Here is a 121,896-nt window from a genome sequence, read left to right as displayed (position 1 = left end):
CTCCCCACTGTATGTGTTTGCCACGAATGTTCTGGAGAACGGAGATCACATACATAATGTATCAAAGGAAGATGTATGAGTTTCAACAATGCAGCTGATGTAATGTACTGAAAAACCAATTACTGGTGAGAAAGCACACACACCATAGCGGTATCTAGGTTACACTCTCTGAGGTTGTAGCCTACATAAAGAGAGAAAGCTTGGATCCTCTTCCTTAAAAAGTTAAGAGAAAAACACTTTTAATCTACATTGTTTTCTTTGATATGTAATAGACATTTGGAATTCAGTAAAAAGTGTTACAGTTACTTACATTGGCTGTTTATTTAACCATGGATATGATTTTATAATCAAGGCTATTCTTCCCATACTTCCATACTACAAGGGATTGGCTTTTTCAACAATTTCTCAAACTGTCAGTAGGCTGGATTGAAGGTTTCAAAGCGCCGTCTTTGGCGCCGCCCTCATCTCCAAGTCTCACCCTTTTTCGGTTCCCCGCTCGGCTAGCCATACCTCCAATTCCCAAATAAAAATTCCTTTAGGAAAAATGACGGGAAGACTATCGAAGAGAGAATAGCGACTTCTACTCAACAAATATCGCATCAAGTGGCATTTAGAGTAAACTGGAATTGTGCGATTATAAAGGTATGTGCATATATGTATTTTATTCTGCAGTGGACAGCTAGTTTCACTTGAAAGCCACAGCTTGCTTGCAACACTGGGGTGTCAAATGGCAGAATCCATGCAGGAAAACCCAGTCTGAACCCTTTCTGTCCTTGTGTGTGCATGGAGATTATTCAATATTCGTGAATAAATATAATACAGACGTTTGTCTGTATGTTGACTAACTTGACAATGTTGATACATTGTTGCTTGATTTTATTACAGAATTACCACACCATGAAGTTGATATAATGGAATTATTTAATCTTCACTCCACCTAGCTTGCTAGTAGTGTTGTAGCTGTCAGGAGTTAATTATTCTCTGTTTGAGTTGACCGACATTTCCCCTGTGAAATGGCATTGCTTATGAACTGCAATGGCGCACTTATAACTCGTTTATAACGAGGCGCGTGTGTTATAATCTCACAACAAAGTGCGAAGTTCACAAGTTTGATTGATACTGTACCTCTTATTGAAGAAACAATCATGTTACACTACAGTATTTGCTACGACAATTTTAGAGGACTGTTGAAGGAGACCGTTGAATGACACCGAATAACATAGGTTAGTGGAATGACATATTTTTTACATTCAGTGGCATCATTCTTGGGGATTCCATCTGCTGAAAGTATTGTGCCATCATTGTTGTCACAGCACTAGCTCTACTGTGTTAAAATCAGCATGGAAGTTAGTTAGTTCTACAGGACTGGAAATCTCTGCATGATCTTTTTCTAAATATACATTTTTGTATAGCCCTACTTTATTGGAAATGCCATTGTTACATGGCTTGCATGCAACCTTTCCCTTCTTTTGAACGTTTCTTGTTTGTAATGAATGGGTGTTTCCCAGAAGATGATGCCAGCTCTATAGTCTATTATTGTGTAAAATCTTATTTTAGGGTACTGCATTACATGGTTTTTGTTGTTATATTTTCCATAATATTGTAAAAGTAACATTGAATAATTGGGACTTGCTTATTATGGTTTATGCTCAAGTTAACCCTATTCCACTCTCTATCTCCTTGTATCTCTCTTCCTCTCTCTTTCATCCAGCTCAGCTGTCGTTCCCTCATCTCTTTTCCCCTTCCCAAACATACGGATTGGTTCTGATTGAATAAACATAGCCTTCAGGTTTAAAAAAACATAACATATTTTTTCCTCCAGGCTGAGTCTGGGCCATCTGCCTTTACACCCAGCTTTAAAAAAACACCCCTGGTCTTCCACTTCAAAACTGTGTTAATGTGTGGTCAGAAAAGTTTCACTAAGCCCAGGTCACTCTCACATTTTCCATACTTGTAATAGCAACTCCAAGGCCACAGCAAATATTCTTCCACGATAAATCCCACCATTCTAAATTATAATGGGAGGTTCCTCTTGGTTATTCACTGTCATGTTTGAATATTGGTTTCCGTTTTAAAAATAGTTACAGTAGAGAGCAGTTAAATCAAATCTTGTGGAAAAGTGAAAATGGATTTATAGGACAGCCGGCCCTATAACTCTCACCATGTTCCCCTTTCTCCTCCACTTAAAAAAAACATGCCTCTCCTCCTCGCCTTTATTCCGCTTCTTTTCTCAATGCTCCTGTCCTGACTAACCAGGCTTGGGGCTGAGTGAGACATGCTCACTGAAACCCTGGCCATGCTGGCTGTAGTCCACTCCTGTGATGTCCCTGTTTAGCCTGCTGTAGTCTGCCTACCTACTGGATGACTGTTGATGAAGATGACAAGAATGAGGAGGATGGGGATGAGTCCAACTGATCTTTTCTTTACAACCTTACACCCCAAATTCAGGCACATAACCCCCTGAATGAATGTCCAAACACTAACTGGGCTTGATTTGGTAAGCTTCTTAATGGCTACCTGATGCATGGGTCAGCTAAACAGACAGACCCAAATACTGAGATAATTCACATCTCTAATGGACTTCTTCTCACACACGCACACACACACACATACAGATGGACAACTCTACCGTGGGTGGTTGTCATGGCAACACCACATTTTTAGGATGGCAGAGACCCATCTGCTTGCGTGCCACATGCAGCAGACTGTGTGTCTGTGAACGGACATTCTGAATCTGTCTGTGTGTGTGTGTAATAACAATAATACTACGCAGGATTGATGTACCGCTTTTCTAAAAACCCAAAGACTCTACGCTACATGTAGAGTAGACTATGCCTTTGGCTTTGAAAATATCTCTCCTTTGTCTTACTTCCTGTGTGGAATATCAACATCCTCCAATACCTCTCCACCCCTCTCAACACTTACATAAACAATGTCAGAATATAACAATGGCGCATAGAGTACTGGTGGTTAAGTGTAGCACAGCTACTCTTTTAGTGAATGTCCAGGATAAATACTGGAGGCTATACTGTGTTTATTTTGGTGCAATCAAGAGCAATTGGTATGTAGCCTGCATGCCAAATTGACAGTGTACCTACAATCATCCTCGCTAAATGCATTCCATTCCTCCACACCAAGCTCTTTACCCTCTCATAGTGTTTGCTCTCCCCTCAAACCCCCTTCTCCATTCTCTTTGCTCTCTCTCTCTCTCTCTCTCTCTCTCTCTCTCTCTCTCTCTCTCTCTCTCTCTCTCTCTCTCTCTCTCTCTCTCTCTTCCCCCCTCTACCCCCTCTCTCTCTAATCCAGTTATTTGACTGACATGTCTTTGGGCTTTGAAAGTCAAGTTGCTGTCAACAAGAGATCCATAAATATAGTTATTTATTCCCGACTGGAAGACATGTCCAGAAGAAAAACAAGTGAAGAATCAGAGCTGACATCAGTAGACCTCTGTGGCACTGGGTACAATAAGTAATGACTGTTAATACATGTTTAAGGAGCCATTTCCTCTATCAGCTCTGCGCTGGTAAGTTCATGGTCAGGGACAGAGACCCTATGACAGATTGATGTCTAGAAGCTCCTATTGCAGTGCTGTCTCAGCCCCATGACCATGCTTCAATTATTGTCATATCATCAGTCATAGGATGGGTATACAGTCTGAGGATTAGCTTAATGACTGATCCAGAAGCACACAGGTGTGATCATTCTACAGTGGTCCCTGCAGCGTACGCTCAAACTGGTGTGATTAGAACGGTTATTTAGAACTTCCAGTTTCAATTGACGCAACAGTCAGCGTTTGAGCTGGCCACATTTTTTTCCCACATTTTTTTGGGGCATGAACATAGTCCTTATAACATTATATCCTGAATGTGACCAGTTTATTTTTGGATGCAATGTTCAGACATTCACAGAAGTAGTGACATCATAACACAATCATCCAAACCGTAAAATGTGGGCTACATTAGTCCTAGCGCTAACTGAGGAAAGATTGATCTAACACAAGCGGTCATATTTAGCTAACTCTCGGCTGACAGAAACCATAATATGAATTAGCTAATAACAATTACTATTTACAATTCATCACACCACGGATGAGCTCACAATTGATCGAAATAATTGAGTAAAAAACTCTCTATAAATCTAAAGTAGTCCGACGATGGGTAGCTTGTGCGCGCCGCCATATTTGTTTTTTCGCGCCAACCAAAGATAAGAAGAGGAGACTAGATGAGTTTGGTCTGTTTTCAGTATGTAATGTTGAAGGGGATGTGTCGTCTAACATCATTCACCATCAGCCAGTTTTTGTTTGCTTGTTGGTGTCCTAATCGCTCAATTGAATTATCAGCCTTCTGCAGAGCTCACTTGTGACAAACCACTGTGATGGTTGATATGGCTGACATCCAGAGGTCTGCATACTGTTCAGTATGGCACAGTCACACAAACGTTGATCTTATCTTGAATGTAGAGGATCATGTATCCAAAACCAGCATTCATTACTATTTTACTTGATATCTTGAGACAGTTAGGGTTGGTTTGCGTAATTTGTTGTTGGCTGTCCAGTCTGTCCTAGCAGGCCAAACCTGGGAGAACAGAGAGAAGAAAATACTATTTATCAATGATGAGAGGATCTAGGAGGAATTTGCTGGCCTTTGCATAGTAATATATTTGTCCTATTTCACACATGTACAAGTGTGTATTATACGCATGTGTGAATTAGGAATGTGTTTTTTGCATATCCCAAATCCCCCTAAGACACCCTCGGATACTGCATATTTCACTGGAACAAAGTGGAAGAATGACCTTGCTTGCCATGAATATGGCCTCAGGGGCACATGGCTCCTTTGAACGTTTTGATGACATAACGCCAGCTGTTACAGAGAGGAGTGGATTGTTGCAATGGCTACCCTTGCTAATATTGCTCCTTTCTGAGTTTAAGCATGAAAAAGAATAGAGCATCACATCAGTTTAGAAATAGCTCTGATTCAGTGGCTATTGATGTGAATGCAATACTGCCTGCAAGTCTTTCCATGTGAATGTGACAGAATATCTAACTTTAGCTTTATATAAGACATTGTAATTATTGTTTGTTACATTTGAGCAAGGCATGGAATGCCTTTGGTCTTGTCTGTCAATGGGGCATCACTATCGGGCAATCTTGCTGTGGTTGCAGTCGTTAAAGCAACCTTCTGTTTAATTCTAGCTTCTTTAACACGAGTGTGTGTTGTGAGAGAGTGACTTTAACGTTGTTTTCAGAGATTGTTATGTTGTCGTCCAGAGACCACAAGAAGGAGATGTGGGTGGAGCAGACAGCGGAGTTGGGGAGTTGACTGACCACCACTGACAAACCTCCTCTTCCCTTCCCTCTCCTTCCAACCTGGAAACAAGTTTGGCTGCCCTCTCTCCAGGGAGTGACCGTAAGTCACCCTGTAGCCTTTTGGGTGGGACAAACAGACTGACATCATTGGACGGTCTGTGCCTCTCTAAGCAGTCTGCCAGATGCACTAGAAGCAGCTGCTAGTGGCTTTAGGTTGAGAGGGACTGTGGCATGCTATGTGCTTCATTATTAGAGAAAGAGGACCCTATTTACGTCCACAGAGCACAGACATCAGCCCTGGTTAGTTCCGTCAGTGGAACGAATGGTGAGGAGGACCAGGCCTCGGCTACATTAAAGAACCTAGGTCTGCTCTCCCTAATGTAATGCAGCCCAGATTCCATTGGGCGCTGTGTATTTATGAGTGTGTTTGGTGTGTATTAAAGACACAAGTGTGTCATGCAAACCAAATGAAGGTACATGTCTGTTATAGGCTAATAAAAGCACTGAAGTAAAACAAGTCATAGGCAATCTGTGTTTCTGGATAATTTATTGAAATGTAATTTCCTTTCTTTAACTTTTCATTGGTGGAGGCCAAGACTGCCATCAGCCTTGACCAGACAAAATTCGGCGCCGATGTAGCCAAAAATGATTGATATAATATGAGCTCATAAATGCTGGTATGCCTTCTTTTATTGTCGCCCTGTTTCCTCTGTGTGTGTTGATGAGAAGACCATGAGAGGGATTTATTTTGGGCTGGCGTCAGTTCTGCCTTTCATAGTGATGTGAGGGAGGACTATATTCCCATAGGTGCAATCACATGAAGGTCTCTGAAGCATCCTCAGATTGCTGTGCAGTGGATTGGTTGATCTCAAAGCCAGTTACACAGAAATACCCACAGGTAGTCTGACCACACTGATTGAATGGGCTTTGTTGTGATTTGGGGGACTGCCAACACATCCCACCACCAACTGGGACAACATGTGAGTTATCATTTAAAGTGTCAGACAATAGCGTTGGTCAGCCTCTGTTAAGCTTCCTGGAGGTATTCTGTTTCCCTGTTTTGGCAGTTGGCGTCACAGTAAAACCTTTCCTTCTGGGAGAGCCTATCATAATGTCTGATCCTGTAGTTTCTCTCCGTCCGCCCATGTGCAGACAGATGTAGAGAGCTTTAATGCTCAATTACTTCTGCCTTACAGCCGCCACCACTTACCGTTGATGCCCGGCTAATGGGGGTGGGCCCCCTGTCAGGAAAATACCCTCAATTTGATGAAAAGTAAGAACAAGTAACACTTCAAAAATCTCTGCACAGTTGCTCTGCACAGCGCCAGCCATCTCTACCTATCCATCTGTCTGACAGAAAGCTGTGATAACATGCCTAAATAAATTACAGTCAGATCAATAGAGGGAAGGTGCCTTAATCCATACTCTGCAGCACAGCCTGTATCCTTTTACTGCAATTTAACACCTACTACTAACTGGACTGAGGATCTGTCCCCACCCCAGTGTTAGTGATTGACTTATTTTACCCCACCCCACTGTGTTATAGCACTAGTGTGGACTCGATCCTGTGGTGAGGGATTGGGCTTATTGCACTTAGCGGTAAAACGTAGCCAGGTGCCTGCTTGATGTTACAGCCACAGTATTTACCACCCCATTGAATTTTTTCCTTACTCCTTGACAATTGCCTCTAGTTAAACGAGCTAACTGAGAGTATCTCTCTCTCTTTCTCTCTCTCGCTCTCTCTTGCTCTCCTTAACAGCTGTCTGCCTAAACAATTTATTGACTTAACCTTTAAGTTGTGAGTAAATAATGGCTCTTTAGAGGCAGTTTATACAGTCATCCACTTGGCTGATGTGTTCTTGAGTGAAGAAACACTGAGACCCATTCTGGGAGGTAAAGTCATCCCATGACTAATAATATTGTCTGCTTCATACAGTGAGTTGGGGCTTTTATCCAATCATTCATAACAGCATGTGAGGTGGTACATTTCCAATTTAATTTAACCGTGCAAGCTGAAATTGGGTTATAACAAATAATTCCTGATTGTGCTGGCATTTTTATCGATACTGTTTTAATGGAAAATAAATGCTGTTTTGGGGACAGGAATGATTAATGGAAGGGGAGCTGAGAGGCACGGGGACAGATGGGAGGGTGTGGTGGACTGGTGGTGTTTTCCTCTGATTGAAACAGCAGGACTCCTCACTGAGCTGACAGGCCCTGCAGAGAGGAGCAGCTCTACTGAGGAGGAGAGGAGAAGCAGGATTCACTCTCACTCAGAATCTGGTCTAACCACTGTAGCCCCAGCAGAGAGGGAGGAGGAGGATGGTGAAGATAGTGGGAAGAATAGAGGAGAGGTACGAGTGGAAAAGGAGAGGGAATGAGGGGATGGCAGAAGAGAGGAGAAACTGACTAAACTGAGGGATAGTGGATATATTGGGGTGTTTCCTAGCCCTCCTGACAACATTTATTTGAACCTACTGTGACGGGTGTCTTCTCCCTACACCCCCAGCTTCGTTCAAACGTACACTTCCTAATCCTGCTGGGTCATTGCAGTGCATGTAGGAGATGCCTGTAAGGGGGGTTAAGTCGTCTCATCCCCCGACCCACAGGACAGGTCTGAGCCTTGTGTCACTCTGCTCCAACAAGGAAACAACCAAACTATGGACCAGATGGCCTTTACACCCAACTTTATGTGTGTTTCTGTTGGAGTTTGTATGGGTGATAAGCCCCTCCGTCTCTACCCCCTAATCCCAGACAGTTTGACCCTCCTAATGGGGAGAGATAAATTGGGGTTGGTACTGTGCCATAACCATCCATGTCTGAGGACGTCAGGAAATGATGTGGAAACTGCCACTAGGTGCAACAGTGAGCGCCGTTACCTTCAAGTACGTTTCAGGTGTTGTGGACAGGAATGGCAGATGGGCATAAGCAAAGGACCCTCTGATTCCAAAGGTTCCAAGTTTGAATCCAGCAATATAATTTTATTTTTAACCTATCCCAAACCGTAACCCTTACCTTAACTATTCCAAGTTAATGCCTCTTAGCCCAAAGGGTGCAAGTTCGAATCCAGTGATAGAAAGTTGTTTTTGAGATTTTTGTTTTAAGCATATCCCAAACCTTAACCCTTACCTTAACCATTCAGAGTTAATGGCTAACCTTAAGGTAAGTGTTAAGGTTTGGGATAAGCTTAAAACAGAAATTCAGAGTTAATGCCTAAAGATTATGCAGAAATTTCCCATCAAAATGAATACATTTGTTTCACGCTTTGAAGTTCATACCCTGCAGTTAGATGTGTTCTACTCTTGGCTTAGGAGCTGTAACACATGGTTGAAAGATATATTCTCTCACCAAGCTGCAGAGAGCAGGCAGTGAAACAGGCAGTCAAACAGTATCTCTTCAGCTCTCCATCACTGCCTGGCCTGCCTGGGCTCTGGGCTGGCTGCTGAATAAATGATGGCTATTTGATACTGCACCACACTGTGATGCAGAGCTGCTCTGGACTCTGGACACTCAGCAATACACAGGTAGAGACAACTCTGAGGTAGCAAGGTCACTATGCTGAACACAGCATATCATTGCAACAACACAGGTGAAAGGTAGCCTAGCGGTTAGAGTGTTGGGCCAGTAACTGAAAGGTTGCTTCTTCAAATCCCGAGCCCCCAAGGTAAAACATATATCGATGTGCCCTGGAGCAAGACACTTAACCCTACTTCCTCCAGGTTTTGGCTGGCCGTGACCCCACTCTTAGGGGGAGTTGGGATATGCTAAAAATAATACACATGCATGAAATAGGACAAATATACAGTTGAAGTCAGATGTTTACATACACCTTAGCCAAATACATTTAAATTCAGTTTTTCACAATTCCTGACATTTAATCCTAGTAAAAATTCCCTGTCTAAGGTCAGTTAGGATCACCACTTTATTTTAAGAATGTGAAATGTCAGAATAATAGTAGAGCGAATGATTTCTTTCAGCTTTTATTTCTTTCATCACATTCCCAGTGGGTCAGAAGTTTACATACACTCAATTAGTATTTGGTAGCATTGTCTTTAAATTGTTTAACTTGGGTCAAACGTTTCGGGTAGCCTTCCACAAGCTTCAGACAATAAGTTGGTTGAATTTTGGCCCATTCCTCCTGACAGAGCTGGTGTAACTGAGTCAGGTTTGTAGGCCTCCTTGCTCGCACATGCTTTTTCAGTTCTGCCCACACATTTTCTATAGGATTGAGGTCAGGGCTTTGTGATGGCCACTCCAATACCTTGACTTTGTTGTCCTTAAGCCATTTTGCCACAACTTTGGAAGTATGCTTGGGGTCATTGTCCATTTGGAAGACCCATTTGCGACCAAGCTTTAACTTCCTGACTGATGTCTTGAGATGTTGCTTCAATATATCCACATAATTTTCCTTCCTCATGATGCCATCTATTTTGTGAAGTGCACCAGTCCCTACTGCAGCAAAGCACCCCACAGCATGATGCTGCCACCCCCGTGCTTCACGGTTGGGATGGTGTTCTTCGGCTTGCAAGCTGCCCCCTTTTTCCTCCAAACATAACGATGGTCATTATGGCCAAACAGTTCTATTTTTGTTTCACAGACCAGAGGACATTTCTCCAAAAAGTACGATCATTGTCCCAATGTGCGGTTGCAAACCGTAGTCTGGCGGTTTTGGAGCAGTGGCTTCTTCCTTGCTGAATGGCCTTTCAGGTTATGTCGATATAGGACTCATTTTACTGTATATAGATACTTTTGTACCCGTTTCCTCCAGCATCTTCACAAGGTCCTTTGCTGTTCTTCTGGGATTGATTTGCACTTTTCGCACCAAAGTACATTCATCTCTAGGAGACAGAACACGTCTCCTTCCTGAGCGGTATGACGGCTGCGTGGTCCCATGGTGTTTATACTTGCGTACTATTGTTTGTACAGATGAACGTGGTACCTTCAGGCGTTTGGAAATTGCTCCCAAGGATGAACCAGACTTGTGGAGGTCTACAATTTTCTTCCTGAGGTCTTGGCTGATTTCTTTTGATTTTCCCATGATGTCAAACAAAGAGGCACTGGGTTTGAAGGTAGGCCTTGAAATACATCCACAGGTACAACTCCAATTGACTCAAATGATGTCAATTATCCTATCAGAAGCTTCTAAAGCCATGACATCATTTTCTGGAATTTTCCAAGCTGTTTAAAGGCACAGTCAACTTAGTGTATGTAAACTTCTGACCCACTGGAATTGTGATACAGTGAATTATAAGTGAAATAATCTGTCTGTAAACAATTGTTGTAAAAATTACTTGTGTCATGCACAAAGTAGATGTCCTAACTGACTTGCCAAAACTATAGTTTGTTAACAAGACATTTGTGGAGTGGTTGAAAAACGAGTTTTAATGACTCCAACCTAAGTGTATGTAAACTTCCGACTTCAACTGTAAGCCTCTAAAATATGTCCAATTTGTTTCAATATGTGTGTCGTATTGTGTGCATTTGTTTATGCATACATGTATAGTTGTGTGGTAACCAATTCTCTAAATGAGTAGCCAATATGAATTGAATATAATGGATTGTATTCATATAGCACTTTTAAGGTGTCCAAAGTCCATTGCAATGCAATTACGTCTCACCTCATCCACTACTGCTAACCCATTTCCAAGTCTGGAAAAAATACCACACACATTCCTCTGACTGCAGTTGTACTGTTTTAATTAGACCTACTTCATATCCTGCTGCCTGTGAATTTAGCTGGAATTGCCTTTTGCTCTTTGATCACATCAATGAGACTTTTAATGTGGGCGACTGTCATAGGGGCTCATGTTAGTAGTTACAGGAACCTCTGTCTGTGAGTCATTATTTGGTATTTGTTTATTTGTGGATTCATGTGTTTGCATGTGTAATGAGTGTTGGTTTGTGTTTGTAAAAAAAAAAAAGAGTATATTAGACCAGGGCTCAGAGTGTACTAACCAATTTTGTGTCTGGATGTGAATGACATATTCTCAATTGCTATGTCTGTCATTTGTTCATCGATTGCCATGGCACCACCACAGCTAGCACTAAAAATAAAGAATGGCTAGCTAGTCTATCGCGCTCTAGCGACTCCTTGTGGCGGGCCGGGCGCCTGCAAGCTGACTTTGGTCGCCAGCTGGACAGTGTTTCCTCTGACACATTGGTGCGGCTGGCTTCCGGGTTAAGCGAGCAGTGTGTCGAGAAGCAGTGCGGCTTGGCAGGGTCGTGTTTCGGAGGACGCATGGCTCTCGACCTTCGCCTCTCCTGAGTCCGTAGCGCAGTTGCAGCGATGGGACAAGACTGTAACTACCAATTGGATATCACGAAAAAGGGGTAAAAGTACAACAACAACAACATTTCTTCCAAATGACCTCCCTCCACTAATATTTGTGTGTCGGTATTTCATATAGCTTTGTGATTCTGCTTTTATTCATTTTGAATGGCTGTCCAGTGTCAATTTTCTCTCCTTCAAGTCATCCTCTCTCTGAGCTTGTCCCTGAATGTGGTGTGAGTAAAGCATCTTTGTGGGGGCTGAGGTTCTGGTTATGTTTGAGGGAAAATGTTAAAAGCACATATCACACTTCCACCCCAACAGTTTAGCGATGGGGTTAGAATGTCAACATCGATTTCCAAATCTGCTGTCATCTTCTGCAATAACAGGGTGGAGAGAACTGTGAGGGTGTGGTTTATGTGTATTATGACGTGTATTTTTACAAGCATATGTGTGGGTCTAAGTTTCTATGCATGAGGACAGGATGTTAGTGAGTCATGGTTCAGGAATGCAGTGTATTATACATGGTAGATCCAGATCCCACTGCAGCCACTACACCTACACTCTTAGAAAAAAAGGTTCCAAAAGGGTTCTTCGGTTGTCCCCATAGGAGAAGCCTTTTTGGTTCCAGGTAGAACCTTGTTGGGTTCCATGTAGAACAGCCCTCTGTGGAAAGGGTTCTACCTGGAACCATATGGGTTCTACCTTGAACCAAAAAGGGTTCTTCAAAGGGTTATCCTATGGGGACAGCCGAATAACCCTTCTAGGTTCTAGATAGCACCTTTTTTTCTAAGAATGAAGGCCCACAGGGAACACAACTCTTCCTATTGTTGTGCATAGTCAGACAGAGGGAAACAAGAATGAACTGTGTGGGTTTGGATGAGTTGATGACGAGAGACACATTGAGTTAGAGGTGTAACCATAGAAACAAGCTTCAGAAACGTTCTGTTCGGGTAAAGAAGACAGACAGTTTTTTACTCTGTGTGACTAGGGTTTCCATTGGTGATGGACATTGCATATTAGACCAGGGCTCAGAGTGTACTAACCAATTTTGTGTCTGGATGTGAATTACAGATTCTCAATTGCTATGTCTGTCATCATTTGTTCATCGATTGCCATGGCACCACCACAGCTAGCACTAAAAATAAAGAATGGCTAGCTAGTCTTAAGATGTCTTTACCCTAGATTAAATCAGATCAAGCGTTGTTTTGGCAGTGTCGGAAGTGGAACTGCATTGGTGCTTTCAAATCAGTAGGCAGCTGCTCTTGCATCATTGTCACCCGCCCCACTCGTGTTACAGCAGCGGTTCCCAAACTAGGGGTTGCGACCCCATATGGGGTCGCCTGGTATGAAAATGGGGTCGCGGTGGAATTTCAAAAATCCTGAAAAGAAATATACAGTACCAGTCAAAAGTTTGGACACACCTACTCATTCAATGGTTTTTCTTTATTTTTTACTATTTTCTACATTGTAGAATAATAGTGAAGACATCAAAACTATGAAATAACACATATGGAATAATGTAGTAACCAAAAAAGTGTTAAACAAATCAAAATATATTTGAGATTTGAGATTCTTCAAAGTAGCCACCCTTTGCCTTGATGACAGCTTTGCACACTCTTGGCATTCTCTCAACCAGCTTCACCTGGAATGCTTTTCCAACAGTCTTGAAGGAGTTCCCACATATGCTGAGCACTCGTTGGCTGCTTTTCCTTCACTCTGCAGTCCAACTGTCACGATCGTCTAACATAGAGGACCAATGCGCAGCGTTGAAGGTGAACATATTTTATTACTATAAATGATCACACGATCACAAACACAAACGAAAACGTGACGTCTACGGTTTCACACAAACCGAAATGAACAAGAAACCACAAACACAACGTGAAAGACAGATAGTTAAATATGGCTCCCAATCAGAGACAACGAGCCAACAGCTGACACTCGTTACCTCTGATTGGGAGTCACTCAAACAAAGAAATACAATAACCTAGAACCCACCACAAAACATAGAAACTAACACCCTGGCTCAACATACGAGAGTCCCCGAGCCAGGGCGTGACAGTACCCCCTAAAGCGCGCGGACTCCGACCGCGCCAACGAAACACAACAGGGGAGGGACCGGGTGGGCACTCCGCCTAGGCGGCGGATCCGGCTCCAGTGGAACAGGCACGTGCCGTGCCGGACCGACGACGCACACCACTGGCTTGGTGTGGGGAGCAGGAGCGGGCCGGACAGGGCTGGCGACGCGCACCACTGACTTGACGCGGGGAGCAGGAATGGGCCGGACCGGGCTGGCGACGCGCACCACAGACCTGGTGCGGAGAGCAGGAACGGGCAGAGCCGGGCTGACGAGACGCACCACAGGCTTGATGCGGGGAGCAGGAATGGGCCGGACCGGGCTGGCGACGCGCACCACAGACTTGGTGCGGGGAGCAGGAACGGGCAGAGCCGGGCTGACGAGACGCACCACAGACTTGATGCGGGGAGCAGGAATGGGCCGGACTGGGCTGGCGACGCGCACCGCAGGTTTGGTGCGGGGAGCAGGAATAGACCGGACCGTACTGGGGACACACACCACTGGCTCCACACCGGGATCTGGAACGGGCCGGACCGGACTGGCAACACACGCCAGTACCTCTCGCCGTGCCTCCACACCTTCCATCCCCTCTTCTACTAGTGGCCCCCGTAACCCGGCGGCCTTCTCCGGCAACCCACTGGACCGCTCTATCGCGGCCTCCTGCTGGTCCGCCGTCGTGAGCCCCCCCCTAAAAAATTTCGGGCGTCTCTCCTACCCGTGGACCACGTCTCCATATCCCTCGCCAGCTTCTCGCCCTTCTGCCATAATGTCAAGCCCTTGTCTTCCTCCCTCGGCTTGACCCAGTCCAGGAGGCGAAGGAGATCTGTGAGGGATCTCCCTGGCGACGGCTCCTGGACACGCTGCTTGGTCCCATCTTGGTGGTTTCTTCTGTCACGATCGTCTAACATAGAGGACCAATGCGCAGCGTTGAAGGTGAACATATTTTATTACTATAAATGATCACACGATCACAAACACAAACGAAAACGTGACGTCTACGGTTTCACACAAACCGAAATGAACAAGAAACCACAAACACAACGTGAAAGACAGATAGTTAAATATGGCTCCCAATCAGAGACAACGAGCCAACAGCTGACACTCGTTACCTCTGATTGGGAGTCACTCAAACAAAGAAATACAATAACCTAGAACCCACCACAAAACATAGAAACTAACACCCTGGCTCAACATACGAGAGTCCCCCGAGCCAGGGCGTGACACCAACTCATCCCAAACCATCTCAATTGGGTTGAGGTTGGGTGATTATGGAGACCAGGTCATCTGATGCAGCACTCCATCACTCTCCTTCTTGGTCAAATAGCCCTTACCCTTACACAGCCTGGAGATGTGTTGGGTCATTGTCCTGTTGAAAAACAAATGATAGTCCCACTAAGCGCAATCCAGATGGGATGGCGTATCACTGCAGAATGCTGTGGTAGCCGTGCTGGTTAAGTGTGCCTTGAAATCACCGACCAGCAAAGCACCCCCACACCAGAACACCTCCTCCTCCATGCTTCACGGTGGGAACCACACATGCGGAGATAATCCGTTCAGCTACTCTGCGTCTCACAAAGACACGGCGGTTGGAACCAAAAATCTCAAATTTGAACTCATCAGAACAAAGGACAGATTTCCAGGTTTCTTTGCAGCAATTTTACCATGAAGGCCTGATTCACGCAGTTTGCTCTGAACAGTTGATGTTGAGATGTGTCTGTTACTTGAACTCTGTGAAGCATTTATTTGGGCTGCAATCTGAGGTGCAGTTAACTCTAATGAACTTAGCCTTTGCAGCAGAGGTAACTCTGGGTCTTCCTTTCCTGTGGCGGTCCTCATGAGAGCCAGTTTCATCATAGCGCTTGATGGTTTTTGCAACTGCACTTGAAGAAACTTTCAAAGTTCTTGAAATTTTCCGGTTTGACTGACCTTCATGTCTTAAAGTAATGATGGACTGTCGTTTGTCTTTGCTTATTTGAGCTGTTCTTGCCATAATATGGACTTGGTCTTTTACCGGAAAGGGCTATCTTCTGTATACCACCCATACCTTGTCACAACACAACTGATTGGCTCAAACGCATTAAGAAGGAAAGAAATTCCACAAATTTACTTTTAACAAGGCACACCTTTTAATTGAAATGCATTTCAGGTGACTACCTCGTGAAGTTGGTTAAGAGAATGCCAAGAGTGTGCAAAGCTGTCATCAAGGCAAAGGGTGGCTATATTTTGATTTGTTTAACACTTTTTTGGTTACTACATGATTCCATATGTGTTATTTCATAGTTTTGATGTCTTCACTATTATTCTACAATGTATAAAATAAAATAAAGAATAACCCTGGAATGAGTAGGTGTGTCCAAACTTTTGACTGGTACTGTATATACAAACAAATAATTATAATATTGTCTTTGTATCTCAAAATCATTGTAATGTGATTAACCTTAAAAATCTCTAAATGAAAATTATTCAAATCTAAAAGATAAAATTCAACCAGAGAGCGCCCTTAGATCATTGGAAAAGGCGGCACTGAGGAAACTCTGACTGAATGACTGAATTAGCTGTGAGGGCCGAGATCCTCATTGTATGATACACAGAGAGCAACTGGCGGCAAAAGAGCTGAGCACAGAACTCGAAGATATACTGCAGCAGGTAACTTTGATTGTAAACTACATCAAACCACATCCACTGCGCGCACACCTGTTCACAAACCTATGGGCGATATGGGATCAGAGCATGACAATGTTCTATTTTACACTAAGGCTTTGTGGGGGAGTGTTGGAAAGATTTTTTGAGTTTTCGTTCCTAACTCAAAGGGAATACCCTGCCGTCTCCCTCTGAGCATTAATGCCGCATTCAAAACAACTGGGAATTCGAAACTGGGAACTCGCAAATCTCAGTGCGTTCAAGACAACTGGGAACTCTGAAGAAAATGAGCTACGACTGGGAAAAATGGTTTTGAACAGTCATCTAACTCGAAATTCCAACTCGGGAACTCAGGCCTCTTTCTAGAGCTCTGACTTTCCGACCTGAAGATCACTGACGTCATGAATTGAGCTCGTATTTTTCAGAGTTCAAAGTGGTCTTGAAAGCAGCATAAAACTCACGGTACCCTTCGACCAGCTCATACACTATATATGCAAAAGTATGTGGACAACCGTTTGAATTAATGGATTCGGCTATTTCAGCCACACCCGTTGCTGACAGGTGTATAAAATCGAGCACACAGCCATGCAATCACCATAGACAAACATTGGCAGTAGAATGGCCTTACTGAAGAGCTCAGTGACTTTCAACGTGGCACAGTCATAGGATGCCACCTTTCCAACAAGTTAGTTTGTCACATTTCTGCCCTGCTAAAGCTGCCCCGGTCAACTGTAAGTGCTGTTATTGTGAAATGGAAATGTCTAGAAGCAACAACGGCTTAGCCGCGAAGTGGAGGACACACAAGCTCACAGAATGGGACTACCGAGTGCTGTCCTCGGTTGCAACACTCACTACCGAGTTCCAAACTGCCTCTGGAAGCAACGTTAGCACAATAACTGTTCATCGGGAGCTTAATGAAATGGGTTTCCATGGCCGAGCAGCCGCACACAAGCCTAAAATCACCATGCGCAATGCCAAGCGTCGGCGAGGAGGAATAATGGTCTGGGGCTGTTTTTCATGGTTCGGACTAGGTTCCAGTGAAGGGAAATCTTAACGCTACAGCAAACAATGACTTTCTAGACGATTCTGTGCTTCCAACTTTGTGGCAAAAGTTTGGGGAAGGCCCTTTCCTGTTTCAGCATGACAATGCCCCCTTGCACAAAGCGAGGTCCATACAGAACTTGACTGGCCTGCACAGAGCCCTGACCTCAACCCCATCGAACACCTTTGGGATGAATTGGAACGCCGACTGCGAGCCAGGCCTAATCACCCAACATCAGTGCCCGGCCTCACTAATGCTCTTGTGGCAGAATGGAAGCAAGTCCCCGCAACAATAATCCAACATCGAGTGGAAAGCCTTCCCAGAAGAGTGGAGGCGGTTATATCAGCCAAGGATTTTGGAATGAGATGTTCGACAAGCAGGTGTCCACATACTTTTGGTCATGTATCTGTGTGAAGCTGGATTCAGTGCTCTCGTCGGCAAAAAAACAAATATTGATCCAAGTTGGATGTAACAGCAGGGATGAGGTGCGCACTGTCGACCACGCCCCCTGACTTTGAGAAGCTCCGACGCGATATGCATTAAAGCACACCCATCTCATTAGTGGTGGTGAGAAAAGATACATTATGTCAGTCTAACTTGCAATTGACTGTCATAGCCCCACATTAAAAGTATGTGATGGTGAGTTGAGAAGACAATCAGAAATACTGTTGGAATGTTTTTCAGTTGACTGCCATAGCCCCAAATAAATAAGTTAACAATGGCTGTTAATTACATAATTTCTTTCACATGGTTGGGGCCGCGAGAATTTTCAGATATCAAAATGGGGTAGTGGGACAAAAAAGTTTGGGAACCCCTACATTAGAAGTTCAGAAAGAGAAAGTGTAGGCTATATAGAAATAATTAGGCTCAAATTGAAAAATCATTCAACAAAATAATGAGGATTTCTATCATCCTAATCGAGGTGTAGATTACATCTCACATTCCAGTGTTCAAACTTGTAAACAAGGCTGCATGGGATTTATGTTAATGCTACTCCGTGCAGCCAATGGCATTGTCTGCTTTTGGTTTAATGCCAGGAGCCGCTTGTGGATTTGACAGCTCTAACACAGTTCCACCTCAGACACCGCCAAAACAACCGCTATGTGGATGTTGGCTAAAACAGATCTCATTGAATCGAGCCCTTTGTCTTTGGTAGTTGGAGCCTCTGACCCTAACCCTGGTTGCTGTTCCTTGCTGCCTGGCAGGCAGAGTAGGCTGTCCTGTTATAACTCACGGCTGTCCTGTTATAACTCACGGCTGTCCTGTTATAACTCACGGCTGACCTCCAACCCCTGTCTGATCTTTATCACAGCTGTGAGGCTCCCTTCCTTCTGAGGATGATAACTGAGATTTAACAAGTTATGAATCAGCAAAACCCATCCCACCATTCCGCTTCCGCCGCACAAGCAGTTGGACATTCCTTTGATGTGTCATAGGGGGGAAGTCCTAATTTTAGTGATTTTTGTTTGATGAAAATGCATTGCGTGCAGGTCTCTAGTTACAAATCTGAAGCACTCTACTTCGTATTAGTTGAACATGTATTTTCTCAGACTGTTTGATGTTTGGAAAATCTCACGCTGGCTTGGTTTCAAAGCTTTAAATTGAATCCAAAGTTAGCTAATCTTTAAATTGAATCCATTGTTAGCTAAACTTTAAATTGAATAGTTAGCCTACGCTTGACCTCAGGTCTCTCTCCTCCCCCATGCTTGCTTCTGGTCCGTTTCAAATGATTTTTTACATGAATGTCTGTTGGTTTATAGTCCTATAGGCCAGGTGCTCTGGCTAAGCGAACTGCTAATGAAGGGCTCCCAAATCAACCAGAGTCCCAAAACCAGAGTGTACGGTCACAGCGAGACACACATTCCCTCCCCTCTGACTCATGCAGTCAAAGGAACTTTTTACAGGCCCAGCCCTCTATAGGGTCTCAGAGAAAGGTTTGTGGTCAAACCAACCTCACAGAGCTATGCTTGCTCTAGCACAGATTTTATTTATTTATACTCCAACTCTCTGAAACTCCTCTGATTAAATCCACTCTGACCACATTCCCACAAACCCCTGCTTTTAACATAAAACCCCTCTCAGTATTCCAGACCTGATATAAATGTTTTCCAGTTATGGTCTTTAAAAAAAACGTAGCCTTGACTGAAAACCATGTATTAATCTCTAATAGATAAGAACCCCTCACTTTGGGGAGGGATTGTAACGTGTGTTTATAGGGCGGAAAGTTTTATGGCCCAGTTTGCAGCGATAAAGAGGCTATTGGCTGGACTGGGAGTCGCCACACCGCTACAACACTCAGCAGCCATGACGGCTGACTGACAGCAAGAAGGGTGATGGGGGTTGTATGTACACAGTTAAAGAGAAGGGGGAAGAGAGGGGGTGTATTTTGACATACTTTCTAATGTATTCTAACGTGTGTTTGTCATTCTGCTAGCTTTGGTGTTGATTTTGGTGTGGGTTGTATTTGAGTGATTTAGGTGTGTTTGAGCCACAGCTCAGCCCAGCTCTCTGGGTCAGAGGACATGCTCCTGTCAAAGAATGGTGCTGTTTTATGGGCCTACGGTCGGGGGCGGAGAGGGAGAGAGAGACCAGGATGGGGATATAGTATAGTGGGAGAGGGCAAGAGAAAGAAATAGTTGGAGAGAGTAAAGACAGAGCAAAAACAGACAGAGCAAAAACAGTAGAGAAGAGAGTGTGGGGAAGAGAAGAATCAGAATGAGTATGAGGAAGAGCACCTGTGGGACAGAGAGACCTGTTAGTGGTTGTAGAAATGTTTTTGTTTTGAGCCATCTGTTGCATGAGGACATCAAATGTCAGGAATCTCAGCTATAGAGACAGGAAGGAAGAGGATCATAGAACAGACGATTTGAGGTAAGAGTGGCTGCTGTTGTTCTGGCTTTGCCACAACATTGATTCCTGTAAAATGACTTTGAGTACCATTCCTGCAGATCTAGCAGTGGGTTCCAAAAGGGTTATTCGGTTGTCCCTAGGGATGTGTCGATCATGACATTTTGTCAGCCGGTGATTGTCAAGCAAATAACTGCCGGTCTCACGGTAATTTACCGTTAATTAACATAAACACATTTAGCATCTCCTGGCTTCCACGCAACTGTTGCAGACCTTTGGAACATCTACATTTAAAAAAGTCTAATAAATCCATGTAATATAGCCTACACCATCGCAATAAATATATTATTTATTTTAGACAGGTCTAAAGAAAATGTAGTCTATTTCAGAAGAACAGAATAGCATACTCCGAGTTGTCCTTATGTTAGGCCCTGATCTGGCTATGCCATATGGCTGTGGGCTACACCTAGTTCATTTAGCAGACAACATTTGCTTAGAATTCCGTGGCATTGTTTTATATTATTTTATAGTCTGAAGAATACAATTGTACATAGTTGAATAAAATAGAAAGGATTTTTACTCGAAATGATTTGAGGGAGTGCGCACATGCGGCTATTCTGTGTTGAGGGGTTAACAAAGAAACAGGTACTCCTATATGCTTAATTTAGAGTTATTTATGTAACTTTAGTTGTGATACAAATGTTGGGCTATATGTTTTGATTTTTAATACATTCTAAGGCTGCATGATGTGACTCTAATGATGATTTGAAAGAAGTCGCATGAAAGGCGTGAGCTCTGCTTTGTTTTTGGCCGTTGTGCCCTTGGGCTGAATATAATAATTATAATTCCCTTCTCCCGGCTGCATGACGAAGCACTTCTCATTAACATGGCTCTCCGTCACGTGATCAGGTCTTTCTCACAGGCTACAAGTGAAGACAGACAAATCGGGGACACAACTGTGCACGTCCTTATACAATTCCGAGGCGCATATTGAAGATATTGGAAGAACTGTCCACATTTACTTTTCGTCAGCCAACAAGATGAGTAGGCCTAACAAACAGCAAAAGCACTAGCCTATGTCAATCTGCTATCCCCCATAGTACAAAAGTTGACCTATTCTATTCTGAGCGATGAGAACGTTTAGCTTAAAATGTTGATAAACTATTAGGCTATTTCTTCACATTATAAGCGCAGCAAAGCGCACACGGCAGTAGGCTATAAGCGCGAATGTTCTATTAGAAGGAAAACACCATTCTCAAAAGTGACCACAAATCGATTATGCATGTAATGCTGTTGTAAAGCAGATTAATGTGCTTCATTTTAAGAAGTTATTTGGCCACTTTAGTTGTGATACAAACCTTATCAAAACATATAGGCCTATGGGCTAGGCTACATGAGGTATGCGACTATGATTTGATAAGTCGCAAGATAAAGCATGCGCTGTTTCTTGCCTTCAGCTGGGCATCAGTCACAAGTGATAATATATCATTCACAATTGATAAGCTAATATTGCCACCCATCAGACTATTCTTGATTTAATATTATCTATACATATACTAAATAATGGTTAATTTTTATGCCAACCAGGTAGGCTATACTCCTGTTGTAAATCAAATAAAATTGTATTGCTCACATACACATATTTAGCAGATGTTATTGCGGGTGTAGTGAAATGCTTGTGTTTCTAGCTCCAACAGTGCAGTAGTATCTAACAATTCACAACAACACACACAATACACACACATTTAAAAGTAGAATAATGACACCTTTGGGATGAGAAATATATAAATATTAGGATGAGCAATGACGGAGTGGCATAGACTAAAATACAGTAGAATAGAATACAGTATATACATATGAGATGAGTAAAGCAAAAATATGTAAACATTATTAAAGTGGCTAGTGTTTCATTATTAAAGTGGCCAGTGATTCCAATTCTATGTATATGGGGTAGCAGCCTCTAAGGTGCAGGGTTGCATAACCGGGTGGAAGCCCGGTTACGCTAATGTTCAGAGAAGCAATTTTCTTAATATTAGGAAAGTTGAGAGATAAATATAGTAGGCCTAGCCTATAGAAAGCTGATGGGATCCTCCTCTTTTTAATAGAGGCCATCACTCTGTTTTCTCACGCAATTGCATAGCCTATAGAAATGTTGCGCAACATGAGCTCATGGGGACTCATTAAGTGTTTGATTTGATTTTTGATAACATTTGCATTGATGTCAGAGTGATTAGAGGGACAATAGAGTGCTGAGTACCAGGCAGTTAGCAAGTTTGGTAGGCTACTAATGACCATCAGCAGCATCAGAGCTTGGAGAAGCCTAATTACCGTGACTAAACCGTCACATGGAATTTGACTGCCGTCATGACTCGTGACCGCCGGTGTGGCAGTAATACGGTCACCGTAACAGCCCTAGTTGTCCCCATAGGAACCCTTTTTGGTTCCAGGTAGAACTCTTTCGGGTTCCTCTGTGGAAAGTGTTTTACATGGAACCCAAAACGGTTCTACGTGGAACCAAAAAGGGTTCTTCAAAGGATTCTCCTATGGGGAGAGCTGAAGAAAACGTTTAGGTTCTAGATAGCACCTTTTTTTCTAAGGGTGTACGTTTGCTTTGTGAAGCGAGTGAAGGGTGTGTGGGTTTACCTCATATTGGTGTTTTCCCTCCAGCATGCCTTACCTTGCAGTGTAGATGGAGGGCGGTTGACTGCTACGTGTAGAACTGGGTCTTCTGTCAAGCCTGTCTGTTCTTGCTCAGACATTATGAGAACAAACAGGGATGCAATATTTATTGTATAGATGGTTTAGCTGAGAACGTCACGAAAACGATGCACACGCTTTAATGGGGCAGAAGGCAGTGTGTTGTTGTTATTCTGGATGGCCTGATAGCTAGCAACGATGACAAGGAACTGCCATGTGGGCAATTGTAAGTGGCTCGTTTCAGTTAGTTTGATCTCGTTCTTGATATCATGTCTTCTTTTGAGGTGTTTTGACTGTGCCAATATGGCAAGCTAGCTAACCAACAACTGTAACAATGTATTTGAGAGACATCAAGTGCTCAATGTGCAACTTTATTTATGTTTTCAATAAACATTGGAGACAAAATATAGTTAACATGTTGTCAACAATCTAAGCCAACCCTGTCTGTTTTGCTCCATAGCTCCTGGGTCTCCTTCATGGGTCACATGGTTGTGGCTATTTCCCCTCTGCTGCTGCCCAAACTTCCCTCAGAACAAAAGAGCCACAGAGCCTTGGCCCCTTGGTGGAAAACTTTTACAGCGTGTTTATTGGGATGCCAAACAAGCTTCATTTAGTTTCTGCAAAATAGAGAAAGTGTTGGGTCATTCAACTACACACATGCCTTACACCCACATTTTGTACACACTAAAGGATTTTCATAAGAGCCCATAGTGTCAGAAAGGGTGGTGAAAAGAAGAGAACTTTGGCTCTGCACTCCAACCCAACACACATGTTACCACAAGCACTCACACGATGAGTCACACACTCATTCACACATTCTTCCATGGTACACCCTCATACTTACACAGCCGTGACATCTCCTATTCCTTCCCCTGCTCTCCTTTCACCTACCCTCCCATCTCCCATCTGCCTCTCTCCTCTCTCTGGGTAGTGGGGCCGGTACTAAATCAGATGAGAGTGTCTGTGCCTGCAGGATGGATGACAGCAGGGCAGGCTGACTCTGGGCTTGAAATAACCTGTATGTTTTTATATCCAAAGGGGAACCCCATCAATAGAGGCCTCTACTCTCCCATCTGCTGCCCTCTCAAAGGCCTGTTACACTCCCCCCATCTACAGCCCTGTCAAAGGCCTCCTATCCTCCCTCCCTCTCTTCTCCGCCTCTCCCTCAGCTACTGCCTCACGTGGTCTGCTCTGCTCCCTCCCTCATTGTCTGACTGGAATGTCTCTCACCAACCTATTCCTTATCAAGGCTGTCACTTTTCCATCACTCGGATCTCAGTAACTACATGGTCTATCCAGACACTGAAGGTGTCCATTTCCTTCACAAGTCTCGCATGCTAGGCTTCACGGTCTGTGAATATGAATACTGACAGTCCTACTTCTCTCCAGTTCTCTGTCTTTGTGTCTTTGCAAAATTCCATTACATAGCTCGAGGGAGTTAAGGCTATACAATTCACATCGTTATTATTGTCATATATTATCCTTCACATATGTCTCCCGTTACGCAGTACCAATGATTTATACTGTACAACATATTTAATATGCCAAGTTAACAATGATCCATATGTCGTCATACAATCCATAGAAGCCATTTAATCAAGCACATAGGGTTCAGAATGTGAATTTTGCAATGACCCATCATACACATTATTTTGACCTTCAGTCTAAGCTTTTCTCTAAGCTTTCGTCTTTTATTGCTTTACCATTTCCTCACTGTTTTCCACCTCTCTTTTTCCTTGCAGTCCAGTGTGTCCTTGTAATGGTGCCAGATGTGACTGCTATGTTGGATAGCTGCTGTACCTCTGTTAAAAAGGTGATGCCAGGTGTCCATAGGCGCTATGTCCTGTACAGTGACAGGAGGAGAAAGTGTAGTGAGGAAAATTCATGGTCACCTGACCACTAACTCGAGCTCAGAATAACTCTGCCCTTCAGGAAGACAGCTCTGCTCATAGGGAGGAGAGAAATACATGTGTACAGTGCCTTGCGAAAGTATTCACCCCCCATGGCATTTTTCCTATTTTGTTGCCTTACAACCTGGAATTAAAATGGATTTTTGGGGGGTTTGTATCATTTGATTTACACAGCATGCCTACCACTTTGAAGATGCTAAATATTTTTTTGTGTGAAACAAACAAGAAATAAGACAAGAAAACTGAAAACTTGAGCGTGCATAACTATTCACCCCCCCAAAGTCAATACTTTGTAGAGCCAGCTTTTGCAGCAATTACAGCTGCAAGTCTCTTGGTGTATGTCTCTATAAGCTTGGCACATCTAGCCACTGGGATTTTTGCCCATTCTTCAAGGCAAAACTGCTCCAGCTCCTTCAAGTTGAATGGGTTCCGCTGGTGCACAGCAATCTTTAAGTGATACCACATATTCTCAATTGGATTGAGGTCTGGGCATTGACTAGGCCATTCCAAGACATTTAAATGTTTCCCCTTAAACCACTAGAGTGTTGCTTTAGCAGTATGCTTAGGGTCATTGTCCTGCTGGAAGGTGAACCTCCGTCCCAGTCTCAAATCTCTGGAAGACTGAAACAGGTTTCCCTCAATAATTTCCCTGTATTAGCGCCATCCATCATTCCTTCAATTCTGACCAGTTTCCCAGTCCCTGCCAATGAAAAACATCCCCACAGCATGAGGGTTGGTGTTCTCGGGGTGATGAGAAGTGTTGGGTTTACGCCAGACATAGCGTTTTTCTTGATGGCCAAAAAGCTCAATTTTTGTCTCATCTGACCAGAGTACCTTCTTCCATATGTTTGGGGAGTCTAACACATGGCTTTTGGCGAACACCAAACGTGTTTGCTTATTTTTTTCTTTAAGCAATGGCTTTTTTTCTGGCCACCCTTCCGTAAAGCCGTGCTCTGTGGAGTGTACGGCTTAAAGTGGTCCTATGGACAGATACTCCAATCTCCTCTGTGGAGCTTTGCAGCTCCTTCAGCGTTATCTTTGGTCTCTTTGTTGCCTCTCTGATTAATGCCCTCCTTGTCTGGTCTATGAGTTTTGGTGGGCGGCCCACTCTTGGCAGGTTTGTTGTGGTGCCATATTCTTTCAATTTTTTTATAACAGATTTAATGGTGCTCCGTGGGATGTTAAAAGTTTCAGATATTTTTTTATAACCCAACCCTGATCTGTACTTCTCCACAACTTTGTCCCTGACCTGTTTGGAGAGCTCCTTGGTCTTCATGGTGCCGCTTGCTTGGTGGTGCCGCTTGCTTAGTGGTGTTGCAGTCTCTGGGGCCTTTCAGAACAGGTGTATATACAGTGGGGAGAACAAGTATTTGATACACTGCCGATTAAGCAGGCTTTCCTACTTACAAAGCATGTAGATGTCTGTAATTTTTATCATAGGTACACATCAACTGTGAGAGATGGAATCTAAAACAAAAATCCAGAAAATCACATTGTATGATTTTTAAGTAATTAATTTGCATTTTATTGCATGACATAAGTATTTGATTACCTACCAACCAGTAAGAATTCCGGCTCTCACAGACCTGTTAGTTTTTCTTTAAGAAGCCCTCCTGTTCTCCACTCATTACCTGTATTAACTGCACCTGTTTGAACTCGTTATCTGTATAAAATAAACCTGTCCACAAACTCAATCAAACAGACTCCAACCTCTCCACAATGGCCAAGACCAGAGAGCTGTGTAAGGACATCAGGGATAAAATTGTAGACCGGCACAAGGCTGGGATGGGCTACAGGACAATAGGCAAGCAGCTTGGTGAGAAGGCAACAACTGTTGGCGCAATTATTAGAAAATGGAAGAAGTTCAAGATGACGGTCAATCACCCTTGGTCTGGGGCTCCGTGCAAGATCTCACCTCGTGGGGCATCAATGATCATGAGGAAGGTGAGGGATCAGCCCGTCTGAAGTTTGCCAATGACCATCTGGATGATCCAGAGGAGGAATGGGAGAAGGTCATGTGGTCTGATGAGACAAAAATATAGCTTTTTGGTCTAAACTCCACTCGCCGTGTTTGGAGGAAGAAGAAGGATGAGTACAACCCCAAGAACACCATCCCAACCGTGAAGCATGGAGGTGGAAACATCATTCTTTGGGGATGCTTTTCTGCAAAGGGGACAGGACGACTGCACCGTATTGAGGGGAGGATGGATGGGGCAATGTATCGCGAGATCTTGGCCAACAACCTCCTTCCCTCAGTAAGAGCATTGAAGATGGGTCGGAGCTGGGTCTTCCAGCATGACAACGACCCGAAACACACAGCCAGGGCAACTAAGGAGTGGCTCCGTAAGAAGCATCTCAAGGTCCTGGAGTGGCCTAGCCAGTCTCCAGACCTGAACCCAATAGAAAATCTTTGGAGGGAGCTGAAAGTCCGTATTGCCCAGCGACAGCCCCGAAACCTGAAGGATCTGGAGAAGGTCTGTATGGAGGAGTGGGCCAAAATCCCTGCTGCAGTGTTTGCAAACCTGGTCAAGACCTACAGGAAATGTATGATCTCTGTAATTGCAAACAAAGGTTTCTGTACCAAATATTAAGTTCTGCTTTTCTGATGTATCAAATACTTATGTCATGCAATAAAATGCAAATTAATTACTTAAAAATCATTCAATGTGATTTTCTGGATTTTTGTTTTAGATTCCTTATCTCACAGTTGAAGTGTACCTATGATAAAAAATTACAGACCTCTACATGCTTTGTAAGTAGGAAAACCTGCAAAATCAGCAGTGTATCAAATACTTGTTCTCCCCACTGTATACTGAGATCATATGACAGATCATGTGACACTTAGATTGCACACAGGTGGACTTTATTTAACTAATTATGTGACTTCTGAAGGTAAATGGTTGCACCAGATCTTATTTAGGGGCTTCATAGCAAAGGGGGTGAATAAATATGCACACACCACTTTTTTTTTTTTTTGTAACAAGTTATTTTTTAATTTCACTTCACCAATTTGGACTATTTTATGTATGTCCATTACATGAACTCCAAATAAAAATCAATTTAAATTACAGGTTGTAATGCAACAAAATAGGAAAAACGGCAAAGGGGATGAATACTTTTGCAAGGCACTGTAAGTAAATGATTGAAATGGAAGGGAGAGATTACGGTTAACATATTGTATATTGAGTTAAAGACAACTCTGCTTCTCTTCATTAATTATTGCTCAGACTATGTAAGATGTGCTGGATGGATGACAACACTGCAAGATCAATGTAGCCTGAAGGCAGCTAGCTTCTCCCCCTCAGATCCTTGGTTATTGTTAGCGACAGAGACAACGTTATGTAATACCTGTAGGCGGTAGAGCAGAGCCCTATGGCCAGGCGCTGTGTCATTAGCATGATCAGCCCCAGTGTTAATTAGCTGGCTGCTGCTGTTTAGTCATTCATGTATTCAAGCTGCCTGCAGGGTGGCACTGCACATCACCTCCTATCGCTCCCTGGTATCAACCTGAAGTGAAACTTTCAAGACAGCAGTTTTCCTGCAGATTACTATTCTCTCTCTGGGTTTACCTTTGGCTGACACGTAAATTATAACAGCTCATGGTTAAACCTTTGGTGTGATTCTCTTGATTCTTCTCCACAAGGGTGACTGACGGGATATCCTCTGAGGCGCAACTGATTGGATTTTTAAATGAAGGGCGTATGACACGTCTTCTAACCAATTAAACATGAATCACATCAGATTAGATGGATCAGAGGGAGACTGCAGGCAATTCTTGATCGCCATTAAATACATTATTCTTAAACTCTCTCTACTGAGACTCATTATCGGCAAGGTCGGTACATTCTGAGTGAACAATACATACACTATGGTGGAGTTGGGGTCCAGTGAAGGAAACACTATGTTGGGGTTCAATTATTTACACAGGGAGGTTCTGCTGCACCTCCTAAACACCCACTTCCACACGGTTAGCACCACAAAAATAGAATTAGTAATTATACACTGCTCAAAAAAATAAAGGGAACACTTAAACAACACAATGTAACTCCAAGTCAATCACACTTCTGTGAAATCAAACTGTCCACGTAGGAAGCAACACTGATTGAATATACATTTCACATGCTGTTGTGCAAATGGAATAGACAACAGGTGGAAATTATAGGCAATTAGCAAGACACCCCCAATAAAGGGCTGGTTTTGCAGGTGGTAACCATAGACCACTTCTCAGTACCTATGCTTCCTGGCTGATGTTTTGGTCACTTTTGAATGCTGGCGGTGCTTTCACTCTAGTGGTAGCATGAGACGGAGTCTACAACCCACACAAGTGGCTCAGGTAGTGCAGCTCATCCAGGATGGCACATCAATGCGAGCTGTGGCAAGAAGGATTGCTGTGTCTGTCAGCGTAGTGTCCAGAGCATGGAGGCGCTACCAGGAGACAGGCCAGTACATCAGGAGACGTGGAGGAGGCCGTAGGAGGGTAACAACCCAGCGGCAGGACTGCTACCTCCGCCTTTGTGCAAGGAGGAGCAGGAGGAGCACTGCCAGAGCCCTGCGAAATGACCTCCAGCAGGCCACAAATGTGCATGTGTCTGCTCAAACGGTCAGAAACAGACTCCATGAGGGTGGTATGAGTGCCCGACGTCCACAGGTGGGGGTTGTGCTTACAGCCCAACACCGTGCAGGACGTTTGGCATTTGCCAGAGAACACCAAGATTGGCAAATTCGCCACTGGCGCCCTGTGCTCTTCACAGATGAAAGCAGGTTCACACTGAGCACGTGACAGACGTGACAGAGTCTGGAGACGCCGTGGAGAACGTTCTGCTGCCTGCAACATCCTCCAGCATGACCGGTTTGGCGTGGGTCAGTCATGGTGTGGGGTGGCATTTCTTTGGGGGGCCGCACAGCCCTCCATGTGCTCGCCAGAGGTAGCCTTACTGCCATTAGGTACCGAGATGAGATCCTCAGACACCTTGTGAAACCATATGCTGGTGAGGTTGGCCCTGGGTTCCTCCTAATGCAAGACAATGCTAGACCTCATGTGGCTGGAGTGTGTCAGCAGTTCCTGCAAGAGGAAGGCATTGATGCTATGGACTGGCCCGCCCGTTCCCCAGACCTGAATCCAATTGAGCACATCTGGGACATCATGTCTCACTCCATCCACCAACGCCACGTTGCACCACAGACTGTCCAGGAGTTGGCGGATGCTTTAGTCCAGGTCTGGGAGGAGATCCCTCAGGAGACCATCCGCCACCTCATCAGGAGCATGCCCAGGCATTGTAGGGAGGTCATACAGGCACATGGAGGCCACACACACTACTGAGCCTCATTTTGACTTGTTTTAAGGACATTACATCAAAGTTGGATAAGCCTGTAGTGTGGTTTTCCACTTTAATTTTGAGGGTGACTCCAAATCCAGACCTCCATGGGTTGATAAATTTGATTTCCATTGATAATTTTTGTGTGATTTTGTTGTCAGCACATTCAACTATGTAAAGAAAAAAGTATTTAATAAGATTATTTCATTCATTCAGATCTAGGATGTGTTATTTTAGTGTTCCCTTTATTTTTTTGAGTAGTGCATTTCTATGGTTAGCACCATGCACCTGGCCCTCTACTCACTGCCTACCTCCAGTCTGAGGGAAGGGGTTGGGGAGGGAATCCATTCAGCTCTCACATTGCTGTAATGAGTTAGAGCGGAAACCCAATAGTTGGTGGGCAGTTTCTCAAAAACACACAAACTCACAGGCAGGGACAGAAGATGGGATTGTGTGTGTGTGCGTGCGTGCGTGCGTGCGTAAATTCATGTGTGTGTGTGGTGTGTTAGAAATACGTTTCTGATACATATATGTCCCCTTGGGCCCCTGAAGGTCATGGTTCTTTATTTGATGGCTGATTAGTGTTGAAACATCCCCTCTCTGTGCCCTGATGCCAGCTAACAGGATTAAAACAGCCAGCTTCTTCAGTCATCCTCACACATCTGTCAGTTTCTATTCTATCACTTTCCCCCGCACACACACACACACACGCACGCACACACACACACACACACACACACACACACACACACACACACACACACACACACACACACACACACACACACACACACACAGTCTTGTATAAATAACCTTGCGGGGACACACAATTCAGTCCCATTCAAAATCCTATTTCCCTAACCCCTAACTAACCCTAACCTTAACCCTAACCCTAAAACTAACTATAGCTCTTAACCCTAACACTAATAAAATGTCCCCAGTTGGTACAATTTTTTGTTCGTTTACTATTCTTGTGGGGACACATTAGTGTTGACCTTTATGTCCTCAGTGAAAGCGAGCTTTCATTTTCTGGTATGTGCAGCAGTACCAGTCAGTCTCTGCAGTGCAGAAGGCCCCTCTCTCACCCTGGCTGTTACCATTGGACCCTGACTCTGAGATGACCCCAGCAGACTCCCATCTCTCTGCTGGTCAGCTGTCCACTGGCCCTCTCATTGTCCCCCCTCATCCTGCTATTAAGAGCACAGTCACAGCCAGGGCAGGTTGTTCTGGTCATTGATATGTAGAAGATGGAGACTGCTATGCCAGCTGTGTGATACTCAGATCCCATTCCTGTCCCCCCTCCATTATTCAGTGCCCCAACACAAGAAGCCCTAAAATCCATGGATTGTTGTTGTTTTACTGGAGTCTAGAATATGGAGATTTTTTTGCGTGCCAAAGCAGTTAGGCACTACAGGCTGTGAGAGTTTAATGAGGTATGACACTTTGTGTGCGGTATTTGGACAAGCTTCACTGAAAAAAGATTTATCAGACTGTTCATATGTTCGGCCTTCTTGTTTTTAAGTCTCTAGTACTTATGTTTTGCAAAATGCTTCCCTCTGTTGTTGCTGTTTGTTGAAGATTTAATATCATGAGACCAAGATGACCAAATCATGACCCATTTTCCTGATGGTGTTGGATTTAACATTAGTGAGCCCAAAGTCACGGTCAATGATTTTCTCCATTGAATAACATGAGCTAGATTAAAATGGACCAGAAGTTCTCACTTCATCACTCCTACATATATTTGGTGAGACTATTGTTTGGTACTTTTTAGGTCACTTGATGTAGTGAAGTGAACTGTTTCCTCCTATGCTGATTTACTGTAAGTGTTTGCCCCAGATGGTCTTGTCTTACCTACAGTAGCACCAATAACACAACATCTCAAAGCACTTAGAGAAAGTGATAGCACAACTGTCTGGGTTTACCATCTCAGATCTGCTCAAGTGGCTTTATGCACTTCTAAGCAAAGAGATGCAGAGACAAGCACTCAGGTTTGTTTGCATTGTGTCTTTTCAGATAAAAACGGATGAAGCAGTGACCAAAAAAAAAAAATGCTTTCCGCTTCACGAAGATGGAAGATGTAGCTCAGCTGGATGGAAGATGTAGCTCAGCTGGTAGAGCACGGTGCTTGTAACGCCAAGGTAGTGGGTTCGATCCCCGGGACCACCCATACACAAAAAATGTATGCACGTATGACTGTAAGTCGCTTTGGATAAAAGCGTCTGCTAAATGACATATTATTATTATTACTTCCTCAGTCTGCGGTTGTAGACCCTAGGCTGCACAGCCTGTTTGACTTCCTTCCTACCTTTGGCAGTTTCAGGTGTAAAACCGCAAGGTGCTGTAGTGTAGCCAACTAGGACACATGCTCTTTCAGATATTGCACAATACAGCCTGTAACAACTAAAGCAGTTGTGCTTTTTATATAAAGATACTGTTTGTGTGACTTGTTAAAAATAGGAAAGTGCATTGGGAATGTAGCAGCAGTAGTGAATCATATTGTTCCATTCTCTCTTTCATTTGAATCCAGTTGTAAACAGAGAATGTTTCTAGAACTTTCTGCCTGCATGCTCTAAATAGCACTGGCCGTTCTAACTATCTCGTTCTCAATTTCTGTCACTGTCACTCCTCTATTTCTGATGACACTGTTTTCTCACAGCAACACTAGGCTGTGTGTAGTGACAGCACTGTGTCCTTGTATTCCCTAACCATTTTACCCCGAATAGATACAAGTCTAGATGGAATAGAATTTGCATATAAATGTCACGGTTGTCTTACAGTGAAAATCGAATCAAACTTTATTTAAAGTGCATTTAAAATCGCAACTCACTTTATAGTAAAACATATCTATTAATATTAGTTTCTGTTACTTTGAGTGGTGGTGCGTCTCTGTGGTAGGTTCCAGTGAAGGCTACTCTACTCTCTCTGTCTGCGTTTCATTTCTCAATATCCTGCAGCTATCGGCTGGATTCCACACATCCCACATGAGCTTGGATCCTCCAGCTGGAACCAGTTTCCAAAGGAAGTTCCCCAGAGAAATCGTCTTATTTATAGAGGCATTTAATTTTGGGATCGCTGACCCATGATACCACTGTCTTGGAACAGAATGTATTGAAATGCAAAAACTCAGCTCCAGCTTTTACTTTGTTCTTTCTTTTCTAGTTTTCAGTCTCTGTCCATCTCTTCTCTCCGTCTGGAGTCTTTTTGAAACTCGCTCCCTTTTGCACTCATTCTTTCACTCATCCGTTGTAGAGCCACATTGATTTGCCCCACTTTTTTCTCTTGGAGTTCATTGACAAGAGTTTTGTTTGTGCTTATTGTATCTGTCTGCAGTAGTCACTCAGTATTAGGATCACTTCCCGGTCCAATACCTTGTTCACCTCTTTGATGTTTCCCTACAAGACTCAGATCAGTGAAGGTGAACAAATACCCCCTGGAGCCATAAGAGGGAGACAACAGATAGTCCATTCAAACCAATGAGCTAATTGATAGAACAGCAGCTGACCTTCTAGGTCATGGATTGGTCCGAAGAACAACTTGAAGTTTTGATTGGCATGTTGACAAATGCTAGTCTGTCAGTAGGCTTCGATATTGTTGAGATGGGTCTTTGATCAATATGTAGAGAGACGCAACAGCTTAGCCCTTTATCTCAGCACCCATACACACTCTGTGATTTTCCATAAACAGACACAAACTCTTCACCCCTGGCCTCTGAAATGAGGTGACAGGAAAAGCCTTCTGTGTCGACAGATAGAGTACTGTAGCTGTGGTTTTGTCAACTGCGCTCCATGGAAATGTATGCATGTTTCCTATGTGTAACCACATGTAAGTGAAATGTCTGTCTGTCTGTTTGAAAAAACTTATTTTAGCAGACTGTTCAACCTCCTTTTACACACATGGTAGACAGTTGCAAAATAGACACAGGAGTTCTAGATAATTTTCTTTGCAATCCTGATCCTGAGGAGCAACTTAGTGCTTGATTGATTCATTGAAGCCATACAGTACTGTCCCCTCCATGTAGGTCTAAACCACTGTGGATGTACAGCGAAAACACCCAGGTGTCTTGTCCAGCTGCAGCCTTCAAAACCTCTGTCTCCCAGCCAGACACAGGCTATAAGAAGGGAAACGTTTGGCCTATCTCCTCTATACCCAAATGCAATCTCTTCCAGTCAACGTCTTTGGGTTTCTGCGCTCTTCTTTTATCCCTCTGTTTCATTTCTTCTCTTACTTTCTCATTCTTCTCTCGTTCCTGCTCTCATTCTACCTTCCTGTCTGCGTCTGATGAGGTTCAGGTTACGTACTTAACAAGAACCATGTATCCCCCTGTTTTCCTTTCTCTCTCCCTCACTCTGCCCCTCTCTGCAGTTCAGATTACATCCACAGTTAGCTGATAGAAGAATTTTCCACCTTATCTTCTGAGTCAGTCTCTTCACCTGTTCTCCTCTTTTTCCACATACCTGTATATGTTAACTTTTTTCTCTCCATAAAAGCGTTCCCTTTCCATGCGAGGGGACAACAGAAATGGTTTGTGGTCCAGACGGAGCAAGTGTGTGTGTTTCTGTGTTGCTCATTGGCTGACATCCTGTCTGGAACATTCACAGGCGATCTCCCCCTGACAGTTGCTTGTTGTCACATATCCCTGACAGAGATGTCCTACAAAGGCGACAGGGCCCAAACCATCTCCCTCTCTGTCTCTGCCTCCCTTTTAGAGAGTACGAGACAAGACTCTCAGGGGATAGTGTTCAGTGCAGGTGAAAAGAAGGGGGAGGTTATCTCCTTACTCTACCGGGCTGCCTCAGCTGCCTCAAATCACCATCTCTGAGCTGTAGCATGAGCCCTGGTGGGGAGTGACAGAGCGAGCGATTGAGAGAGGTGGGTGCCTACTAGGGGGGCTAGGCAGGGAGTTCATATGGAGGGGACATTAAAATGGCATGGCATAGTGAGATGTTATAGATCATCCCCCCCCTGAAATCTTAATGAACATGAAATGGAGAATATGCATCACAAGGAGACTGCAGGCAGTGAAGGTGTTACATAGATACATAATACATATCTGACGGCACTGCTCCCGGTCTTTCATATCATCTCCTTTGTGTTTGAGATTCCTCAAGATAATCCACTAGTACGGAGACCAGGCAGAGAACAGTCAGAGACAGAGATGGTATTTTAGACAAGATCTTTGAGCGAAAGCATGGTGTACGAGCGTTCCTCATAAATGTGTTACTCACGGGAACTGGTGAGTTTGCTGCTCAGTGTTTGGGACTAATGTGTTGGTCTATTACTGCAGAATCATTGCTATGTTTATTCCACTAGTTGCATCTTTGTACGTTTGGTGTGCCACACACTAGTAGCCTACGGTGGGTGTATTTTTGTATTTAGTCTCTCTCATCAGCATATAGAACAGCTTTCCTTAAGCCAGAGAAAATAATTATGGCTCAGCCATGCAACTGATCCATTAAATGAGTCTCCCTCACACCCGCTGTGTTATAGGCCTGGTGTGATTAAGTTGCAGTAAACCTGTCAGATACAGGCTCTGATGGTGATCAGGCGAGGGATTCTGCACTAGACTCCAGGCTCATCTCATGTTTTACACTCCAGAGAGTTTGTTTGGGGGGGTTGATTTGAGAATTCATATCCTTTTACACCAAAGTTTCCCGCCCTATCAGACTCTTCAGTCGCCTCACTCTCATACATAGATAAACCATGCTGTCGCTGCCTCTAGGGATCGGAAATGAGTGATCAGAGTTTCAGTTTCTGCCCTTACAAGATGCCAGCTCAAACGATCTCAGCCCCCCCCCCCCCCCCTTTCTCTCTCTCTCACGCTCTCTCTTTCGCTCTCTCTCTTTTACACTATCCTCTCTCCCCTCTCTTCTCTTTCTGTCTGTCATGTCTACCCTCACTGTCAGCAAATGCAAATTAACTCTTTATGTGGTTGGCAGGGGTCATGACCCTGCAAAAATTTGCAGTTTTATAGCTATTCTCATGCTATTCTACACATTTTGCCATGAGGCTGAGAGACAATCTTGCAGTTTTACAGCTAGTTTCCTGTAATTCTATTTTTTTTTGCCATGGCTTATGACCTGTTCAAATGCTATCTGGGGGGCCCCCGCCTTGCGGGGACTGTGGGGGTGTGTGGTACACCAGTGATGACCTGTCTGTAGAGTATTTTCATTCTGTCTTTCTGCATTCTTTCCTTTATGGTAACCAATTCATCAGTGTCTTGGGACTGCAAGTTGCCATGGTGTTAAGCCGAAGTCTGAGTCTGGACACGCTTGATGTCAATGGGTTTACTGGGTTGCCATGGTGCAAGTTGAAGCTTCGTTTCTCATCATTGGCTGTTTGCAAATTACCGTTGCAATTTTCTTCAAGCTGTACTGGCTCTAGATAATCTCTAACGTGTGACCATTCATCTGTAACCTCCTGTAACTGGCACCAGAACAGTATGAAGAGGATGGCCCATTGTATCTCACCTACTCAGATTGGCCCCAGATCACACCTAGCAGGAGAACATATTTCTGAACTTCACAGGGACACTGTACTTTATGTTACTCATTTATCGACCAGAATGTTTTGCTGTGGCAGTTGTGGTTAATGATCATAGGATAGGAGTAGACTAGAACGTGTAAAAAATGAAGTCCCACTGTCAAAGGAAATTGTACTGGACTGTCCAACTAACCATTGTCTCTGTTTTGTGTTTGAATCTGCAGGTAGCCAACTGAGTAAAGACGACCATGCACTCCTGAGTGCACAGCATCGCTTGTGTTTCCTGCTTCTCCCTGGATCATCATCGGCTCTGTGATGAACCACACCCCTAGCCCCCACATGGCCGAGGCCGCTAAGTCCGGGGCGGGCCTGCTCTGTGGCCTGGGCCTGGGGCCGGACAGGGTCCGCTCTCCTGATAGCCTGACCCACACCCCCAGCCCCACGGGGGGCACCCCCAGCTCCAGCCCTCCCCTGCTGCTCTCTCCTGGCCTGGGCGAGTCTGGGGATTGGGAGAGCCGTGAGGAGCTGCGTCTGAGGGAGCTGGAGGAGGCCAGGGCGCGAGCTGCCCAGATGGAGAAGACCATGCGCTGGTGGTCGGACTGCACGGCCAACTGGAGGGAGAAGTGGAGCAAGGTGCGTTCCGAGAGGAACCGGGCACGGGACGAGGTGCGGCAGCTCCGCCAGAGGCTGGATGCCCTGACCAAGGAGCTAACAGGCGCACGGCGAGAGCGCCAGGAACTGGCCTCCGAGAACGAGACACTCAGACAGGAAGCACTGCGTCTCCGTGCTGACCAGGCCTCACCTTCCCACGCCCCCTCAGCACCACCCTCCTCCTCCACCCCATCCTCCTCCTCCTCACAGCCCCTTGTGGACAGCAATCAGGACAGGGTGGGCGAGGGGCCCGGGTCACCAGAACAGGAACCAGTGAGAGATGTAGACACAGAGAAACCTGACCGACAAAAGGTGGGAGAATGGTCACACACTCTAGAACCAAATAATATCAGTAAGAGACTCTATACAACAACCCAGAACAGTCAGAGAATAGTTTGCACAGATCTGAGCCAGGGGAAAGGTTGGTTGGAGGTCTTGGTAGAAGATCGAGCACCAGTCACTTATTTGGGCCAGCGTTTCATCTTGTTAATGAAGAGCTAGCAGCAGATATGGCTCAGAGCATAACCTCCAGCTGTGCCTTATTGAGGTCTTCCTACCTGAGCATTGTGCCTCAGTGGGAGCTCTGCTGGAGTGTAGCTTTTGTTCTTCAAATAGAATCCCTCCTGCACAACCCTATCTTCTACCCAGGGGGCACAGACTGGGTACTGCAGCATTGGAGCCCAGTCGTTGTTGAGAGTTGGACAAGATTAGGTTTCTGTTTTTAGGAAATGTGTATCTTGGCAAGGAGTGTTCAGCTGTATGCAGCTCAAGCAGCAGTGAATACAGATCAGTGTCATTAGCAATCTGACTTGACCTTCAGCCAACTCACACACGGGGGCTGCTGTTTCCATGGAAACACTCTGACAGACACTTTCACACTCATACAGAACAGGAGGTCCACTTCAGGCATGAAAGGTAATGGCAATAACCTTTCTCAGTTTCCCAGTCTGTAGCCAAAGGGAACACAGGAAATAAGTGAATAATGAGAAGACATACAACACAACCTGGAGGAGAATGTCCAGTGAGATTCTTCCTCAGTGGCTCACCATGGGCCAACACACACACAGAGCTCTTCCTAGGCAAGCAGCTGGCCATTGTTAATAAATCACTGTTGGATAAACAGCAGCATGTAGCTGAGCTGGGCATTGTGGGGCTGCTCACATACAATCCCATTTCCTGCCCCTCCATTGTTCTCTCCCTCAGTCTTACACAGACACGCTGAGTGCTTCCACATGTGGCGGGCTGGGTGAGAGGAGCAGCGCTACCCACCCACCTCCACCTCATACATTAACCTCTAGGTCCCCCTGCTGGCCACCGCTGGGAACAGCCTGTGTTTTTCCTCCCATCTGATGGTTGTGCTCTAGTGCTCAGCTCTCTCAGTAACAGGAAGTTGGCCGAGGGTCCGGAGCCCTGCGTGACTCCCAGAGACAACCCTTTGATACTTAATCCTAGCTGTGAGGAAGAGAAGGACGAGAATAACAATAATATACAATAATATGTGTTGTTTAAAAAAAAAAAGGCAGTTTTTGATTACTCCGTCAAACGGCCTGGGAATTTATTTTTTACAGACAGGAAATGGGGATAGGGGGTAATATGATAGCTGCTGTACCGGCGCTGTTGAGTTAGGGAAAAACCTGTCTCCCTGGTGGGGTTTAATTAAGAAAAGTAAACATTTGCTTCGCTCTCCAGCCTTCTCTCTTGGAGTGGAGCTGTGATGGCTGACGTCAGGGTTTCAGAGTGGGGTGACTCCACTACATGGTTCATCTAATCAAATCAAATGTTATTTGTCACATGCTTCGTAAACAACAGGTGTAGACTAACAGTGAATGAAATATATCCCTCTTCCTCATTCCTCTCTCCTAACTGGTCATTCTCCCTTTTACTTACAACCTCTGTCTCCCTCACTCCCTTCCACTTTCTATATCCTCTTTCTTTCTTTCTTTCTTTCTTTCTTTCTTTCTTTCTTTCTTTCTTTCTTTCTTTCTTTCTTTCTTTCTTTCTTTCTTTCTTTCTTTCTTTCTTTCTTTCTTTCGTTCCCTCCCTTCTCCTAGGAGCTGGAGCTGTTGGAGTCAGTGCTGAGGTCCAAGGCGGAGGGTCCAGACTCGTGGGACGCCCGTAGTGCCAGCAGCCTGCGTTCTGCCCTGAGTCGCCAGGACCGCAGCCGGCTGCTCTGGGATGACATCACTGCCATGGAGGAGGACCCCGGCAAGATCAACGCCCTCCAGCTCCGCCTCGACGAATCACAGAAGGTCCTGCTCAAGGAACGCGAGTAAGAGAGAGGGATCGAGGGAGAAGGAGGGCAATATTTAGAGAGGTTGAGGAATATTTAATTATGTGAAGGTGCTTTCCTCAGATATATTATGGCTTGTATGGAATTGGAGCCATACGAGACACCTTTCACAATGCATCCATCCATCATATTTCATTATCAAATTAGCATTAATGTTGAGTGTATGGAAAGTGTAGACTAGTAACTGCTCTGTCTCTCTCTGTTCCACCCTGGCCGGGATGCCAGTCTTATAATTTACAAGCAGAGCCTCCTGTTTTGGCCTGAGCTCAGCTCTGGCACTGCTGCAGCTTCCCACTCCCGCCAACACTACCATCAGCCCCATTATCTTTTCCATTAGAATCATAACTGTTTTATGAGCTCTCTGGAGGCTGCTGATTTCGCTGGTGATTTGTCTGCATCTTCAGGTCCAACAATCTGGCAGAGCCCGTCTGTCTATAAGACTGGTTTCTGTTGGGCTATTCTGCAACATTCTGGAACATTCATTCTGTCAGTGTCATAGGCACCCTGCTGACCTCAGAAGATATTCGCCCAGAATATCGAAGTCAGCTGTCACTTTTAGTTAACCATAACATCTATCCAACTCGGTTTTGATGGCATCATGGTTACATAGTATTTTGGGGACACAGGTTCTGTCAAGTCTCTTCCTTCAAAAACATATTCAATAGGCGTAGCTATTTTCCTGTATTAAATATTCAGAACTAATATTGTGTATGCTTTAGATTGTTCTCTGCAGGCTTGTAATCCATCTCTGTTGAATAGTCATTACCTATGTTGTTAGAGTAGTATTTAACCAACTCTCTTCTCTCCCCAGGGATAAGCATGCACTCAGTAAGAGCATAGAAAAGCTGGAAACAGAGCTAAACCAATGGAAACTCAAATATGAGGAGCAGAACAAGACCAAGCAGGAAGCCATGAAACAGGTGAGATTGAGGGTCACCTTCTAATCCCCCAACACCCGTCCAGGGGACATATACGTGCCCTCTGAGGCCACGCATCAAACGGGGTAAATGCATCAAACGTCAGCCCTTTCATCCTGGTGGTTTTAGAAGTGTTGTCATCATATTGGCCATGGGAATATGGCCATACCCCCCGTACCTATGTCAATACAGCCTGGCAGACTGGCACACATCCACCTCACACAGACACACCTGCTGAGACAGCAGCTTCAAAGAGCCAGGGCCGCCGGCTCAGAGAGAGGGTCAAGGGGCCGGAGGATGGCATGAAGGTGAGCCACCCACTCTAAATACAGCCCTGCGGGATAGGTGTCAGCTGGTGGGTGAGGGGAGAAGGCACTGTCGGGGGGCCTGATGACCAGAAACCTCCAGGAGCCCCTTCCTGGCTGGCAGGGCAAACCAGCACCATGCACCGGAGCCATCAAACCCCAGGCCATCAAAGTGGAAGAGGGCAAGGCATAGCAACGGACCTTAAACCTCCTTTTAACCTTCACGAAGCCTGCTTCTGAAAGACACAACCCCCTGCCTCCTCCCTTGGCCCACCTCTCAGCCTTCTATCACGAACCCCCAGATCGGGCGCCAAACTAAAGGGCAGGCATACTGTACCAACTCCCGGAACCGGACACCAACTTTCAGAACCGGACACTATTATTATTATTATTATTATTATTATTATTATTATTATTATTATTATTAAACACCACATATAGAGATATATAAATATACAGTGAGGGAAAAAAGTATTTGATCTCCTGCTGATTTTGTACGTTCGCCCACTGACAAATAAATGATCAGTCTATAATTTTAATGGTAGGTTTATTTGAACAGTGAGAGACAGAATAACAACAAAAAAATCCAGAAAAACGCATGTCAAAAATGTTATAAATTCATTAGCATTTTAATGAGGGAAATAAGTATTTGACCCCCTCTCAATCAGAAAGATTTCTGGCTCCCAGGTGTCTTTTATACAGGTAACGAGCTGAGATTAGGAGCACACTCTTAAAGGGAGTGCTCCTAATCTCAGTTTGTTACCTGTAAAAAGACACCTGTCCACAGAAGCAATCAATCAATCAGATTCCAAACTCTCCACCATGGCCAATACCAAAGAGCTCTCCAAGAATGTCAGGGACAAGATTGTAGACCTACACAAGGCTGGAATGGGCTACAAGACCATCGCCAAGCAGCTTGGTGAGAAGGTGACAACAGTTGGTGCGATTATTCGCAAATGGAAGAAATACAAAAGAACTGTCAATCTCCCTCGGCCTGGGGCTCCATGCAAGATCTCACCTCGTGGAGTTGCAATGATAATTAGAACGGTGAGGAATCAGCCCAGAACTACACGGGAGGATCTTGTCAATGATCTCAAGGCAGCTGGGACCATAGTCACCAAGAAAACAATTGGTAACACACTAAGCCGTGAAGAACTGAAATCCTGCAGCCCCCGCAAGATCCCCCTGCTCAAGAAAGCACATATACAGGGCCGTCTGAAGTTTGCCAATGAACATCTGAATGATTCAGAGGAGAACTGGGTGAAAGTGTTGTGGTCAGATGAGACCAAAATGGAGCTCTTTGGCATCAACTCAACTCGCCGTGTTTGGAGGAGGAGGAATGCTGCCTATGACACAAAGAACACCATCCCCACGCTAAACATGGAGGTGGAAACATTATGCTTTGGGGGTGTTTTTCTGCTAAGGGGACAGGACAACTTCACCGCATCAAAGGGACGATGGACGGCGCCATGTACCGTCAAATCTTGGGTGAGAACCTCCTTCCCTCAGCCAGGGCATTGAAAATGGGTCGTGGATTGGTATTCCAGCATGACAATGACCCAAAACACCCGGCCAAGGCAACAAAGGAGTGCAAGAAGACGCACATTAAGGTCCTGGAGTGGCCTAGCCAGTCTCCAGACCTTAATTCCATAGAAAATCTGTGGAGGGAGCTGAAGGTTCGAGTTGCCAAACGTCAGGCTCGAAACCTTAATGACTTGGAGAAGATCTGCAAAGAGGAGTGGGACAAAATCCCTCCTGAGATGTGTGCAAACCTGGTGGCCAACTACAAGAAACGTCTGACCTCTGTGATTGCCAACAAGGGTTTTGCCACCAAGTACTAAGTCATGTTTTGCAGAGGGTTCAAATACTTATTTCCCTTATTAAAATGCAAATCAATTTATAACATTTTTGACATGCGTTTTTCTGGATTTTTTTGTTGCTATTCTGTCTCTCACTATTCAAATAAACATACCATTAAAATTATAGACTGATCATGTCTTTGTCAGTGGGCAAACGTACAAAATCAGCAGGGGATCAAATACTTTTTTCCCTCACTGTATATAAATATATACATAGACACAATAGTTTGGGACACTCTTCTAAGCAGACTCTTCAATGTCCTCTTTATTTATTAACGTTAATGTCCTTTTTGAGAGAAGAATAATGGTAACAAAAAAAATAAAGAATAGAAATTCACGTTTTCTGTGTTGCTCGCCATCAGAGTCCGAAAAAGGAAACGGCTATCTCCTGCAGATAGTTCACTCTCGTAGTTCACCCCTTTTTTGCCAAACTGAACTGACCTTTTTGGACTGTAGCCCTGTAGATGAGGCACTTGACATGTCACTAAAAGAAAGCAAATCTGTATGCGTTGAAAAAAAATGAATTGCAGAGCGGCACCTTTTTGTTTTTTCCCCCCAACTTTGACATTTTTCGCAGGTAACCGTGGAGTTGTAATATTTTTTTTTGTCACCATTGCCTATTTGCTCCATTAAAATACTCATTTTTTAGGCCTCCTGTAGCTCAGTTGGTAGAGCATGGCGCTTGCAACGCCAGGGCTATGGGTTCGATTCCCACGGGGGGCCAGTATGAAAAATGTATGCACTCACTAACTGTAAGTTGCTCTGGAAAAGAGCGTCTGCTAAATGACTAAAATGTAAATGTGTGTGTTTACAGGAGAAAGCCACTAGGAGGCACTCTGTGCTCAGAGCAGATAAGCTGTGCGTGTGTGTGTGTGTGTGTGTCGATGTCATTGGAAAACCATGAATGGACTGGCAAGGTAGTCAGTGAAGACTGAAGAATCTCTACGGATATCATGAAGGGCAGAGAGGAGAGGAGAAGGTTGAGATGTGGCATGTGTGTAATATGTACCTGGACCACAGTGGGATTTCAGATGTTAAATGGAGAAACCACTGTAGCCTGCACAGCTGAGTGAGAACATTATGTTGTATGGGAATTTATCATCCTTGAAGGTGGCTCAGTTTATAGGAAGAGAGAGAAGTAACACTAAGACCACGGATGCCCATATTTATCTACCAAGGAGCTTAACACCTGTAGTAGTTCCTGCTGTCTGGCTGTATCCATATCGCTCACTCTCTCTCTCTCTCTCTCTCTCTCTCTCTCTCTCTCTCTCTCTCTCTCTCTCTCTCTCTCTCTCGCTCTCTCTCTCAGCTGAACATGTTGAAGGAGGTACACCAGGATGAGTTGGGTCGTATGTCGGAGGACCTGGAGGATGAGCTGGGAGCACGCACCAGTATGGACAAGAAACTGGCCGAGCTACGTGCAGAGGTGAGGCTTAAACACACAGCCAGTGGGCTTTTAACCATCTATAATGGGTTGTAATGGACTGGACTTACATAGCTTTATAGATCTCAAATCCCTTTACACTTAATGGGAGTAATTCAGCCCATTCAACATCAATTAAACTCAAGTTTACTCTCGTCTCTGACTCCATGTTACCCACTAGTCGACATGGTGGCATTGGGAGCTGGCTGGGTGGGCAGTGTGTCACTGACGTACTAAGTTGTCATTTTTGGAGAGTATATTTCACGCCTGTGGCTCATGGTGGAGCGGAATGAGTCCTCTCCTTTGAAGTGTTCTTTAGAGAGCCCTCCTCCCATGTCCTGTCCCCCCTCAGAGGAGCATGTCACATTGTCCCAGCGGCCCCTGGGGGCCCGACGCCAGCCCGCTGTCAGCCCCACGTGCCTCACGCCTCTCCTCTCTTTTCTCTCCCTCTCCTCTGTTCTTCCTCATTGCCCCAGCAGCAACATCCTCTCTGCTCTGTGCTGCTCGGATATCAGCTGTGGGAATAAACCCTGTGCATGTTGAATGGCTCTGCTGTGGTGGCTGGCAGTCCGGGCTGAAGGAAAGGAGAGTATGATAAAATGCTAATGGAGCATCTCTTCACTTGTAGAGCGTTTACAAAGGGCTTTACTGTCACGACCTGGACACTGGTGCTCTGACTGACTAACTGACTGCAGGGAGGCGTCTCTATATTCCTCTCTGGTACAGCGATTGGTTGTTTCAACTTTCCCTCTGACCACGTCCTCTCCCTCTGATTTTACATTGTTTTCCCTCCTCTCCACCATCACTCCCTCCTCCCACTCCTCCTCAGATGGAGCGCCTGCAGGTGGAGAACGCTGCTGAGTGGGGCCGGCGGGAGCGTCTGGAGACCGAGAAGCTGTCCCTAGAGAGGGACAACAAGAAGCTGCGTGCGCAGACGGAGGACCTTGAAGAACAGCTGGCCCGTAAACGGCGGCAGGCGGCCAGTGCCCTGGACACTGACCTCAAGACCATCCAGACTGAGCTGTTTGAGAGGAACAAGGTGAGAGCAGAGAGCAGGAAACCCGCTCCGTGCACCACTGACTCAAAGAATGTAAATTATGCAACGCTAACCTTGTACCTACAGTATGTTTGCCCTCTAGTTGTGAGCCTTTTCTTTGTTTTCTGAAATAAACGTTAGTCAAATACAGTGGGGGAAAAAAGTATTTAGTCAGCCACCAATTGTGCAAGTTCTCCCACTTAAAAAGATGAGAGAGGCCTGTAATTTTCATCATAGGTACACGTCAACTATGACAGACAAATTGAGAATTTTTTTTCCAGAAAATCACATTGGAGGATTTTTAATGAATTTATTTGCAAATTATGGTGGAAAATAAGTATTTGGTCACCTACAAACAAGCAAGATTTCTGGCTCTCACAGACCTGTAACTTCTTCTTTAAGAGGCTCCTCTGTCCTCCACTCGTTACCTGTATTAATGGCACCTGTTTGAACTTGTTATCAGTATAAAAGACACCTGTCCACAACCTCAAACAATCAAACTCCACTATGGCCAAGACAAAAGAGCTGTCAAAGGACACCAGAAACAAAATTGTAGACCTGCACCAGGCTGGGAAGACTGAATCTGCAATAGGTAAGCAGATTGGTTTGAAGAAATCAACTGTGGGAGCAATTATTAGGAAATGGAAGACATACAAGACCACTGATAATCTCCCTCGATCTGGGGCTCCACTCAAGATCTCACCCCGTGGGGTCAAAATGATCACAAGAACGGTGAGCAAAAATCCCAGAACCACACGGGGGGACCTAGTGAATGACCTGCAGAGAGCTGGGACCAAAGTAACAAAGCCTACCATCAGTAACACACTACGCCGCCAGGGACTCAAATCCTGCAGTGCCAGACGTGTCCCCCTGCTTAAGCCAGTACATGTCCAGGCCCGTCTGAAGTTTACTAGAGTGCATTTGGATGATCCAGAAGAGGATTGGGAGAATCACATATGGTCAGATGAAACCAAAATATAACTTTTTGGTAAAAACTCAACTCGTCGTGTTTGGAGGACAAAGAATGCTGAGTTGCATCCAAAGAACACCATACCTACTGTGAAGCATGGGGGTGGAAACATCATGCTTTTGGGCTGTTTTTCTGCAAAGGGACCAGGACGACTGATCCGTGTAAAGGAAAGAATGAATGGGGCCATGTATCGTGAGATTTTGAGTGAAAACCTCCTTCCATCAGCAAGGGCATTGAAGATGAAACGTGGCTGGGTCTTTCAGCATGACAATGATCCCAAACACACCGCACGGGCAACGAAGGAGTGGCTTCGTAAGAAGCATTTCAAGGTCCTGGAGTGGCCTAGCCAGTCTCCAGATCTCAACCCCATAGAAAATATTTGGAGGGAGTTGAAAGTCTGTGTTGCCCAGCGACAGCCCCAAAACATCACTGCTCTAGAGGAGATCTGCATGGAGGAATGGGCCAAAATACCAGCAACAGTGTGTGAAAACCTTGTGAAGACTTACAGAAAACGTTTGACCTGTGTCATTGCCAACAAAGGGTATATAACAAAGTATTGAGAAACTTTTGTTATTGACCAAATACTTATTTTCCACCATAATTTGCAAATAAATTCATTAAAAATCCTACAATGTGATTTTCTGGATTTTTTTTCTCATTTTGTCTGTCATAGTTGACGTGTACCTATGATGAAAATTACAGGCCTCTCTCATCTTTTTAAGTGGGAGAACTTGCACAATTGGTGGCTGACTAAATACTTTTTTTCCCCACTGTACAACCACTTACTGTTTCCTTGTTGAGATTCAATTGGCACATGCACATTTGCGCTGAGTTGCAATCTTAGAGCAACAGCAATGAGCAAACAGTCGGTGGTTGTATTTTATTAACATTTATTTAATAAGTATGGATTTCAGCAAACAGAAAGGACAAACATAGGTACAAGGTAAGCATTTCATAATTATTATTGACGTTGGGCAAATCGATGTAGTCGGAGCTGAATTCCACAAAGCCTGGTCTCAGCTCCACTCCGTTGGTGGAGTTCATCAGAAACTTCCTTCACAATGGAGTGGAGTTTAGTCAGCTGCATTTTATGTGGTGTAAAGTACTAAAGTAAAAATACTTTAAAGTACTACTTAAGTAGATTTTGGGGGTATCTGTACTTAACCATTTTTTTGGGGGACAACTTTTACTTTAACTCCACTACATTCCTAAAGAAAAGAACAGGAAAATGGTCCAATTCACACACTTATCAAGAGAACATCCCTGGTCATCCCTACTGCCTCTGATCTGGTGGACTCACTAAACACAAATACTTTGTTTGTAAATTATGTCTGAGTGTGTGAGTGTGCCCCTGGCTATCCGTAAATAAAAAAAACAAGAAAATCGTGCCATCTGGTTTCCTTAATATAAGGAATGTGAAATTATTTATACTTTTACTTTTACTTTTGATACTTAAGTAGATTTTAGCAATTACATTTACTTTTGATACTTAAGTATATTTAAAACCAAAGACCTTTAGACTTTTACTCAAGTAGTATTTTACTGGGTGACTTTCACTTTTACTTGAGTCATTTTCTATTAAGGTATCTTTACTTTTACTAAAGTATGACACCACACTGTTGGTGTCTTACATGAATACCTGTGTAATACCTGTGCCCTTGGGATTCCTTTACTGCAGTATACACTTCTGGGGTCATGCATCTGGGGCTTTTCCACCTGAGGACACTGTAACTTGTGATGGGGATCTTTTTTTACATATCGTAATATTATACTGAACAAAAATATAAACGCAACATGCAACAATTTCAAAGATTTTACTGAGTTATATATAAGGAAATCAGTCAATTTAAATAAATGCATGGGTCCCTGATCTATGGATTTCACATGACTGGGCAAGGGCGCAGCCATGGGTGGGCCTGGAAGGGCATAGATAGACCCACCCACTGGGGAGCCAGGCCCATCCCCTGGGGAGCCATGCCCAGCCAATCAGAATGAGTTTCTCCCCACAAAAGGGCCTCAGCACCCCCCTCCCCCCTCAGACGATCCCACAAGTGAAGAAGCCGGATGTGGAGGTCCTGGGCTGGCGTGGTTACACATGGTCTGCGGTTGTGAGGCCGGTTGGACGTACTGCCAAATTCTCTAAAACGACGTTGGAAGTGGCTTATGGTAGAGAAATTAACATTAAATTCTCTGGCAACAGCTCTGGTGGACATTCCTGCAGTCAGCATGCCAATTGCTTGCTCCATCAAAACTTGAGACATCTGTTGCATTGTGTTGTGTGACAAAACTGCACATTTTAGAGTGGCCTTTTATAGTCCCCAGCACAAGGTGCACCTGTGTAATGATCATGCTGTTTAATCAACTTCTTGATATGCCACACCTGTCAGGTGGATGGATTATCTTGGCAAAGGAGAAATGCTCACCAACAGGGATGTAAATACATTTGTGCACAAAATTTGAGAGAAATAACATTTTTGTGCATATGGAATATTTCTGGGATTTTTATTTCAGCTCATCAAATCAAATCAAGCTTTATTTACTGTATACAGCACATTTCAGACATGGAATGCAACGCAATGTGATTCACAGAAAAAATAAATGAAAATAAAAACAGAAATATTTACTACACAACAAACATAAGAGGATAAAAACTAAATTTTGGGACGATATTTTATTGATATTTGTCTCCAAGTATCAATTTGTAAATAAAAAATTGCTACTCTAGGTAGCGTTAGCTGGCACGTACTACCATACCCCAGTCAAAGGCATTTAAATATTTTGTCTTGCCCATTCACCCTCTGAATGGCACACATACACAATCCATGTCTCAAGGCTTAAAAATCCTTCTTTAACCTGTCTCCTCCCCTTCATCTACACTTATTAAAGTGGATTTAACAGGTGACATCAATAAGGGATCATAGCTTTCACCTGGTTAGTCTATGTCATGGAAAGAGCAGGTGTTCCTAATGTTTTGTACACTCAGAACATCAAATCTCCTTTGCACATAAGTATCATAAGGTCCCTGACAATTCCCAGCCCTACCTGTAACTAGGACATTTACATTTGAGTCATTTAGCTGACACTCTTATCCCAAATGAATTACAGGAGCAATGGCACATCAACAGATTTTTAATTAAGTCGGCTCAGGGGTTCGAACCAGAGACCTTTCGGTTGCTGGCGCAATGCGCTTAACCTCTAGGCTATAGGATTAACACACATCAGGCCTTCCACACTGAGGGGTACTTATTTGCAAATAGTCTCACATGAACTGGGAGAGGAGGAGTGGGAAGGAAAGTGAATGTGGAGCAGACAGACAGATGGAGGAACCTTGAAATCTTCAATTCAAATCTGTCCCCCATGCACAGTGCTACACTGCCACAGGACCCCATTATCCTGTGCTGTCCATAAATTCTGCCCATGTCATAGAGATTAAGGACCCTTATCCATCAAGAGCAGGTGGCCTGTTCCGACTGGGTAGTGTCCTTGTACACTGGATGACATGAATGCATTAGGCTGGCTAGGGCTCAGTGCACTGCATGGCATGCAGCCTCCCGCCAGTGCTAACACATTACATTACATACTGTACAGCTCTGAATAATCTTTAGTCATTAGGTCTCTGCCTGGTTGTTAGACACATAGGAAATATGCCTCTCATCAGACACGTACAAAGCATGTGTTCATCAGACATGGTCTCTAGCCGGCTGCTGTGGAATGAGAGCGTCACACTCTGTGGCAACTTATCACAGGTAACAAATCAGGTCACCACTGAGAGAGAGAGGAGCAGAGAGAATAGAGGAGAATTGAGGATATGTTGCTCTCCCTCCATCTGTCCCTCCATTCTTCCCTCTCTATCTATCTCTGTCTGGGTGTAATCTCTGGGTCCAGCTGTGCCCTGTTAGAGGAATCTATGGAGGAGTAAAAACACTTGGTGTAGGCTCCTTATGAGCACCGTCCATCTCTCTCTAGGATCCCTAGATTTATAGACTGGGCCTAAAGCACCGTGCATGCGCACCACAGCCGTCACTCATTCTCTCTCTCTCTCTCCCACACTCTCACCCAACACTCACTCACTCTCCTTTAATTACTTATTTACTCACTCTTCAACTCACTCACTCACTCACTCACTCACTCACTCACTCACTCACTCATTCACTCTCATCCACTCACTCATTCTCTCTCGCTCTCTCTCTCGCTCGCTCTCTCTCTCTCTCTCTCTCTCTCTCTCTCTCTCATTCTCTCTCTCTCTCTCTCTCTCTCTCACCCACTCATTCACTCTCTTACCCACTCACTCATTCATTCACTCTCTCTCTATCTATCTCTCTCACTCAGTCATTCACTCACTCACTCTCTCTCATCCAGTCCTTCTCTCACACACTCTCTGTCAACCAGGGTGGGGTGGCGAGAGGGAGGAGGAGCAAAGAGATGGATGGATGAAGGATGGTAGAGAAAGAAAGAGGGCAACAGGGAGTAAGTGAGAGAGTAAGTGAGTGTGTGGAGAGTAGAGGACTTGAAAAGAAGAGGCCAAGCCCCAAGTATATCAACCCAGATAAAGAATAGGATGTGAGTGCGTGTGAGAGAGAGTGTTTGCCCAGGCTGGCGACATTGAGACTGTGTGGCTGATGGATGTCCTTCTCTGTGTGTTGTTGAAGCAGGGTATCGATCGAGACGGGGGGAGAGAAACACACAGACGATTAAGACACTGTGGCGACACCGACAAAGAACAAAGTGTGATTGATAACAAAATCATATCCATCCTCATCCCAGACTTTCTGAGCAACTCACGGCCAGCTAGGAGATTGATGTCCTCTGTCGCAGTGCAATTCAGATGGCCTGAGGAGAGAGAGGGGGAATGGGACTGTGTTTGTGTATGTGCCTGTGTGTTGTCATCCGTCTTGGTGTGTATGCTACTGTGGGTTTGTACCCCCTGTGTGTGTGTGTGTGTGTGTGCGTGTGTGCGTGTATTGGTTCCATTGGTCACATTGAAGACAAGTTGAACTGCAGCCTATTGATTAAGAAAGTAATGTGCAGAAAGAGAGGTAAAGAGAGGTTTGATACATGTATTTAATCAGCGGCTGAGCTGGAGCCACAGTGCCGGTCACATCCTGTAGATCAGACCAGTGGTTTATCAGTGTGCTGTCTGACACACTACCCCTGTGCTCCCTACTGGCTATCTCTACTCTTCCTCCTCTCAGAGGCCTCGTACAAGGCCAAGCCTCAGGGGGATCTCTCCCTATGTGAGATAGCACTGTCTGTCTGTCTGTCTGTGTGAATGCAGTTTGGTATCAATATCTGGGACTGTGTGTGTGACCCTATCAGCAGTAGGAACTCTTCAGTATCCTTTAAACTTGAATTGTCCTGGTTCTGTAGATTATCTTTGTTGAAGAAGTGGTTGTTGACTGTTTGTTGGTTGTTGTTGACTTTCATCCATGCTGTTTCTTTGAGGTGAATCCCTTCTTGATAGTGCTGGTCTGTGACGATGGGCCGTCCCTCTAGCCAACTGTGGCCCAGCCAAGAAGTACCAACCTTTTACTATCGCCAGCATCCCCACTGAGATCTGGCTTACCCCACCGTCTCACCATCTGTGCACGTGTGAGTGTGCGTGCGTGCTTGTGCGTGTGTGTCTTGTGCGCGTGCCTGCATGTGTGTGTGTCTGCGTTGCAGGCAGTTAATCACGAAGCTTCTGTAGATTATTAGACCTCCCCCAAATCACTCAGTCAAGACATATGCTGAAGGTGACAAGGAGAACTGCTCGGCTATATATTATAATATTATACACTGTGCTTCATCTTTTATGCTCGATGAATAAGATTAATCTCCCTATGTGCAGAGACAAGCCCCTGCCCTCACTGACACACACGCACATACACACACACACACACACACACACACACACAAACATACATACAGTATAAACTCACCTTGCATTCACATTACATACAAACCATACAAGGACATACACTTACTCACACGTTTCTCTAATTTCTCTGCCAGCACTGCTTTCTTCCACATTATGAAGCCCTAGTAAAAGATGTGACACATGTTCAGATGCAAGTACAGAAATGATATTTAATAAAGAGCACAGCGGGATTCTACTTCAGCTTCATACACTGATCCAGACATCTGTGCGTAAACAAATCTTAGGTTAAAGATGAATGTAGAAGCACAGTTACAAGTACTGTGCAAAGCAGCAGTGTGGGAGACGGAACAGAGAGAGAGAGAGAGAGAGAGAGAGAGAGAGAGAGAGAGAGAGAGAGAGGAAAGAGAGAGAGAGAGAGAGAGAGAGAGAGAGAGAGAGAGAGAGAGAGAGAGAGAGAGAGAGAGAGAGAGAGATCACCAGGTCAACCAGAGGAGGCTGGTGGGAGGAGCTATAGGAGGATGGGCTCATTGTAATGACTGGAATGGAATCAATGGAATGGTACCAAACACATGGCAACATTGTGTTTGACTCTGTTCCATTGAGCCAATTCCAGCCATTAGTGTGAACCCGTCCTCCCATAGATCCTCCAACCAGCCTCGTCTGAGGTCAACCCTGTACAAGCTGCAGAATTCAAACATCAGCTATTAGAAACATCAAAGACAGAGTAAGGAGCTCAAGGTAACTCACTCACTCTGTTCTCTATCTCCCCCTCTCTCTCTCTCACTCTCTCTCTCTCCCTCTCTCTCTCTCTCTCTCTCTCTCTCTCTCTCTCTCTCTCTCTCTCTCTCTTGCTCTCCTTCCTCTCTCTCTCTCTCTCCCTCTCTCGTTTCCTCTCTCTACAACCTTTCTCTCCCCCCTCTACTCCCTCTGGATATGCCCACTGGAAAAACAAAGAGAGCTTTGTTTAATGAAAAGACTCCCAGTCTCTCACCAAGGACAGGAACCTTTGCCGTGAGGAGCCTCTCACATCTCTGAGTGGGTTTGTGTCAGACCCAGGACAGTTAATAGGAATCCTTGTGTAACGGTGAATAGAACATCATGTTTGGTGATTTTTCTGAGGCGTACTGCGTTTCCTCTCTCTCTCCTTCTCTCTCTCTTTCTCTCTCTCTCAATTCAATTCAAAGGGCTTTATTGGCATGAGAAACATATGTTTACATTGCCAAAGCAAGTGAAATAGATAATAAACAAAAGTTAAATAAAGAATAAAAAATGAACATTTAATATTAGGAAAAGAGACATTTCAAAAGTCATATTATGGCTATATACAGTCTCTCTCTCAATTCAATTTCAATTTAAGGGCTTTATTGGCATGGGAAACATATGTTTACATTGCCAAAGCAAGTGAAATAGATAATAAACCAAAGTGAAATAAACAATATAAAATGAACAGTAAACATTACACTCACAAAAGTTCCAAAATAATAAAGACATGTCAGATGTCATATGATGTCAATATACAGTGTTGTAATGATGTGCAAATAGTTAAAGTACAAAAGGGAAAATAAATAAACATAAATATGGGTTGTATTTACAATGGTGTTTGTTCTTCACTGGTTGCTTTTTTCATGTGGCAACAGGTCACAAATCTTATTGCTGTGATGGCACACTGTGGTATTTCACCCAATAGATATGGGAGTTTATCAAAATTGGGTTTGTTTTCGAATTCTTTGTGGGTCTGTGTAATCTGAGGGAAATATGTGTCTCTAATATGGTCATACATTTGGCAGGAGGTTAGGAAGTACAGCTCAGTTTCCACCTCATTTTGTGGGCTGTGTATACATAGCCTGTCTTCTCTTGAGAGCCAGGTCAGCCTACGGCGGCCTTTCTCAATAGAAAGGCTATGCTGTACATAGTCAAAGCTTTCCTTAAGTTTGGGTCAGTCACATTGGTCAGGTATTCTGCCACTGTGTACTCTCTGTTTAGAGCCAAATAGCATTCTAGTTTGCTCTGTTTTGTTCTTGATTCTTTCCAATGTGTCAAGTAATTCTATTTTTGTTTTCTCATGATTTGGTTAGGTCTAATTGTGTTGCTGTCCTGGGGCTCTGTGGGGTCTGTTTGTGTTGGTGAACAGAGCCCCAGGGCCAGCTTGCCTAGGGGACTCTTCTCAAGGTTAATCTCTCTGTAGGTGATGGCTTTAATATGGTAGGGTTGGGAATAGCTTCCTTTTAGGTGGTTGTAGAATTAAACGTCTCTTTTCTGGATTTTGATCATTAGCGGGTATCGGCCTAATTCTGCTCTGTATGCATTATTTGGTGTTTTACGTTGTACACAGAGGATATTTTTGCAAAATTCTGCATGCAAAGTCTCAATTTGGTGTTTGTCCCATTTTGTGAATTCTTGGTTGGTGAGCAGACCCCAGACCTCACAACCATAAAGGGCAATGGGTTCTATAACTGATTCAAATATTTTTTGCCAGATCCTAATTGGTATATTTAATTTTATGTTCCTTTTGATGGCATAGAAGGCCCTTCTTGCCTTGTCTCTCAGATCGTTCACAGCTTTGTGGAAGTTACCTGTAGCGCTGATGTTTAGACCAAGGTGTGTATAGTTGTTTGTGAGCTCTAGGGCAACAGTGTCTTGATGCAATTTGTATTTGTGGTCCTGGCAACTGGACCTTTTTTGGAACACCATTATTTTTGTCTTACTGAGATTTACTCTCAGGGCCTAGGTCTGACAGAATCTGTGCAGAAGATCTAGGTGCTGCTGTAGGCCCTCCTTGGTTGGGGACAGAAGCACCAGATCGTCAGCAAACAGTAGACATTTGACTTCAGATTCTAGTAGGGTGAGGCCGGGTGCTGCAGACTGTTCTAGTGCCCTCTCCAATTCATTGATATATATGTTGAAGAGGGTGGAGCTTAAGCTGCATCCCTGTCTCACCCCACAGCCCTGTGGAAAGAAATGTGTGTGTTTTTTGCCAATTTTAACCGCACACTTGTTTGTGTACATGGTTTTATAATGTCGTATGTTTTCCCCCCAACACCACTTTCCATCAATTTGTATAGTAGACCCTCATGCCAAATAGAGTCAAAAGCTTTTTTGAAATCAACAAAGCATGAGAAAACTTTGCCTTTGTTTTGGTTTGTTTCTTTGTCAATTAGGGGGGAATACGTGGTCTGTCGTAAGTTAATTTGGTATAAAGCCAATTTGATATTTGCTCAGTACATTGTTTTCACTGAGGAAATGTACGAGTCTGCTGTTAATGATAATGCAGAGGATTTTCCCAAGGTTGCTGTTGATGCATATCCCACGGTAGTTATTGGGGTCAAATTTGTCTCCACTTTTGTGGATTGGGGTAATCAGTCCTTGGTTCCAAATATTGGGGAAGATGCCAGAGCTAAGGATGATGTTAAAGAGGTTAAGTATTGCCAATTGGAATTTGTGGTCTGTATATTTTATTATGCAATTTAGGATACCATCAACACCACAGGCCTTTTTGGGTTGGAGGGTTTGTATTTTGTCCTGTAGTTCATTCAATGTAATTGTGACCGACCGGCTCAATTTGGTCTTATGTAGCAACATTTGAAATTGTGTTTTTTACATTGGATAAAAGTAGAGACTCAGAGCTAGAAAATTGTATATCATGCACTACAGTTGAGGAACAATGGCAAAGTAATTCTGCTTTGAAAGTTGATAAACTTGTAACCTCACTTTTGAGAAAATGGCCCTTGAAAATTTTGGTACATACTGGAGAGGTCTTCTTTGTCTACACACTATTCAGCATCGTTCACACCCTTTTAAGATTTAGCCCCACCCATCTCTTTAAGGATTCACATGTGAGGCTATGTACTAAACAACCAAAGATTTCAAGACTAAAGACTGGTTTATACTACGGATGTGTTTAATCTGGAGTGCCAGAGTGTGCTCTGGGAGTTCGTAAACTCAGAGCGTTGTCAGATTGGCAGTTCGTAAATTCAGAGCATTTCGCTCTCGGAGCGTTCAGAGCGCACACTGGACGCTCTGGCCGAAAAGTAGGGTTGATCCGAGCGTTCTGACCCTAACAACAGCAGTCAAGCACCCAAGCTAACTGGCTAACGTTGGCTATCTTGCTAGGTACTCCAGACACAAATTAGAGAACAGCTCCCTCTGATCATTTTACTCGCCCTAGCAGAGCTGGTTAGGCTGTTTTTATGTTATCAAGAGCATTGGTGACTGCAACTGTGCTGCTGGCAACAATTTAATTATGTCTGTAGCATGGTCGAGTTCTGCTGGATGCGTTCCTCCACTGATCCTGGAGGAATGGATGTACCTGCTGACTCCATATGGGTGCGTGAGTCATGCGTCAGTGTGTAGCGGTAGGACGGAGTCAGGCGCAGGACACATTTACATTTTAGTCATTTAGCAGACGCTCTTATCCAGAGCGACTTACAGGAGCAATTAGGGTTAAGTGCCTTGCTTAAGGGCACATCGACAGATTTTTTCACCTAGTCGGCTCGGGGATTAGAACCAGCGACCTTTCGGTTACTGGCACAACGCTCTTACCCACTAAGCTACCTGCCGCCCCCACAGAACTAGTCAACAACGTACTTTACTTGTCAAAAGTAAATAAACATATCTTCCACGCAGGGAAGAAAATACCGACTCACATGTCAATGACAACAAAACAACGAACAATCACGCACAACACCAAGAGGGAACCAGGGTAAAATAGGGAAACAAATTATCGTAATTGGAACCAAGTGTGTGCAATATAGACAAAACAAGTAGAACACAGCAACATAGATCGGTGGCAGCTAGTACTCCGGTGACGACGAACGGTGAAGCCCGCCCAAGCAAGGAGGAGGAGCAGCCTCGGCTGAATTCGTGACAAATTATGTATTTTTTGCCAACGTTTACTAACACCGGCCATATTCAATGGTTGTTGAGCGTTCATAAATTTGTCAGTTATTCTGCGCTCTGGCACACTCAGACGAGAGTGCTCTGAAATCAGAGTAGATAGCCATAGCGAATTTACCAGCTACGTCTAGCGACAGTTGTCGCAGTGACATCATAAACATTACAATGAAATAGTTACTTGCATAGTGGAGTCTTTTGTTTAGACATGTAGCTAGCTAGCTAAACAATGAACCATAATCCCAACTCATAACGTTACTACCCTGCATGAATCTGCAGGTATCTAACCAACCAGGTTCAATGTTAGCTAACTAATATTAGGCTATATCTAGCAATGCAAATGGCTCTGAGTTACGAAAAATATTACTACACAGATCATACACGTAACGTTAGCTCGCTAGCTAGCCAGCTTATGTTAGCTAGTTAGCTAACAGTACACTTTAAATGAAAACAACTTTCTGACTAAATTAGAAACTTGTAATATCTGAAAATGTAGCTAGCTAGACTCTCTTATCCGTATACATGGATGGACGCTTCTCCCTCTCTGTCAAGGATGCCATGGTTTCTCTTAGTTTGAAGATGTAATCCGGAGCCTTCTGTGTGTTCTCTTTTCGACTCTGTCTGCATATTTGCAATCAAATGCCTGAATTTTCTCCATCTCCTTAGCTATCATACTCTAATTCCACTGATTTTAAAACTCAGTCCTCCAGAAAGTGGAGAGCAACACTTATGCAGTTCTACTACGTGATATCATTAAAAAATAGCAGCGTTAGAAAGGATTACCTACACATACTGACCAGCTCATATTATAGACAGAAGCGCGCTACATGGCAGACCAATCCAAACTCATCTCTCGGCATGTCCAGCACACTCATTATCTCTGCCAATCATGGCTAGCGGGAAGGTTGCTGTCTTTTTCCATGGCTAAACCAACTAGGCTTGTGATTTAACAATTGTATTCGTATTTACAGATGGCATACAAGTTTGTTATTAAGGCACATCAAAGTTCACATGTTCCAGAAGGCATTTCTGCCCAAAAATGGCGCTCCTGTGAAGTAGTGATGCGCAACATACGCCTAGTTTCCTGTAACAAGTCACAATTGGAGAATCCAGTGGGTTCTGGTAGTCTTTAATAGTTTATTCTAAGATTTGTATTTGATCATGTATATGTTTTTGCTGTTTGTTCTTTGTAATAGAGCCAAAAAGATTGGAGAAGGGGTTTATCCATACATCTCCATTTTGGATAGATAACTCTTCGTGTTGTTGTTTGTTTAGTGTTTTCCAATTTTCCCAGAAGTGGTTAGCCTCTATGGATTCTTCAATTACATTGAGCTGATTTCTGACATGCTGTTCCTTCTTTTTCCGTAGTGTATTTCTGTATTGTTTTAGTGATTCACCATAGTGAAGGCGTAGGCTCAGGTTTTCTGGGTCTCTTATATTTTTGGATGGATAGGTTTCTCAAATTCTTTCTTAGGTTTTAGCATTTTTCATCAAACCATTTGTCATTGTTGTTAATTTTCTTAGGTTTTCTGCTTGACGTTTTTAGATTTGATAGGGAAGCTGAGAGTTCAAATATACTGTTTAGGTTTTCTACTGCCAAGTTTACACCTTCACTATTACAGTGAAACGTTTTGTCCAGGAAGTTGTCTAAAAGGGATTGAATTTGTTGTTGCCTAATTGTTTTTGGTAGGTTTCCACACTACTTTCCTTCCTATATATAAATCTATTGCATTCCTTTGGCTTTGATGCCTCATGATTGAGTATTGCTCTGTTCAAGTAGACTGTGATTTTGCTGTGATCTGATAGGGGTGTCAGTGGGCTGACTGTGAACGCTTTGAGAGACTCTGGGTTGAGGTCACTGATAAAGTAGTCTACAGTACTACTGCCAAGAGATGAACTATAGGTGTACCTACCGTAGGAGTCCCCTCGAAGCCTACCATTGACTATGTACATACCCAGCATGCGACAGAGCTGCAGGAGTACTGCAGCAGTCTCTCTCTCTCTCTCTCTCTCTCTCTCTCTCTCTCTCTCTCTCTCTCTCTCTCTCTCTCTCTCTCTCTCTCTCTCTCTCTCTCTCTCTCTATGTCTCTCCCTCTCTCTGTCTCTCTCTCTCTCTCTTTATCTTTCTCAACACAAGTAAACCCAACCAAACCTCTCCACCCTCCCTCCCTCCATTCAATGCAGCTGCAGCCTATAGGGACAATACATCAACCCCCTCACCCCCTCCTGAAACAGCTGCCCCTGCTCTACCCTACAGATGTCACCCCCTAGCCCCCCCTCCCATCTCCAGGAATAAAACCTGACCGCTCACCAATCACACTGATTAATGAGCCCATACACACTGCTCATCTGCTCTGCCTGAATAATGGACTGACTCTCTCATATTGTTGGTGCTGGTTAACAGGTTACATTAGTTAGTTAGCTTCATTATCATCACAAGTCTGTTGCATGGGTTTGAAATGTGTGTGTTTCATTGAGGGTGATACGCTTCATATGTATGTGTTTGTGTTGCGGTGTTTGCGTTTGTGTGTGTGTGTACCGGTACCCACATTCTTTGTTTTGTTGTTGTTCTGTGCGTGCATGTGCGTGTGTATGTAAATGAGTTCTCCTGGCGTGTGGTTATAGCATCTGGGGTTAGTTAGTGTGAAATTATTTGTCTTGTTCCTCAGATTCAGGGCTCCTGTTTCAGTACTTTTCCATTTGGACCTGCTGTGCTTTCCGTGAGGGAGTCTTCTATTTCATATCCCCATCTCTCTCACCGCCTCACCCTCCCCTTCCTCGCTCTCCTCCTCCCTCTAATACTTAATTCATGCTTATTGTTAATCCATAGCATGCACAACCTTGCATGACAAGTGCGTCTGAATGTGAACATGCTGTGACAGAGAGGAAGAACATGCTACAGCATACAGGATGTAACCTTTGTGTGTGTCTCCAGTGTGTCAGAGCAGAACCAGTGGACATCATTCAGTGTGATGCAGTTCTCCCTGAAGTCCATTCAGCCTAAACAGGCCTATTAGTTGCAGGGAGGCCATGTGGCCTGTGCTCAGTGTAAATGACTCCATTACTGCTTGCCTGGATGGCTTATTTATGAGCCTGGGAGCTAATGCAGCAGTTCACAGGCAGAACAGAGACCAACGTCATTAAGGCTGAGAGAGAGAGCAGGAGTGGCACTGAGTCCGACAAGGGACGCAGAGCAGGTACAGGAGATTGTAGAGAGAGCGAGGGGGGGTGGGGGTGTTTGGGGGGGGGGTGTTTGTCTGTGTATGTGTTGCTGTGTGTGTGAAGGGCAAAAATAACTGCTGTACTATAAATGTGAGCAGGAGAAGCAGAGAGGGAAACATGGAGGAAGGCATTTTACTGATACCATGCAGAAACTGAGGTAGTTTGAGGGAACATGCTTTTCAGGCTGGACGACTGAGATAAACGTGTCTGTGTGTGACAGAGAGAGAGAGAGCGCAAAAGAGAGCGAAAGGGGAAAATCTGCCCAGATGTGTGCTCTGACAGGACAGACCTACCTTCCTTCCCTCTCCCCAAGGAGCGGCTTTTTAACCTGACATTTATTCTCAGCTATGAGGAGAGAGGGGGAGGAGAGGAGGAGGAGGAGGTTGAGAGAGGTACACTACAGGGCGAGGGTCAGCAAAATATATTTATGAGAAAGGGAGGAGGGGAACAGGACTAGAGGGAAAGGAGAGGTGAAATGAAGGTTAGAGGAGAAGGGTATGTGTTTATATGGAAGGGGGCGATCATAGTGGTATGGATGTGGAAGAGAACAGAGCAGAGCAGTACTATTGTAGAGGAGTAAAAGCTTTGAGGATGGTGAGGAGGAGCACCAGTATTGAAGAGAGAAGCAGGAGAGAAAAGGAGGATTGGCCAAGGAGTGGGCGGCTGGGGCAGGTGTTGTAGGGCCGGGACGTGGCCAGGGTAATGAGTTTGCTCCGTTGCCAGGTGCATGGGGAGATTAACTCCAGTAGTTGCAGGTAGTGACCCCAAGGCCATGCACCTGCTCCCTCAGTTACTGCAGTTGGGCTCTGCTATCCTACACAGGGGCAACCCGGGTCGGGGCCAGGTCTACTTGGGAGTTGTGTGTGTGTTTATTATCGCCTTAGGAAGTCTCCTAGGCAGAGGGAGAGCTTTCGCTATATTATGACTAAGTGTTTGCTTTGAAAATATTACAGATATTTAGTGATGGATATTGCAGGCTGCGAACTGAATTGTACACTGTGATAGGTATGGTCCAGGGCAAACTGGTTTAGGCTGTCTAGCCTTTAAGACTGTATTTACCAGCCCAGTTGGATCCATCTGTAGAATGGCAGGTATAGACAGTACCCATGTCCAACGTTCAGTTGCCAAACATTGTCGACCGTTCCAAAATGTTGTGTCTTGCTGAACACACCCCAGGGAACTGTGTGAGCAGGCAGGCTGTCTGGCGGAGGTGTAGACGGGAGGGTAGGTGTTCCCTCTGGCAGCTCTTTGGTTCCTCTAGGGGGCCACAGTGAATCCCACACCTGGCTCAGTGGCTCTCAGTAGAAATAGGCTTATGGAGCCGTTAGCTGACTGTGGAACCATTACCACCCCCCAGTGCCCCCAGTTTCCCATTGATTGATCACTCTCTCACTATCTTCTCTCTCCCTCCCGCTCTCCCATCTCCATAGACTTGATCTAATCCTGACCAATCGTACTGGAGCATTGCAATAGGCTCCACTCCCTCAGGCAGCCTCATAATCAACCCAATTCCACTATCCAGTGTGTGTGTGTCTGTGTGTCTGTGTGTGTGTATGTGGATTGGGAGGGTGTGCAGTATGTGGGTCTAAATGAATATTATAATACATTTTATGAAACTAGTAGTGAAGGAGGGGAAAGTGGAGTGATTTCTGAACAATAATTTTTTTTTGTGTGTGTGTAGGCCTATGTGTCTATCTCTGTCTTTAGCTATCTGTGTGTGTGTGTGTGTGTGTGTGTGTGTGTGTGTGTGTGTGTGTGTATGCATGACCACAGTATGTGTGGGTCTCAATATGTATGAAAATATGATAATGGTAGAGGAGGAGGGGAAAAGGGAGTGGGTGAATGAGATAATGTGTGAATAATGTGTGTGTGCTTATAGCTTTTTACTCGTTCTCCATCTTGGCTGTTCACTATGTGTTTGTCGTTCTGTGTGAGGTGTCTTCATGTTAATGTAAGTGTGTGTGTAGTGTATTTTGTGTAGTGTGTGTGTAGTGTATTTATTTTGTGTGTGTGGCGTGTCTCTTTATTTCAGTGCAGTGGAGCAGATGTTATGGCAGATTTCAGGGTCTTGGAGCCAGTCAAGGAGAAACATTTAACAGCTAGCCTTGCGTGACACCCCTCTATATCTAGCTCCCTCCAACCAATCTACCCCTCTTTATTTATGTACTGATTGGCTATGGGGCTGGGGTGTCTTACTGTTCATGCGTGCTTCTGTCAAGCTTGGTATGAAAAATCTGTAAAGGTGTTTTCTACATGGGTCATTGCATGGCTCGTCATCTGTGTGTTACATTTTATGTGCTTCTTGGACAGAATCCTTCCAGTGTGTGTGTGCATGGGCGTGTCACACACTCCCAGCAGTGTGTCTGTGAATCGGTTCGAGTGCGAAATCTCCATCTCTCACCTCACCTTCAGTGAGTACCTTCATCATCATAGATCATTCGTCAGTCTGCCTCATGTTTTATGTAGACTCAGCTCTTAGCCGGTGACTCTCTTCTCTCTTTATTGAAGCACTCCTTCACAGAGGACACTCAGACCCACATTAAAGCTGAATGAAACTTTCAATCCAAAAGTAGAGAATGCTGTCTGATTCTGCTGCATCTCACTGACTTCCAAGTTCCAAACTCTGAAGTGGTTCTTTGTCAGATAATGTGATTCAGTGATGTCATGCGTTTCTGAGTGCACTCTCTTTTTCTTCTCTTGGATATCGCACTGTCGTCTTTTCTTCCCCACTTTTCTCTTTTTTATGTCGCTTTTTCTTTCTGAAAATTCCCTTTGTTCTTAATCTTCACCTCTGTCATGTTTATTCATGCTCACAACCCCTCCCTTACCCCTCTCCCTCTTTTTCCATCTCTCCATCCATCCCCCCTCTCATTTCCCCTGTGTCTCCCTCTCTTCCTTTGTCTGAACTAGGCACTTGATGAGGGCATTCTCCCTGTCTCTATCTCTATGTATTTAGTATCAATCCAGACCTTACGACCCCTCCACTTAACCCCTATCACATCTCATATCAATCAACCAAACAATCATCCGCTTAATGAGGTCATATATGACTGGGGATTTCCTGCTCAAAGTACACCACCTACTGCTAATATTGTCACTGTACCACCACTACTACGAACAGGCCTGATCCTTTTAGTTTGATCAAAGATACAATGTTATTATTATTTAGGCTAGTTTGTGGTTACATTGTTCATTTTGAGGTTTTTCAAAACCTTGATATTGTATTGTAAATCATCTGCCTGTTTACAGTGCCTCCTCCACTATCACAACACACACACAGTCTCCGGGCCAGATAGTGCTGTTCTACATGCTGTACAATAGTAATCAATTTACATTTCAAGTTGCTTTATTGGCATGAGATAAGAATGTACATACACTATTGCTAAAATGTACTTTGGAAATGGAATGATTCATGAACAATATTAAAATCCTAAAAAAATGATCAAGATTGTCAACGCAGCGACAATCAGTAATTTTTTTTATCAAGGATGGGGTTGTATTAGAAATGAAAATCAGTAAGAAAAAAGTAAATAAAGATACAATGGAAAATAGCGAGTCATCCTCGAGTCATGCAATGGTAGTCATGCTCCAGGGTTAACTGTATTACTATACTGGGACTCCCAGATGGGGCTGTAGAAGTAGACCGTGTCCTCCATTGATGTGACCTATAAAACAAAGAGTCAAGCATCAAGGAACATGTCTCTCCAGGTGGTCTGGGGATTCAAGGGATTTTTACAGGAGTGAGTGTGTTTGTGTGTGTCCCCTCATCCAGTCTAGTCTTGGCAGTACTGGGAGCTGTGGGAGCCACATCATGCATGTGTTTTCACACAGTCTGGACACTTGATTATCGCATTGAATTATTAATGAACCACGTGCTCCCTCTAATCTCGCTCCTTCTCTCTCTCTCTCTCTCGCTCTCTCTCTTTCTCTCTCTTCTCCTGTACACAGCGCTTCACCCTCTCTCTGTTGTCACTCTAACTTGGCTGTGTGGATTTAAAGTGTCTCTGTGTGTGACCTAGTGTACAGGTCAGGCGACAGTCACTGTGGGAGCCATAGCCAGCCTGACAGAACACATGAAAGCCACAGAAACACATCAATAATTCACCTTTAATCAAGAACTCAATCGGCCCGCTGAGACCAATGGGGTGGCAATGGATGTATTTCCCCTGTTGTGCGTCCATGGCCTCCCTGAATATTCCTCCCTTCTTCCACTTCTCTGGTTCTATCTAGTGACATAGGCTAGTGAAGAAGATGATTTGTCAGTGACAGTATGGTTAGAGAGCATGGCTGACCCCATTTAGTCGACTGGTCGATTGTTTGGTCGATAGGCTGTTGGTCGACCGATATTTATTTAGTTGAGCAGTAGCAAAAAAAGACCCTGTCTGATTTTTCCACAACTAGTCCAATTCATTCCACACATCTGACTTCCCCTTTACCTCCTGAGAAACCAAACATTCCCCCGTTTCAAGTTTATTTGTCACGTCATCTGCATCCATTTTGCTGTCACGTGTTCGGAGTTTGTTAAAACCAATGTATTAATATGATTATGATATGCTATAGTTCAGGCTCTTTTGGTCACGTGCATGCGATGCATACATGTGTCACGTAAAGAGAGCAAGGGTTGAGGGAATAGCTTTGTGTAGCTCAGTTGGTAGAGCATGGCGTTTGCAGTGCCAGGTTGTGGGTTCGATTCCCACGGGGGGCCAGTATAAAAAATTAAAAAAAAACAACAAAAAAAAACTTTTCAGTCAGAAATGGCTGTAATTATGTTGCAGCTTCAGCAACACAGACAGTGTAATAAAGACTGTTGATGTTCTGTGGTGGATAATGCAGCAGGGAGGAGAGAGACAGCGGGTGCTAGTCACAAAGTCACTCGCTGTCTTTTTTTTTTTAACACAGCGCAGCAAGTCTGAGCCAGGCCCGGCACAATCAAATCAATTGCGGTCGGACTCCCTCTAGGCATCTGTGTGTCTTAATTATTTCATCAAACAGTGCTCTTAAAGCATCAGACAAACCCAGTGCATATACAGTGGGGAGAACAAGTATTTGATACACTGCCGATTTTGCAGGTTTTCCTACTTACAAAGCATGTAGAGGTCTGTAATTTTTTATCATAGGTACACTTCAACTGTGAGAGACGGAATCTAAAACAAAAATCCAGAAAATCACATTGTATGATTTTTAAGTAATTAATTTGCATTTTATTGCATGACATAAGTATTTGATACAACAGAAAAGCAGAACTTAATATTTGGTACAGAAACCTTTGTTTGCAATTACAGAGATCATACGTTTCCTGTAGTTCTTGACCAGGTTTGCACACACTGCAGCAGGGATTTTGGCCCACTCCTCCATACAGACCTTCTCCAGATACTTCAGGTTTCGGGGCTGTCGCTGGGCAATATGGACTTTCAGCTCCCTCCAAAGATTTTCTATTGGGTTCAGGTCTGGAGACTGGCTAGGCTACTCCAGGACCTTGAGATGCTTCTCACGGAGCCACTCCTTAGTTGCCCTGGCTGTGTGTTTCGGGTCGTTGTCATGCTGGAAGACCCAGCCACGACCCATCTTCAATGCTCTTGCTGAGGGAAGGAGGTTGTTGGCCAGGATCTCGCGATACATGGCCCCATCCATCCTCCCCTCAATACGGTGCAGTCGTCCTGTCCCCTTTGCAGAAAAGCATCCCCAAAGAATGATGTTTCCACCTCCATGCTTCACGGTTGGGATGGTGTTCTTGGGGTTGTACTCATCCTTCTTCTTCCTCCAAACACTGCGAGTGGAGTTTAGACCAAAAAGCTCTATTTTTGTCTCATCAGACCACATGACCTTCTCCCATTCCTCCTCTGGATCATCCAGATGGTCATTGGCAAACTTCAGATGGGCCTGGACATGCGCTGGCTTGAGCAGGGGGACCTTGCGTGCGCTGCAGGATTTTAATCCATGACGGCGTAGTGTGTTACTAATGGTTTTCTTTGAGACTGTGGTCCCAGCTCTCTTCAGGTCATTGACCAGGTCCTGCCGTGTAGTTCTGGGCTGATCCCTCACCTTCCTCATGATCATTGATGCCCCACGAGGTGAGATCTTACATGGAACCCCAGACTGAGGGTGATTGACCGTCATCTTGAACTTCTTCCATTTTCTAATAATTGCGCCAACAGTTGTTGCCTTCTCACCAAGCTGCTTGCCTATTGTCCTGTAGCCCATCCCAGCCTTGTGCAGGTCTACAATTTTATCCCTGATGTCCTTACACAGCTCTCTGGTCTTGGCCATTGTGGAGAGGTTGGAGTCTGTTTGATTGAGTGTGTGGACAGGTGTCTTTTATACAGGTAACGAGTTCAAACAGGTGCAGTTAATACAGGTAATGAGTGGAGAACAGGAGGGCTTCTTAAAGAAAAACTAACAGGTCTGTGAGAGCCGTAATTCTTACTGGTTGGTAGGTGATCAAATACTTATGTCATGCAATAAAATGCAAATGAATTACTTAAAAATCATACAATGTGATTTTCTGGATTTTTGTTTTAGATTCCGTCTCTCACAGTTGAAGTGTACCTATGATAAAAATTACAGACCTCTACATGCTTTGTAAGTAGGAAAACCTGCAAAATCGGCAGTGTATCAAATACTTGTTCTCCCCACTGTAGTTGATTTGATTAAAACACAGGATGTGTATATATATGAAAAAATACACATTTTGACATTTTGACCAATCGATTGGTCGAAAGAACCGACAACTCTCGGTCGACCAAGATTATTTTTTGTCTGGCACAGCCCTATTAGAGAGGTTTTGAATATGATAGTGATGACTTGTGTTTATGAACGTGTCGGTGATAGTGATGACAGTGTTTATGAATGTGTCGGTGGTAGATTGACATTTTTATTTAAAGGTGTCAATGATTCTTAGGAAAGAATACGTTTGAGAAAGCTATTTTCTGACTTGGCCCTACATCGATTGGGCATACGGTAGTAGGCATATCACACTGCCAGTGGCGGACTGAGGCATTGGTTACACAGGTTATAACCTCAACTGCAAACTTCAACTTCCTCCCTTTGTTGTTGTGTTTTTTTTTTGAAGTAGTGTTTTTTCCCTTCCTGTTAAGTGGAGGGCTGGAGCACTGAATCGATACCATTCTGTTTCAATAGGACAGCTCATCTAGCCAGGGCTGCTCGAGTGCTTCGCTATGCAGCTAGGGAATACCAACGCCTAGGGAATACCAACGCCCCCCTTACCCCCCTCCCTCCCTCCCTCCCTCCCTCCCTCCCTCCCTCCCTCCCTCCCTCCCTCCCTTCCATCCTCCCTCCCTCCCTCCCTCCCTCCCTCCCTCCCTCCCTCCCTCCCTCCCTCCCTCCCTCCCTTCCATCCTTCCTCCCTCCCTCCCTCCCTCCCTCCCTCCCTCCCTCCCTCCCTTCCTTCCTTCCTCCCTCCCTCCCTTCCTTCCTTCCTTCCTTCCTTCCTTCCTTCCGTCCTTCCTTCCTTCCGTCTTTCACTCCTTCCCTCACTCTCTCCCCTCTGTTCCTTCATTTCTCCTTCCCTCCCTCCCTTCCTCCTTCCCTCTCTCCCTCCATTTCTTGTCCTTCTCCCTCACTCCTGTTTGATTTCTCTGGCCTTGTAAAACAGTAGTACATGCTGTTCTGCCCTGATCATACAGGAGAATCCTCAGGAGAACTCAACTGATGGTAATGATGACAGTGATGATTAAGTCAAGATTGCACTCTGACTGTTCAATGCAAAGCAGAGAAATTAGAGACATGCTCAACTCATCTGAGATCTGTGAACATGGTTTTCTTTGTGGTTGTCTTCTCTTTTTCAAGTTTCAAGTTGTATTAGTCTAATGTGCGGGATACACGTGGTATACACGTTATTGTTTTCGACAATGCAACAACAATAAGAAATAATAAAAGATAAGAATATGAACATAAAGTAAATGGCTCAGTAGAACAGAATAAACATTTTAGCATACCGGTAAATATAAAACAGGAAGTTACAATTTATTGTCCAATATTTACACCTGTTTTGGGGAAGGGGGGATTGGGGGACAAGTGTTCAAACTGTCCAGTATTTAGCAATCATAATAAGAGTCTGGTAGCAGCAGTTGATATGTGTGTGTAGCATGAATGTATATGTGATTGTGTGTGTGTGTGTGTGTGTGTGTGTGTGTGTGTGTGTGTGTGTGTGTGTGTGTGTGTGTGTGTGTGTGTGTGTGTAGATCTGTGTGGATGTGTGCATGAGTGAGTGCATCTGTGCTAAGGTGTGACGAGTCAGTGCAGGTGGTCAGTCCAGTTCAAGTGTTTCAAGGTTTTCTTTATGTTTAATTGGTGTTCTTTATTCTTGCTGTATTGGTAATGGTTCGTAAGCGTTCAGCTCGGCACAAGCTTTTCCTGGCACAGTATGTTTACTTTCAATGGGAATCTGTACTTCTCTATTGTGTGAATGTGTTAAAAGCGCTCCTGAAGAAGCACTTCCATTATTGATCAGATCTTCAATGCTCTAACGAACAGTAGCAGTGATGTCTAGCAGAACAAAGACCAGAGAAACTCACTCAACTCACAAGGAATCTCCTGGAAGATCTGCTACTAGGGAATATACTCTAATTTCACCCAACGGCATCCGACGCTCATCCAACACCCATCCGTCATGCTTGAAACTGAAATTCACATATAAGCGACAGTACTTAACTGGCCCGAGGTCCGATTTAAATCCAGACTAGCTGTCTGACCCTGACCCTTCCCCTTCTGCTCCTCAGGAGTTGGCAGACGTGCGCCACATCCACGCCAAGGTGAAGAAGCAGTACCAGGACAAGATGGCCGAGCTGGCCCACGCCAACCGGCGGGTGGAGCAGCACGAGACAGAGGTGAAGAAGCTGAGGCTGAGGGTGGAGGAGCTGAAGAAAGAACTGGGTCAGGCGGAGGACGAGGTGAGCACCAACATATACACATTCATTTATACAGGGATACACATACAGTTCCTTCTGTAACTATTGGGAGAGTGAAGCATTTCTTTCTTCTTTTGGCTCTATACTTCAAAATGTTGGAGTTTAAATCAAACAATCACTTTGAGGTTAAAGTTCAGACTGTCAGCTTTAATATGAGGGTATTTCCATCCATGTCCGTTTAGAAATTACAGCACCTTTTGTACATAGTCCCCCCATTTTAGGGGAGCAAAAGTATTGGGACCAATTCACTTAATTGTATTAAAGTAGTAAAACGTATTTAGTCCCATATGTATAGCACGCAATGAATACACTTCTACATGAATGTGGATGCTTTCATGATGATGGATAATCCTGAATGAATCGTGAAAAATTATGAGTGAGAAAGTTACAGACGCACAAATATCACACTGTCCCAAAACACTGCTGTCTTGGGGGTGTGAGATTTGTGCGTTTGTAACTTTCTCACTTGTCATTATTCGAGATTCATTCAGGATTATCTGTAATCATGGTAGCATCCAAATTAATGTAGAAGTATTTAGAAACATTCTATTTTCAAAGTGACTCCAAAATGACACAATACATTATTTACCATTCATTTCTATTGGGCACAAAATAATCTAAAACAACCAAAACAAACATGTGTAGTGTCACAAGCTTGATGTAGCCATTGTGTGCTATGAATATGGAACAAAATACTTAACTTTTTTGCTACTTTAATACACATATAAGTGAATTTGTTCCAATACTTTTGCTCCCCTAAAATGGGGGCACTATGTACAAAATGTGCTGTAATTTCTAAGCCATTCACCCGATATGGATGGAAATACCATCATATTAAAGCTGACAGTCTGCACTTTAACTTCATTGTCATTGTTTGATTTCAAATCCAAGCTTTTGGAGTATAGAGACAAAATAAGAAAAAATGCTTCACTGTCCCAACAATAATGGGGGGCACTGTAGATACAGCAGATACTGTGCACATACTGTACACACTGTCAGTAAATGCTTGTCAATGTTGAGTATTTAGGATTTTGATTGAATACTGATTCTGGGTTTTGAAGTCTGGTGTGACTGATTTGCAATGATCGACTTCTCTCTCTCACGTTCTCCTCCCTCCCCCACCTCGCTCGCTCGCTCCCTCCCTCCCTCCCTCCCTCCCTCCCTCCCTCCCTCCCTCCCTCCCTCCCTCCCTCCCTCCCTCCCTCCCTCCCTCCCTCCCCCCCCCTCCCTCCCAGCTGGATGAGGCCCATAACCAGACCAGGAAGCTACAGCGGTCTCTGGATGAGCAGGTGGAACAGTCAGAGAACCTCCAGGTCCAACTGGAACATCTGCAGTCCCGGTACGACTGATTCTGACACACGCGCGCACTCACGCACACACACACTTATCATATGCTCTCTCACACATACACACACACGCACAAATACACTCCTCTCATATATGCTCTCACACACACTCTACCTACATTTATCTACATGCAAGAAAAGCACACATTCACACATTGTCATACACTACCAAAGACCACTGAGAAGGGTATGATGTTTAATCAGACAGTGTACTATATGGCTGCCATGCTCGTGTTATAAACTCTAGTTCTCCCAGGTATCTTAGCTGGAGGAGATTAGCCCACTGTGAGGCTTGTGTCTTAGTTTGTCAGGCAGGCAGCCCCATGTTCATACTAGGCCAGTCTGTCTACTAGACCTCCTCTCCCACAGCTCTCTCTCTCTCTCTCTCTCTCTCTCTCACTCTCTGCCTTATCATTCCACCCGTGTCCCAGCTCATGCCCACCGACAGCCAATCGCGGGCCGCCCAGCCACAGTTTACCGTAGTAACACAGAGCCTGCGTGCTGCACAGCGGTGCTGGCCCCCTGTAGCTTAGCAGATGAGTGACAGGCGTGTTGGCATGGAAACGCCTTTAGGAACACACACACACACGGCCTCATGGAGCCCTGACAGACCTGGAACAGTGAGGGAGTCAGGCCCCATCAGGCTCCTATTATAACACTGTACTGGATGTGGATGAACTTGCTCAAACCACATTAACCCTAATGCACAGGATGTAGCTGGATAGGAGTGGGTATATTAATGGTTCCAAAAAATGCAATATTAATGGATAAAGGATTTTGAGATTTAGTTGTTGTCCACTACCTCTCCCAAGGCTATTTTACTATCCTGTCACTCCTCTCTCTCTTTCTGTCATTTCGTTCTCTCCCGTCTTTTCCAGACATATGTAATGCTTTCTTTGATCCCTCTCACACTCCCTCTCCCCATGGTTCTTTAAAGGGATAGTGTGACATTTTGGTAATAAAGCCCTTTTTTCTACTCACCAAGAGTCAGATGAACTAGCATGCTAGCTGTTCCTATAGACTTCCAGTGATTGCGCAAACGCTAGTTAGCAATGGCTCCAGAAACAACCTACACCTTCCTTCAAACTGCATGCAGAGACATAAAATGGTATCCATGAGTTCATCTGACTCTGGGGAAGTAGAAAAACATAATTGCCAAAATGTCGCACTATCCCTTTAACCAGGGGAATAGTTCCCACCACGTCCCAGCTTGTCTGTCTGAGATATAAATAGTAATAGTGGTCTTCCAGCTCCAGCTAATGTCTAAATCAATACATCAGACCAGGCCAGGTGATCTGGGAAAACCTCTGTTGCATTCTCGGACTGCCAGTATTGTGTGTGTGTGTGTGTGTGAGTGTAGCTTGTTAAAAGTCCATCCTTCACATCGATTTATCAATCAATTCTCTGTGGATCGTCTAATCCTGTGCACACATGCTCAATGCCACACACACACGCACACATACAAACATACTCCACATAGCCCATACACACATGACCTTTAACCCCCGGGTTTGTTAACAGGCCTAGGGTCAGGGGTGAGATGCAGATGGCGGGGCACTGAAGCGTGTGGCTATAATGGCCTGGGAGAAATGGAGAGGGAGATAAGAGATGAACACAACAGAGAGACATACAGACAGACAGACAACTGCTAGCCACCATGAGAAAGGTCTCTAGCAATGGGGGACGTTATTGTAACGCTGTTGCCATGGCGCTGTCAGAACGTTGTTAAAACAGAAAGGTCCTGATCCGGAGGTGTGGTGATGTCATGTGAGGCATCTTTACACCAGGATCTGGCCTTTAGGCTTTGTGATACAGTGCCGCTCCAATCTGTCACACTGGACATAAACAACTAGCCACTTCTATGGCTGAGGGGTAGGCCTATTCTACAAAGCAGAATCAATGTGTTAGCCAGCTAACTTGCTGGCTAATTCATTGATCCTACTTTGTATTAGTATACCCCTCTGGTCTGAAGACTGGCAGCTTAATTGTCCACAAAAACTTTTCAGGAAAATGTGTGCATGTGATGGGAATGCATGTGCATGTGGTAAGAAGGGGTGTTTTTCTTTCTGTGTGTTGTGTTATCTTTCATGGACCGGCAGGACATTCAGATCTCTAAATACTAGGCTCTCTGAAGGCAATTTGAAAGTGGATCAAATAAAGCATGTTCTTTTCTATTGATTTCCCTTCACTGTAGCAGGCTTGTCTGTTTAGCGCAATCAGGGAGCCAATTCAGACTTCAAATGTGATGCAGGTTGTAGAGCACCAATGTTATTAGCACAACTCTCTGGCTGAACAGTGAGAGGCTTAACACGCACAGCCCCAATTTAGAGCTGTGGAGGTTGACAGCACATTGTGTGTGCTGCCATTTCAAGTTCTCCTCCTCCCAGCTTGTGTGTTTTCTGAGGAGCCGCGTTAGTGGGTTTAACATGATCTGAGAGGTAGATTATATAACAGAAGAGATGGAGTAGGAGAGGAGCAATAGAAAAGAGAGGGAAAGCGAGGGAGAAAAAAACATTGGTTTCATCTATAGATTTAAGGTGAAAGCATTTTATTGACATTTGAGATCTTTCTAACCTCGATTTCTCGCTCCTTTCACTCTAACATATAGCCTTCATACTGTATATTCCCACGGAGTGTGTCACATTGCTATTTGATATTGTACCAGCTGTGAACAGACAGAAATAACACATTAGCAGTTTAGCAAGGCTGTTGGCTTTATAGATTAGATTGTTTTGCATTCATACATTAGTTGCAGAGGGTTTGTTGTCGACAATGTTGTGGAAAGCAATTGGGCCTGAGTTTGATACATTAATTATAGTAACAGCATGAAAATACAGACTACCCACTGGGCACAGACGTAATTTAATCGTCTAGTTTTGATTTCATTTCAGTTGAGTTGTCAACTAACGTGAATTCAACATGAAACCAACAAAACATTTCATGTCATTGGATTTAGGTTCAAAGTTGTGTTACAAATCCCATTACATTATTTTGTTGAAATGACATGGAAACAATGTTGATACAAGCAGCTTTTGCCCAGTGGGTATAATTTCTCTATCTCCCCCCCCTCTCTCTCTCTCTCTCTCTCTCTCTCTCGCTCTCTCTCCCCCCTCCCCCCTCTTCTCCTCCAGATGTACTGTCTCTCACCTTAACATGGCCTTGCTAAGTGTTTGGGCAATGGAAAAGCTTTTAGTCATTTAGTGGGTGACTGTGGTCAAAACACTATATTATGTGTAATTTAGCGCCATTAAAATGATCTCTTTTCCTGTCAGTGAGTCCCCCAGTAGACTGACGTGGCCTGGGGAACAGAGAGGGTCAATCCAGGCCTCTGGCACCATCATACTAGCCTGATTCCACATCTGTTGGTGTTGTCATGCTAACTCCTGTATATGGTCAATGACCATAGACATTGACAGTACAGCACAAACAGATCTGGAACCAGGCTAGCATTACACCACAGAGTATGAGAACAGAGAGCAGTAACACAGATACTGCTTCTTGGAAATACTTAACATAGTAGATTCTGCACTTGCCAGGATTGAGTTTTCCCTGTAGTAGACATACCGTAGAGGCTGACTCTCTCTACCTGGATGAATAATCTAATTTGACAGAGAGTGATCCCTGGCTGTGTGGGAGGCTGTGTTCTTTCTCTTTCTAAACTGAGGCTCAGTTCACCCTGGAGCCATTCTAGCCATGCGTCATCACAACACACACAGCAGCGCTCACTAGTGCAGGTCCACTGTGAACAGGCCTGCCAATCTATCCCGGAAATGTCTAGAAATAGTTCAACTCTCACATCATAATAACATGAGTGGTTGTGTAGTTTTAATAAGGATGTTGTTTGTCAGGGCTGAGGTGAGGTGAGGGGGTGTTTCCTTTGCTGGTTGAGCTGAGAAGGAGGGAGCTGGAGAAGGTAAAGAGAGAGAAGGAGGGAGCTGGAGAAGGTAAAGAGAGAGAAGGAGGGAGCTGGAGAAGGTAAAGAGAGAGAAGGAGAGGTAAAGAGAGAGCGAAACAGACAGGAAAGATAGAGTGTGTTGGTTTAAGGAATTAACTGTGTCTGCTTTTCTCTTGTGCCTGTTTGTCTTTGTCATTATGGCGCAGACCGAGGCTACTGCAAACACGCAGGTATGATTTTGGGCCCAAGATCAATTTGGCAAATGGCTCGCTGATAAATAATTTAAGCTTTTCTCTGAGCCTCAGAGGGATTCATAACTGCTAGGCCTGATGGGAACCTTCTGCTGAATTTCAAAAAATTTACCTGGGTTGTAGAGAGCAGACCTCCCCCCCCTCTCTCTCTCTCTCTCTCTCTCTCTCTCTCTCTCTCTCTCTCTCTCTCTCTCTCTCTCTCTCACTCCCCCCCCTCTCCCTCTCTCCCTCTCACTTCCTCTCCCCCCCCTCTCCCTGTGTAGAGATAATGTTAGTATTTCACTGTTGTCCAGGTAGTATGATCACCAGTATAGCAGCTGTGGCTCAGTAACTGGTCGTTGTTGGCTAACTGAGTGTTACCTGGCAACGGAAGCAGCTCCGTTGCGCTGGGCTTTTAGGCAATGGTGAATTATGCATTGTTTGTTTAGCCAATGCAGAGTCCTGAAATATGCCTTTGTTTACTCAGTCACTGTTAAGATCACAGCGATTTTCTGCAAGAGCTTTACCTTAGTTGTTGAGGGAATAATCCGACTTTTACTGGAAAAACAGAATTTTGACAGCACTGAGCCTTTAAGTGCCAGTTGTGAAAAATTTAGATCAAAACCTGAAGTAGCCTTCTCACTCAAGTCCACTCACTCATCCTCTCCTCTGTTCTAGACTGAGGCGGCAGAAGAACCCGGGCCTGTTTGGGAAGATGAGGTCAGCTCGGTTCAGCCCGGAGAACCCAGATGGACTGCCCAGCGACCCAGACGAAGAGGAGGAGGAGCTACAGATCCAGATCCCATGAACAAAGGAAGGACACACAGACATCCATCTGATGGATAGACAGATGGACAGACAGACTCTGACTTAGGGCTCTTCATTTCACACCCGTGTGAGTCCCATAGACAGACAGACTGATAGTTGGACAGATGTGATCTTGACACCCACTCATCTCTATTGACCTGCCTCATCCTGTTAGAGACAAACACTGGCACATGGTTGCCATGGGCAAGGTTGTCATGGACACCTGTCGCTACCTGTACCTGTGAACTACAGAGCAACCAGCAGGGGTCAAGAGAGAGCCCTCACTACACTGCAACTGACAGCACCCTACACTACCACACTACAGTACAACCCACAGTGCACTACAGTTACAAGCCACCACAGCCAGAGCCTACAGCCCTCTAGTCCTCAACACCTCAATCATCACCACTATCACTCCCATATCTACAACACCCTTAGTGATGAAACACTCTCTCAGTCACACTGCCACCCATCCTCGGTCTAAAGCTCATGCCTCCTCTTTCACCCTTTCTTCTCTTTCTCTTTGCATCCTGAGTTACTTCACCCAGCGAATGTTGTACAGTATCCTTCCTGATGTATAAAAACACTTGAGAAAGCGGTGTCGACGTAGCTGTGATGTTCCAGCAGTGTTCCGGTAATGTTATGTAATGCGTTGGAATTGTATCAGTAGCTGTACATACAGTTCAGTACAGGAAGGGTGTTTAGCCCTCAGGTCACTGTGCTATGGGTGTGTGCTTGGAGCCTGGCACCTGGGATCATCGTTAGTTCATCAGTATTTTGGGCTCAGCCTCAGACAGCTAAACCCTCCCAGTATGGGGGACAGGTAGTATTCTTGGGAGAGACTGGGATTGGATATAATGGGACAAAAAGGGCCCTTCACCTCTATGTCCCCTTGTCCCCTCACCATAACCACTAAGAGACAAGGTGCTTATGTAGGGGATCCATTAGACCTACAGTATTAACCTCTCGACATAGTGGGTTGTTCATTCTGAAAGAAAAGTTTGTGGTCAATACACACATCCTTAAAAAACGTAGATGCTGGGCTGATGAAGTATACACTAGAAAAGAACAGAAAGGCCTGCGCACTGCACTGTTTTGATCCAAAAGGGTCTTCGTCAGGTTAAGATCTTTGTGGATTGAAACATTGTCAATAAATGTCATAATTGGCAGCATATTCAGTGTGCAGGCCTTTCTGTTCTGTTCATTCTGAAAGCAATAAGACATCGGCTATCACTCCCACTTACTCATCTGCTACTATGGGGACCAAGGTATTTGTAACGATCATGATTTGCAAATTATTTATGTTGTTGTTTTTGATAATTGATCTGTAAACCACAGTGTTTTTGTATTTAGCTCTATAAATGTTAAGTGTACATTATAGACCTTGCTTTGTTTGTCTCTTTTCATGAGCATTGTGTGTATGTGTAAGACTGTGTAATATCTTGATAGAGGGTCATCTGAACATCAGAGCCATCATGAACTCAACGTGCATGGAGTGGGTAAGCAGAGTTTACAATTGAATGTCTATTGTGCCGTTAAAGAAGCTTAGTATTACCTTCAGGCCAAGGTGGAGGTGAATCGTGAAATGAAAGACAGCCAGATGTGTTTCCCTCAAAAACAAGACACATCTAACTCAGGACGTAATATCTTCACATCTCAGGGTAAAAGAGAAACTCCATTGATGTTGTTTAGGTCCTCGTGTCAGTTCATTGGGAATCTGCTCAACAGACACAGTATTGTCCAGCCTGCTGCAGTGATGTTTCCCATAGTTCCATCAGTCTTACGACGTCTAGTCTCTTAGAGGTCTAGGTCTAATGGATCTCCTCTCCCAGCCCTCTGTCAGCAGGATAGTATCACACAGGAAGCTTCCTAAACAGGAGCTGTTCTTCCCTCCCATGGTCTTGTCCTCCTCCTCAGGACTCTGTGTTCTCCCACATTCAACTCAGCCTGTTTTATCTTCTTCCTTCCCTCTGCCTCTAGGTTATGAATGATGATGCAGGACAGTCAGAGTGGTAGGTTTGCCAGGCTTGGTAATGGAATCGCTCTCTTCAGAGACCAAAACAAGTCACCAGTGCTTCAGGAGAGTTAGACTATCATCTGCTTTACACAGTCAACTCTACTCCACCACACACAGACAACGTGTTGCTACTGTATGACAGTGCAACATGGCGCACATTTTGTGTCATTGTTATATTTGTGCCAGTGGATTGAATTGAATTGGCTCTTGTACTGTAACATAAAGTGACATTCACCCAAACTCTGTAATGAGTCATAGGATTGTACACTGAGTGTACAAACCATTAAGAACACCTGCTCTTTCCATGACATAGACTAACCAGGTGAATCCAGATGAACGCTATGATCCCTTATTGATGTCACCTGTTAAATCCACTTCAAACAGTGTAGATGAAGGGGAGGAGACAGTTTAAAGAAGGATTTTTAAGTCTTGAGACAATTGAGACATGGATTGTGTATGTGTGCCATTCAGGTGAATGGGCAAGACAAAATATATAAGTGCCTTTGAACAGGGTATGGTAGTAGGTGCCAGGCACACCGGTTTGAGTGTGTCAAGAACGGCAACACTGCTGGGTTTTTCAGGTAGGACTTCAGCAGGGAGGAGAATGTGGCAAAGAGCTTCCTAGGGTTAGAGGCAGATGCTTGGAATTTAGAGTGGTAGAAAGTGGCCTTAGCAGCAGAAACAGATGAAGAAAATGTAGAGAGGAGAGAGTGAAAAGATGCCAGGTCCGCAGGGAGTCTAGTTTTCTTCCATTTCCGCTCAGCTGCCCAACCATTTGCAGGTTGGGTGTTGTTTCAGTTAGCGAGCAGAACAGAGATCTTTTTAGCTTCTGTCTAATTCTATGCCCAGTCTATGTTGTATACGTTTGTGTGGTCAAATTCACGCGATTTTAATTGTATGGGTTTGAGTCTGTGTGTTGTGTTCTATCTCTAAGCACACTGTCTGGGACTGTGTGTCTGGGGCTGTGTGAAGTTCATGCTGCATCAGGTTCTGTTCAGGCCCATTGGTTGCTGGCCTGGGTCATTACTGAGGAGGCCCCAGTCACTCAGTCCCTGCGTCAGTCAGAGTCCCAGCTCTGCTATTCTCTGCTCTGCTCCACTCTGCTGTGTGGCTTCACTCCCAGTCAGAGACCATTAGCATGAACGACAGCAGGAAGAGGACCCAGATTACACCACAGAGAGAAACAAATATTCTCTTTTCTCCTCTGTCCCTCTCTCTTTGTTGAAGTCTCCTCTCTTTCTCTGCCCTCGTTGCACCATGCCTACTTGAGTGTTACCAAAGCTGACGCTAGGGTTTTGTCTTTCCAGTTCAACTGAAGCAAGACCTGCACTTGCTTTTTCAGAGGCTTTAACGGCACGCACTAATAATTCAGTATTCTGCTTTACTGTATGGCTTGTACTGTAAGAAAACTGTAAGAAATAATGTAGGCCTAAAGAAATGTAATTATAATCCCTATATGTATTCTATAGGAATCTATATTTGTACCGTACATGTGCACACTGTCTCTCTCTCTCTCTCTTTCCTACACATTCACTCACGCTTGGGTGAATCTCTCCACTGGCTCTCTAGTGTTCAGTGGAAACTTTAATGAGATTGACACAGACCAATGGTAACTCTGCCTGACTTTCAGCTCTGAGCCAACAATACTAGGCTATGGTGTGGTTTGGCTCTCTTCTGGCAGACATGATAGTAATTATAGTGTGTGATATGAACCCCCTCAGACAGGAAAGCTTAATGAATATTTTATACTACTCTGATTAAGGTCCATGTAGGTTGAAGGACTAAATCACAGATCAGCCTCAAAAAACATTTCCTCCTTTTGATGGAGCCTGGAAGGCTATTTGTTGCATTAGTCCCTATGTGTGTATATGTGTAGCAAGTATGTGCCAGTGTGCATGAAGAATGAAAGAGAGTGAGTGCATGCATGCATTCGCATGTGTGGGTGTGCACGTGCGTGTTTATGTCAAATGGAAACTGTACAGAATGTGGCTGTTGATATGCTGCCTTTCTATTCAGAGAGCGGCCACACTGTTCCCTCCACTGGGATGACTGGCATGGTACCACACCATTGTGGGTCGCTCTGACTGCATCTGTCTCTGGGACTCACTCTACTCACCCTTCTCTCTTCTCTCACACTGTCTTTGTTCAGCAGACTCTCTCAACACCACCGCCACAGGAGAAAAAGTACAAAATGTACAGTGCAGTGGGATGGACTGACATGGCACTGTGCCCTGACTATGTTTGATTGTTCTTCAGTATTATGACGTTGCAAAAGCATCACAATGTGATGCTTATAAACTGATACCAGGCTGTATGTCTAGAGAGTGTTCATAGTGGGGATGTTCTTTATAGCTTCAAGTAGGTCTCTGATTCTCAGTCTTCAGGCCAATCACCCAACCAATGTATCCACCCACTGTTTCTCCTCCTACCTACCCACTGCTGCCTGCTACTAATGCCCATCTGGTTTTAGATGAACCCTTCTACTCCCACACCAGTCCCTGGTCTGCTCCCAACTGTAAAATATCACTCAGTAATGTTTGAGTGCACCACTGTATTCCTCCTATTGACATGCTGTTCACTTCAATTGGTTGCACCAAAATGTCATTGAATATGGAGTTGAAAAACAATATGGAATTTCTTCTTCCTCGCATCTATTCCCACCTCAGTATAAAAAACATTAAAAACACCTACTCTTTCCATGACATAGACTAACCAGGTGAACCCAGCTGAAAGCTATGATCCCTTATTGATGTCACTTGTTAAATCCACTTCAATCGATGTAGATAAAGGGGAGGAGACATGTTAAAGAAGGATTTTTAAGCCTTGAGGCAATTGAGACATGGATTGTGTATGTGTGCCATTCAGTGGGTGAATGGGCAAGACAAAACATTTAAGTGCCTTTGAACGGGGTATGGTAGTAGGTGCCAGGCGCACCAGTTTGTGTCAAGAACTGCAACGTTGCTGGGTTTTTCATGCTCAACAGGTCCACCACCCAAATGGTCCACCCTCCAAATGGTCCAAACTGTGGGAAGCATTGGAGTCAACATGGGCCAGCATCCCTGTGGAACGCTTTCGACACCTTGTAGAGTCCATGCCCAGACGAATTGAGGCTGTTCTGAGGGAGGAGGTGCAACTCAATATTAGGAAGGTGTTCCAAATGTTTGGTATACTCAGTGTACATTATACACGCGTAACAAACTATGGATTGGTATATTGACAGATAGGCATATCCACATAGTTTCACATACAACACACCCACGCACACAATCTGCTAACAACAGGTAATGAAATGTGCGCTCTCAGCTCGCTCCCATGGGTGTTTGTCAGTGGAAGAGGAAAGTAATAACTGTGGGGTGAGCATGGATTCTACAATCATGTAACACTGTACTGTTGAGTTTTTCCACATTTTGTTGTGTTACAGCCTGAATTGAAAATTAATTAAATAGCAATTTTTTTGTCACTTGCCTACACATAATACCCCATAATGTCAAAGTGGGATTTAGTTTTTCGAAATTTTTACAAATTAATTACAAAGTAAAAGCTGAAAGGTCTTGAGTCAATACATATTCAACCCATTTGGTATGGCAAGCCTAAATAAGTTCAGGAGTAAAAATGTGTTTAACAAGTCACAGTAATAGTGTTTAACATTATTTGTAAATGACTACCTCATCTCTGTACCCCACACATACAATTAACTGTAAGGTCCCTCAGTTGAGCAGTGAATTTCAAACACAGATTCAATCACAAAGACCATAGAGGTTTTCCAATGGCTCGCAAAGAAGGGCACCTATTGGTAAAAAAAGCAGACGTTGAATATCCCTTTGAGCATGGTGAAGTTATTAATTACATTTTGGATGGTGTATCAATACACACAGTCACTACAAAGATACAGGCGTCCTTCCTAACTCATTTGCTGGAGAGGAATGAAACCACTCAGGGATTTCACAATGAGGTTAATGGTGATTTTAAAACATTTACAGAGTTTAATGGCTGTGATAGGAGAAAACTGAGGATGGATCAACAAATTATAGTTACTCCACAATACTAACCTAATTAACAGAGTGAAAAGAAGGAAGCCTGTACAGAATAAAAAATATTCCAAAACATACATCCTGTTTGCAACAAGGCACTAAAGTAATACTGCAAATAATGTGGCAAAGCAATTAACTTTTTGTCCTGAATTGTGATGAGGTGGTGTTGAAGGAGTCAGGCGCAGGAGGGTAAATCACAGAATAACAGGCTTTAATCCACAAAATACAGGTTTACGCAGAAATGCGTCAAACACACTCCAGGGCACAAAACAGGTGCACTGGAAAATACAAGGCACACGGGAAATACTCCCGTCGATACAAAATACACGAGCTCCACCGAGCTTCACTAACCTCCACAATAAACAATCACCCACACAGACAAGGAAGCAGAGGGAACACTTATACAATGACTAATGAGGGATAAGGACCAGGTGTGTGATATTGAAGACAAGACAAATGGAGTGATGATAAATGGATCGGCAGTAGCTAGTAAGCCGGTGACGCCGAATGCCGAAACCTGCCTGAACAAGGAGGGGAGGCAGCCTCGGCGGAAGTCGTGACATGAATACAAAGTGTTATGTTTGGGACAAATCCAATACAACTCATTACGGAGTACCACTCTCCATATTTTCAAGCATAATGGTGGCTGCATCATGTTATGGGTATGCTTGTAATCATTAAGGACTGGGGAGTTTTCAGAAGAAAAAAAACGTTCTTCCACTTTGGCATTACAGAGTATTTTGTGTAGTTCCCACTTTGTAAGACAACAAAATGTTGAAAAAGTCAAGGGGTGTGAATCCATTCTGAAGGCACTGTATGTGTGTGTACGTCTAGGTGTGTAAGTGTTCCATTTCTGGGAGTGTTCAGCAGACACAATTATGTGACAGAGGACTTGTTAATATAATATAATTTCATATCACTTTTAATTTTCTCTCTGCCTCTTTGTCCCTCTCTCTCGCTCTCTTTCTCTCTCTCTCTCTCTCTCGCTCTCTCTCTCTCTCTCTCTCTCTCTCTCTCTCTCTCTCTCTCTCTCTCTCTCTCTCTCTTTCTCTCTCTCTCTCTCTCTCGTTGTCTTGGTATTTCACAGTAGACCTGCGTATTCTGTACAAAGTGTATTGCCCCCCTCTCCACAGACCTGTACTGTGTTGCGTTGCCAAACTGTCAGTGTTTGTAGCCCAGACCATAGTTCATTATGTTCATTTAGTCCATTGTGTAATCTCTCAGCCTTTCTCATTATAAAGCTAATGGGTTTGAGGCAGGAAAGGAGCAGATTAAATTGATCTGAGCATAATTATGCTTGGGGACCAGCGGATATTCACTTTAATCTCTGGATGTGTGAGAGCACACGCCTTTGTCTGTCTGAGGATGTGTGTCTGTGTGTGAAGGACATTATGTGCGGCAGGTGTACAGTATAGTATGTGTATGTACAGTTTGTAATTCTGCTCCAAGCCATGTGCACAAACATTAATATTTGACCGTTTTTATTTTTCCCTTGCTGTGTGAGGATGTTTGACTTTCAATGTTTAAATAGCCTGTGTCATTCACTTTTGCTGCACAACTAGCAACTGTCCTACATGCTCCATTATTATGTCCTTTACATGTTCATTTCATCCCTCTTCTACTTCACTGTTTTATTAGGTTTTTAACAGGTCGTTACATGTGAATCACAGGTGTGGGACTAGCAGCCAGCCCACTACATCACAGCACTGCTACAGCCACGTTCTGATGGGGTGATGAAATCACAGCTGGAGCTATACTTCTCCAGGTGACATCCGGATGACCACTGGTCGGGGCACACGCACACAAACGCACACACGCACTCACACACACAATGCAGTACTTTGACTCTTGTAGGGCTGATACTTGCCATTGAGACTGTGAGACTGACAGGTGAGATCAACATGCTGTATTTATCCTCAACACACATTGTTGGAGTTGGCTGGTGGCCAGAAGTTCATTTCATAACTTGGATGTGATTGAATGGTAATTTGTAATTTAGACATTGTCATCAGGGCAGCTGTTTCTCCTGGATTTGATGAATAATGAAACTGAGAGTTTGGACTTTTTTTTATGTCTTTTTGAATCTATTTCCCCACTTGCTAGAGACTCACACACCCACACAAATGGTAATTTGGCTGTGTGAAAGAGATGGAGCTAATCCAGAGTTCAGGCCTATTAAAAATATTGCCTTTACTGGCTGATGAAGTATGGCAGATGTTGTCAAATGAGAGAGTTGGACACTGGTGTAGATGCCTGTGAGATCTGCCTGTGCATCTGTGAGAGAATATATTTGACATCTCACATACTGTTGAGAACAGGGAGATAGTTAGGGTAAAACAGTAGAAGTATTAGTTGGGGTGATCATTTTGAACAGGATTGTATCACTACTTCCAAGCTGTGATGATGCTGTTCATAATGTGTTCTCATCACAAGACTACAGTAAGTGCAAAGGCATGGAGAAAACATTAATTGAGAGTTCTTTATCCCAAATTTCATTTGATAGCTTTAAATGCTAATCTTCAATTCTAATAAAACCGGGGCAGTCTGGTGAGTTTAGATATGTCATTTCTTATTCCATTTTGTGAGAGATCTGTCCCCACAGAATGAGGAGGCAGCTAGGAAACAGTGACAGGACAATCAGTTGGGATTTCGAAAGAAAGAAACAAGAAAACGAGAATAAAAAAGTCCTCACTTTGCTGTCAGAGTGAAAAAAGTGTGTGCTGGATTCCAGAATGGAACAGACAGCAAATAGAGGGAAAATAGAAAAACACTCCATCCCTTTCATAAAAAATGTTACTTTGCTTCTAATGTGCTTGTCGTACATCAAAGTCCCGCTGCTTTTTTTGTCGTCATGTTCTTGGCTTCCCTTCCAAGCATCACAAAGCTCTGTCTCAGCACAGACATATCCGACAGAAAGACATTCCATCTGGGATTTCTCACAGAGCAGATTTAATTTCTCCTCATGTCTTTTTGTTTTTTATCAGATACACTGTGTCACATGGCCCTCATGCCATGTATTGTATATCCCAACGACTACTCCCCCAAAATATGAATGATTAAAACACTCTTGAAATTAATGGCTCTATTTTCTGCTGAAGGACTGAGTACTTGGCACTTTACTAATACTAGTAGTAGTGGTATCAACGATTTTAAAAATATTTTTGGTAGAATCTGTAACCTTGTCAACTGTCAGAACAATTTAATAAATGTGTGGTGCTGATACATTATGGTTGACAGGAAACTGTGTACAGTACCACTTCTGTATAGTTTCAGGGCTCAACCTGTCTTTAGACCGACTGGCGCTGTGTTCCTTACCTCTAGGTAAGAGACACAAATCAATTGTGCTTGCTCTGAGTCGCATAGTATTTCTGTCAACAAGCGGCTATTTGTGTTAAAAAAAAAACAGACCTTCTGGTCTACAGTTTTCTCTGTTAAAAAGAAAAAGTAGAAGCTGAGTCTCCTGTATCCACAAAGCATCTCAGAGTACGAGTGCTGATCTAGGATCTGTCCGTACAATCCTATTCATTATGATCTCCAAGTCAAAACTGATGCTAGATCCGCACTCCAACTCCGAGTTGCTTTGCACGGACACTACCTTAGGTCTGTCTCATTGGTTTATAGCACTAAGCCCAGCGCTGAAGGAGAGGTACTTATGGTGGCTACATTCACTTGATTAAGATTTGCAGACTTCCACTACACTCTTAGAAAAAGTGGTGCTACCTAGAACCAAAAAGGGTTATCCTATGGGGACAAAGACTGTACATGAAACAATACTTGAAAATACTTGCAATACTAAGTCCTTTTTTATGGTGACCCAGTTTGGCCACACCTAGAGCTGTGTTAGGAGGATTAAGGGGCACAAAGCCTTTCTCCCTCCTGCCTGCCTGCCCCTCTGGCTCTCCTCTCCCCTGGGACACTACCGAGAGTCACGTAACGACACAGAGCATGTGAGAGGAGAGCGCTCAGCTGCTTTTTGTTCTCCCTGAGAGAGAAGAAGAAGACAGAGTGTCTGGTCTCAGTGACAGTAATTACAGGTCCTGTCACCTGACTCCATTCTACCCCTCTATTACTCCCCATGTCACTGTGCTCACAGACAGAGCAGAGACAACACAGGCTGTCATAGTGTACACCGAGCACCCCCTCCTCACCCCTCCACCCTCCTCTCCTCCTATTGATTGAGAGTTCAGAAGCAATGTGTTGTAATGGAGTTGATGTGAGTTCAGTTTCCACTGAACAAAGGTGCCGGTACAGTGTAACCACAACTTCCACTGTGGCACTGAGAGCTGTCGAAGGGCCTGTCAATGTTCAGGTTAGATGACTTATTGTGTCTCACTGTCTAAGTGGCTTACAAACAGGTTGCTGTGTCCAGACTGTCTGGGTGTACTACGGCCTGGTGTTCTTTTTCCTCCACACCAAGAGAGCAGGTAAGGTTCAGACGGCATGCTCTGTTTGAGTTCAGTGATAGACACGTACAGTCCAATCTCCACCATTTGTTGGGTAGTGGTGTGTGTTTCATGATGTAAGGAGCTGACTCTTCTTGTCTCTTGTCTACTCTACAGACCCTCATCTTCTTATTCCTCCTCCTCTCCGTTCAGTTGTGTGCACAGAGTCAAATAATAGCGTGACCCAGTGTTGTGTTGATTCTACAGAGGACAGATCAACTTTATTATCCCACCAGGGGGAAATTCATTTGGTCATGTGCTTAAAAATACAGTACATAAAACATAAAAACACAGAATAATACACAATATAACTCATTTGAAAGTGCAATAGCCTACATATTTACAGTGAAAGTGCAATATGCTGTACACTTAAGGAACCAATAGACTATCCATTGCAGTGGCGACCTGTCAGTCAGGTCATTTTTAGCAAAAATATACAATACTTTTTTGGGGGGGCTTGCCTGTTTTTCATGTTATTTTGGCATTAATACGTGTCACATATCAGTTTGCAAACAATGTACAAATAAATACAAAAATATTGAGTTAATAAAGTCTCCTTCCAAATCTCGTCTTGTTGAGTCAAGGCTATGTTCAAGGTAAAGTACTGAATGTGCAGGAACCCATTGTTTGGGTAATGTTACTGATGATATTCTTGTGACTTTGTGGAATTGCAGGTGATGTGTGCCAAGAAGTGACAGATGCGTTTGTTATCTCTCAATTGGGAAATACTAGTTGCTAGGAGATTAAATGAAACGTTAGAGATAGAGCTGTGGAAGAGGTAGATAGAACCAGGGTTGTATTTGAGAGAGCCAAATTCTGCATAAAACAAAGGACGAGAATGTGTCTTATAGGAGTGCTTAACAGGAGACATCTTTGAGCTGGAAGGCACAAGTATATTCTCCATCTGAGCTTGAAGAAATTATGCTGTTTTGCCATCTGTTATGTGAAATACACATTTGAATAACTTCACTTTTATTGCCCCTGATGCATGTAAAATAGCATTTGTTTCTGTGCTTACTCTTAATTTGCACATTTAATGGCCTGTCAAATGGGAACGCCATGCTAATGAAGCCGTGCCATTCTGTCTGTCTCTCCACCGCAGGAGTGTATATCACAACAGGGGTGATTTCCCTCTGTTTTATGTCATTATAAGTTCATACAATTTGCATCATGATACTAATTTCCCTGTTCGCCACCTCCTCTTTTACTTGCTTGTTTTGGTAGTTAATCGTGTGCGTGGATGTGTGTGTGTGTGCACGCCTGTGCGTGTGTGTGTGCACGCGTACATGCATGCTCTTTGTTTACAGGTGTGACATGCAGATAACATCATCAGTTCTGGAGTATCAGGAGTGTTTTCTGTTTCTGCAACTGATCTGCAGACCCCACTCCTATATGAGTAAGCCTGTCTCTTAGGACAGTGGTTCCCAAACTGTGGGTCGGGAACCACTTGTGGGTCTCGGCAGGGGTCCAGGTGGGTCGCTGGATGCATTTTCTTGTGCATTGCAAAAAATTAAATATTATTATCATTTATATATTTTTTTATATATTTTTTGGGGGGGGATGGAAAGACGCTTTCAGTGTAAACTTAAACGACTAAAACCAAATAGAAAGTATGTAGAAAAGATAATGGACCTATATATATATTTTTATAATAGCCTATAATCTCTGAGAATTTACAATCAACAAGATGAAAGCTAGATTATCAGGTCCCCATTGATTTTGTTAGAACGTTGGAGCATAATAACACAGCATTAGCCATGTCAAAATGCCTAGAATTGGCAGAAATTAGCTTTAAACAGCAATATCTTCTCTTATTCCTTAGTCTGTGTTTGTTTTTTCACTGCTCAACTTACTTGCTTATGGTGGATCGCGACTCAAAAGACACCTCAATTGCTGGGTCACGAAGGTAAATGTTGTTAAATGTGACTGGGGAGATTCTAAAAAGGCAGCTGTAAACAGAGGAAGAGAGCAGACAGTAAGAGAGGGATGGATGGAAGGATGGATGGAGGGGAAAAGAGAGGGGAAGAATGATAATCTGGAAATCAAGCCAATTATTTTTCAGCCCAAGGGCCTCCAAAAGGCTCAGGGTCCAGAGGGCTCAGCAGGCCACAACATCACTCAATATTTCAGAAGTGGGTCTAGGGGAACAGTGGGGGTGTGGACCCTAGGGTTCATATAGGCCATATGACCTACTCTCCCTACACAATGTATGTCAGCATGGTAACACTGAACCTCTTTTCTCTCTCCTCATTACAGTATGTCTCCATCACACTCCCACCCCCTAGCTCCCCAGCCTCCAGCCCCAGGCCTAGGCTCCTCCACACTGTGTCCACTTTCCTAGTCCCAGCAACCCACCCTCAACCCAGAGGCAGGGACACCCTGCTGTATAATAACATCCGACCATGTCCTTATTTAAACTTCTCTCAGTTTTCTTAGGAAATGAAAGTCTGTTTTCTCCTACTTAGATTGATACACTATTTTACACTTACCTCCCTCTCCCTCTCCCTCTCCCTCTCTCTCTCTCGCGCTCTCTTTCTCTCTTACTTGCTGTCTTACTCTCACTCTCTCTCTCCCTCTCTCGCTCTCTCTCTTGCTCTCTCTCTTGCTTAGGAAGAATAGCAGCAGATTTAGCCCACTCACACTATAGGCTGGGTTAGGCTGTTTCATTTGCCCATGTCAGTGCCCTTCATGCATATACATACATGCATAAATATATAAGAGATCTCAGCGCTCATCCATGGAGGAATTCAACTCTTAGCCTTGATGTCAGGTTCCAAGGATAGGGAGGCAGGAGACTCAAGGTCCTGTTGGGATGAAGGACGCCTACTGTACAAGCAGCCTTTACTGTACACTTCAAGGCCTCTCTGGCTTAAGGCAAATTGGATCTGGCTCATATACATGGCACTTGATCATAAGGCTAAGGTCATGTCCATTTATAATTGTGATTTAGCAGGAAACTCTGAAATGACAGATGGAGTGACTGAACTCCCCTTTCTGTGTAAAAGTTAAAATACACTGATTGTACAAAACATTGGGAACACCTGCTCTTTCCATGACAGACTGACCAAGTGAATCAAGGTGAAAGCTATGATCCCTTATTGATGTCACCTGTTAAATCCACTTCAATCAGTGTAGATGAAGGAGTAGACAGGTTAAATAAGGATTTTTAAGCCTCGAGTCAATTGAGACACGGATTGTGTATGTGTGCCATTCAGAGGGTGAATGGGCAAGACAAAATATGTAAGTGCCTTTGAACAGGTTTTGGTAGTATGTGTCAGGCGCATCGGGTTGAGTGTGTCAAGAACTGCAACGCTGCTGGGTTTTTCACGCTTAACAGTTTCCCATGTGTATCAATAATAGTCCACCACCCAAAGGACATCCAGCCAACTTGACACAACTGTGGGAAACATTGGAGTCAACATGGGCCAGCATCTCTGTGGAACGCTTTCGACACCTTGTAATCCATGCCCCAACGAATTGAGGCTGTTCTGAGGGCAAAAGGGGGTGCAACTCAATATTAGCCCATACGGACAGATCACTAATGGCAGGTAAAATGGTCCTGGGTGTCTACTTCCCTAGCTCCTGTCCCCTTCCACAGTGTGGTTGTGTGCTGGTAGCCTCGTCAAGAACCAGGCTACCCTAAAAGGGAAGCTCATGTAAAAATACTAAATAGAGGTGGGAACCTGGTGTAAATTTGCGACGCCTCGCAACACGTCAAACCAATCAAATGCCCTGCTTGGGCAGAGCTCCAATAGTGCTCACTAGATTAGTGTCGTAGGTGCAACAGTTGGTGAGGATGGCCGGGAAATCGCCGACTAAAACTCAAAATATCTTGATGTACATTATATCGATTTTGTGTATAGAGCATACTTCTGGCAAAACAGAATTCTGTTTTTCCTCCAGGTTTTCTTACATTTTCTGCAATGTTGCAAACTAGCATACGGAACAACTCTCTGCAAACTGTGTCCATCCCGGTCTGAAAACAGTGATGAACATAACACATAGCACCAACGGGCATGTGGCGGGAGGGTTCTTGAAATGTAACATTCAATCAAAATCTTGCTGCTGGGAGACAGTGGACCATTCAAAACGTTTTTGCAATACAACATTCTCCAGACCTCCAAGGGAGGCGTGACAGCGACATGATTTTGGAGGTATGGCAATGTGAGACTAGCATTCTAGTAAATGCCCCCCCACTCTCTGCAGTATCCAGGGGCCTCTTTATTCTGGTACTGAATCAGAGGGATGTTCCAAGTGGTCCCTGTACACAGAACCATTGAGTTGCCCATTATTGACCTCAGAACATATTAGATGAGGGCCCTACACCATTTCTAGATACTGAGTACCACGCCATGCCATGTAGTGTTGATTCAAGGACTCAATGAGTGGGCTATGTAGTGTGTTAATGGTGTGCTTGCTGGTGCAGATTGTACATGCATGGAGGATCCAACAGCACAGTAGCATTGACACACAGGAACAGTTCAGTACCAAGCCACATGAGTTACATCTAACATCAGTCTGACAATATCTCCCACTCTCATCACCTCTTTTTCTTAGAGTCCAGCCCAAACATAGCCGGGCTGAAGATGGTGGTAGGAGTAGGATGAGATGTTTGGCCGGCCGGATCAGTGTTTCAGGGGAGGTTCTCAGGTCATGAATCAAGGCTGTCAGCGTTCTCACGGCCCCTCAACACTGCTCTCGGAAAAAATCGATGAGTGATTAAATATATGTCTTCTGAAAGGCCAAAAGGTTTACAGGCAAGGAGATTTCTCCAAAATACAAATCCCTTTAAAAAAAAAAGTATTGGACTGAGAGTAGAGAATCACAAAACAAAAAAGAAAGAAAGAAAGAAAGAAAGAAAGAAAGAAAGAAAGAAAGAAAGAAAGAAAGAAAGAAAGAAAGAAAGAAAGAAAGAAAGAAAGAAAGAAAGAAAGAAAGAAAGAAAGAAAGAAAAAAAGAAAGAAAGAAAGAAAGAAAGAAAGAAAGAAAAGAGACAGGCTGACAGACAGACAGAAACAGAGACAGAGACAGAACGAGACAGAGACAAGCAGACAGAGACAGAGACAGAGACAGAGACAGAGACAGAGACAGAGAGAAAGAGACAGAGACAGGCAGACAGAGACAGAGACAGACAGAAACAGAGACAGAGACAGAAAGAGACAGAGACAGAGAGAGACAGAAAGAGACAGGCAGAGACAGAGACAGAGACAGAGACAGAGACAGACAGACAGACAGACAGACAGACAGACAGACAGACAGACAGACAGGCAGGCAGGCAGGCAGGCAGGCAGGCAGACAGACAGACAGACAGACATGCAGACAGACAGACAGACAGAGACAGACAGACAGACAGACAGAAACTGAGACAGACAGAGAGAGACAGAGACAAACAGAGACAGAGACAGACAGGCAGGCAGACAGAGACAGACAGACAGACAGACAGAAACTGAGACAGACAGACAGACAGAAACAGAGACAGACAGAGACAGACAGAGACAGAGACAGACGGGGTATAAAGTATAAGTGGGTACCTCCAGCCTGTAGTGTTGGCTGTACTGCTGTTGGTGGAGTGGACGGAGCAAAGCATTCCAGATCCCCCAGCTAGTCCATTAGCCCTGGCTGCTATCGGGCTGCCAAGCGGTACGTCAAACGCACCGTTTTTTACGGAAATAAATTTTACGGAGATAAAAATGCATTTTAAGTGCGCTTTGAGGCCGCTTACTCCCTGGCACTGTGCTGACAGGCTGGAGGAGGCGAGTGGACGGAGAGTGAAAGCCTCAAAGCAGTTATACACTGGGAAAGTCAAGACAATATAGACTTGCAGGAAAGGGAAATACAGCAGCAACAAAATGGAGAATGTAATATTAAAGATTGAATTGATGTTGTTGACAGTAGAACACTGTTTCCTCTGTTCTCTATGAACACCTCTGTCTACCGATGGACGGCACTTTCATGTCTCTGAAGACTTCCTGTGTGAAATGCTTACATATTTGCGGTCAGGAAGGTTGGGGAGTTTATTGATATTTGTTCCATGTTGCGGCGGAGCAGTGAGGCGTGTGCCACTTCCATTTAAGCCTGTGCCTATGTCACCCGGGCCCTCACTCACCCGCACACACTGCCAGGCTGTACTTTTTCCATTTAGCCAAGGAAACTTCCTCCAGCGGATTATGGAAGGGAAGACAGTGGTCACAAACGTGCTGATGAGCTAAAACAAATCTCCTGCACACAGAAAAAGGCAAACTTTTCTATTTTGTCAGTTTAAACTGACTCTTAGGTTAATACCACTGCAGCGTCCCACTTCTCTCCTTTTTCTTCCTCTCTCTCTCCTCTCTTTCTCTCTCCCACACACAGCCGTTGTCCATTAGGCCATAACGTTGTTAGCGTAGGTAATGATTCTTCCTTAATTCTGATGCCAACCCCCACTTCCATACATGCACTAGGATATTGAGACAGAGATAGAGGTAGTGGGTCCAGTGAATTTCTTTTTGGATTTCACATGGCTGCTGCTGCTTGGATGGTTTACATTTGATCCCTGTCAGTCAGTGTGTAGCAGTAGTACACACACACACACACACACACACACACACACACACACACAATGTTTGTGGGAGATTGCCTTGTCTTCGGTGGCGAAGCCTGCAGGCTGTGGCAGGTCCCTGTGTATTCTACGATAGCGTTCACCCCTGATTATCCTCAAACCCCCTCTCTCTTTCTCTCCCTCCCTATTTCACTTCCCTTCTTTTCCTCTCTCTGCCTGTCCTTCCTCTCCCTCCTGTCCTCCTCTGTCATTTCTCTGTGGTGTCAGGCTCTCCAGCCATGGTCCTCCCCTGCCCCAGAGCCTGGACATTTGTGATCCCTCAGTCTGGTCTGTCATTTATCTGTTGTTTCTCTGAGTCACCTTCTCAAAGCACAACAACAACAACACTGCCAGACCTCCACTGTAGCATGAATTCGGTGTGTCTCTGAGCAGTGCACTGAAATGGCAATTATTACACACTTTTGTGTCTCTCCTAATCTCTTTTCGCTTCCTTCTTTTTCTCTCCCTCTGAAAACAGAACGCTTCTGCCATATGAAATGTGATGTATCGATCAAGGTGTTCCAGCGTTGGGAGAGGATTTGACGTTTTTCCTGGTTAAAGACTCAAACACACACTCCGGTACTATAGCATCTCGAAGGAGGAACAACTTGTTCTGTCACTGATAATGTGAAGTTTGTGGTCCTGTGTACTTTTCAGTTGGCAGAGCTTGGCACTTGCAATGTCAAGTAACGTGGGTTTGATTCCCGCTGGGGCCACTCATACGAAAAATGAATGCAGACATGTCTGTATGTCGCTTTGGATAAAAGTGTCTGCTAAATGGCATATATTACTCATATATCTTTCTTAACACCTCTCTTCACTCTCATTCCACCAATCAGTAATCAAACACCTGTCCTTTCTTCCTGTGACTATATTAAGAACAGACAATATATGTCAAAGAAAAGGTCTGTACCATCTTGCCTTCAACAAGTGCTGGAGTTAACTCACGCAATATGTCACTCTTTCTATCTCACACCGGTAATCTCTCTCTTATTCTCCCTCCTCCTCTCCTCTCCCTCCCTGCCGCGTCCTTCCCCCCAGCCAGCCCAGCTCAAAGTGATCATTAACAGTGAGAAGAGAATAGTATGACCGCTGCAGAGTTGAGCCCATGAAATATTCAATGCGTCCTTCATGCTAAAACTCCCTCTAATCGAAAACGAGGAAACCAATCCCACCTCAGACCGTTTCTGGGGCGCAGAGATGAAGCACACTACTTTATTCAATTTTTATTCTATGGTTGAGGAGGAAAGGAGGGATAGTTGATATCTCATGTCTTGCAGTATTTGAATGTTTACCAGCAGTGGCTGGTGAATAAGCAGGCAGTGGCCAGTTGAGTCATATAGTAGAATGGCATGTGACAGGGAGTTAAAAAATTGCAATGCACCACTTGCCAAAAATGTATGGGATTTCATGGTCCCCCTTCCTTCCTATAAATCTCCATGTCAACCAAGAGGATTTCAGAGAGTAATCTGCTTACATACTGTACACCCAAACCAGCCTGAGGCAAGCTGAACATCACAGAGAACATTCACCATATCGTTTTCAACCTCTGTGGCCTCTGTGTCTCTGAGCTTGGTGTCTGTTTTAATTTTGCTTTGTTGTGAGAAGGTCCATTCACACACTGCTGTGTGTACAGTATGTGTCAATGCAGTTCTTTGTGTGTGTGTGTGTGTGTGTGTGTGTGCATGTGTGTGTGTGTGCATGTGTGTGTTATGTTATTCATCATGCTTCGTAAACAACAGGTGTGGACGAACAGTGAAATGCTTACATACGGGCCCTTCCCAACAATGCAGAGAGAAAGAAAATAGAGAAATAATAGAAAAGTAAAACACGTAATAATAAAAGATACAGCGACATCAGAACAAGCTGTAATGATGTCGCTGTCAGTCTGCGGTTGCCCCTGATGACTGTTTCCGTGGCCTCGGCGCTGGGTTTGTGTTTCGGTGTTCTGGGCCCTGTGGGACCTGTTAGCCAGCCCAAATAGCAGACTGATGTTTGGGAAGGGCAAAAAAGCTACTCCCCTGTGCCTGGGGCACAGCCATTTGACACACACACACACACACACACACACACACACACAAAAGCACACACGCTCTTGCTGCCGACGACCAGACTTCCATATGTCACTGACTCTGCTTGTTAATCAGAACATCACTTCTCACCCCACAGAAGAGATGTGAGAGAAGGGGGGAGAGAGAAGGAGTGGAGGATGAACTATTGTACTCCCTGACTCCCACTCCTGACTAACAGGAGAAAGGGTTGGCCTGAATGATAGTAAGAGATAATGAATAACTGTCATATAGCCTAGCACAGTAGTGAAGGTCAGAAGACGGGCAGTGGAACAGACCAGTGAAGATGTGAATGGTATCACAAAGTTATCCTTTCTCTGCTGAAAAGAGTAGGGAGGCAACACAGAACATCAAGATGGGTAGTAGTCAGTGATGCTGTTTTCAGAGAGGAAAAGAAGGGCGCAGAGCTAGAAGAGGCTTTAGGAGTGTCAAACAGGGACACAGCGGGGGTAAGAGGAGCAGAGAGGAGAGGAGGAGAAATGCTTGGAGCAGGCTGTCATCTCAGGTAGAGAGGGTGACAAAGTGAAGCAGCTCTGTTTGGCTGTGGGGACGTCCAGCTGGGATAAAAAGTCCCTATCTTCTGCTCTTTCTTTAGCTCTCTCTCTGTTTCTCCCCCCTCTCTCTCTCTTTCTCTCTCTCTCTCTCTTTCTCTGGGTGTGTATTGACCCCTCTCCATGTGTGTTGTTTCGGGGCGTAAACTGATTTCTCAGATGTTTATCTGCTGTGTTGTGGTCACGGCCCTGATCTCAGAACAGACTGGGTCACTGACCCTCTTACTGTTATCACAGCTAATGATTGCTGGGACGCCTGCTGTGCTGTTGGCATGGCCTTTCTTCTTCTCATAGAATCTATATAATAACACAAACATGATTGTTTTAGTGGGTTAGATTATGTTACCCGACCTGCTATAGCATTTAGCATACCATATGCTCACTTGTACACTTGACTGTTGTGCCCTTTTCATTTCAAACCTATGGATTAAACACTTTGCTGCAGGTTTAAACATGAAGATTGAACACACACTCCTCAGTTAGCCTCAGGGCAGCCTGGGATTAAAGGCGCCAGTGTGAGAATAGTTGTTGATAATTAAAATGACAATTACCCACAACCTGTTTTAGTGACAGGGGTATTATTCACAGCGTTATTGCTATCAACCAACCAGTTACCATTATTACAATGACATCTGCATGCACGGACTACACACACTGCTCAAAGCCAATAACTATTAGGATGAATGTATCTCTGCACCATCGTTTTTCTAACTGTGCAGAATAGCAGTTTGCTTTTCAGAGAGGTGATGGGGGAGAGAGAGAGCGAGAGAAAGAGCGAGAGAGAGTCAGTGCCAGAAAGTGAATCTTGCTCTGCAGCCAAAAGCCCTTTCATTCATAATGCTGCAGGAGTTGCTTTCCTCCTCTCTGTCATCCATCATGCCACACAGATAATAGATGTGGTTATTATAACAAAACAAGACTCTCATTGCTGATACAAGTTGACCAAAAAAAGATAACGCCATTCAACAATGGTAAGAAAAATACCTAATACTTTTTGGCGAGCAGGCTTCCATTTTGATTGTTTATGAAGTGACCTGACAAGTGCAATGGCAGCATTTACCATCTGGCCAAGAGGAGGAACCAGACCATAAAGAAAACATGGCAGCGAGGCGAGCGAGATCAATTTTCTCACTATTGATCAGATCCCTACATTTGCAGCGTTGCAGCTTCAGTGAGTGGATGATATTGGGAAACTCCCTCTCGGCCACTCTCACAGAATTGTACACACCTTTTGCATAAATGCTAAGTTTACTCTACCTAGACAGTAAACTAAATGGTAATATCAATTGCAGTTAGTGTTTGTGAACCTAAAGCATGTTGCACAGTCCTTCACTAAACCGTGTACGTATTGTAGACTGATCATGACTGGCAATCACATTATGTGTTTTACAGTTTGGTAGTAAATGTCTTCATATAGTTAAGTTAATGGAGGATTGTGGAACTACTGATTTCACCTAGCCAGGATAGCGACAGGAGAATAATACATTTATTACAGAGCCGTGCCATAGGAATGCTTTCTTTATAGATGTTTATGGACGCGTCTACATCACTTATGCGACTATCTGTGTAGAGGAAAGAATTGTCATTTTTACCTCTTCCTCAGTAAATAAACTGTGTTTTATACTGCACACTGTCCGCAGTCACTGTTGTTAGGCACTAAAACACAGACATGAACATACCAGTATGTCCTGTTGTGTATTTGAATCACACACACGTACATGCACACAGACACATGTCACTCTAAACACATGGAAACATGATCTAGCGCCCTCATTTCCTATGCTGGGAGTAGTCTGTGACGATGAGGACTGTTGATAATGAAAGATGAGAGGAGCGAAAAGAAATGAGATGACGAGGGTAGTGAATCACGGATACCTCACATCGCACTTTGTTCTCTGTGTGTATGTGTGTGTGTGTATGTGTGGGCGTACATGCGTGCAGGCTGTCTACTGCTTTTCTGGATGAGTGACTGTGGGGTCTGTTGATTTGTTTATCTATTTGCAATTCATTCACACCACTCTCACGGTCCACTGCACCCCCTGGCATTCTACAACATCTCTCTAACACGCAAGCTTACATACAACACGTACTGTACTACAAACTCTTCCAGGCTACACATAGGACATATTGCCAATTTCATAGTCCTTCAACCCAGAAATGGGGACTTGCATCAGCAACTTGGACATGGACTGGATTGGTGCATGATGACATCAAATGTTCTGAAAGAAGTCATTGCCGAAAAGATAATGTTCCCGTTATGAATGAGTTAAATCTGCCATTCCGAGGTAGTTTAGTTATTTCACATCAAGCTGCATTGGCATGGTAACATGATATGCAGCTCTGTCTCTGCACCAGAATGAGCTAAGGGAGGAGAGAGAGACCTGACAAGTCACTGATGACTTAACTGAAACTCACTTGAGACTCATCCTATTGAGACTTGATTTGGACTTTGTTAAATGTGACTTATTGACAAGTCTCTCTCACCCAGACACCCACTCTTACAACATAGATCCAAAACCAACCACTTCTCCAATTCCGCATACCATCAACCACTTAAAACCCATGATTCAGTCTTCTACTCTGCCTACTTAGCAAGCCATCACCATGTAACTGGTGGCTCTGAAAACACAAATTACCAATGCAAGGCTGGCTTTAAACACTTGGTTGATGTTCTCTCTTGCTTCACTGCAGGTTGTTAATCAGTATTTCAAAAGGGGAGGAGGAGGAGGAGGAGAGATGGAGGAGGAGGGATGGCTTAAGGAATAACTGGGAGGAGTGGTGGTAAAGACTTCTGGAGCATTGTCTCTCGTGGGAATGTTCTTCTCCAGAGGTAATTAACTGCTGTTGGTCTAAGGAGCCCAGGAGAGGGACACACACAGCCAGATGGAGAGGGCGAGAGGGAGGGATGGGAAGAGGGACAGTTAAAGGAGGAGGAGGATGCAATGGTTGGTTGAGGGTGTGGGAGTAGGAATTGATCATGTGAACAAATATCAGATATACAATAGATATATTTGTAGACTAAATGAGTGCTGCACTGTTGGAGTACACAGCATTAATATCCGACAGTGTGTCTGGAATCCATACTTTTCTCCATTACACTTACAAAACGTTATTCTATAGCCTACTGAAAAATGAAGGCAGGCCCTTTATGTAAGCTGTAGCATTTAATATGACAATATGGAGGGCAAGGGACTGTTTGATTTATAGTTTCAAGGAGAGCCCACCTCCCATTCCTCCCCAATTCATTCTGGAATACTCCTGGACATAAAACATGTAGTAGGGGCATTAAACCATCTCCGATTCATTGATCACAATAGTATAGAATACAATAGAGAATAATAAAGCTTTTGGATTATTTAAGTGTAATACAGTGTATTTGATCTGCACTGAAATCCAATATGTATTTTGGAGCATAGAGGTATAAAAGAGCAGATCTTGAACACCCACTCCAGACCCTGGCCCCCTCTGATCCTTTGCAGGAGTGGTGTGATTCTGAGAGAGAAATGAGAGGAAAGTTCCAGTGTTACACTCAGATGACATGACATTACCCTGTTGCTGTTGTAGGGCCTCGTGCTGAATGGGTGCTTTTGTTCACAACCGGAGATTAAATAAAGAATTCTTATGTGAAAATAGCCTTCCTAATGAGATAGCAGATTTTAATGAGGTCACAAATTGTCTGCCATTTTGGTTTATGGTCGTTATTATTGTAATTTTGTGTGTCCTTTCAATTTGCTTTTATTTTCCCCTTGGTAGAGTTGGACGTCGGAGGAAGAACACAGTGAATGACTACACACACACACACACACACACACACACCCACGCACGCACGCACACACACACACACACACACACACACACACACACACACACACACACACACACACACACACACACACACACCCACGCACACACACACACACACACACACACACACACACACACACACACACACACACACACACACAGGGACATTGCAATATTAGCCTTGTGGTCTGTGGAGAGGGCACTGGGTGGGGTATTCTTTGATAGTGTAACAGACAGAAGGATTTGTACAATATATCTGGGGATGTGTTTATGTATTTTGCTAACATGTTTATACTCTACTCTGTCTAATAATCCAGACATTTGCCCCCGCACACCATACTGCCAAATCAAGGAGCAGCCTTCTCATATTCCATAACAAACGCATGCATGCAATAACCCTTCCCAAGCTGATAAGGTTCCCAGACACAGTGGAGAACAAAATTAATGACATTATGAGAAAAAATGAGATTTGCAGCCATGGTGTGCTTCTCTATAAAATCAGAACTATCTTCCTCTCTTTCTCTCCCTCCCCCCTCTCTCTCTCCCTCTCTGTGTGAAATAAACAGTTGTGTGTTTCACTGCCTGGCTGTAGCTTGGATGTTTAAATTAACATAAACATCACGCACAGCCTTTATCGGGAAAATATGGTCTTTAACCCCGTAGGGGATGGAGTTGGTGATGGGTTGGAGGGGGGTGGAGGGGGGGGTGAAATGTGGAGCAGCGAGTCATATTTCTCCTAGACACTCAGCACTAACTCTCAAATGCTGCCATATGGCCCCGATTAAACTCATTTATGAAAGTCCCCCCCCCCCCCACACTGGATGCTTAGTCTGCTGCTGTGTCTCCAAAGTGTTGGTCCTCTGCACTCAATTAGGAGAGCGTATGTGTGTGTGCGTGCATGCATGCGTGCAAGTTGTCCTCTTTAAAGGTTACAAAGGGATACACATGTACTGTTACCCTGAGGTTGTCTATGAGGTTGCTGTTGCTAATATAGATGAAAGAATGGGCCGTCCCACTCACTCTCTTCAAACAGAGCCTGAGCTGTCCTCTCTAGACCACTAGAAGGAGAATGCAGAACCAGCTGTGGTTCTGTCAGTATCAGACATAGCTGAAGGCTTCCTACAACAGACTGAGATGAAGAATAATGAACACAAACAGAAACTAAATAATGCTTCACATGAGGTACACATCAAGGCCCATTTTCATTGGTAAAAAAGCTTGTTTGTCTGCATGTGCAAGTGTTTACATGTCCACATACAATATGATGGTGTAGGTCTGCATTCCATGAGTATGTGTACAACACTGCAGAAAACTGTGTGAGTATGTGTATAGCTGAACTATCTGTGGTTATGTGTACTATCGGCACTGTCTGTGTGCTGAATGTGTGTGTGTGTGTGTGTGTGTCTACGTTCCTGCCTGCCTGCATGCATGCTTGTGTGTGTGAGCAGACAGAGGTCTGTCAGTACATGCCCTGGTGTCTGTCTTCTGTCCCCTGTCAGCATTATCACAGACGCTTATCAACTCAGCGGCACCAGTCTCTCTCTGGACAGATTCCTCTCTGAACACCACCTCATTATCCGTCCAACCCCTCCCCTCCCCTGCCTCTGCCACCGCCACCACGCGATAGCACTCAAGGGGATCTTTAAAAGAACGTAAGCAGATACAGTGCCTTGCAAAAGCATTCATCTCCCTTGGCGCTTTTCCTGTTTTGTTGCATTACAACGTGTAAATAACAGAAAAGTGGTGCATGCATATGTATTCACCTCCTTTGCTATGAAGCCCCTAAATAAAATCTGGTGCAACCAATTACCTTCAGAAGTCACATAATTAGTTAAATAAAGTCCACCTGTGTGCAATCTAAGTGTCACATGATCTGTCACATGATCTCAGTATATATACACCTGTTCTGAAAGGCCCCAGAGTCTGCAACACCATTAAGCAAGGGGCACTACCAAGCAAGCCGCACCATGAAGACCAAGGAGCTCTCCAAACAGGTCAGAGACAAAGTTGTGGAGAAGTACAGATCAGGGTTGGGTTATAAAAAAATATCTGAAACTTTTAACATCCCACGGAGCACCATTACATCCATTATTAAAAAATGGAACGAATATGGCACCACAACAAACCTGCCAAGAGAGGGCTGCCCACCAAAACTCACGGACCAGGCAAGGAGGGCATTAATCAGAGAGGCAACAGAGACCAAAGATAACCCTGAAGAAGCTGCAAAGCTCCACAGTGGAGATTGGAGTATCTGTCCATAGGACCTCTTTAAGCCATACACTCCACAGAGCTGGGCTTTACCGAAGAGTGGCCAGAAAAAAGCCATTGCTTAAAGAAAAAAATAAGCAAACATGTTTGGTGTTCGCCAAAAGGCATGTGGGAGACTCCCCAAACATATGGAAGAAGGTACTCTGGTCAGATGACTAAAATTGAGCTTTTTGGAAAATGCTATGTCTGGCGCAAACACCTCTCATCACCCCGAGAACACCATCCCCACAGTGAAGCATGGTGGTGGCAGCGTCATGCTGTGGAGATGTTTTTCATCGGCAGGGACTGGAAAACTGGTCAGAATTGAAGGAATGATGGATGCCGCTAAATACAGGGAAATTGTTGAGGGAAACCTGTTTCCGTCTTCCAGAGATTTGAGACTGTGACGGAGGTTCACCTTCCAGCAGGACAATGACCCTAAACATACTGCTAAAGCAACACTCGAGTGGTTTAAAGGGAAACATTGAAATGTCTTCGAGTGGTTTAAGGGGAAACATTTAAATGTCTTGGAATGGCCTAGTCAAAGCCCAGACCTCAATCCAATTTGAGAATCTGTGGTATGACTTAAAGATTGCTGTACACCAGTGGAACCCATCCAACTTGAAGGAGCTGCAGCAGTTTTGTCTTGAAGAATGTGCAAAAATCCCAGTGTATTAAAGTATTGACTTTGGGGGGGTGAATAGTTATGCACGTTCAAGTTTTCTGTTTTTTTGTCTTATTTTATTTTATTTTTCACAAAAAAAAAAAAAAAATTGCATCTTCAAAGTGGTAGGCATGTTGTGTAAATCAAGTGATACAAACCTCCAAAAAATCAATTTTACAACAACATAGGAAAAATGCCAAGGGGGGTGAATACTTTCGCAAGCCACTGTATGTGTAGTGGGAGAACAGATATGTTATAGTACACTGCATTTATGCTGCATGATGTCAACGTGTGTACTTTTTGGTATGCCTAATGACTACATGTCTTTGTAATCTATCTGCTTCTGACTGAGAAATTCTCCATTGTCAATCTCAATGCAAAGTATGTCAGGCTGAAAACAACAGACTTGGACTGTTTGACCAAGCAATGTTTCATGCATCTGTTTTTTTGTTTTTCTGGATAAACGAGCCCTGAGCTCTAATAGGCACAGTGTTGGCAGTTTGGCACAGACATATGCACATATACAGTACCAGTCAAATGTTTGGACACACCTACTCATTTAAGGGTTTTTCTTTATTTTTGCTATTTTCTACATTGTAGAATAATAGTGAAGACATCAAAACTATGAAATAACACATATGGAATAATGTAGTAACCAAAAAAGTGTTAAACAAATCAAAATATATAGCCACCCTTTGCCTTGATGATAGCTTTGCACATTCTTAGCATTCTCTCAACCAGATTCATGAGGTAGTTACCTGGAATGCATTTCAATTAACAGGTGTGCCCTGTTAAAAGTTAATTTGTGGAATTTCATTCCTTCTTAATGCGTTTGAGCCAATCAGTTGTGTTGTTATACAGAAGATAGCCAACTGAGAGACCTGAGCCCTAGGACCATACGTCGGGACTACCGTCCGTGGTGACTCCTTGCTGTCCCCAGTCCGCCTGGCCTTGCTGCTATTCCAGTTTCAACTGTTCTGCCTGCGGTTATGGAACCCCTACCTGTCCCAGACCTGCTGTTTTCAACTCTTAATGATCGGCTATGAAAAGCCAACTGAGATTTATTCCTGATTATTATTTGACCATGCTTGTCACTTATGAACATTTTTGAACATCTTGGCATGGTTCTGTTATAATCTCCACCCGGCACAGCCAGAAGAGGACTGGCCACCCCTCATAGCCTGGTTCCTCTCTAGGTTTCTTCCTAGGCTTTCGCCTTTCTAGGGAGTTTTTCCTAGCCACCGTGCTTCTACACCTGCATTACTAGCTGTTTGGGGTTTTAGGCTGGGTTTCTGTACAGCACTTCGAGATATTAGCTGATGTAAGAAGGGCTATATAAAATAAAATTGATTGAAAATTGATTGATTGATAGCCCTATTTGGTAAAAGACCAAGTCCATATTATGGCAAGAACAGCTCAAATAAGCATGTACTTTAAGACATAAAGGTCAGTCAATCCGGAAAATTTCAAGAACTTTGAAAGTTTCTTCAAGTGCAGTCGCAAAAACCATCAAGCGCTATGATGAAACTGGCTCTCATGAGGACCGCCACAGGAAAGTAAGACCACCCCTCATCACTGTCAAACGCTCCCTAAAACACTTTAGCGAGCAGGCCTTTCTAATTGACCTGGCCTTGGTATCCTGGATGGATATTGACCTCATTCCGTCAGTAGAGGATGCCTGGTTGTTCTTTAAAAGTGCTTTCCTCTCCATCTTAAATAAGCATGCCACATTTTAAAAAATCAGAACTAGGAACAGATATAGCCCCTGGTTCACCCCAGACTTGACTGCTCTTGACCAGCACAAAAACATCCTGTGGCGTACTGCATTAGCATCGAACAGCCCCCGCGATATGCAACTTTTCAGGGAAGTCAGGAACCAATATACACAATCAGTTAGGAAAGCAAAGGCTAGCTTTTTCAAACAGAAATGTGCATCCTGTAGCACTAACTCCAAAAAGTTTTGGGACACTGTAAAGTCCATGGAGAATAAGAGCACGTCCTCCCAGCTGCCCACTGCACTGAGGCTAGGAAACACTGTCACCACCGTACCTTCTCCGCTATGCAATCTGGTTTCCGAGCTGGTCATGGGTGCACCTCCGCCACGCTCAAGGTCAGGAATTGTGAAAAACTTAGTTTAATTGTATTTGGCTAAGGTGTATGTAAACTTCCGACTTCAACTGTAGGTATTCCTCTTGTCCAGATGGGATAGGGCAGTGTGCAGTGTGATGGCAATTGCATCGTCTGTGGATCTATTGGGGCGGTAAGCAAATTGAAGTAGGTCTAGGGTGACTTGTAAGGTAGAGGTGACATGATCCTTGACTAGTCTCTCAAAGCACTTCATGATGACAGAGGTGAGTGCTACGGGGCGATAGTCATTTAGTTCAGTTACCTTTGCTTTCTTGGGTATTTATTTAGAATTCAAGGCACATTTAACCAGCATGGCTACCACAGCATTCTGCAGCGATACGCCATCCCATCTGGTTTGCGCTTAGTGGGACTATCATTTGTTTTTCAACAGGACAATGACCCAAAACACACCTCCAGGCTGTGTATGGCTATTTGACCAAAAAGGAGAGTGATGGAGTGCTGCATCAGATGACCTGGCCTCCACAATCATCCGACCTCAACCTAATTGAGATGGTTTGGGATGAGTCAGACGGCAGAGTGAAGGAAAAGCAGCCAACAAGTGCCCAGCATATGTGGGAACTCCTTCAAGACTGTTGGAAAAGCTGGTTGAGAGAATGCCAAGAGTGTGCAAAGCTGTCATCAAGGCAAAGGGTGGCAACTTTGAAGAATCTAAAATCTAAAATATATTTTGATTTGTTTAACACTTTTTTGGTTACTACATGATTCCATATGTGTTATTTAATAGTTTTGATGTCTTCAATATTATTCTACAATGGAGAAAATAGCAAAAAATAAAGAAGAACCCTTGAATGAGTAGGTGTGTTCAAACTTTTGACTGGTACTGTATATACATTTTTTTTTGTTCTATTGAAAACTTCCCAGACTACATTTATGCCTCTGAAAATCAATACAGAAGAGCAACTTAAAACTGTTGAGACACAACTCTAGTAAGAGAAACCACCATTATGTAAGACACTAAACAGGGGGAGACTAAGAGGAGGGATCCACAATGGGAAATTTGTTCAGTGAGACAAGAGGTCACCAGAGGACACCGTTCAGTGTGTTTGGGACAGGACAGGATGGGGACGGGGGGATGATTCCATCACCAGCAGCGAGGCCTGTTTCCTCTGAGCTCGTGAGACTCTGCTGCTCTGTTGCACATCACTTCCTGCGCCTCTCTGTTGTCAGGACGAACGGCAGACAGGAGGAAGAGAGGAGGGGTGGGGGATTGAAGTTTCCACCGTGTCATCACTGTTCTGTTCCGCTCTAACCCTGTATCCCTTAACCCCTATAAAAAGTAAGGAACCCCCTCCTCAAACCAACAAAACTATTTCTACCCCCCTCCTCCTCCTCCTATTTCCCCATATCTCTATACCTGTATTACAGGAACAGACCATCAACAGATAAACTGTGGCCTGATACAGTATGATGCATGAACAAACACAAGGGTTCAATTGCCTGCACCCCAAGCCTGGTTTCTTTGTTTAACTGTGTGTTCTAGTGAGTCAGATGTTTGTCTTTGACTGGAGAGGTATCATCTATATCTGTTTATCCTTACTGTCTGTAATGGATATGAATCACCACCATCTTCCTGTGTTTATCAGCACTCTGCTCCTCTCTCATTTGTCTCTGCCTATCTCTTCTTTCATTCTGTCCATCCGACTGCAGCTGTTCAGCTCCAAACACCCCTGTTCAGTCTCCTGCAAGAGTAGAAAGCCCAGTTCTGTGCAGCTTGACCTTCCTTAGCATGCATACAAGTATGTGAATCTCTATGGTTTGTTTGGGTATGTAGCCTACATGTAGCTTACCTGAAATATCCCTGCTTCCCACAAAGGACTATACCCAGTGAAACAGCTCAGATATACAGTGAGGGAAAAAAGTATTTGATCCCCTGCTGATTTTGTATGTTTGCCCACTGTCAAAGACATGATCAGTCCCCAAACATTTATTTTGTGTGTTTCTTCCATTTGCGAATAATCGCACCAACTGTTGTCACCTTCTCACCAAGCTGCTTGGCGATGGTCTTGTAGCCCATTCCAGCCTTGTGTAGGTCTACAATCTTGTCCCTGACATCCTTGGAGAGCTCTTTGGTCTTGTCCATGTCCGAGTTTGGAATCTGATTGATTGATTGCTTCTGTGGACAGGTGTCTTTTATACAGGTAACAAGCTGAGATTAGGAGCACTCCCTTTAAGAGCCAGAAATCTTTCTGATGGAGAGGGGATCAAATACTTATTTCCCTCATTAAAATGCAAAACAATTTATAACATTTTTGACATGCTTTTTTCTGGATTTCTTTGTTGTTATTCTGTCTCTCACTGTTCAAATAAACCTACCATTAAAATTATAGACTGATCATGTCTTTGTCAGTGGGCAAACGTACAAAATCAGCAGGGGATCAAATACCTTTTTCCCTCACTGTACCTGTCTTGATGACCTGCCAGTATACTATAATTATTTTGCATTTTTATGCTAATATTCTCACCTGATTCACCAAGAGATTGATTACCCTTCATAGTGACTGATGAGGATCTCCTCTGCTGGTATAGTGCAGTGGATCATTGCCAGAATACTCCCCATCAGCATGAGCATTTACAGTACAGTAGCAACGCCAGCGAGCTGGTCATACAATAATCCATCACTTCCGTACAGCCCCCCTGGGTCTCCCCGGGTTGACCCCTTTAAAACTCTAGTAGTGCCCCGGTGAAGTGGGAGTTAAAGGCTGCCGGTCACCATTACACACTAGGGGCGGTCACACCCATATTGTCCTCTGTGATGATATTTGAGTAAGGATACAACGTGTGATTGATGATGATACAGGCAGCCTTGGAACTACATAGGCATACAGTCGTGGTCAAACGTTTTGAGAATGACACAAATATTAATTTTCACAAAGTCTGCTGCCTCAATTTTTATGATGGCAATTTGCATATACTCCAGAATGTTATGAAGAGTGATCAGATGAATTGCAATTAATTGCAAAATCCCTCTTTGCCATGAAAATTAACTTAATCCCAAAAAAACATTTCCACTAAATTTCAGCCCTGCCACAAAAGGACCAGCTGACATCATGTCAGTGATTCTCTCGTTAACACAGGTGAGAGTGTTGACGAGGACAAGGCTGGAGATCACTCTGTCATGCTGATTAAGTTAGAATAACAGACTGGAAGCTTTAAAGGGAGGGTGGTGCTTGAAATCATAGTTCTTCCTCTGTTAACCATGGTTACCTGCAAGGAAACACGTGCCGTCATCATTGCTTTGCACAAAAAGGGCTTCACAGGCAAGGATATTGCTGCTAGTAAGATTGCACCTAAATCAACAATTTATCGGATCATCAAGAACTTCAAGGAGAGAGGTTCAATTGTTGTGAAGAAGGCTTCAGGGCGCCCAAGAAAGTCCAGCAAGCACCAGGACCGTCTCCTAAAGTTGATTCAGCTGCGGGATCGGGGCACCCCCAGTGCAGAGCTTGCTCAGGAATGGCAGCAGGCAGGTGTGAGTGCATCTGCACGCACAGTGAGGCGAAGACTTTTGGAGGATGGCCTGGTGTCAAGAAGGGCAGCGAGGAAGCCACTTCTCTCCAGGAAAAACATCAGGGACCAACTGATATTCTGCAAAAGGTACAGGGATTGGACTGCTGAGGACTGGGGTAAAGTTATTTTCTCTGATGAATCCCCTTTCCGATTGTTTGGGGCATCCGGAAAAAAGCTTGTCCGGAGAAGACAAGGTGAGCGCTACCATCAGTCCTGTGTCATGCCAACAGTAAAGCATCCTGACACCACATTACATTTACACTTTAGTCATTTAGCAGACGCTCTTATCCAGAGCGACTTACAGTTAGTGCATGCATAATTTTTTTTCATACCCCCTGTGGGAATCGAACCCACAACCCTGGCGTTGCAAACACCATGCTCTATCAACTGAGCTACATCCCTGCCGGCCATTCCCTCCCCTACCCTGGACGATGCTGGGCCAATTGCGCGCCGCCCCATGGGTCTCCCGGTCGCGGCCAACTACGACAGAGCCTGGATTCAAACCAGGATCTCTAGTGGCACAGCTAGCACTGTGATGCAGTGCCTTAGACCACTGCGCCACTCGGGAGACCATTCATGTGTGGGGTTGCTTCTCAGCCAAGGGAGTGGGCTCACTCACAATTTTGCCTAAGAACACAGCCATGAATAAAGAATGGCACCAACACATCCTCCGAGAGCAACTTCCCCCAACCATCCAAGAACAGTTTGGTGACGACCAATGCCTTTTCCAGCATGATGGAGCACCTTGGCCATAAGGCAAAAGTGATAACTAAGTGGCTCGGGGAACAAAACATCGACATTTTGGGTCCATGGCCAGGAAACTCCCCAAACCTTAATCCCATTGAGAACTTGTGGTCAATCCTCAAGAGGCGGGTGGACAAACAAAAACCCACAAATTCTGACAAACTCCAAGCATTGATTATGCAAGAATGGGCTGCCATCAGCCAGGATGTGGCCCAGAAGTTAATTGACAGCATGCCAGGGCGGATTGCAGAGGTCTTGAAAAAGAAGGGTCAACACTGCAAATATTGACTATTTGCATAAACTTAATGTAATTGTCAATAAAAGCCTTTGACACTTATGGAATGCTTGTAATTATACTTCAGTATACCATAGTAACATCTGACAAAAATATCTAAAAACACTGAAGCAGCAAACTTTGTGAAGACCAATACTTGTGTCATTCTCAAAACTTTTGACAACGACTGTACATGTAAATTGTCGTGCAAAGTTATCGTGCGTCATTGCAAATACTCGAATGAAACGGGTTTTCTGAGTCATCACATTCATTTTTTATATTCGGGTTTATCTCACCATTTAGTGACAGCGGAATTCCTACTTAATATCATCCAAACTATATGACATATTTGTTCAACTAAATTGGCACAGAGCACAGTGCACGAACTTGGTAGGCCTATATCAAAACACGCAGAGTAGGCTACAAGTTCAATATTTTAAGATGCTTAAAATCTTTGGATTTTCGATGAAAAATGTATCAATGTGGTAAAACGCTGCTCTCACTGTGAATGAGTACCCAATTGGATGAATAAATTATATATGCGCATTTCTTGGAGATTTACGGTAGACGGGTGGCTAATGAAACGTGGCTGGCTGAATTTGTGTCTATTTTGTTTGCAGCTCTGATCCGCTCCGTAGCGCCAGCCGGAATAGACAGAAGAGACCGCCGCCAGTTCTCTGTGAAGAGCGAATCACCTCGGCGCGTTCGTCACAAATAAAACCACACAGCCAGAAGGTAGCCTATTCTCCGTCTATTCATGGAATTATTGTCAGGTGGCATAGATTGCATTTATTACCAATTCAGTTCGATAGCTGTGGCTGCTACCCATCCTGCCTGAAGGTCACAAGCGGAGCTGCTCAGCACCCTCTCCGCCCGCCGCGCCCGTTCAGCACTTCGTCATCCAGGTAAATGTTTTGGAGCGTTAAATCGATTAACATGGTGTACATTGTGTGTATATTGAGCAATTGTTTGAGGTGTTGCTTTTACCAAGTTGCATTACTAGCAACATGAATGTTATTATATTATTCTCTAATGCTATTTTGCTTAAAAGCCTACTGCGACTAGAAAGTATAGCCTATGTCAGCTTGTTTTAATTATGCGTATGGAAGGAATATATTTTGGAAAAGTATGCTTGTTATTGTAAATTAATTTGTAGTATATATTTTTTCCATTATGCACCTCCAATCGCCAATTGGAGACTGCATAAAGCCAAAATACTTTAGCCTAGGCTACATGTAATAAGACTAACTGAATTTTCCTTTTAGCCTATTCAAGGTTATATTGCTATTTTTACTATTGGCTATATACATTTATAGCATACATAGTTGACGGGTATGCCTTTGGGCTGATAGTTGACTTCTCTACATCGGATAAGACCTATTGATTGAGAGTGGGCGATTGGCAGTAAGCGATGTAAAAAAAAATCGCGTAACCGAGTTTTGTGTGTGCGTGCGCGTGTTTGTGGAGAGAGCGATAGAGATAAAGAGATATTTAACATGAATATGGCAGAGAGGGGATAATATTTTACAAACATATAGGTGGATGTTTATATGAAACAATGAGGGGTATTGCAATATAATGAATATATAATAGACCTAAATAAGTCAGATTTAATTAATGTAGCCTACATGTGAAATTAACAATGTTGAGGCCTGTTATAACATTTTGGTTTAATGGAAAAAACAAAACTTAAAGTAGGCCTATGTAATTTGGTGACATTTAGCAAATTTAACTGAAGGTGTAATAACAACTCAATAATGTGGAATTGCCTGGCACCTTGTAAATCCCAAGACAATTAGCCTAATTAAAGTGAAATAGTACCTTTTGTTTTATTTTTATTTTGCATATAAACGAGCATGTTTCACCCAGCTAATGAAATCGTGTCTGCTCTTATCTCGCTGGCCATAAACCGCTCCTCCAGAGAAGATAATAAATTCGTTTGATAAGTCAGTTCAACTGAATGCAAAATCTCTGGCAGGAGTGAAGTCCACAGTGGATGTTTTCTGCAGTAGTTATCTTTTGTAAACCGCTTTGAGATAGAGATGACAGTATGAGAACTCATTAACCTGTGGCCAAGAAAACACATTATTCTCTTTCGATTATTCAATAGGCCTAGTTGGCGTAAACATTGTATTGCGACTGCGTGTGGCGCGTGCAGGGGAGGAGGTACGTGGCCTAATGAACAATGACCATGTATTTTATGGGAAAATGGGAATCATGCAGTAGATTTCTAAGAGAAGAGAAGCTGTGGAGGTGAGGGGCAACATGTCATACATGGCCTTGTCTAATGGCCTTGTAGAGTTGCCTTGCGTCCTATGCGAGGTTCCAGGGATCGTGCCTTGTCTCTGTGCACACACAGCTGTTTGTTGTAACACACACACCCCGTTGTCGGGGTTTGTTTGCATCATAGCAGAACTTCCGCTGGGAGAGGGATTATTGATGTGTTATGAATGATGCAGAGACATTATTATATTACCATTTGTGTATATCCTACTGTACTGCTTATGATGTGTGTGTGTGTGTGTGTGTGTGTGTGTGCGTGCGTGCGTGGCTCAGCTGTCAGGTATAGAGACAGACTGTTTTTTCCAACGCTAACCCGGTGTGACACCAGTTCTATTGGAGTCACACTAAATAATAGTTCAATTTAGAGAAGATCAACAATGAGGAGAGAAATCAAGGCAATTCATCTGGAGCAGCGCTGCTGCCGAGACAAAGAGCACTTTCTCTCCGGCTGCCGCACACTGAATCATTCTAGCCAATTCCAGGCTTTGGCTGCCTGGCACAAATTGCATGCCAATCGGTGATGTCTTCAAGCGGGCATCCATACTTTGTTTGGCTCTAAAAAGTAAGAGGAGTGATGATAGGCAGGCTAGTGGAGATAAAAGTACTTTAGCCTCACCCACATCACCACCATTATCCCCTCCCTGCCACGCTGAACATTATGAGTATGGCATGGTACTCATGAATCTTGTTTGGATACATCAATGACTGTGGATCTGCCTTCACTCACTCTTTCACTCAGGGTTCTCAACGCCAATGGAATGGACAGGTACATGTTCATTGGTTTATGTAACAGCAACCATCCACATGATATGGTCTCTCTGACTCACCTCCCTCTCTCTTTCTGTCTCTCTCTGCCAGTGCTACCATCATGGACCGCTCATTGGTGTTTAGCAGAGCTGGGTGTGTGTATATTAGAGTATGGCAGGTCCAGGGTCAGTGGTTCAGAGGGGTATTTTACAGTGAAATGTCATCACTTTGTTTCCAACTGTCTGCTGTTATTACAGACAGCCAAATGTGCAATGAAACTCAGACAGTGTGGGCTCTGGGTATAGCCAGTTAGCTCCCTCTGAACAAACATGCATGCACGCACACACACACACACACACACACACACACACACACACACACACACACACACACACACACACACACACACACACACACACACACACACACACACACACACACACACACTGGATTGGGTTCTGGGAGATTACAGGAGTAATGGGGAGGCACATGTGTGCTGTCCTCCCACTCTAACGGTCCATGTTTGCCCCCCTGGTCTTTTGGCAGAGTTGGTCATGTTGTGTGTCTGTGTCGGTGTGTATGCTGGCAGAGATGGCGTACACGGTGCGTATCCCCCTGAGGGTGAGGGCTGGCTGTGCTGTGCTATGCTGCAGTGGGTTTAGTAGCGTTCTGTATGATCGATATGCTCCTGTCTTACTGTGAAATGAGTCAGAAAGGGCAATGTGGAGCCGGACTGCTGCTGTTGCTATGGGGGGAAGACGAGTACACAGATGCCATCAAGGGAAACAATGACTTTTGTGTCAGTGTCACCACGGCCTGCTGTTTTCTGGGAGCTTTGGGCTGCTTTGTATCCACATACATTATCTGTGTAATATGTTTGTGTGGACATGCGTGTGGGTATGAAAGAGAAAGAAAAAGGTGTTGTCTTTATCTGTTCCTCTTTGTGTTTTTTTGAGAAGCTATTTGTGTGTTGATGTGGTGTGTGTGTATTTGAGAGAGGGAGAGAGAGAGAATATACTGTAAAGGACCAAATAAATCATTCAGAACATTATGTGCTGTGCGATGAGGGCGGTGCAGGAGCTAAGATATGTGCTTTACTGTAGGTTAGAGTGCAAGTGCATGGCATACTATACAGTACACACTACATTACCATTCTATGTGTTCTCTGGGAGAGAGGGGTGCATGCTATACGTTCATACCAGCAGAGCGGGGGTAGATACTGAATGTGTGGCAGTAACCAGCACCTGGAGACAACCAGAGGGAGATGGATGGAGGTTGAGAACGATGGGGATATATAGAGTAGGATGATAGATGGATGCAGAGAAATGTTTCTGCCGTAAAGTGCCCCCTTCCACATGCTCCTGATATGGAAGTCATCTGTTTGAATACAACGCCCCCCTCAACCCCAATATGAGCTACCATACCGACCCTTCCACATGCATGCACAGATATGATCAACATTAAAATAGACTGCCAGCCACTTGAGTGGTGCAAGTGATTTAGCCTATAGATTGAACGGACGGACATACAGACATATAGACAGACAGACAGTGTTTGTGCAGTATGGTTCCAGTGGAGACTAGCTGACTTGCTGTTCACTGTTGCTGCTGCTGCATCTGGGGACTGGAGCTGGGAGAGAGCAGGGCATTGTGGGAGTAGTCTGGTTCTGGTTGGTTGGCTCTGGCTCAGTCTCCAGCAGGCAGCCAGGGCCCAGCCACACTCTGAGAGCAGAAAGAGAGAGGGAAGGAGGAAGAGAGGGCCTGTAATTAGCACCAGGGGCTGGCTGCCGCATTCCACATCTGTAAATTACAGAGTGTAGTGGCCTGCCTGCCTGCCTACCTGCCTGCCTGTCTGCCTGCCTGCCTGCCTAGCCAATAGAGCGTCCAGCTCTCTGCTACGAGACCCTGTCTTCCATTCCCTGGACTCCACTGGCTGAGCCTATCCAGAGCTCTCTCTCTCTCTCTCTCTCTCCTTCCCCCCTTCTCTCTCTCTCTCTCTCTCTCTCTCTCTCTCTCTCTCTCTGTGTGTGTGTGTCCCTCTTGCTATATCCATTTGTCACTCCCTCTCTGTGTGCATAACGTTTCTCTCAATGCTTACAGCATTTCACTCTTCTCACTCACTAATTTCTCTACCCTCTCTTCCTGTCTCCATCTCTCCACCCCTCCCCCTCCCTCACTAGCACTCTCTCGTGTCTGCTACTGTGTGGTCAGGCCTCCTGGCAGGCAGAGCTGCTTTGCCTCTTGTTTTTTCCATATCACATCCACAGCATTTTTCATGCTGTAATTTGGAGCGAAAGGCTCCCCTCCTCCACTTGCCTCCCCTGAGTCTAGGCTTCATTGATTTGTTTTGCTTTCAGTAACTTCAGTTCTCCACAGTGGCAGGCCGGAGCCGGCCCGCACCGAGACGCACTGCAAGGCCAGGGATGGAGCAACCATGCAGCAGCACATCTGTTTACCTATGTGTAGTATGACTAGCTTTCAGGTAAAGAATGTACAGTACATCTGCTGGTGCAGACTAACTCAGAAGTATTTTTAATGTGCTACTGTAAAATTGATATTTTTTAAAATATATGAATGGATAACATCATCACGGCTCAATTAAGTGTGAATGCACATAAGTGCTCTTCGGAGAGGCAAGCAGAAGAAGTACATTTGTGTAGTTTAAATGGGTGTTTTTTTAGGCTGGGGAAAGGAACATTTAGTTTGTGAGTGTGTAGATTGGTGAATCTGTGAGTAAGAGTGAGAGCCTAGTCCCCTGTGTGTGTGTGCATGTCCTGTGTGCTCCCACGGTGTGCCGCGTCCCCGGAGTGTATCCCCATGTGTCCTCTGTGCGTCTCTGTGTCTGAGGCTGAGGCGGTGCTAATGGGATAGCTGTCTGGGCTGATGGATGAGGCCTGGCCAGGCTGAGATGGTGACCCTGTCGGGGGGCTGTCGGGGCTGTCTGGGGAGCCAGCCCGCCTGCCCGCCTGATGGAGCACTTGCTCTGATTGGGTGCCACCGAAAGTGAGCTCACAGGGACCCCTCCGCACTCTCACCTCACTCGTTCTCTCGGTCTTTCAGCTCTCTCTCGCTCTCTCTCGCGCTCTCTCTTCCTGACTCTCTCTCTCTCTTCCTGACTCTCTCTCTCTCTTCCTGACTCTCTCGCTCTCTCTTCCTGACTCTCTCTCTCTCTCTTCCTGACTCTCTCTCTCTCTCTTCCTGACACTCTCTCTCTCTCTCTTCCTGACACTCTCTCTCTCTCTCTTCCTGACTCTCTCTCTCTCTCTTCCTGACTCTCTCTCTCTCTCTCTTCCTGACACTCTCTCCATTTGACTCTGGCCTGTACTACTAGTATGACTTCATTGATGGATGGCAGAGTAATTCCCAGTTCCCAGCAACTGTCACTGTCTCACAGTTCAACAGGCTCACTGTCCAGTCTCTCTGACAGTGGATGTGCTGAAAAGTGTTTCCAGCAGAACGTTGGTGGAGATTCAGTGATGTTATGTGATTTTCCTCCAGTGCTTTAAAAAAATAATATGTTGTATTGTCACATACACCAGATAGGTGCAGTGAAATCTGTTGTTTTACAGGGTCAGCCACAGAGCAAATTAGGGATAAGTGCAGTTCGACAAATTTGTCACTTTGTCGGCTGAGGTATTCGAACCAGCGACCTTTCGGTTACTGGCTCAACGCCCTAACCGCTAGGCTACCTGCACTGTGTGACAGTTACATGAGTTACTCCTGCTCTATAAGGATGTCATCACCAGGAGTAATGTGAACTATATGGATATATCGGCTCATTTTTTACAGGCACTGAAGGGGAGGTTTACTATGATACTGGCATGATCTGTTTCAAGTCTATCTGTCCATGCCTTTATTTGGATGGATGGACGGATCCCAAACTGCTGGTCCAGGATCTGTGTCCTAGCTCAACCCCATGAGAGCTTAGGTACTCTCAGCACATATTAGCCCAGAGGGAAAGCAGTTGTACTCTGAGCCTGGTCCATTCTTACATCCTGTATTCCCTCCCTCAATGACTGAAGAGTGGATCTCCTGAGTGCTCCAAAGCATTTAAAGAGGATCAGGCTAAACTTTAATAATTTATCCTGTTGACACAGAGATGCAGCCGTGTGTGTGTGTGGGGGGGATCTGTGTGTGTGTGTGTGTGTCTTTGCGCTATGAATGCACTCCCCGCACTCCCAAGCTTTTCTTTCTTACAACTTTGTCTCTCATCTTTTCACCTTGGCCATTTATTCCCAGATTCCTTTCTGCATTGTTCATGGCCGCCTGCCTGATTGTCTGACTGTAATTTTTTGCAAGCGCCTCTGTAAATGTCTTTAACTATAGCCTTTGCTGTAGAGAGGAGGCGAGTTCAGCCCATCGTTTCAGGTAATTGTGTGTACGAGATTTTTGTATTTTTGTCCTTTTGGCTCTTCAAAGTGTATTTTTTCTTTCCCCAGTCTCTGTTTCCTTCTGTCTCTGGCCTGTGTGTGTGTGTTTATTTAACCTTTGTTTTAACAGGGCGTTATGCTGTGTGTGTGTCTGCCTCAAATTGTACCTTCCATCACAAACACATGGGCGGCGCCATACACAAAGTGCCGCACCACTTTGTCATCTGTTAGAAAATGTGACAGCAGATCTAGAGTCTGGTGTGTTATCTGTAGTTCACATTGAAATCACATTGTGTTCACATTAAACTTACATGTCAGCAAAATGGGGAAGATATATATTGGCTGGTAGTGAGTAAAGGCTAGAGGTTTTGGTATGCCATTCTGTGTATTGAAATATTTAGATGCGTTTACAACAGATTTTTCCTTCCAAGTGGACAAGTGCTTAAATTCTCCATTGGACTTAGTATTAATGAGGGCCAAGAGGTGTGTTGATTCTGTAGAGGTCGAGGGAGGTGATGTACCCTCATTTACACCATATGTGAGTAAGTTTCCTCATCATCTGTTGTGTTGTGGAGCTCAAACCTGCTTTTCCAGACCTGCCACTCTTCTCTGCACTGCCGCTCTGCTGAGAGAAACACAACCTGTGTACTACTGCCTGTGGAAAATATGTACTAAGCCCCTCTTGCTCTCTCAGCAGTCAGTGACATCACACCTCTCCTGACATCTCTCAAGGTCTCCATTTTTAGACACATCTATCCTGTGTTGTCACACATGTCAGCCTGCCAGCAAGATCGGAGAGTGGGTATGTCTGTGAGAGAGTAGATTTCTGGTAGTGATTGAGAGTATGTGTCTCATCAGCAGAAATACATAGAATATTGACTTTCAGTCAGTGAAGCTGAGCGGTTTGTAAACACATTGTATTGTAACAAGGGCGTGCTGTGTGAGTATCCATTTAGAGACAATGGATAACATGACTCCATTGACCATCTAGAGAGCCATGCCACTTGGATCCCCCTATAGAGCAACACAGATTAGCCTCTGTAGCAGTGTCATCACTCTGTAAATCCTGTCCTGTGATCTCTCATGCACTGACCTTCTCCTGCTCCCTGCCGCTAAACAACTCTTTAAAAGAGAGGAAAAAAGAGAGGAAGAAGTCAGGGCTTGTTCTGTGGCTCCAGATTGACTTCCTGGTCTCCACATGAGCCAGACAGATCTGACGGCCCACAACGCCTGTACAGCGGTCACCTCCCTCCCTCATCCGTACGCTTAACACAGTCTTTGTCTGCCAACAATGCTGGGATTTGGGGCTGGTCACCCGCTGGTGAGATATGGCATTATCTTTTTTCTCTGCCCTTCTCTGTCTCTGTCGCTGTCTTTGTCTCTTTCACCCCACTAATGCCAATGTTTCATTCTCTGTTTGACTGGAAACTAGTCACTGGAACTTTAGCCGTTAGCTACATTCAGAGGTCCAAGCCTCCAAGCATCACCATGAGGCACATGCAACGTTCCAGTCAGCTCTTTTCTTTGACAACTTCCAATATTTTCCAATGTGAGGCATTTTTGTAATAATGTATTTTTAGTTCTTGTGTCAGAAATGTTCACATCTCATTAGCAGTGCTGAAGAGTCTTGCACCATGCGGTCAGCAGCACACCTTAGGGAATAGAAATGGACTGATAGGTAATGATGTTTTGTTGATTACTAGAACATTGACTTCTACCCTCCTGCTGTGTGTGTGTGTGTGTGTGTGTGTGTGTGTGTGTGTGTGTGTGTGTGTGTGTGTGTGTGTGTGTGTGTGTGTGTGTGTGTGTGTGTGTGTGTGTGTGACTGCATAGCTGTCAGTGTATGAGTGCTGATGTGCTGTGGGAATGTGTTGAGGCGCGTATTCTCTGATTAGCATCAACTGTTCTGATGCTAATCTAGCCTCATTACATTTCCTCTGCTGCTCTTTGGCTCTTGGGCTCCAAGGAAGTGTGTGTGCATGTCTTTCTGTGCATGTCTATCTGTACATGGATGTGTGTGGCTGACTGTGTGTGTATGTGTGTGTGTCTGAGTGTTTTCCTGTCGTGGTACTGGTTGCGTGATTGGCCTTGTCCTTGTGATGGTTAGATATCCGTGTCATACCAGCCCATGGAGATTGAGATGTTGGGAAAACACTAACTACACTGTATCTCTAAGGTCTAGACATTATATCTGAAGGTATGCCCCCAGTACCCTTCCCTTCACCATTACTCACCAGTCTGGCTGGCCTTGTCTATAGCTGAGGGATGTTGCCCCAGACAGCCCCAAACCCCCAAACATGACAAGACCTGCTCTTTATATCTCTCTCACTCTCTCACTCTATTTCTCTATTTCTCTATTTCTCTCTCTCTCTCTCTCTCTCTCTCTCTCTCTCTCTCTCTCTCTCTCTCTCTCTCTCTCTCTCTCTCTCTCTCTCTCTCTCTCTCTCTCTCTCTCTCTCTCTCTCTCTCTCTCTCTCTCTCTCTCTCAATTCAATTCAATTCAATTCAATTCAATTCAATTAAAGGGGCTTTATTGGCATGGGAAACATGTCTCTCTCTCTCACTCTCTCTCAATTCAATTTCAATTTAAGGGCTTTATTGGCATGGGAAACTTATGTTAACATTGCCAAAGCAAGTGAAGTAGATAGTAAACAAAAGTGAAATAAACAATAAATATTATCAGTAAACATTACACTCAGAAGTTCCATAAGAATAAAGACATTTCAAATCTCGCCAATTCATTGATATACAGTGGGGAGAACAAGTATTTGATACACTGCCGATTTTGCAGGTTTTCCTACTTACAAAGCATGTAGAGGTCTGTAATTTTTTATCATAGGTACACATCAACTGTGAGAGACGGAATCTAAAACAAAAATCCAGGAAATCACATTGTATGATTTTTAAGTAATTCATTTGCATTTTATTGCATGACATAAGTATTTGATCACCTACCAACCAGTAAGAATTCCGGCTCTCACAGACCTGTTAGTTTTTCTTTAAGAAGCCCTCCTGTTCTTCACTCATTACCTGTATCAACTGCACCTGTTTGAACTCATTACCTGTATAAAAGACACCTGTCCACACACTCAATCAAACAGACTCCAACCTCTCCACAATGGCCAAGACCAGAGAGCTGTGTAAGGACATCAGGGATAAAATTGTAGACCTGCACAAGGCTGGGATGGGCTACAGGACAATAGGCAAGCAGCTTGGTGAGAAGGCAACAACTGTTGGCGCAATTATTAGAAAATGGAAGAAGTTCAAGAGGACGGTCAATCACCCTCTGTCTGGGGCTCCATGCAAGATCTCACCTCGTGGGGCATCAATGATCATGAGGAAGGTGAGGGATCAGCCCAGAACTACACGGCAGGACCTGGTCAATGACCTGAAGAGAGCTGGGACCACTGTCTCAAAGAAAACCATTAGTAACACACTACGCCGTCATGGATTAAAATCCTGCAGCGCACGCAAGGTCCCCCTGCTCAAGCTAGCGCATGTCCAGGCCCGTCTGAAGTTTGCCAATGACCATCTGGATGATCCAGAGGAGGAATGGGAGAAGGTCATGTGGTCTGATGAGACAAAAATAGAGCTTTTTGGTCTAAACTCCACTCGCCGTGTTTGGAGGAAGAAGAAGGATAAGTACAACCCCAAGAACACCATCCCAACCGTGAAGCATGGAGGTGGAAACATCATTCTTTGGGGATGCTTTTCTGCAAAGGGGACAGGACGACTGCACCGTATTGAGGGGAGGATGTATGGGGCCATGTATCGCAAGATCTTGGCCAACAACCTCCTTCCCTCAGTAAGAGCATTGAAGATTGGTCGTGGCTGGGTCTTCCAGCATGACAACGACCCGAAACACACAGCCAGGGCAACTAAGGAGTGGCTCCGTAAGAAGCATCTTAAGGTCCTGGAGTGGCCTAGCCAGTCTCCAGACCTGAACCCAATAGAAAATCTTTGGAGGGAGCTGAAAGTCTGAATTGCCCAGCGACAGCCCCGAAACCTGATGGATCTGGAGAAGGTCTGTATGGAGGAGTGGGCCAAAATCCCTGCTGCAGTGTGTGCAAACCTGGTCAAGACCTACAGGAAACATATGATCTCTGTAATTGCAAACAAAGGTATCTGTACCAAATATTAAGTTCTGCTTTTCTGATGTATCAAATACTTATGTCATGCAATAAAATGCAAATTAATTACTTAAAAATCATACAATGTGATTTTCTGGATTTTTGTTTTAGATTCCGTCTCTCACAGTTGAAGTGTACCTATGATAAAAATTACAGACCTCTACATGCTTTGTAAGTAGGAAAACCTGCAAAATCGGCAGTGTATCAAATACTTGTTCTCCCCACTGTATATGTTGAAGAGGGTGGTGCTTAAATTGCATCCCTGTCTCACCCCACGGCCCTGTGGACTCAATTTGTTAACATTTTAATATAGCTATGTAGTTACAACATAATAGAATGTGTGTAACATAAAAAGTATGTATGTTGATGATGTCAGGTACAGGATATTGTGTTCCTACCATGATCTCTCTGTGGCTCCACTCGTCCTCTGTGTTTATTCTAAGTCCAGTAAAAGATGATACAGTTAAGAGGCATTCAACACACACACACACACACACACACACACACACACACACACACACACACACACACACACACACACACACACACACACAGAGAGATAGTGTAAACCCGTCCTCCCTCTTTCTCTCTCTCCCACAGTCTCTTGCTGGCAGCTGTTTGTCTTTGATGTTTATTCACAGGAGTGTTGTTAAGGAGATCCTGGGAGTTGGGGCCTGCCTACCACTTTGTTAGAATTCCTCACTTCACCAAGGCAATTACAAAAAACCTCAGCAACCTAATGATTTAAAGTCCCCAGAAAGCGTTGCAGGCAGACTGCAAGGTTATGGCGTATTAAGTTAAAAACGAATAACTGTCTCTTAGGTGACAGCAACTGCTCTTTTTCCTCTTAATTTGCCTGAAGGGCTTCGATGAATAAAATATGTATTTTTCTTCCTTCAGAGATACCACATACTGTAGATGAGAATGTTTGTTTGTTAGAAATAGGAGAACGATTCGAGTATTTTTGTAGAGACAGTCATGCCAATGGCCTTTTGATGGGCTGTGTGGGGGTATGTGGAGGATGTGTGTGAGGAGGGAGATGGAGCAGGGTCCTGCACTCCCCCAGACATCGACCTGGCCTGGCTCCAATTTGGACTAGGGCTTGACCAAAAAGCTCTGGATTGTGTTAGAAATTAGACACTGCTTCAGAGATTAAGCCCTGTGTGCAAACGTCCGAATTCAGACACACACACACACAAGCACACACACACACACACACACACACACACCCTCCAGGCGCCAGTCTCTCTGTAAGGTCTGTGGGCTGTTCTGTTTTCTGTCCCTGGCTTGGCAGATGGTATTCATTGAGTTGAATGAGGAGAGAAAAGGGCTGATAGTTTGACAGAGACTGAGGCACAGATTCTGTGGTGCAGTGTTCCCTAGACATCTGCATAGATACCCCACTATGTTCATGGGGTGGTGCGCGTGTGTGTATGCATGTGTGTGTGTGTCACGGGCAGTGTGTGGGGGTGTTGAGGGGCACAGGAGGTTGGTGGCACGTTCGTTGGGGAAAACGGGCTCGTGGTAATGATTGGAGCGGAGTGGAATGGTATCAAATACATCAAACTCATAGTTCACAGGTGTTTGATGCCATTCCATTTGCTCCTTTCCGGCCATTATTATGTGCCTCCTGTGTTGAGGGGAGAGTACAATCTAGGGCAGCACAGCAAGGGTGAAAAGATAATGTAGCGTCAAAGCTCTTTCTAGCTCTACCTCCCTCTGTGACCCCTCTCTCTCTCTCTCTCTCTCTCTCTCTCTCTCTCTCTCTCTCTCTCTCTCTCTCTCTCTCTCTTTCTCTCTCTTTCTCTCTCTCGCTCTCGCTCTTTGACTGTCTCTTTCTCTCTCTGTCTCTCTCTCTCTCTCTCTCTCTCTCTCTCTCCTATGTCTCTCTCTCTCTCTCTCTGTCTCTCTTTCTCTCTCTCGCTCTTTCTCTCTCTCTCTTCTCCATCCCTTTCTGTTCCAGTTATTGCTGTCCTATTTCCATTGCCCCCCACCTTCTCTCGGTTTGGTCAGGCCAAACTGTTCATTTTGCAGTAGCAGCAGAATCCACATCTCAAGGGGTCAGCAGTAGATTTGA

At 44.3% G+C, this 121,896-nt stretch overlaps 1 protein-coding gene across 2 annotated transcripts; it reads left to right on the top strand.

The window, feature by feature from the left end:
- Nucleotides 1–474: 474 nt before the first annotated feature.
- LOC121573339 (coiled-coil domain-containing protein 102A) lies at nt 475–76,595 on the top strand. Of its 2 annotated transcripts, none has more exons than XM_041885229.2 (9): nt 475–642; nt 36,815–37,553; nt 39,293–39,510; nt 40,343–40,451; nt 43,922–44,038; nt 44,865–45,074; nt 68,749–68,919; nt 70,173–70,276; nt 75,087–76,595. In XM_041885229.2, the coding sequence occupies exons 2-9, from the start codon at nt 36,906–36,908 to the stop codon at nt 75,214–75,216; spliced, it is 1,707 nt and encodes a 568-aa protein (XP_041741163.1). In that variant the 5' UTR covers nt 475–642; nt 36,815–36,905; the 3' UTR covers nt 75,217–76,595. The 2 variants fall into 2 exon arrangements, with proteins under 2 accessions (XP_041741163.1, XP_041741164.1); XM_041885230.2 differs by lacking the exon at nt 475–642 and adding an exon at nt 20,031–20,209.
- The last annotated feature ends 45,301 nt before the right edge of the window (nt 76,596–121,896 follow it).

This window comes from Coregonus clupeaformis, unplaced genomic scaffold (genome assembly GCF_020615455.1).
Source record: "Coregonus clupeaformis isolate EN_2021a unplaced genomic scaffold, ASM2061545v1 scaf0416, whole genome shotgun sequence".
Classification (NCBI taxonomy): Eukaryota; Metazoa; Chordata; class Actinopteri; order Salmoniformes; family Salmonidae; genus Coregonus; species Coregonus clupeaformis.
This window is presented reverse-complemented; position numbering and strand designations above follow the sequence as displayed.

What these genes read in the sequence shown, in the direction of transcription:
- LOC121573339 (XM_041885229.2), top strand. Translation starts at nt 36,906, where the DNA reads ATGAACCACACCCCTAGCCCCCACATGGCCGAGGCCGCTAAGTCCGGG. An exon ending in AGCAGGAAGCCATGAAACAG is followed by an intron (nt 40,452 to 43,921) that starts GTGAGATTGAGG and finishes TCTCTCTCTCAG; the next exon opens with CTGAACATGTTGAAGGAGGT. An exon ending in AGCTGTTTGAGAGGAACAAG is followed by an intron (nt 45,075 to 68,748) that starts GTGAGAGCAGAG and finishes TCTGCTCCTCAG; the next exon opens with GAGTTGGCAGACGTGCGCCA.